Below are 144,179 nucleotides of genomic sequence, written 5' to 3'. Positions count from 1 at the left end.
GGACTTGTGTGACACAGACCTAAGCCAATCAGCACGGCACATTTCTCTGGGCCAGATTGATTGGTTCAATGATGGGCACCTGACCCAGTAATAGACAGATGCTTCTAGATATCCAAGGACAACGTTTCTCACTCTGTTGCATGGGGTTTGAAGATCAGACCACAAAAAGATTAACAGTTGCTGCTGATCACGAGGGGACAGGCGTCCTGGGGTCAAAGTCCACCAAGATGAAGTAGAGATGAGAGACAGAAAAACCCCAGCTCTAAAGCCTGTATCCAGCCAAACCATATGTCTGCCATTCAGTGTTATTTTGAAACATAGCTTTCAGCAAAGAAAAATGATTTTTTTTGTCATGTTACGCAGCGTTCAGTTTTCTCTGCTGTTACCAAATCTCATTGATATACCTTTTTCTTTTCTTCACTCATCCATGAATGATTCCTGTCCTCAAAACCACCCTCCTTAATTTCTGTGAGTCTGCTCACTCTACCCCTTTCCCAATGTACTTGTATTCCACAATTGTCTTATTTGCGTGTAGGCTTATTTTCCTTCTAAAATATGAGTTCTACCAGGAAAAAGATTGTGTCTTATTCATTTTATAACCACAGAGCCTACTCAATTTATTTTCTGGAACATAGTAGGCACTTGAACTAATTGTAGAGACAGTGTGTATGGTGCCGTGGAGAGAGCTTAAAGCAAGCACAACTAGATTCATACTGGCTACCTGTCTATACTTGCAATCATTTCAGCACCTCACTGTCCTCACATATAAAATAAAAATAGTAATGTAACTTTTATGATTGCAGTGAAAATTAAATAATGTTTGAAATATATCTATATGATGCCTAGTTTACAGAAAGTCCTCAATAATCCCTAGTTTTTGTTTTCGATTCCATTCGCAATAAACATTGTATAAGTTGATGATTCAAGCAAAAGGTAATAAGTGCCTGATAGAGAAAACTATAGTTAAATGGGAGGAAAAAGACGAAATTTAAGAGATAATGTAAAGTAAAAACAAAAAGGACTAAATAGATGGAGTGAAGAACACAAATAATTAAATATAACCAAGAAGATTCAAGGACCCAGAGAGAGAGAGAGAGATCACTGATGATTTCATCATGACCGAGAGAAAAAGCACAGACCATGTTATCAGCTGGTTAAGAAGTCCTCCTTCAATGATCTAATAATGTAACTGGAAGTAGCAACGGTACACTGTAATTGAACTGCTGTGAACACGTTGATTAGTCAGACTTTAATCCTCTATTAGGGTCTGCATCAGACATTCCAGTAATTAATTGCCCCAATTAGCTGTAAGCATTAAGCTCATTGATAAACAATTTGATGGTAACACACAGTATACCACCACAACAAAAAACAAACAGCTGAATATCCAAAGTGAAGCAGAGCAACCTTATAAAAATCACCTTAGTATTTAGTTGGTACCATTCTCTTCCTAAGCATTTAAGGTCCCAGGCCAGCCTACAGAACTTCCTCTGAACCCTTCTAATGAGATTTGCTTACTGTAAATAAGTCTAAATATCAAAGGAAGTAGAGGTTGAAACATCTGTTCAGATGTTGTACAGATCAATGAGTGAACTATTTTAGCCCACGTATATCTTTCTCATTACAAGAAAAGAGTTAAGCTTAATTATGACAATCCACTTCTGCTGATGGAGTGGACAGTGCCAATAAGTTCAATGAGATTATATGTAGATTATCTGTAGTATTAACCACATTTTTCTTCAAGCAATATAAATCCATGTGCACAAATTTAGACAAAGAGTGTAACATCTTGACTACAGGACCATTGTGAATGGGTATTTCAGGATGACCGCCTTTTTAAAAAAATTGATTTCATAATTTTACATACTCTTTTAATTATCTTGGGTGAAAGTCTGTCTAAAATAAATTACTTACTTGCCTGACTCTTTAAAAAAAGAATATTAATGACCCAAATTTGTCATTATAAATAACAATTATTAAAGCCTGAAATACTTGAATATCCTTTAAACTAATATTTTCACTACGGGGAATTTATCTCTATTGCATAACCAGAAAAGTGCATAAAGTTTTCACTATAAGGATATTCATATAAGATGTGTTTCATAAATGATGAAAGGTACACTCAAAAGCTGTTAAAATAGTATAGATAAATACAAAACATTTACAATATTTTTACAAAATGAAAAATGACAATGAACATGTCATGATTTTAAGAAAGAAAAAGATAAATGTTACTATGAAAATATTAATTGTGATATTGTGCAATGATACAGTGGTGGCCTTAAGACCTCCTGATGAGCATAAAGCTGTTTGCTCTAACACACACACACACACAAAACAGGCCCTATTATTGTCCTTTTCAGTTCTTGCACCTAACTTTTGTTTCTGCTTTTCTCCATCGCTGTAGGGCTGCCTACTCTATCTATACATTATTGACAGTGCACTTGTCCTTAGCAGCCCTCCTCCATTTTCATTCTTAGAATCATGAGATTGAATAGGATGTCAGTGATTATTGAAAACAAATACCTGAATGCTCAAGTCACCTCACTGACAATTCTGCCAAATGTCATCCAGCTAAATCTTGTACCCACCCACTTAGGACAATTTGCTTCTTCCTTTTAATTTTGTAAAGTGCTTATTTTTCTCCTTACAATGTTCTCCTTTGGTTTTAGTGATAGCCCTTGAGACCATTCAAATCTAAGCTCCATGCCAGTTATAGTTCTTTAAATATTTGAAAATAACTATCATGGTCCCCAGGGTTTTCTCTTTTTCTTCATTTTTCATTCATTCAATGAATCATTATTTACTCCTTACTTTGTGCTGGGCACTGCCCTAGACATAGGAAATATAATAGTGACTAAGACCAATAAGGTGCCTGTCCTCATCAAACTCACATTTTATGGAAAAAAACATAATTCAAAAAAAATAATTTAAAAGAATTTCTTATAGAGAATATATATGGCAGTGTGCCTAGAAAAATTCAGGATTTTTTCCTGATACTCATCTATAAATAGCTAAGCATTAAGAGATTCCAGGTGATTTTGACATTTAATGAAATTTCATCAGCAGATTATAATCCAAAATAAAATTTCTGAACACCCTGTCATTTACATAATAATCCAACACCAATAGCAACAAAAACAGGTGGCGTGGAAAATAAGGCTCTAGAGATTATCCATGTCATTCCTGTGGATCTTCACAACTGTGTAAAAGTCACTAGGCCTTTGGTGCTTTAATACCATGAACGGTTATGAGATGTGTTTAAATGGCAAACTTGCTATCTTTAAATCTACTTTGTTGAAAAGAAAAATAAAAAAATATCTTGGCTCATTGACTGCGTTAAATAATTTTTAAAAGTTGTTCTTCTAAACAATATCCCTATATCAGGAAAGAACAAAAAGAGATGAAAAGTTTTCATGCTAATGAAAATCAAAATTATAAAGTCTGTGCTTTGAACATTAGAGCCCATAGTTCATATGTTTCCTCCTCATTGGAGAGCCCAGTGGATCTCACAGTATGATACCTGGACCAGCGGCATCAGCATCATCTGAGAACTTATTAGAAATGCACATTCTCAGGTCTCGCCCTGGCTCTGAACTTACTGAATCAGAATCTCTGAGGGCAGGGTCCAGCAACCTATGTTTTAACAAGCCTTCCAATTTTTCTGGTACATGCTATGAGAATTTTGGGGCTAGCCCCTTGCTACTTTAAATGTGATTCTTAGCAGCAAAGGTATCACCTTAAGTTATTAAGAAATTCAGTTTCTTGAGCCCTACCCCAGAACTATGCTATCGGAACATGCATTTTAACAAGATCTTCAGATAATTTCTCTAGACATTAAAGTTTGGGGCCATAGGGCTCGCCATTCTGTCATGGTTTTCAGCCTTGAGTACATAATAAAACCACCTGGTGATTCTAATTTAACTGGTCTGTGATGTTATCTGGATGCCAGAGTTTTCAAAGCTCCCAGGTGATTCTAATACTCAGGCAAGGTTGAGAAACCCTGCTTTAAGCCTTCAAACAGAGTTTATTTACTTTTATTTCTAACAAGCTTCTTTATGTGATTTCTAACATTGCAGGAAATCTTAACCTTCAGCTATATTAATAGAAGGAGACCTTCCCAGGTAAGAAAGGTGATTATTTCACCTTACATTAAAATGATCCGATCATAGCACTGCCTTCAGCTCTACGCTCCCTTCTGGAGAAGAATGCAGAAAAACAAGAGCACATTTAGTGGGGTGGGACCAAGAGAAGCAACACAAATCATTCCTGTGAGAAATGTTTACAGGAATTTGTAACGGTTAGGCAGCCAGAATGATCTTTTTAAACGTAAATCAGATTTTATCACTCTCATGCCTGTCACTTGCCTTTGCACTTGGAAAGAAATCTAAGCCTTTCCCCAAGTCTCGGCATGATCTGGTGCTATGTACCTCTCCCACCTCATCTCATACCCTTTGTTCCTCTCCTTTCTCATCCTCGTTGACCAGTGGCCCCTTTATGTTTCTTGGTCACTGAGAGTTTTCCTATCTGGGAGTGAATTCACCTTCTATTTCTTCTGCCTGAAGTGCTTTTCCCCTGGCTTATTCCAGGGGTGGAGCTTCAACTTCTATGTCTCTACTCAGATCCAATGCCCTCCCTGTGTACTCAGTTTCTCCCAGTCCGTTCTGGAAAAAAAGCCTACTTAGGTTCTTCCTGGTACCTACCGTGATCAGTAATTATCCTGTTTACTTGTTTATTTTCTTATTTATTATCATCCCTATAATGCAAACTAATAAAAATATATACTACTAAACTGAGGAGAGTTGAGTACTATAAAGAGAAGTAAAGTGAATTGCTCTTCCAGCACTAACTGTTTCTCAGTAAACATCTTTCTGAATAATATTTTTCTTTCGGGCTCATCTACATAACAAAAAGTTAACCGATATATTATGCTTCATCCGTTATATATATTTCTGATGTAATACCATTTATTTCCTTTTTCCGTGTATCATTTGAGAAATGATTAATTAAATTGCCTTATTAATAGTATGTGCTTAAAATACTAGATCAGAAGTCTCTATTTTCCCTATATAAATACTTGTTTATTCAATAATTATTTTGTTGACATCCAGAAACTAACAAATAATATATGATTAACTGTCTCTAATGTAGATATAAAAAAGTAGCAAGCTTAGCACTCTTCTATGAATTAGTTAAACATTCATATGGTTATAATATAATCAAAACTGTTTTTAAAAAAATCCTAAACAATTGTACAATTCACTTCAAAATAGCATGGATTCTTACAGGTCTAAATTATATATGAAGATGCAAACTGTATGCTTGTCAAACCCGACACGGGAGGGTGGATGATTGGAAAGCTCCAAGTGCTCTATTAATTCCCTGTTATTCCCAGAATAAAGGAGAATAATAAAAGGTACATAACAGAGTTCTTTCTCCTATTCAATTTAAAACGTCAAATTACTTTATTTTTTTAACACTTCTGATTAGAAACATCCTTTGAAGGATAACCAAAGAGAAAAAAGAAAAATCTCCCTTCAAGCTCCATTTTATTGAGTTATTTTTAAGAAAATTGAAGACAAAGATTGACTGGAGGTCTTACTCATAATAAATCTATTCTGGCAGAAACCCAAACAGAAACTAGAAGTTTCACATTGAAAATGGGATTTGATTGACATCTTGCTTGACATCAGTCTTGACGGTTTAAGAAAATCAGTGAGTTAACATGGAGTGCCTTGCAAAAAAGTATAGAAAAACCAAAGTGTATTTACCAAGATTCAGATTTCTTGTGATAGAAAGGTAAATTTGAACAGCGAAACTTTGAATTGTCTTTTTCTCAGAGTTAGCTACAGTATGCAACCAGTTTTGTAATTTCTTTCTTGACTTATTAACTGGATTACCCAGTATTGACCAGCTCCAGGATCCATGCCTGAAACTGCATTCCTGAAGTCACCAGGTTGTGAGTATTGCAGGTACACACAGTCTGATATATTTTTAAGTGAATTAGCCCTTGCAGGTAACCCTTGAGGGCAATTACAATTTTGGCACCTGGGAAGGCAAAATGACAAAAACCACCTGTAATCAAAATAACTCTACCAAGGTATTATCATTCAAGCCGATACTAAGTATGTGTAATTTCTTCTGTGACAAGAGCTGGAAGAAACTAAAATTAAATTATTGGTTAGACAACAATGCTGTAAAAAAAGAGTAAAAAACAAAAACAAAAACAAAAACAAAAAAAAATGCCATTTGGAAAAATCAAGCCCAGAAAGTAAATTATAAATATAAAATAAACCGAGTAGGAGAAAATGCTACTTATAATTCTACAGAAATTCTTTAGGAGTCACTATTATTCAACATTTTTACTAAAAGTTTGGCTGTGATGGGAGACCACCTCTTAGATGGGAGACCAACTAGGAAGACCAGGTGCTGTAGGCGTAAAAAATAAAAAAAAAATAAGGGATTGCAAGCTGACAAGGTCCTTGAAATCTGTGAAGTCAAACAAGGATTGCCTCGCCTAAAAAAAAAAAATGTTTGGAGTAAAGATTTTAATATTAATTAAATTTATAAATCATTAAGATAATTACAATGTTTTTGAAAATTAAGACTAAAATAGAATATCTTGGAAAAATGGGTTAAAATAGTAAGAATAGTTAATTCACTAAAGCAAAAGTGTGGTTCACATAGAAAATAGTGAATGCTGTAAAACACTAATGAGAAAAGACCACCAAATGCATGAGAAAAATTAAAGATGTCAATAATATATCACTGATACAAAAAAAAATTGTATATTTTATTCTTTATTAAATATTGCTTTAAAACAGTTGATTGAATTTTATCCATTGTTTTCATTTAGTACCAAGTGAAGTTCATTCTGGAAGTATATGTAATAAAAGAAACACATTACATCATTCAGAAAAAAATAGAAGAATTAATAAAAGGTTAAGAAAGAAATCCCTTCACTACAAAAGTTACATAAAATCTGTTAGTCCAGAAAAAAAGAAGATATAACAAAAATGATGAAACTCTTGGATAATTTATAAATAGAAAGTAATACTAGATGTAATGGTTAAGAGACTTAAGTCATAGACATGAGTTTGAATACTACCTCTTCAAATCCCTCTGTCCGCAAAAGAAAAGACCATGACTTGATAAGCTACCTCGCCTTCTAAATTTCTTCATCTGCACAATGCAGAAAATAATGGTATCTAAGGTTGTAGGATTTCCATGAGAATTAAGTGAGATAATAGTGTATATTGATTTCCGAGCTCATTTCCTGAGTTAAGAGAATTTATTTATAATTATGTTTTTCTATAGCCCAAAACAAGTAATACTAAAATATATCCCAATAATGGGTTATTTTAAAACTAAGTCATTCTTACTTCAAAATTTAGGGAATGGTCTAAATTGGATTCCAAACCTGTAAACAGAGCTCGTTTATAATATTTTATTATATGTCACAAGTGCCTTTTGTTCTTGGACAAAACTACAGTTTGCTCTCACTTTTCATCTTTTGTGCCTTAAATTTAACTTCTAAAATTTCTAAACTTGACATGTTTTTCCCTACCTAAAACCTGTATATCCTCACTCTTTTCCCATTTCACATACATATAATTTGCAGTCTACTTTTTTTCTAGTCTCTTCCCCCAAAAGCCTACATTGCTTATCGCTTCTCTGACTGCTTTGATCAAACTTTGGCTGTCCTAGTTTGCATATGAAATGTCGGCACTCTATGAGCAGTGTTGGTGGGACATTTCGGAAGAATGTAGACCAATAACCTGTAAAACTATAACTAATTGCAGCATTTCATGTATTTTACTATGTATAGTTATCAAAAAAGGTTTTTGTGTAGTTTAAGGTAAATTTACTGAAAAAAGGTACATCTTTTCTAATACACTGGACATCTGCATGCCTAGAGGAGAGAGAACATATTATATACATGGTTAGGTGTGAATATGAAAGCAATCATGGCAAGCACCCAGCATTCTTCCATGATTTGTGAATCCTATCACTAAGACCTGGACTATCCGAAGTCTCAGACGAAGGAAAACCCGACTCCATTTGATTAAGAATAGATCATTTAATAATAGAAAGGCTGTTAAAAACTATATATATATATATATATATGAAAGAAAATAATCTAGATTTCATCTGCAAATAAATGAAATTGATTCTTTGAATCTCATATTTTTACATGCAATGTGAGAATTTGCAGCTGGATACAGCAAACATCTTGATGTCAGGCAAGGAAATATTAAAGGGATTTTTACTAGGAAGTTTAACAGAAATAAGTTCATACCTAAATCTAATCAGTCCAACACTAAATTCTTGCTTTACTCCCCAGCAAGATTTAACTTTGCTGAGCCTTCTGTTCCCATCCTTTTGTGCTCAAAGAAATGGCTAGCCACAAAGTACTCTGCCTTCCAAGGTAACTCATCTCCGCCCTTCCTCAATAACTCAGATAAGAGCCCTCTCCATCCTCCCCCACGACTCCCATAAGAAGACCTGATGACTCCCTTGCCTACCTGCTCTGTCCCACAGCCCCTTTCTTTTTCTTTGAGATGATCCTCATTAATAACCTTTCTCCCTATTGCAACAAACTGAGTAAAATCATCTTCTTAATTGTCTTGCATTTTATCTTTCACAGACCAAAAACTTATTCGAGCTCTTAGCTCAATTGATGGTAACCCATCTGGATAATGGCTCAGGCCAAAAGTCAAAGAGTGATCCTTGACTTCTCTCTTTCTCTCAAATATCCCCATCTGTTTTGTCAAGAAATCCTTTTGATTCAAACATTAAAATATTTACAGAATCTAACCACTTCTAAATAATTTCTCTACTATCACCATTGATCTGAGCCACTATCATCTCTTACATAGATTATTGAAATAACCATCTCACTGGACTCAGCTTTCCCCCTTGCCTGGCTATAGAATAGTCTCAACAAACAACATGAGTGAACTCCTAAAATTCAGATCATGTCATTCCTCTAGTCAAAATTCTTCAAAGTTTCCCAAATTCAGTTGGAATCCTTACAATGGGCTTAAAGTTTTCTATGATCTGGGCCCCCATAATGTCTCTAAACTCATAACCTACCACTCTTTCCTGCTCACTTTATTCCAACAAAACTGGCCTCTTTTCTTTCTTGAATATGTTAACCATGCTTCTGCCTCAGAATCTTGAACTCCCTTCTTTCAAATAGCTACAAAGTTAATCAACTCTACCAAGCGTTTGTTCAAATGTAACCTTCTCAGTAAAGCCCACCCTTTAAAAATTGTACATACAAACCAGCATTCTACGTCTCACTGTCATGCTCTACCTTTCCCAGCTCACTTTACTCCTTTTAATTTGTTCTTGAATGTTCTCATGTTTACATTTATTGTCTGTCTCTTCCCTCAAAGAGAGAGAAGGATTTTTATGTTTTATTCATTAATGTATTTCTTAGTTCTTCATTCTTTTCTCCTTCATTGATATATTCCTAATGCCTAGAAGAGCATTGGAACATAGTAGGTAGTTAAATTAATATTTGTTGAAAGATTGATTGGCTGAATAGCTAACCGACTGAATGAATGAATGAATGAATAAGTGGATATAACAATACTAGTATCTGTTTAAAGTAATAATGAGTACAGTAATGAAGCTGCACACTGATGATCAGGATTATTTTTCATCATAATTCTATTGGACTTTTTCCACATCATTACTCCTAGTTCTCTTCTCAGGCTCTGAAAGTGGTAAGAAACCACTAGTATTATTGTGTACCTGACACCATGGAAACCACTCATGAATTAACATGGTCACACAGCCCCAAATAAGGAGAAAATAGGAAATGGCACAATCTAAGATGTGAAACAGGCAAGAGTACGTCCATAAGATAATTCTACATGTGAATTCATCAGAAACTTGGACGCCTCCCATTGAAGAAGTGTGTATCAAAACCTATAATCCCAAAATCAAGGTGTATGATACTAGACATTGCACCTAGCCAAGAATGTCCATTCATGTCTTGACAAGAGCTGTATAGAGCGGCAGGATGTAAATTGAGAAAATAAGAGACTCTTCAGCTCTCTCTACTATTGATAAGAGAGTCTTGATTGGGCTGGAAAAGGACCACAGAGTTAATTTACAATTTCTGAAAATAATTTTTAAGTTTTTTTTCCAACCAGTTCATTTTCAATTTCCCTATTACACTCATTTTATTTGTCAATGATTCAAAGTCTTTATGATGAATCTCCATGCATTCTAACACCAGGACTTTCAGTAAATGATATAGAGCAATGAAGTCTAAGAAACAACAGACCTTTAGAATCAGAAAGGCTCAATTCAAATCCTGAGCCAACTATTCGTTATGTATCTCTGAGTAGGTTTTTAAATCTCTCAACCTGAATTTTTTTTTTCTACAAAATGAGAATGATAATCTGTGATTCAGAGGGAGATTTTGAGGGGGCAGTTAGATCTCCCCGAGAGCCAGACACCAGATGTCCCTCCTAATAGTAATTAACGAAATGCTACTTCTTTTTCTTATCTTTCTGAGGTTTGGGAACAACCAAGGTCTTTCATTCAAAGGCCAACTGGAAATTAAAGAACTCTGCCTTAGATTGCTAAAACTTCCAGCAAGTGCTTTCTGCTGTAGTTTTTTCTGTTCCTTGAACCCTCCAATATTGGCCATGCTGTTAAAATCAACACAAATATATTAGACTTGAAAATTCCCTGAGCAGACAAACCCAGTTTAGTCAGACAAGCAAAGCTTAATTTAGCTTGTTTTGCAAGACAAGCGTAGCTAAATTGACCGGGGTCATTTCTTGCTTATGCCTCTGAAAATCATAAGTAGAAATTTAAATTGTTCCCCAAAAATGACATAAGGCAATCACTAACCAATCCTCTTTCATTTAAGAAAATTCTAATATTGTAACCAAGAGCTATGAAGAATAAACAGTCACTGCTTCCATACTACATAAGCTGTTTTATAATATATATCTCTCAGCCTCATTGCATGTTTTGGTTTCAGTGTTCCCAGTTTGAAAACTGCCTTTGGTGTATACACAATAAATTTTTACCAATTACTACTTCAGTGATTCATTGGTTTTGCTTGTGTTTATTTCTGAACTGTTGACAATGCCTTGAAACCTCGACCTCTGCCTGGAACCCTTTATCCCATTTCATTACAGTCGTTGGTATGATATCTCAGAAAATCCTTTTCATTAATGGTGGTTCCTTCTCTACTCTCTACCATAGCCCCCTAGTTCTTAAACTCTATAGCATTATTACTGTTATTTTGTTTATTGACTTGTTCACCTGTTTATTCTCCTACTACCAGAATGTACATTCTTAAGAGCCTTGTCTGAATTGTCTACAGCAGTATCCTCAGTACTTAGAAGATTGGCAGGATCAGGAGTGGGTACTCAAAACTCATTTGCTTAATGAAAGAATTAAAAGTATCAATATCAGACCTTTAATAAGGAGCAAGTAAGTATCCTGGACGCTGATCACTACCAGGGGATCTGGGGGGTATGCACCCCCATCTCCCTCAGGGGGGCACCCCTCACAGGGGACAGAGGAAAAGGAAACTTCATCTATTTCGCATAGATCCCTGCACTGGTCATGCATTCCTCACATTCTTTGTTGATGGACAGTCCCAGCTGGGACAGCTGAAGAGCACATTAGCAACTCAACAGCAAGAGACTGACCTCTGAAAATCCTTTCCTACTCCTAAACTATATTACTTTTCTTTCGAAACAAGTTCCACTCCTGAATTCAACCACATTTATTTCATTCAAACTTCTGACGAACATGCTTTGTTTTCATCTCTGGGTTCATTCTCAGGTTTGAATCTAACTTTGCTTCTGGCATAAACACAACCTGAGTCTTTTTATGTGGCTTGGACAATTTGAAATGATGAGATGATGAAATACAAGAAGAGAAAAAAAAAAGAATACTTATTATTTTTGTACTTGCGATTATTTGAACATAGATTTCTTTGGTCTCATTATTGTTTCAATTTATTAAGTTGAGTTCAAGTCCATTTCCTTGGAATTTTCTCTAATATTGGTAAGGTATAAACACATGTTATCTGTATATTAGAATACACCAAGATTTTTAAATATTATTTAAACTCTTAATTGGTAGTATTAGCTATTAGAATCGAGGGTATTCAATTTCCCAAATATCTTAGATTTCATGGACTTTTAAGGATTGCAGTATATTCCATTCTGTCATGTTTTAATAATGTTCTTGCTACTGGTGTATACAGATGAGTGTAGAGACAGATTTTGCCTCTAAGAAAAACTATAAATTACCATGGTAAGTCTACGTTGGTTTTACAGAAGAGCAACTTCAGTTATTTACCTCTCTAAAAAGACTGTTTTCCAGCTTCTTGAAGTTTATTTTTTCTAGAGCAAATGTTATGTAAAAGAGTGACTGTTTTAGGAATATATATTTTGCCTTTTAAGACTTACATTACAAGACCTAGAAAAGATAGTGTGTTTGTCTACAATGACTGCAATTGAAACCATCAACAAATACAATAGGGGACAGTCCAGTCCCAATGTTTCGTGTTCTACTGTCTACACTGTCCTGAGTGATTAAAAGATTCATGACAGGAACTTTCCTAAAAGCAAGCAGACAAAAAATAGCTTTTCACCTGGCACTTCGAGTAGATTATTGTCTATTTTCTTTTTTATCACATATTTTTATGAATATTGACTTATTAATTTAGTATGCATTCATTTGCCTATTTTATTGTGTGCAAATGTAAGAATACTTAGAATTTCAGAATTTCTCTAGAAAAATTAGGCTTGTATTGCTGATAGAACATTTTCTGAAGTATATATATATTTTTAATTCCCTTCGTTTAGTAGTTGTGTCTAGAGGTTTAATTTTTTAAATTCACAATTTACCAGAATTCCTTACCTTAACCATCATATGAGCTGATGGTTCAAGACAGCTGTCTTACATCATTGTATAGAAGAGGAAAAAAAGCAAAGCAAACTCTCATCCCTTTAAAAGTAGATGTTTTAGATTCTTTATGTTTTACTCAATTTAAACACTGATCCTATAAAACAAAAAAGATTTCAATGAACCTCAATAACATTCACCTAAATAAAATATTTTTATTAATCACATTTAATAGGTAGCATTTTCTTCTACTATTATTTTATAAATATTTCAATCTTAACCAATTTGATTAGTGCTACTAATATTTAATATGGTGTAATTTGTTAGCAATAATAATAATTCTCAAACATTATGAATAAATAGAGGAATAATTAAATTGGGCATCAATCTGAAGCTAGAAAAGAATTTCAACAGAACATGCCAGAAAAACAAAACAGAAAATATTTAAAAATAGATCAATATACTGTTTGATAATTAAGACAACTCTCCCAATTTGTAAAAGGAGAAACTTAGAAATATCGAAAGTAAGTAGATTTTAACTGGAGTGTTGGATGTAAACGTTAGCTGAACATTTTATCACCTTTAAGTGGAAATTTAAAAGATGGAACAAATACGCATTGTAACATCAGAAGTTTTCTTTGCAGTCAACAAAGAAATAATGTCAACTTTACTGAAAAGTGATTTCTTGTTTCTTTTCTATTCCCATCTTTGATTATTTTGGTTGGTATGAGAACAAAAATAAAGATTAAAATGAGGTAAGAGAAAAAAGTTGTGGAGCATTGAGCAAGACAAAGAATTTTGGGACAAAAAAATAAGCTATGTCTTTTTACAAATGAAACATCCAGTGCCTAATTAGAAATATAAACATTTTTTGCATATATGAATGGGACAGTGTGTGTGTGTGGCGAGGGGGTTGTTACAAATGAAAGCAACAGAATTAGACAAGCTCAAAATATTTTTTTCACTATTGTTTAAAGAAACTTTTTTCCCAATGAAAATCTACTTAAGAATTCTTTTTAATAAGCAAATTTTACAGTGTACATTGTGATAAAAGCTAAGCACTTTTGAAATTCTTTTGTTGAAACTGAAGAAAAGATTTGTAGTTAAAAAAATTAATACTTCATTATGAAAAAATTAACTTTTTTTGTCTTAATTTCAGAAAAGGTTTCAGAGAAAACAGTGAAGGTTGCTCAGGGGAAAAACTGAGCCTCAAGTTTCTAAAGTGATTTGTGAATCGAAAATCCTGAAAAGCATCATGATGCTAAGGAAAAATTACATGTATTGATTTGCCGAATGAATTTACATGATGATTGACGAGTTATCATCCAAGTTCCAAGGCCCAATTTTTTATGGGAAGCGGTACAGAGGAGAGGGGTTCTGGTAGCTTGTGTTGTCCAAAGCCAGTGGTGAAGGACTGGGGCTGCATTAGAAAACATTCTCTAGGCGGGCTCTCTAGGCTTGCTTTGAACTCTTGTTCATCATTATTTTATGTGGCAGCTTGTCTTTGTGTTGGTGGAAGGGAAAAGGAAAACACGGGAGACTGCCTTTAGGTTCTAAATCATAGCTCTGCTCTGCTGATTGTTGGAGTGGCTTTTCAAAGGCAAAGCAAGTGGGGACTATACACTTGCTTCTGTAGACCCAGAGCTGAGAGGTTTTTTTTTTAAATTCCCAGTAGCAAAAGGAATATTTTCTAACATATCTTACATTTACCCTGAAACATCCCTAGTATTTTTTTCCCCAATTTGATTAGCAAGTTGGAAAAACACTTTTAAAAGGGACTCTACAGAGGATGCGAGAAGGTGCCCCTTGTCATAGAATTTCAGAACGGAAAGGAATCCAATCATTGCCCCTAACACACCCTTTAATAGTGACCTTAAGGTCTCAAGACGTTAAATCAGTTGCCTAAGATTCCTACTCAGAAAGCCAGGAGGAGATTCTCCTCCTAGATCCCAATGCACCCTCTTTATGCTGCCTTATGCTGCCTCTAGCGGTAGACCGAGAAACTGTACAGGGGAATGGAGGCGGGAGAAAGTGAAGAAAAGCTGGAGGGGGTCAGAGATACTTGAAATACCTAAATCAAAATGCTTGAACATTTGCCTGGATAAAGAGAAGCTGCCTGCTTGTCTCAGGTAATGAACTCACAGAATAGCAACGAATACCTGTGATGCTTATTTTCAATTTTGGAAGATCAGGGTAGGGAAGAAAGTGAATTGCTTCCCTCTCACCTTCCACGCATACTTCACATACAAGTGACTCGTTCCTTGGACATTTCGCGGGCTTGTTCTTTCTAACACGCTTCCTCTCCCGTGTCTTAGATGTCTCTTTGAGTCTTCCCTCTCCTATAATTCGCAAATCATTACTCTGGGCTTCCTTAAACTGTTAACCCAAGCCACATTGGCACCTTAGGTGGTCAGGAAAGATCACCACTGTTTGTTGTTGTTGTTGTTGTTGTTATTGTTGTTTTTACTTTTTTAAATTTCGGCGAAAGTCCAGAGGGACCATTCCTGCCACTCACCCAACTCCATTTAAAAACACCAGGAAGACCCTCAAATATCACTTTTGGAGAGGAAAGGGTGTGTTTTGTGGTCGCTGGTGGACAGCTAGTGAAAGCAGTAGAAAGGGGGGGGGGGGCGGAAAACCGCATCTGAACCCAGGTGCGGAGTAGGAATAGCCTGCACAGGTCCTCTTCCCTCCTACCCCGACGACGGCTGGCACAATCACCAGCCAGGAATCAGTTGGTGGTGCCGCGGGTGGGCAAAGGCAATGCGGCTCGCCTGCAGGGCGGCGCGGAGGGTGGCTCTGGTAGCGTGAAAGGCGTCTTTGTGCAGGGGCGTTGAGAGAGACGAGAGCTGAGTGGGGACCTGGAGGCTGGTGTTCTGGGGCGCGGTTAGTAGCTACTCGTCAGCCGCACTGGAGAGATCCGGGTAGTGCCGGCAGGGGGCGGTGTGGTGCTGCTGTAGCCGTGGGGTGTAGGCCTTTGGGTTTGGTCTTTTTTGACACTGGGGTGTGGGAGGTAGCGGCGACGGGGGGAGAGGGTGGCGGGTAGAGAAAGCAGGAGAAAATTGAGGGATTTACCTCCCCGTACCATCCCCTAGGTGGCATAGAGATCGCGCTGGCTGGAAAGGTGAAGCCCCTCGCCTGGCGCTCACTCCGCTTTCGGGGTGCGGAGAAAGCGGCCCTCGAGGCGGAGCCTCCCTCCAGTCCTCGGGTACCACTACCCACAACCTGGGGGAAAGAGGCGGGCGCTGCACTGCCCTCCCTCTGCGCCCCTGCCGCGTGTCTTGCGGCTTATTTTCCCAGCTGGCAAGCGTCGCGCTGCAGACAAGGGAATGCCTGTGGTGAGTTGTTTATTTTGTTGAAGTTTGCGGTGGGCCACGGGGACGTGGGGGGCGACCAGCAGGCAGCGGCCGGGACTGCTTTGTTTAGGTCTCCGTCCACCTGTGTGGTATAAATCAGCTAGCCTCAGGGCGGTTGGGGCCAGAGTGAGAAAACTGAAGCTGCTCCAAAAGCCCCTTTTCAGTCACTTGCAGATCAGGAACCACATTTGATTCCCCACTCCTGGAATCGTCTAGATCCTAGCTTACACTACCTCCATGTCCCTGATCAGCGCTCCCAGAACCCTCTGTGGACAGGGCTGGCGCTCCTAAGGGCAATTAGCGCCCACGACCTGAGAAACAGATGGCCATGGAAGTCCCTACCTTTGAGGACAGGGGAGCTGAGGTTTTGATATTAGGGCGCTTGTGTAATTAGACGGGAACTTGTTTTGACTGCTTCTGGCACGACGTGCATTCTGGGGTATCGGGTCTGCCCAGTGCTACAAACTGGGATCCGAGTTAGCCAGTTTCTCAGACTCAAGGCTGTGGGGAAGTTGGCGGTTGGCTCCCGGGGGAACCCAGAGGAACCGCCAGGACTGATGGCAGTCACGGCCGTGGCTGCGTTTGCCTGGAAGAAAAGCCTAAATACATTAGCGAGCTGGTAAAGCTTTTAAGGCCTTCTCCGGAGTGAGTGGCTGGCTAATGAGAGGTTAATTTTGTTTCGAAGGGAAGGCTGTGCTGGTTTCCTGAGATAAATGGACAGGAAGCACATTACCTCTGCGCGCTGGCAAGCGGCTCCCAAATGCTTTTTGCACCTGCCGCTTTGAGCAGTGCGAGCCGCGGCGGAGCCCGCAGGGATCGCGGGGTCCCGGTGTGTACGCTCGGGTGATGAGCCGCACGCACATCCCGGGCCCTCTCCTTCCGGGGGCGCAGCGCTCACGCCGGGGTCTGGGGCTTTTCTCTCACACCCAGGTCCTGCGTGTTCCGGAGCACGGCGGCCCCCTGATCCCGACAAACACCCTCCAGGAGCGGAAGGGTTAAGAATGATGTAAGTACAATCCATGAGCTGCTTGCCGCTGGGCTGTCCGACTCCCTGGCTATTTCAGCCTTGGCTTGGCGTACACCGTGGACTGGGGAGCAGCCAGAGAGCCCTTACTCTAGAATGAGTTGCACAAATCGCAATCCTGAGTATGATTCCTGGCTCCTCTGCCCCGGTTAAACTAGATATTTAGCAGACAGAACCCCTCGTGTTAGATTTCTGGAAATAGAAATATATTAACAGGGGGCAGGAAAAGAAACCATATCTTGTTTAGAATTCTTAATGTTGCTAGCATGTGTTTTATTTCTATCCACTTGCACTGTTGCTTTGCTGGGTCCCCTAATTGTACTGTTCTGGATTCATCTTTCCTTCTTGAAAACAAAGGCGAAGGGAAAGAGTACAAGTGGCAAGAAACAGGATGTATTTGTGAGTTGTATAAACTGTCAGTTCACGATATTTTCTCTTATTAACATGTAAAAGTTTTATAAGTTATAGATTTTATGTTTGTGTTCTAGCTCCCTCCACAAATTGTTCTTTGTGGAGTCTTAAAATCCTCCTTAACTTGACGCATACGAGCTGGAGGAGTGGATCCGCTATAAGCGACCATTAACCGCGCTCTTGCTCTTCCAAGCAGATTCAGAATCTTGCTAGCAGGCCGAATTTACCCAGAGAGTGTGTCCCCATTGACCTAAAGTCTTGAAAATAGGAACCAACTTGCGGTTTAATTGTGAAAATTAACATTTTCCTCTAGCCGGCTGAACACTTATGCAGCAATAAAAAGTGAATTGTTAGGCTTATAAATCTTGAGCTTGTCAAATTTTACAACAGAGGGGCAATAAAGCACCTTAGAAGAAACGAAGTTTTTCCTCTAGAGCAGTTCCTTTTCACACTAGGATTTGCGATGACTCGAGGGCGCCCTCTGTTGATAAGAAAATCGAGAGCACCCGTGGACTGAAGGAACAGGATGGGTGTGTGGGGGGGGGGGGGAGACTAAAAAGGGGGAGAAATCATAGAAAAGTGACAGGTGAAAAGACCCAACTAAACTGATTTTGATCCTTAACTCTTGGTTGTGTGTTCTGAAATATGCTTAATAAAGTGGGATGCTTCTTTCTGAGAGGGCGAATTAAATGTTGGGTTAAATAAAATGAAACATTTTACTGTAAGTCTGGCTTTGTTAGCAAAATACTTTGAAAAAGAGTATTCACATTTGATTATTTTTAAAAGACATTTGTCAGTATTTCATTAACTTCATTGATTATATGTAGTAGTTGCAAGAGACTAAATTTTTGGCATAATAGTATTTACTCCATAGTATTATCGAAAAATCATATCAGATAATTCTCCCGAAAAAAGTCATTTCTCCAGGCTACTCTGAAGCTATTATTAAGCATATTATGGATATACACAAGGTTTGGATCATATCTTGGACAGTGAAAGATGTGTTTACCACTTGAGTCATCTTAGTGTATAATAAGTAATGAAAACTTACAGTAAAAAGATTGGCATCCTTCATTAGGGACGTACTGGTTTGTACAATTCATAAAGTGTTAACAAGCAAGCTGGAGTGATAGGTTTGTCCCCAATTACCTTGGTCCATTGATTAGCACATAGGAACATGTGGAATATTAACGTGTCCATGGTTGATACGAAATCCCTAGAGGTTCTGAGTAATGTAGCGGGTAAAGTAGCAAACTACGATTTGGGTATACTGTAAGTGAATTTAAAATGGCAACCCTGAGCTGTTGTTAGGCGAACAGCAAAGGCGAGGGTATTAGGAAGTGGCTTTCATCCTTTGAGGCCGTCCTTGAAATTAGATACCACTTCACACCTACTGAAAATAAATTAGAACCTATTATCAATGTCATAACATTCTTTCCTATGTCTCTGTTTAGCAACTTCTTTTCTAGCAATTGGTTTTTCCTCTCATCTTTGGATCCATCCAATCACAAAAGTAGAAACTGATCTGCCATTGAATTAATCTAATAGACTATGAAAATTTGTGGAAAAGCCACTGAGCAGCAACAAATCATGGCATAATTACTCTACACTGGATTAAAAACTGACAATCCTCATTAATCTAATTACACTGTAACCCAACACGTTGAAGTTCGCCCACTCTCAGACCTCTCTCGACTGCTTTCAGGAAGGGAAATGTCAAAGGAACAAGAACACCAGAGCCTCGTACAGCTGCCTGCAAATTCCCGGGAGCTGGCGGGGCCCTTCTCAGCCCATCTGATCTGTTCCGTACCGCAGGTCACATTCGGATTTCCAGCGCGGCTGGATGCTAGCTTTACCAAATGTTCGCAATAAGCTCAAAACGCCGTTCCGCAGATATGATTGGCTGCGAAGGGACTCGGTAAAAGCTCCGGTTGTCTCCAAAGAGCCGGAGCCGCAGCCAGAGGTGGAGAGCAAGTAGGGTGACCTAAACAAACAAACTTGGAAGTTGAACCCAATCACATTAATTCAAGGATAAGCTAAAAGGCCGGTTCCTTTGTAATACCAGCAAGAGAAAGAGGCCGCCGCCTGTTTTTGTAGGGTTCGAGGAAACAGTAAATCGCGTAAGCGGGTGGATGGGAGAAGACAGGAGGTAGCGAGAGGGAGGGTGGGCCCGAGATCAGCAGACAAGACCCGCAGCGGGCGGACGCGGAACTCATATTACACGGAGCAGGCAGGCGTCTGGAGGACCCGCTGGGGGCGGGCACTTCGGGCTCTGCGAGTGGCGGGCTGGGTCCCACGGAACCGCGCTCTCAGCCAATGGGGCTGGAGGGCGGGGCGCGCGCTGGGCGTGGACGGCGCAGATTGGTGACCTTTGGGTGGGCGGGGCAGCAGTGAGGGACTGAGATTGATTGACCGCGGGGGCCGCGACGCAGAGATATCCGGGCGGCTGGCTGCTTTTCGCTAGGGCTGGGCGCACCTCCTGTGAGTCCACGCCCGCGCTCCACGCCCGCAGGGCCCACGCTGTCCGGGGCCGGACGTCCGCGCACTTGGAGCCGGGGTCTGCACTCGCTCACGGTCTTTGTGTCTTCTCTCCCGCCCCCTCTCTCTCTGCCCGCCGCCTCTGGTCGCTGCGATGCCACTGCGCCCCGCTGCTGCCGCCGCCAACTCGCTCCGCCCGCGGCGCGCTGCTCGCTGCGGCGGTGGCGGCGGCCCGTCTCCGACGCGGGCCTGAAGGAGGAAGAAGAGGAAGCGAGGCGCGTCTCCCGGCCCATGCAGCAGCCACGGCCCCGGACCCGCCACGGCGCCCGCGCCGCCGCCCTCGCCGCAGCCCACGAGACCTGCATGGACGGGCATGGGCTTGAGAGCAGCACCTTCCTGCGCCGCCGCCTCCGCCGCCGTCGCCGCCGGGGCTGAGCAGCGCCGCCGCCCCCGGCTCTGCCCGCCGCCCCTGGCGCTGTTGCTGCTGCTGCTGCTCAGCCTTGGGCTGCTCCACGCAGGTACGAGGCGCGCGCGGGAGGAAGCCAGCCCCAGGGCCAAGTGCTTTGTTCCCAAACACCCTGGGCTCTGAAGGCGCTTGCTGGGGCGGAAGGGCGGCGCGTCGCGACGGGAAAGGCCTCGCAAGCCCCCGACACGCACCTTAGCCCAGCTCGCGGCACAGCTGCAGGAACACACCCGCCGACGGTGCGGCGCGCCCAAGGGCGCAGAGGAGAGGCCTCTTCCCGTGCTCCGGCCTTCCCCGCCTTCGGCTAGGACCGTTGATAAATCTCCCTTCCAATAGCCGCTTATCAAAGATTTAGCGGGCGGTGGGGGCTGCGAGCCCGAGACAAATGTTCAGGATGCTTTATTGCTCTCTGCATTGGTGTTTACCGAAAGTCAGGCTGGGATCAGGTTTCCGCCGCCGCCGCCTCGAAGGGGAGACAAGGAGCCTTGTGCTGCTGCTCTGGAGTTGGGGGGTGGTGGCGAGGCGAAGAAATCTCACCAGATGGAAAGATTTTCAGGAGTTTGTAAACTTGGAGGTTAATCTCGAAATAATTTAAACTTCTTTAAGCAGGGATCTCTTTAGTATTTAAGAAAGCTGCTTTTAATTCAGCTTACAACTTCTTTGGAGAAACTCGTGCTTTGTGGCTAGCGGCGTGTTCCAGGAGTTGACAGATCTGCTGCTTTCTGGAGGTCGGCGCTTCCGCTATGGAAGAAGCCGTGAGGAGTCTGTTCTTAGCGAAGTACGCCTGAAGATGAGCCTTCTAGCCTGACACTGTTTTTCTTTTCCATTTACTTAACATAACGTTAAATGTCAATTATATTATCTCAATAAAGCTGGGGGTTTCTAGGACGCTCTGTACAAATAAGATCACTTATAGGAGTTTGTCTAGACAAAGAATTTTTTAAATGCCAAATTGAAAGATAAATCATCTTTTAGTTTGAGAACAACTATAGCGTCAGATAATTTATTCTGCGAGATCTTTTTGTCTTGAGTTTGTATGGCAACAGTCACAATGTTCTGATTTGGAGAATCCTGAACTTTAATGCTACCCAAATGTGGGGAGTAATTTGTATTTATTAAGTTGTGCCAGCCCATGTTAAAAATCTGGGAGGTCTTTTAAATAATGGGGGAAAAAATATGGCATTTGAGGAGACAGCTTAATTTACATTGTGTAACTCTGCTTTCTGATGTAACATCTGCATTTTAACACTGTCACTTGGGAAAACAAATTGAAGTCTTAACAAAGAATGTAATGGCATTAAATTAGTGACTTTAGAACCTTAGACAATAATACCAATCTGCTTACAGCTATAAGGAAGATTTTTCATGACGTGTCAGAGGTATATTCAGAAGTGTTTTCTGTGAAAGATATGTGTCTAGAATGTCAGTTTAGGTTTCTTGAAATGAGAATTGAAGTGCTAGATGGGACTGTGTCCCTCTTGACTCCTTGGATATTGTTTCTCTTAGTTGCCATAGGTTCTTATGACAGAATTGGAATGTGGTCATCGAATACTTCTTTGGTGGCTCACGAAAGATTTAAGAAGTTGGTTTGAAGTTTTAGAAAATTAAAGTTCCTTACTTAGTTCAAAAACTTGGAATGTGAACCTCCTCTCAGTATCTTAATATGTTGTCACTAAAGTCACCATTAGATTCTAGCCAAAGTTGCTGTGGTGAGTGATTTCTGTGGACAACATGTTGGAATGGAGCAATTAATCTGGTTATAGAAACGAGGCCTCCTTTTGGGAGATGTCTTTGAAGAGTGGTGCTATTCAAATGCAGAGGTTGTTTCTCAGAGCAGGGAGCCTAGCAGAGTGCTCTTTGCAGATGGGCTACCATATGTTTTTTGTCTGGATCTATATAATTTGCCTCAGCACCCCATATGGTTTCACATTTCACTTAATTCAGCTTCAGCATATCTTGTTTCTTTTATTATAAACTGGTGATTGTGCTGCAAATTCACACGTGCAGTCCTGGCCTTAAGGAAACTGACTTGAATGGTGAGATCTTTTTGTCTGAATCACTATCGAGAGCTCTATATCTGAAAATCCTTTAGCACTTTCATTAACTGGAATGAAAATACTGTCACCCTTATCATAGATGATCTGACTCAAAAAATAGAGATCTGTAACTGCAGATTTTGAATCCTGCCCATGAGAAATGAAAAGAGTACTTTCATTTACTTTTCTTCTCTTAAGCAAACCTATGTAGTTCCTGACTGGAGATCCAAATGGGAGTTACTTGCTTACTCATACACTTCATGGCCTTCTTGGCTACCTCCTTGAGATTATTTCTGCTCCGCATTGTTTTGGCATTTTGACAGGAGGCTTACTTTACCATTTGTAACAAGCAAAGTGTTTATTGTCATTAGAAATTTGTGAAGCCTGGATATTTCTGGGGGAATGCTGCAAATTAGTCATTATACAGGAGCCTGCGATGAGGCTGAAACTGCTGACCCAAAAGCACTTTATCTCTAGTTAGCCCTCCTCCCTCCCAGCATCTCTATTCAAAAAGGCTGTTAGAAACCTCATCTAAAACAAAAGAACCCAAGGATCTCTGTTTTATGTGAATTTTCTCTAAAGAATCACCACCTACCTGCTATAAAAAAGGGAAGGAGAGGAGGAAGGAAAGGAAAGGGGCTGAAATCTAAATTCTGCTTCTCTTCTGAACAGTTGCATCTGCATTTACATGTTGTTCTTACTTTCAATATTTTATGACTATTTGAAATAATTATAAGTATATGTATGCTCAGATAGATTTTATAGACCATAAAAAGAACAAATAGCCACTGCAAGTTTAGCGGAAAGTTCTTGTGCTGTCATTTATTTGTAGTCTAAAGGCTGTTCATTACTGAGTGATACTGGTCCAGTTTTTATTTTCTTGCTTTCTCTTTGCTTTGACTCTGACTTAAAACGGAAAAGAAGAAATAGATACAACAGTTACTTAAGTCTTTTTTAAAGCTATCAAGTACCATTGTGGGAGTCAGAAATTGGGGGAGATGGCAGAAAGAAAAATAGGTTTGGAGAAAAGGCTTCATACTAGCTGTGTATGGACCATCCAGGACAAGGCCTTAAAATCCTTTGCCTTGATTTTCCCATCTGTAAAATGGCTTTAATGACTTTTGGGGGGGTTTTTTGTTTGATTTTGTTTTGTTTTTGCTTTTGCTTTTTTGAGTAAAAAGAGTTGAAAATGATATATCTGCTTTGGAGAGAGGAACTCTATAAATATCGGAGCTGCTTTTGTTAACTTTGAAATGTGAAAAAACCAAATAGGCCAAACATGAGAGTGTTTTTGTGATTAATTTAATCTTCTCTTTTACTCATGTAAAGGCGAATGTCCAATCTAGACTACATTTTTCCCATTTTGGTTCTTGAAATGAAAAAATGGGGGAAGTATCTTGAAAAGCAGTCATCTCCTATCTTTTTCTCCCCAGTTGAAGCCAGAAACAGAGATTACAGGCTTCTTAATTCAGATTTAAAAACAATTTGTCACTGAAAAGATCAAAATATATTTTTAATTACATTTACCTAAAAACCTTTTTAATAGGTTTAAAGTTTTTATCAGAAGTTCTAAATCTTGATATTATCCTAGAGCTTGTTGTATCCACATCTTTAAGTTATTACATGTTTAATAATACTCTACTGATTTTTTCCCCACCTAGAATAGGAATTATAAGGTATTTTATGCATGAAAAAGGTTACAAAATTCATTTTAGAACAACCTCCTCATTTCTCAGATGAGGAACCTAAGACTTGAAGAGATTGAGACTTCCTCCATAGTTTACAGACCTATAAAGAATGTTTATGTAACACAAATATATCTTCCAGTTCATGTCTATAAAATTTGAGGAGGATGAAAAAGAAAAGGGTTTTTCTTTTCACTAATTGTAGTGTCCCTGCTTTATAGAACAGAATATTAAACTGATTGGCACACACGCCTGACCTAGGGTTGACAATTCTTGTGTATGTGTGTTTTTTTGGGGGGAGAGGGGTGCTTTGAGAGTTTTTATAAATTTTTATGTGAGAAGCTAATGGCAAAACATCGTGTAAAAACTGGCTTAATTTTAAAAACAAAGGCAGTAATATTTTGTTTTTCATTACTTCATTTGAGCTTTTTATATACCCTAAAATGTCTGTGTCCTTTGTGTTTCTGGGGGAAAAAAATGAAATTATCTGTTTCTGCAACATGATTTCAGTGTTATATCTTTTTTAATTTAGTGTACTTTTACTGATGAACTGTGTGGGAGCTGGAATCCTAGGGTGATGGATGTCGAGAGAAGTGAATATATAATTTAGTCAGATGCATCACTTTGTTTTTTAAAAGGAACATCTACACTTTGTAGAAACCAGGAGATTAAGCGTTAGTGTATATACAATTTGTTGATAAATTTTCTGTCAAGAAATGCAGAATAACTTAGTGCCTGGATTTTTTCTTGATATTCTTACATTGTGTCCATACTAGAAACAGGTAAAAGTGTTTTAACCAATCGTGCTGTAATTTAGAAGTTTCCCCCTACCTGAGGTGTGGAAGCTTTTTTCATGGTTTTGTGCATAGACAGTGCGTTCCAAAGCAAATTACTTATGCAGTTTCCAAAATCAAAGCAGAGTTCACATCTTTTTCTTGTCCTTACAGAAGAAGAATTTTTCTCAAAATCTGTAAACAATAGCAAAGTTGATAAAATATGTATTGACCAGTCCCTTGTAGTTTTAACCTAAGAACATTGGACTAGACTTACATTCACTTACAATGGCCCATGCTTTAAAGTTTTAAGTTAATTAACTGCATGCAATTTTTCTCCCAGTGACTTAATTTGTAGGAATCAGAGAAGCACAATGCAATCCTATTTCTGAAGGCCTTCTTAAAATAGGAGTATATGAAATAGAACAAACAGTTCCCAGAGGAGAATGTCATTTTCTCATGTAGCTCAGGAAGTTATGAAGCGTTTAAAAAATGTGTGGTCTTATCTTCTTTCCCATAGGTGACTGCCAACAGCCGGCCCAATGTCGAATCCAGAAATGTACCACGGACTTTGTGTCCCTGACTTCACACCTGAACTCTGCCATTGATGGCTTTGACTCTGAGTTTTGCAAGGCCCTGCGTGCCTATGCTGGCTGCACCCAGCGAACTTCAAAAGCCTGCCGTGGCAACCTGGTGTACCATTCTGCTGTGTTGGGTATCAGTGACCTTATGAGCCAGAGGAACTGTTCCAAAGATGGGCCCACATCCTCTACCAACCCTGAAGTGACCCATGACCCTTGTAACTATCACAGCCACACAGGAGCCAGAGAACACAGAGGAGGGGACCAGAATCCTCCCAATTACCTTTTTTGTGGCTTGTTCGGAGATCCTCACCTTAGAACTTTCAAGGATCATTTCCAGACCTGCAAAGTGGAAGGGGCTTGGCCACTCATAGATAATAATTATCTTTCAGTTCAAGTGACGAATGTGCCCGTGGTCCCTGGATCCAGTGCTACTGCTACAAATAAGGCAAGAATACTTTCTTCTTTTTCTTATACCTTTCAGGTGTCTGCTTCTTTAGATAACTTTGTAAGTGGGATGCAAATGACCTAGTTTAAAGGAACTTTGCTTGGTCTTGGCAGGCAGTTAACAGAGTAGATAAAGGATTAAATGAAAATTAGGAATTTCTCACTGGAATTCTAGGGCTTAATGCAAAATATGAACCTAAATTTAAATAGGCATGATGTGGAAAATAAACAGGGAAGTTCAGTTCTGTAGAGAAAAGGTAAGCCTGTTTAATGAAAAAATGTGTACTCTTTTAGTGATGTCTTTTTTGAGTGCATATGTGTGTGACTCTTCTTTACAGAAATCCATGTTTAGATTTATCAAGTGACTAAAGTGGATGTTCTGACTAAAGAGACCTCTGAAGCCTGAGGGCAATAATCCATCAAGAAGCATATTTTATTGGAAATTTGGAAGCTATCATAAAACATAATGGCTGTAAGTCAGCTTCCCAATGGCAAGCCCACAAAGGTTTTTTAGTAACCAAGTAGTGACCAAGAAAGTTAAGAATTGAATATTGCAGAACAGCAAGTATAACCCGCACCACCCCCGCCCCCACCCCCCATATAATGTCAAGATAACAATGTAAGTCAGAAGCTCAGGGGAAAACTGGCAAGATTATGCTAAGCTTACCCTGCCTAGCTTACAGTGTGGTTCTTATTTGTTGTCAATTTGTTTGTTTGTTTTAAAGAAACTAATACTAAATCCTCTAACTCAGCTTTAAGCCACCAATGCCCTAGTGCAAGTAAGTAGAGAGGAGCTGTGAACTGGGTTTTCAATTGCCAGGCAGCTCTAATCAGTTATTAGTAAATAAATGAAGAGATCAAAAAGAGTTTTCCACAAAGATAGTGTCTCAAGTAACCAGCTCCTTCCCTATCAACTCCAACCACAAAATCACACCACATAGACTATCTCATCTTGCTTAATTTCCTTTGTTTATTTTATCTATTCATCATTGATTTAGACTAAAATATAATTGACCAAGGATCAAGTTTTTGTAATATCCATGACTGTTCTTTTTGATTTCAGGACACCCTCCCTTGCCCCCAAACATGTGTGACATATTTTTAATTTAAATATTTTACTTGGCATTTTGTGGAGGGAGTTTTACAACACCTCTGGAGATACCTGGAGATACCCAGGGGTGTCACAAGTCTGAGATTAGAAGTCATTGCCCTGAACAAAGAAGACTATTACATTGGTCCAGACATCTTAGGGGAACTCAAAAATGTTTACACTTCAGCTTGCAATACAAGCCCAAGCTGGCCTTTCCAAATCCTACAAAACAAACTTTTCTTCCTCTGGTTTTTATAAGTATGCAAATAATTTTTTTATCCGTGTATTAAAATATGTGTTTGCTATAAGTTATGACATAAAGTTATATAATTATGAAGTTAAAGGACAAACCATGGCCAAAAATTCATCATTACAGCAAGAATCATAGGGCATAAAACCTGGGAATAGTCTTTGGGAAAACATAACGCTGGAAATTCAAGAAGCCATTTCCATTGGGAATGGAGAAAATCATCATCGATTGTGAAAATAATTAAGGGCTTGGAGAAGTAACCTTCAAGCAATACTGTTGAGATTAATAAGTGCTGTATGCATGGGAAAGTATTGGTTCAGTGGAACAATTGACACTGAAGTACTTTAGATCACTCAATTTCCGTCGCGGTTAAATCTGTCATAGTTTGTAGCAAATAAATAAAAAGTACAACTTTGTTTTCTCTCTCAGTTTGTTAAGGATCAAAGATTTTACCCATTCCAAAAGGGGTTGGTACGGGTAGTTGTCTTTTTGACATAAATTCAAGCCAATGATGAGAATGCTTGGTCTTTAATTGCACTATTGGAAAACTTTCCACACATCTGGTGACCATGCTGTTCAGCAACAAATTTCTCTATGGCTTCACGACCTCTAGTACTTGTTTTTTTTTTTCCTTCTTTTTGTAACTTCTCCAAAGCCCCCAGAAGCATCTGGAAAGTTACCGTTGAAGGTCTGTCTCAATGCTTAGTAGAGCCTGTGCTGATGAAACTAAGCAAAGGCCTAAAATTTTGCAGTACAATTTCCTTTTACCTACTCAGGCCCAAAATGAAACCTTTAAAAAAATTCTAAGCATGAAAAAAATGATGGTAATAAAAATAAAAACAATATGAGGCAAAACGTGCTTATGAAATAAGCTCCCAAAAAAATCTGATTTTTTTCTTGATGTCTACCGTAATACTTTAAAAAAAAATCTTTCAGAAGATTTGTTTGTATGAGTCCCAGCTTTACTCGACCTGAAACACATACCATAGACCAGCCATTGGATAACCTAGCACAACACATTGCAGATACTGTATCATCCTTGTGGTCAGGCATTTTTAATGACCCATGTGCTTAGTGTCACTAGCTTTAAGACTGACCAGTGGAATCGATGAGGCTGGCCACCTGTGATACTGAAATTGTATTTAAGCATCCATTCATTTCCCTGCCTTCAGCAGTGAACTGAAGCACTAGACCTGGGTTTTTGGTCAGTGAGGTCCCTAAGACAACCCCTCATCTTGGGACCTGACTCAAGCAAGCCGTCTTTAAGCCTGTCTTTGTAAGGTTAGCTCAACCTGTCCCTAAGTACCCACCTTTCCCTCATGACAAAGTGACAAAGCTTAGGAGGAAGAATATCAAAGAAAAATGAAGTCCTCTCTATTCAAGGTACCATTTATTAGCTAAGACTTCATTTTTCCACAGTGAGTATAATGAGGATAGTGATGTAGTAATGGCAGCAGTGAGTGTAGGCCTGCAGTGCTGGACAATATGGCCCTATTTCCCCTATTCTACTTTCTTTTCCCCTGGGAAATGCAGGGTGGTTTTCTAGTTGTCATGGTGAGCACAGATGTGCTTTCTCAGGGCTGCTGGGTTTTTGTTATGCCCTTTGCCAGTCTTCCCTCCTCTTCACCTTCCCACGTAGGTGCGTTCCAAGGCCAGGGCTGGTTTTTCATCTCTCCACCCTGGGGGCTGCAAGGGTTTCTGGCACACCTACACACCTGGGCCGAGATCCACATCAGCTCTGGGCCATCTTCCACACCTTTGTGAGAGGTGCTTCAGACCTATAAGCACTGGGGAAGAGAGATGAGAGGGCGGGCTTAGAACTGGCAGGGCTGGCTACAAGGAAAAGTAAAGCAGTTTTTGTTTGGGTGGAGGCGGTAGGTAGCTCACACGGCTCCAGAGAGGACACATGTCAGTAACTGTCCTGGGCCTCACACCAACCAGATCATCTGTGGCAGTGCTTGACTTCTGTACCTTCTCCATATTCTCTTTACCAGCTCCACAGTCTCAACTCCTGTTTACTTATTTCTGTGTATCTATGGATCTGTTAAAGTGGACTCAATAAGAATTTTGCATATGCCGTGATTATAGAAGGTGATTTTGAAGTAAATTATTTTATGAAATGGTTCTGTACTTTTACAGATAATGTTATATTCCTAATAGCATATATTAAAATTGCCCGTCTCTCAGGTGCAGTTAAAATTATTACTTTTCCACAAAATTTCAAGAATACATTTATTGCACATGTAAACAATGACAATATTTTTAAGTTACTTTTCATAAATAATTTGTATACCTTTGCTTTCTTTCTCCTTTTATTTTAATGTAATCATGTCTTTTCCCATTACTCTAGCTTTCTTATCCTACCCTTCAATCTCAGTAAGACAGACTTAACAAGTGGGAGGGGTAACTGGATGACAGCAAGTCGTTTTATAGATCTGCTGCAGATTTTTCTTTGCTTCATCCTTTATGAGAGAAGGTGGTACACCTTAAGGCAGTTTGCATTTGGGAAAGACATGTGTCCTTTGTGCATGACCAAGCCAGATGACTGTTGGGCAGGTAAGTGGGCACTCTAAGGTCCCTCATATATTATTCCTCCCATGGCCCACCAGCTTCGGGTTATCCCATTGGCAATAGCACTTAGCTTGTCCAAAGCATGAGAAGAGGCCCTGCCCATCAGACATCTATGTGTTTATTAAAATCCATAATTATCCCTAATACTTGAACTCTAGCTACTTTTTGGAAATTTCTGAAAACTTTCACCGGATGATGATACTCGAGTTGTAAGAAGACTTAGTTGATTTCGTTCATTCTTGCTTACTGTTTTCCTCAAACTATAAACCCAAGATTTTCTCTTATAATAAAATACTATTAGCTTGTTGGCTCCTAGAGCATGAGTTGGTTCCTCTCCTTTCTGATGCCTCTCAGTATGTAGCTAGTGTTCAACAGCAGTATGTGGGCATGTAAACCAATGCTTCTGGATCATTCCCTGTTGGTTGCAAAATCAGAGCCAGACATGCCCACACTGTGAAGGCTTTCAACTGTTGTTTTAAACATATCACTGGATCAAGGTTTGGAAATCTGTCCTCTGTTGACCCCAAGCCTAATAAATTTTTTTTCGTAGCCAAGTTTTTGTCACCCATTGCGTATTTTGTGTCTTTATGGAGACAATGTGAGCTACCCTCTGGTTGTCATTCCTATTTTTACAGAATAAGGAAGATGCTGCATCCTCCCATTGGCAGGATTCTGTTTTTGGATGCAGTGTTGTTAGAGAAGACACTTGTCGATTTGAAAATGTAGAGCCCTTTCCTTCCAGAGAACACAAATTTCCTTGCAGATACATTGTAACCAGTTTGTAAAATCTATATTTTGTTCTGATTTGTCTGTTAGGCAGGTACTTCTTTTTTTTTTTAATAGTAAAACTATTTTAATTGTTAATGGTAAATCTTTAAAGACTCAATAGACAAGTAAACATTGCATAAACTATATAATGCTTTACTGCTGTAGATACAAGCAGAAATGTAACAAAATTAAAAATAAAAACTGACATATCTTTTATGCACATAAAGTATTTTTATAAAATTCAATAATTTTATAAAATAACAAATTGTTTTTCCAATATGTAAGTTAACAAAACGTACTAATGTAGACAACCACTATCCTAGGCAGGTGATTCTTGCCATCTTTTTAACATTTGCTCCTTGTCATGGTCCTCCTTGTTTTGCAAAAATTACCAAAAAAAAAAAAGTTATAGGACCAGTTGAGGCATATTGGGGAACAGATAGGAAAGAAGTTTGCACTTGATCTCTCTACTAAGTATAATCCTTTCTCTGACAAAATCTTTAATTGATTTGATGCTGCATTTGAACCACCAAATATTAAAGGGCCTACTGCATGGGGGAGATACAGAGAAGCATGCATTCTCTGCCTCAGGCTAAGTATATAACTAAAATTTGCAGCAATTAGTGGAGCATTGTGGGGTTTGTAAGTAAAACTAGCCATTTTTAGGATTTCTTTTTATAACCCACATTCATAAGCTGGTTCCAAGTGCTGCTACTTAGCAAACTGTCACAGATGTCAAGGGCCTGGAGAATAGGCCAGAGAGATGGGCTGCTGTACCCAGGGCACATTCCTCTTCCCTGGTCACTGTCACAGGTCCCTTTTTTTTATTCTTGGTATTTGACACAGTCTCCCTTTCCACCCCCCACCTCGAGCCCCCCATAGTCAAAGTGGCCCCTCACCTACTCTGTATTTCCTCACTCCCCTACAACCTAGTAGTGTCCAGAACTCTGATGGTACTTTTGAAAGATTGTTGGTCTTGGACTTAATATCAAAAAGCTTTCTAGAATTGGAGTCACCAGTTCTTAATTAAATTCATTTTTCAGGGTCCCAGCTTATCTTTAAAACTCATGAAAGCATGTCTTAGATATCCTTATCCTCCCTAAATGTTTTATAGAAACAATATGGAAACATTAAAGACTAGTTTTTGGAATAGCAGAAATCAGCTATAATTCCAGGTGGTCATGTTCTTATTTGTTCTTTTCTGTTTCCACTATAGCTCTTGTTTGTACTGGATTACAAGGTCTTAGGCCCAGGAACTACTCAATTCTGCTTCATATAGTTTCAGCAAATTGCCTGAAGGTAAAAAGATTTCCAAGTGTATGTGGAGAAAGAAAGCAGAAAGAGGAGAAATTATTAGCTGCATGATGTACCAATAAGTGTAAAACATCATTTTGTAAGATGAATAGGCCTACCTCGGTTATGCATTGTGCTGTACTTTCCAAACAAGGTACACTTTTATGTTGTCCATGCACATTAAAATATTCTGGATAACATCTTTTACCATCTGTCTTTTTTCTGGAATGAAGAGACTTAGCCGATGTTAGTAGAAACCGTCTAAATGGTATAAAGTCCGCATCTGCGTATCTTCTAAGTCCTATATTTTAAATCTCCAAGACTGTGCCACTCTGTCCCAGATCTAGGAGGAGGAGGGAACCTCCAAAAACCCCCTATTTGTAAGTGAAATTAACCCCATGCCTGCCCTGCCCGAGCCAGGCAGGATTTCATGCAGTGCTGCGGGCCTCTGCTGCTTTAAAACAAATCCACACTCCTCCATAGTTTAAACCAGAGGCATGAGGCCAAGTCTGATACACAACTGAGAGTTAGAACTTGTTTTTCTGTCACATTTCCAAATGTCTCTCTCTGCCCTGTTAAATTTTCTTTGAGTCAACATTCTGAGAGGAAGGGGCAAGAAGGAAACATTGAATGGTTGGTACTTTTTTTGTTGGCTTCAATTAATGCTAACCAAACAGTTTCTGCCTGTGCGGAATGTGGTATGTAAGAAGACTTACCTACAGTGTTGAACAATGAAAATACTACCTTACTCATTTTGTCTTTGTTTGTTTTGACTGCAGTAGAACTTGCTCGTCCACTGTTTTGAATGTTGTGTTCTTGTGGATGGGGTAACTTAAGGACTTTTTAAACTGCTCAACTTGTCAGTAAGTGATAACTAAGTGGAGTAGCAACGCCCATCTAAGATACAGAATTTAACTGGACAGCCTTGCCATGAAAATATGGTGGTTTTGTTGAGTCTGGAAGGAGCTTTAGGTGAATCTGGGTCTGTGGGGTGAGGGTTTTTTTGTGTTCCAATTAGTTGGTTATTTTAAGAAATGGAGCCAAAAGAAGGTTTGGCTAATTCTGGTAGGGTTCTTTCAGTATTGGAATGTAGTATGTATACTGTGGATAGAGTTGATATGACAGCACTGAAACACTAATTTTCATAAACCCTGATCTGGGGGTCAGGGTTTAATCTTTGTATTTAAAGGTATATGTAAGTATGCCTGTGTGTATATGTGTGTGTGAGTGTATTGTGAAGATCTTCAAGCCCTTTTACTTTTTTAGTCACCTCCCCAAACTGAAAAATGATCAAAAAGGCTGTGAATTCCTAATCCTCATCCGTTTGGAGAACAGCTGTGCCGAATCTAGGACCAGAGTATTTACCCAGCGTTCCTCTGAGGGCTCAAGTTCTGTGGCCCTGCCCCTACCCCCCATGGGGAGTGAGGTCCCTAAAAGCGATAGCTACCCCTAGAGTTGAATGCCTCAGCCCTGGCTCTCACCTTTCAAAATATTTTTAGCCTTTGGTCTGAAGCAAGGCTGTATTGTTGTCCTCACTGCCTAACTTAACACCTGGAAGCATAGTGAATTCCTACATTTGCTGAGCACCTTGTAATGCAAAGTCTGAACACAACAAACAAACAAATGAGAAGTTCCCTGTGGAGTTCACTCAGTGGCTAGGACCTTAAGAACCAGAGGCCTTTCCTCCTGTTCAACACAGTGTGAGGTTCTGGTCTCCACAACAAAGCTAGCCAATTTCCCTGTCTCTAAGCCTATTTACACTTTCAGCCTTCCTTGTTTTAAGTGTACAGAAATTACTCTCTGGAAGTCGACATTTTTGTGCCTGTCCCTGTTATGTGTCGTCTCTCCGCCTGCTTCCCTTTCACTCTGGCATGCTCTTTCCAGCCACTGAGCCTAATGTTTCTCCCCTGGACCACCCTAGCAGCCTCAGCTGTGGGTGTCCTTCCCTCTAGTTTGGTTTCTTCTTTCTCTATCTGCTGCCAAGAACCCCTCCAGCAGCCAAGGCAGCCCTTGTTCCTGCATGTATTACCTGGGGCAATATTGAAGAATAAGTAAAGCCAATCCATTCCATTTCTCTGAATTCCTGCATGTGTTCCTAGCACAGAGCTCTGTGGAAAGAGTCTGTGAGGGCAGAGAAACCTATTTTGATATCTCTTTTGAAGGTAGCAGATTCTTATAGTCTCCTTCAAGCCTTAAAAGGAATCTTGGATAAGGTTTTTAATCTGCTACCCTCCTCTTAATCACATGTACTGTCTTCCTGTTAGTATCTTGTCCTAGCCCTATGTTCAAACAAAGTTATTTTAGATGAATATGCTATTTTTCTTTCATGCTCCAAGAAAAAGGGGAGACACGGAGTTCTCCCACCTTATGTAATCAAGAACAGGCACCTCCCACCTGGATGGGTGGCTCAGCTCCAATGGAGATCCACACTCCCAGGTTTCCTTGGGCTGGGGGGCGTGGTGGGGGGGGCGTTGCATCAGGGAAACAGTGGAGGGCAGGTGCCTTCTAAGGCCTCTACTTTTTTTGGTACTGCTCAGTTCTAGGCTCTGATTTCTCAACATTTAGAAAAACTGACCCTCAAAAGTAAAGATTAGGTGTTTTAGAGCTGGATATATATAGAGCATGTGTGTTTTGGAAGCATGTGTTCTTGTTGGAATGGTTTCTTGTTTGCTTACTCCAGAGGGCTGAATGTAGAGGCAGTATACCATTTACCTGTGTAAGAGCAAAAGAGCTATGAGCACAGTGATCTCTTATCCTCCCTCAGAGTCACCTACTTATTCAAATTTAAATACACCAACAGGATCTGATGAAGTGGTCCTATTAGCTCATTATATGGAATAAAATTCATTTAGCTTCCTTAAACACAAGCAGAACTTTAACCGGGTACATATCAAAATTGTTTCTCTATTTTCCAAGCTAATTTCTGTGCCTATTTCACTTTAGTTTGCTGGCCCATCTTAATCCAAGAGATGTGAGTCCCTTGATCTAAACGTCCAATTCTGGTATTGGAGGATTCCAGTAAGGTCCTGCACTTGCAGTGCCAAACAGCCTGATTAAACACCGGTAAATGTTTTTTCCAAAATGCAATAAGTACACATAGTCAAGTGCACGGCCTTTGGGGAATTCTGCTGTTCAAAAACCTGTGTGCAGCACTTTACAAAGCTATTGAGCTAGATGAAGATGTTTATATCTTGGCAAGGCAATGGCTGGATTTTCCTTTTCGTTGGCTTCCTCGTTTTCATTTAACGTAATTTTTTTCTTTTTTTCTCCCCTGGTAAAAAAGGAGAGGCAGGTGCTTCTAAATTTTGGTGTTTATCAGAAACCCTTAAATCCTCATTGCCTTTTGTGTGTGGGAAGGTTGATTTGTAGCTGCTATCTTTCTCTTCCTAACAGACCTTGTGGGTGGTAAAGATCTCAGGGAGTGAAACATTAAAAATGAATGAGGAGAACTGGAGTAGTTTGTCTGAGGTGGGGGTGGAGAGGGGCTGGGCTGGGGGAGGTTTAACAAAAGGCATTGATGTTTTAAATGCACAGAAATGCCATCCATCAATAATAAATGGTGTGGCATAGAACAGATGTGCCAAATTGAGTTATTACAGCATATGGATCAGTTCATAGAGGGGGGAAAGTAAGCAGCATCACTGGTGATTTTAAACTATCTGTTAGCTTTAGAATACAATTTTGAACATTCTGTTTTTATGCTCTGATTTCGATAGCTGCTAGTTGGAAATAGAAAACGTTTGGAATTTCCAAAAATTCTGATTGAATTTTGAATGTTTTTAAAAGTAAGAATTATTAAGAATGAATAAATTGTCCCTTCATGGCTGAGTGCTTGCTGTTTAAGAGCTAGTGTTGTATGAGGAATGAAATTACATTATAAAACTTAAGTCATGTGAAATTGTTACCTAGACTTTTCTACATTTTACATCGATGATATCAAACTACAGAGGACCATTCAGGAACCCTTCTCATGCTTTCAGATTGATTCATCACCCTCAGCACTTTGATTCAAGGGCTAATTCTGTGCATAGGCTCTGGGAGACTTATTTCACCCAAAAGAGAAACAAGAGAAATAGCCTCATTTTCTCATAAAGAAAATCATTCCCAAGAAATTGGACAGATAAAAATCTGTTGTTAGGTAAACTGGAATGTTTTGTAAATGTAGATACTTGTGTAGAGGTTAAGCTTTGAGTCGTACTTGATCTTCTTAAGGTATGCCACAGGCATAGCAAAGGACAATAATGTGTGAGGGTTTGAAATGAGTCCTGGCCTGGAACTGGTGTGCTTAATGAAAACAACAGACTTGGTAAGGCATGTGGAATGATTCCACTCATCTTAATATTGACCCTTGTTTCCCTTTTTGGAAACTTGTTTGGAATTGAATCTCTCTTCTTTGTTGCCCCAACAAAACTAATTTCTCTTCGTTTTCCTTAAGGTGAACAAAAAAGTACTTAATTCTTGCAAATAATGCCAAGTTGATTTAAATGTGAGATTTGTTAGACTAGAAAGACAAATTACTTAGCTGTTGTAGAAGAGTTCGTCTAATCCGTGAGTGTGAATGTTCTAGTTGAAAATGGAGATAGCGATTATATGAAAAGGCCATTACTGTTATTTATCTATCTGTATTAACTTTCAGCGTTCAGGTGTAGAATTTACTTGAATTAATCTTTTCACCTCCTAGCTTACCTTAAAACACAAGAAAAGAAAGCACTTGTCAAACTATCTTCAGAGCCACCAAATAAATCTATTTTATAGTCCCATTAGATATCAAGCTCAAAATCCCATTCACTCTAGAAGGTCTTATGGTTGGATGCACAACAAATTTCCTGAAATCATCTCTGGTACACTTCCTTTGGGTTGTTAAGAAGGTGTTGAAATATGAGAAGGGTTGTAGTGAAATTAAATTGTGGCTCAGGATAATTAGGAAGGGAGAAATCCAAGCATTTTCATAGTACATTGTCTGGATTGTAGTTGCAGCTGGAAACAACGGATATGAATTTAACCAGTTGCTGCAGTGCAGCTGGTTCAGATCTGGCTTTATAACTGGCTGAAGTAAAATGAAATGGCTGGAAAATTCCAGTCAAGTAACACCAGTGGGAACATGTGGAATTAAATAGTGTGAGCAAATGCTGGCCGAGTCGAGGAAAAAACTTCAGACATAAACTTGAGGGGTGGTGGTGAGGACTTGTAGGGAGAGGGGTGGGGAGGGGGGCCAGAGCATTTTCTGGCCTTTTTAACAAGGCTCTATTGTTTTGATTAGTTCCCTTGCAGGAGGTAGAAGGTTTCCTCCATCCAGAGTAATTTGTAGAGTGTTTGGCCTGTCTACCTTCCTCCTTGACTGAAGTCACCTGATACTTTTTTTTTCCTTCAAGAAGAAAGAAAAATAAGCTGTTACCTCAGTTACTGACAATAACACAAATCTCAAAATGTAGGCTTTTTTCCTTTGGGATAGTTTTCCCACCTTGTGTGACCCAGAAGGCCGTGTTTCTTCACAGTCCTCTTTCTTCCAACACCTGTACCAGAGATGCTGAGTGCATTAGAGGTGAAAGGGCTCAAAGGTTCAGTTTTTAAATAATTGTTCTAATTAAGGAAAGAGAGTGGGTTCACTAAAGGGAAGCTTTTGTATTATCAGTAGTTTTTTCTGCATGAATTATCTGCTTAATTTGTAGACTTGAATTGTCTGGAGTAAAAAATTTCTGAGAAGTTAAAGGGCCATGTGCTGTTTGGGGAAAACATTTGCTGTAACTAGGTTTAGGGTTTTTATTTTCTGCCAGTGCTTGGGAGCCGTATTTGCCAAGTGATTTCTCTGTCACAGGGATTAGCCAGTCATGTGAAACATTTGATTAACAGACTTAGAGAAATCTTTCCTCAGGCACATGATTGGTAGCTGCTGCTGGGATGGCCCCCTCCTGGATTCTGTGCTTCATCCCTCTGTGTTTATAAGTAAGTTTGTAGTGATTAGTCATGGGATATGGTTTTACAGTCCAGTGAAGAAACTATTTAGGAATCAAAGTTCTGGTAGGTGTATTGTTAATTAAGCCTCTTAAAGTTTCTGCATAACTTAGGAATGTTTTTTTTTTCTTTTTTCTTTTTTTCTCTCAGAGCTATACTACTGTTCTGTTTTTGGAAAGAGACAAGATATAAATTATCAATAAAAATTGCCTATATCCCAACAGCAACACTGTTCAATTTTAACAAAGAAAACTTTTCCTGCTGCACATTCCCTGGATTTATGTTGAATTTTCATTCTAAATAAGTAGGACTCTTTCATTTTCCATCACTGTTCTTTTGTGAGACAGTAACAAAGGGGTTGAAATTGGAGATTCTGTCTTCAGCCGTTCAGTTCCAGAATGGAGGGGAGCTTTTGCCACAGAGGGATGCACCATCCTGTTTCCTTCCCATTGTGGTAACCTTTGTATGCATTTCTTCTCACAGATCACGATCATCTTCAAAGCCCACCATGAGTGTACAGATCAGAAAGTATACCAAGCTGTGACAGATGACTTGCCAGCAGCCTTTGTGGATGGCAGCACCAGTGGTGGGGACGGTGACGCCAAGAGCCTGCGCATCGTGGAAAGGGAGAGCGGCCGCTACGTGGAGATGCACGCCCGCTACATAGGAACCACGGTGTTTGTGCGGCAGCTGGGTCGCTACCTGACCCTTGCCATCCGCATGCCTGAAGACCTGGCCATGTCCTATGAGGAAAGCCAGGATCTGCAGCTGTGCGTGAACGGCTGCCCCCTGAGTGAGCGCATCGATGATGGGCAAGGCCAGGTGTCTGCCATCCTGGGGCACAGCCTGCCCCGCTCCTCCCCGGCGCAGGCCTGGCCCGGCTACACACTGGAGACTGCCAATGCTCAGTGCCACGAGAAGATGCCAGTGAAGGACATCTATTTCCAGTCCTGTGTCTTCGACCTGCTCACCACCGGTGATGCCAACTTCACTGCTGCAGCCCACAGCGCCCTGGGGGACGTGGAGGCGCTGCACCCGAGGAAGGAACGCTGGCACATCTTCCCGAGCAGTGGTCACGGGACGCCCCGGGGAGGCGGCCGTTTGTCTGTCAGTCTAGGACTCTCATGCTTGATCCTTATTGCGTTTTTGTAGGGGTTGTCTTTTGTTTTTTATTTTTTGTCTATAACAAAATTTAAAATATATATTGTCATAATATATTGAGTCAAAGAGTATATATGTATATACCATGTATATGATAGGATGTTTGTGCTGGGACACCCACCAGTTTGTACATATTGTGTTTGACTGTTTTCAAGTATGTTGGATGTAGTGTTCTTTGATTGTATCAATTTTATTTTGCAGTTTTGTGAAATGTTTTATAATGTCCCTGCCTGGGGACCTGTTAGAAAGCACTTTATTTTTTATATATTAAATATTTATGTGTGTACCTGGTTAGTACGTATAGTACATATACACAGACACCATACGCAGCGTCCTCTTTGAAGATGACCAGTGATGATGTTTGTAGCTGTTTTTGGCTATTCCCTCTGGCCTTTTCCCTGTTGCTACTGATTTGCCACAGTGTCCAGCTTTTACTTGCCTCCTGGTAGAGCCTCATTCCCTTGAGCTTGGTCCTCACCTCTTCTGTACTCACTTGATTTGGAAGGATAATTAACTCACCCTAACAGGTGTTTTTGGCTGTTAAACACTGATCTCTAGGAAGCCCTCTCTCCCTCTTTAACAGTTGACACTTTTTCAGAGAGTGGGGAGAATATTACTATAACCCTTATTAACTGGGATCATTATATCTGAGCACTTCCTGTATGTTGTTGAACCATACTAAACTGCTGTTTTGATCTGTTAGAAGGAGGTACTGATGGCAGTTTCATTTTGCTAGACTCCAGTAGCTTTCACTTTTTCTTATCTCATATCCCTGTTAAACTATAGATTTTTCCTCTTTTAGCTCCATTCCGCCTTGAACAAACAAAACACAGACATACCTTTAGTGATCATGCATTGTTCTTCTCTATAATTCATGCAAGCCCCCGTTCTTAGCCTTTCCTTCTCTGGCTCTTTGGGCCCAGAAGCACAGTGCTTTCTGTCGCCACCCCGTGAGCCCTCCTCAACCTTACTTTAGGAGCCCTGGTACCAGGGATTGCTAGAGTCTTTACAATAAGACCCAGATCCCATCACAAAGTTCTCCTCTCTTTCTTGCCTTCAACACCATGTTCATCACAGTCCTTGACATGTGCATATGCAAGATTGAATGGACTATGGTGTTAAATGACAAAAGCTTCCTTGGCATGACTTAAAATATGGCTATCTGGGTGCTTGTTAATCTAAACATTCTTATTAAGCAGTGTTGCTCCCCAAGTGGTCTCTTTTTAATCAGATACTCTTCCCCTTAACATCTGTAGGTGAATAGTATTTAGTCAGTTGCTCACGTACTGGGTAAAATCTCTATAAAGTAGAATATCTCCTTACCTCTTCCATCGTCAGCACCCTCGTGCAAGAGGAAAACAACACCAGCAGGCAAGCACAGTAATTAAGAAAGTAAACTCCAGGGTAGGTAGGTTTACATTGTTAGATCTAAAATGTGAGTGTTTGGTTCCGAGAAAAAGTGATGGAATTTGTTTTTTACCATAGTAATTTGGGTCAGGATAGTGCTAAGTTTTAGGTGGCCAGGTAATTTCTTCCTTTCGCCATGTCCCATTGATTAGTAGTAGCTCTCACCGCCAGACGCCCAAACAGCAAGAAAAGAGAATGTCGTTTTGTGAAATTTTCTTAGCTCATCTGTGAGTTCATCTAGAAGCGGTGAAATCTCCTCTCTACCATCTGGTATGTGAGAGAATAATCTGGCCAGTATGAGAAAATAATGAAAACATCCTACTTCTTACTCAAAAGTTACAATATCAGTTGAAACTAAACCTGTCATCCTTTTAGAAAAACTGGACCAGAGAGAGGCCTGCCTCATTATCAGTTCTGAACTGGCTGCTTTAGTTCACCTATGGAACCAAGTGCTGGGTTCAGAAGCTATAATTAGCTACTGATTTTGTTTTGGAATTGAGTAGAATGAAGGAGAGAAAATATTAGGATACCTCTAACCACTATTTTTGTGCAAATAGTATAAAAGTGAACAAAACAAATTTCTACGGTTATCTGGGTTTGGAGTGTATATGATTAATACACCTTTGTCCTTTGCGGGGAAACCAATACTACCACTTCTTTTAATAGTTGGGAAAAGAAAATTGGGTCATTTTGTCATACCATTTAACTGGAAAGGATGCTTAAAAGCATCCTACATTACTAGTATCAGGACCAGTGTGTTTAGCTACTCCCTTTACAGCCAGTGTCCCTGTTCAACATACACAATCCCCGCAGATAACTGTTTCAGAAATACAGGTATTTCTCCAGAGAGGGGCCAGCTTTATTTTCTCCTGTTTCTTTTCTAGGATTTCTAGAGAAAATGCTAGTTACACATGTTGGTTCCTGAAATCCTTAACCAGAGGAGTTTGGGGGCATACCAACAACACATGGATAGACAGACTGTAGCTATTCAAAGGTCTCCTGGGGGAGCTTAAAACTTGGAGGAAAATACTGGTTTTCACAGATGCTCCACATGGCTGTCTTTAAAAGACTCAAAACATTTTTTTGTCCTTCTCTTTGTTATGCTTGGAAACCTCACAGTGTGTCGAGTCTTTACAAAGAAACCTTTAGATGTGGTTCATAGGTATATGAATAAGTATCTGTGTAAAACAGTGAGCGTGCAGTGTGTAAATACTTTAAATTATTATGCTAGAAAAATAAAGCTACATACCATGCTGTGGAATGTTTGTTCTGTGATTATAGTGACACCTGCTGGAAGAGTAGAGAAACAGGAGCAGAAGAAAAGAAGTGAGGGTGTTTGTGCAAAATCCTTTATGATTATCGACAATAAGTCATACCATCTAACAACAAACTTGCTTATTTTCTAAACCATATCACTACTGTAGTTTTTAACTTTTAAAAAATGATAAGCAATTGCAAATAAATCAGTATCTCTGAGACTGGTCCACTGGTGTTATCCCAAAGGTTTTGTCTTTAGTAACAGTTTTGGTCCCTCGCAGATATGGGACCTGCGCTTCGGTTCTTCTAAGGCAACATGGCCTGAAGAACTTGCTCCTGGTGGGGAAGATCTTAGGGGCAGGATTTTCTGGCTTTGAAACTTTCGTAAATCCTTGCTACTTCGGTGTTCTGAAAAGAAACATAACAGGATTACAAGTTGGTATTTGTTTAAGAAATATGCCAAAAGATAGATAAGCACGAAAAAGGATTAAACCCAAAATGAAGGCACAGGAAAGCACTATCACTGTTGCTAGATAGACTACTATATGGAGCAAATTTCGATTGAAGAAAGCATACACGTAATCATTCTTAAATAGAAAGCTTAAACATTACGCTTAGTGTTTGTAGATAGCAGCTCAGAACAAATAAAACAGGAAAATTATGTCAGCCGAACCACAGAAAGATGACAGTCATACAGCCACTGAGAACCTAGTACATATATCTGTACTGAATGAACACTAAGAAATGGTCTACATCACAACGAAACTGATTAAAAGGCAAAAATTCTTTTTTGTTATATGCTATGTTCAGATCTCCAGCTTTTCAAAGGTTGAAACTGAGCAACTGTCCAAAACCTAAAAGGAGGAGGAATTTACAGCAATCTGCTGCCTGGAGTCGGCTGTAATAACACAATGTGATTGTTTAGGGTTTTCTGAGCAAAGGTACCTTGCTACAGTTCCCCACCCCCCGCACCCCGTTCCCTTAAATATCTATTTGTATGTCAACCAAGGAACACCACTCCCATAGAGAAAGTAATCAAGACATTGGGAAAAAAGGAAGCAATTCACAGCTATTATTTCACTGTCTATGCACCATATTGTTCCTGCTTATATCCATTTTCTGTGTCTTCCATATAGACAAGTCATACTTGTACCATTATTATTTAGATTCAATTTTCCTTCGAATTTACTGCTCTTCCTTCTAAGTACCTCTTGTAAACAAGACGATTGACACTATCAACTAAATAATAGCATAAACAGTTCCTTAGACCCAACATGTGATGTCTGAGGTATGTGCTTGGAGTGGGGATGTCTCCGTATCTCCTCCCTCTCATGCTGATAAGGGCAGGAGAGGGGGCGCATCCAGTGCCCAGGAGGATACACTCAGATCCTGCAGAGATGGGACATACACCCTTGGCCTCATTAGAATGATGTTCAAACCATCTGAATAAACCAGTCCTGTCAACTAGAATATATTAAAGGCAGTCCAAACTCCAGCAAGAAGAAGGCAACAGGACGATGTTTTCTGAGAGTTCTTCGTGGGTGACAATTATACGATCTATTTTTTTTATTTCAATAATGAAAACTCTAATTCCAGAAGAAGAAAAAAAAGTAAACATTCTGCTACCAAATTGAATATATGAGATCAACCACACATGAATTAATTGAATAGGAAATTCACCTGCCATAAAAGACATTTTTAAAAACCAGTATTATCTCAATCAATAATGTAGCACCGCCAAAGGAAATGGTACTTTGGATGGTGCAAAGGGTTCCAAGGCCGCCTCACAGGAAGCAATGAGGTGGGAGTCACTGAGGGAGAACATGAGGGAGGACAATAAATTTATTTTCTAGCGAGACCTTCTTTTGAACTGCCAAACAGCAATGTCATTAATGCATCGTTGGCCATCAGTGCAGTGAGGGCTGTGTGGAGAGCTATTGATTGGCTTGCTCTGAGTACAAGAGAAGGATTCTGGGCTGGAGTCACCACACGAATGTTCATATTCTTCTTGGGAGAGAAAAGAAAACTGTGGTGAAACAACTTGGGACAGCACAAATATCTAATTCTCAGCATCCTGTCATGTTGGATATTTGGGTGATATTTAGAGGTTAGGAAAGAAAAGTATATTTGGGGAGGTTGGAGCAAGAGTAACAACAGGACAGGAAGAGCTCACAAACTGAAATGACAAATACAAAGTGCATACTGATTACATTTGGGGCCACATGACCATTATTAAGGATTCATTTGTGTATAAGTATTTACACTACCTTACAGGAGGCAGCACAACGTAGGGGTCAAGATTCTGAGTCAAAATCCACCCACTTTCCTAGTTGTGCAGACGGAGACATGTCAAACCATATCCTCGTCTTTGAAATGGAGAGCCTATTAGAACTTCAAACCTCCAACATTCATTCATTGTGAGAATTAATGTATTAAGTACCACATCTAAAGTTCTTAGACAGCACCTAGTGCAGACTTAGCACTCAATATACAATCCTCAAAAAATGTACCTGAAATGGAAAAATGTATGTTTACTTTTGGGAACTGGAAAATTTTCGAGCTATTCCTAGAACTAAATTTGCATTTATGCCCCTGTAAATATTCCAGAATTTAGGATTGGGTCAAAGTTCTATAGCCCTTGAGTGCAGACGTATCCATGAGGATGACGCACTCTATTCATGGCTCCTAGGAAAATGGGTAAGACCGAATGCAAAAACGGTGCATATCTGGTACCTCCTATTGCTTCCTCACTGCAGTAACCCCCAAGATCTCAGAATAAGTTCTTTAAAGCCCCTATGAAGAGAATAATCCTGATTTGTGAGCGACCATTTGCCCTGGACAGAACTTCAGGGATTCTGGGTGACCTAGGAACAAGAAGAACTCTGAAGAAAAGCTGCTATCAGTGAAATTATTGGTGGGGATTTCTGGTCATGTATTATACACTTCAGCAAGTAGGAGTCCCAATGGAGAGAGTATTCGGCTTTGGGAAAGGACATTCTGAAACGTCTTTATAGATTGGATTGCATGTAGAAGGTTTGAAAACACAGACCCCAGTACTCACATCACGACCTTAACTTTTATCCATAGATCCCTTCTAGTTGTTCAGACTAGGCCAGATATAGTGTTCCTGTTCTCTCAGAACTGCTTGTAATAGAAAAGGAAGAAAGAAAAGAGGAGAGGCCTACTGTGGCAGCTGACAGATTTAAACTTGCTCAACTGAGCAAAATACTTCTGCTCTCTGACCTTAGGATTTTTTCAGATGAAAGAAGTGACAGGAAAGGAATCATGAGAAATTGTCACAGACAATAAAAAGGCAGCATGGAAAAAAGTTAATGAAAAGATGTTGAAGAAAACTACAAAAATAATATTAATGGGAAGGAGAAAGAGAGGAGTAAATCGTAAAGGTGGAATGTTTGAGAAAAGAGAAACAGAACCAGTAGTCTATACACGTATTCTATTGGGAAGGATATGTATATTCTGCTTCCATACCCCCACGAGCCAAAGCCTATAACAAGACTTGTTACAGGCTGCTGGTTTAAGTCCCAGAATCTGAAGGCCTGAGAACCAGGAGCTATCTGAGGTCAGGAGAGGATGAATGTGCCAGCTTAAGAAAAGAGAATTTGTCCTTTCACTGCCTTTTGTTCCACTCATGCCAACAATGGATTAGATGAGGCCCACCCACATCGGTGAGGGCAGATCTCTTTACTCAGTCTGCTGAATCAAATGCTAATGTCTTCCAGAAACACTCACACAGACACACCTGAAAATAATGTTTTACCAGCTGTCTGGGCATCCCTTTGCCCAGTCAAGCTGACACATAAAATCAACCATTACATTCTCTTTTTATATATTCACTTTTAAAAAATTTATTATACATTCCTCAGCTATTGAAGGGGTAGTAATTGGTCAAGACTTTTTTATTTCGTCAAATCCAAATTGAACTACCTCAAACACAAAAAAGGGGAAAGGAAAGATTTGTTGAAAGGTTATAGAGGTATCTTATGGAACCCAAGGGCAGGACTAGAGCCAGGCCCACAGACTGGAAACAGAGTCTGGCAAGCGATTAGGAGTCTCATCTCTGCTTCTGGCGGTACAAGCATTTTTCTCTCTCTCTCTCTGAGGACTGAGTACCCAGGTACTCTTGCTGGAACATGGTCACCTCACAGAATCATGGTTCCATGTACCTACAGATTTCAAATTCCTGGTGGGGGTGGGGCAGCCCTTTAGCCAGGCTTAGGCCTGGTAGGTGAGCATAACACAGAACCAGCAGCGGGCATCTTCCTCGCTCCATCGCAGGCCTTCGTGAGGTTTTTGCGCTTTGGAAGCCTGGGGTGTTGGTGTCACAGCCTACTTTGTTCAGGCTCTAGAGGCCAACCACACTCACCTGACCTAAAGCGATAGCCCCTCCCTCACTCTCTACCTCCAAACCCTGCTCTATTTGTTCCTTCATTATCTTACAATATACTGCATTTCATGTTTATGTGTTTATTGCCTGTCTCTCCTGCTAGGATGTAGACTCCATGAGGGCAGAGACATCATTGTTGTTGCTGTCTTTTTACCATTCTGTCTTTTGAGAAGGGAATGGTGCCTACTGTGTATAAATAGAGTATTTGTAAAAGAGAAAGGAGGAGAGGGAAGGCGGAAGAAAGGGAGGGAGACAAGCTGAGATTCAACTTAATGATAGTAAAACAAAGGCTGAAACTAGAAGAAACAAAGAATGGGGGAGATAAGGATAAGCTGACTGATGTGATTTTTATGATCAGGATAACTACTTTTTCTGATACATCTATCAGCACTATCAAGATGGAGGCTGTGTGAAAGGGAATGAATTGATTCTAGAACTGGACTGATCCTGCCTCCAGCAGAGGAGAAGCAAGGGGGTCTAATATTTATTGGTCATCTATTCTGTCCTAGACACAATGCAGGCACCTTGCAAATTCTATGAGATTTGAAGAAATTGAGCAGAGAGAGTGAGTAATTAGACTGTGATCATTAAGAAGTGAGCTTACGCTAAAATCCAGGCTCAGTGGGACTAATCCATGCCTTCCATATGAAATCATGCTTCAGCTCAGTAATGTTTTACTATTGCTATGTGATTACATTAAAGTACCTACTTAAAAGAAAATGCTAACGAAATCTGTATACATAACCCTATTAAACAGACTTTCTTTTATGAATAATTAAATTCAACAAATTACCACTTTAATTGTTACCTAATGGGCATTTAAAATATTTGAGAATATTTTTATAAGAAATTAAATAGTATATCTATAATCTTATTTATCAATTCTTTGTTTAGTTGTTAAAATGAACTTCATTATCTTTATTTGAGTCAGTGGGATAAGAAAAATAGTGTTTAGCCTGTTTTAGGTATAAATAACTATATAAACACATATGTGTGGTGTGTGTGTGTGTGTGTGTGTGTACATATAAAACATTGATCTTAAAAATCCTAATATAAGTTTCAACATTACTAATCACTTCCCAAATATGTGCTGAAACTCATTAACTTATCAGAACTACATTCTTTGGCAATTATGAGATAAGATTATGAATTCAATTTATAAAATAATTTATTGCAATTAAACAGAGATTTCAATGAATAGGAAAATTGGACTGAGTGTAACATGAGAGGGAAGAGGTATTCATTTAACAATTGTTTATTGAGTACCTACTAAGTACAAAACACTGTTGAATGCTAGAGATACAAAGCTGAATAGTCATATTTCCTTACCTAGAGGAATTTATAATCTAGCAGAAAGGAATATTATGTTTAACCCTCAGTGCTCAACTTTGAAAGGAAATGTTTTTAAATAGGTTCATATGGTTTTCATATATCAAGTATAATTCATTTCTATGTCTACCTATAATTTCAGTAAGGTAAAGTACTTTCTCATGGTTCTGTGGATTGTCTGGGCTCAGTTGGGTGGTTTTTCCTTGGGATCTCTCTTGCAGTGGTGGTCAGAAGTCACCTGGGGATGCCATGAGCTGAAGGGTCAGTTGCGCTGGACATCTTAGAAGCCTTACTCAAATGGCTGACGGCCAATGGTGACTGTGTGCTGGGAAGTCGGCTAGGGCTGTGAGGTAAGGCAGCTGTACATGGCTCTCCCATGAGCTTGATTTGGGCTTCTCATATATAGCATGGCAGCTCTGAGAAGAAGCATGTTAAGAGTGAGCATAGTGCAAAAGCAGTTTTTTAATACCCAGGGTAGATCATAAAGCAAGCACAGTTAAGGGCTACACCAGGAACTAGCAGAGGTCACTTCCACCATACTTTATCAGTCAAAACAGTCATGGGCCTTATCCAACTTTAAGAAAATAGAGAAATGAACTCTATCTCCTGATGAGGGATTATCAAGATCACACTGCAGAAGATAATGTGGGATTAGAGTTATCCTTAGATATTCTTGGAAACTGCCATCTGCCACAGGTAGAAAAGCCTCGTTTTGAGCAAAGTTTAATTTCATATTATGTTAACCTCGTATTAAAACTTTTAATTATTTAAGTCATCGCCTATCTGGCAAACAAGGTTATTCTATCTACACTTTCCTAAGAGAAAGAAGGAAAGGCCTCAGTTGGGAAAAGAACTCGTCTCAGATCTTTAAACAAGTACTGGTTTGGGTCTAACTCATATACCACACACACCCTCACCCAACGTAGTGCAGAAACAAGACTGTTTGAATGCGTTATCCAGAGCAAGATAACGCATTCAAACAGTCTTCAGTGACAATAAATCTAAATGCTTATGTCTTAGTGTCATATCCTTTCAGCTCTTCAGCAATTCAACTGAAATTAATTTATTGAAGTTATATATTTTTAGCGTATTAAAGCTTTTCAAAAATCATGCCTTCCTGAAATTTACAACCTATGCAAAAGGACATACAATATTCTCTTCATCAAAATTAGTCTCAGCATTGGTTGATGTGTCCCTTCATGTTGAGTGTGTTTGTTTTGGATTTTTCCCCCCAATTAGCCCCAGAATAAGTAGCACACAATATAGAATTAACTTTGAGTAGGCTGCCTTTTAACCTGTATTAATTTTTAAACAGATTTAAGCATCTCTTGTTTGCCCATCATTAGAGACAAGATCATTGTGAAAGTTAACATTTTCTGCTAATGCTCCACATAACAGAAATATTAATAATTTTGACAATAACTATTGTTAATGAACTTTGAGAAAACTCTTATCAACTCTTTGTGTTTGAACAGGGTCATTAGGTAGGCTTGGAAAACACCAAAATATTCTCCTTATGCTCAAAAATTTCTATTCCCTGCATGTTTTAATCTTCTTAAAAATACAATTTACTTAAGTAGAGGCTTAGAAAATTCCTAATGGTAAATACACAAGTTCTGGCATGGTGGGAAGAGAGAAAAGTGTGTGAGAAGGTTGCGGTTTTTCCTGACAAGAACTTACTCCTGACTCAACTTTGGTACGATGAAGAGGAATACTTTCTTCACCTCATGTTCTCCATCGGCGAAGATTCAGCCCCCTTTCCTGGCTCCCATCCCCAGTGTAAGTCCGCTGCTATTTATCAGTATGGATGGTCCTGATGGCTCCCATGCTCTCTGAATGATGAGGGTAAAAAGAAAAAAGCAGGAGGCTGGTTCACTGGAGGGCACTTTGAATCAATTGTGAACATGGGTTGGACATGTCGGTCAATGAATTCTGGGAGTGGTCTCGGGTGGCTCAGTGAAGAAGGTTACTTCCTGGGGCTACTTTTGACCTCAATTTAAGCAATTTATTTATAGCTGGATTAATGTAATAGCTTTAACATGACCTTAAAGTAAATGGAACAATGAAATGATCACCCACTATGAATCACATTTTTTACAGAAAAGAGATACATTTAGATCTTTGGGAAGAACTTGATAGGGACCAAGGTGATAGGCAAGTGGGAAGAAATTTCAGAAACAAAGATAAATGATTTGTTTTTTAGAGGAATAAATGGATTAGTGTTCCAAACACTCTTTTTCATTAATCAAGTTGGCAGCAGCATTTGCTAGCAAATGATTATCTGATTAAAATGGAAAGAATATGCCCAAAGAGGATTTAAAAATCCTCTCAATGCATTCTTTTCTGTGTCATGCTAAATCACACTTTTTTTTTTGCAAGAAAAAAAATCTCAAGGATTTGCTTTTTTACAGACTACACATCCCTTGTTCTCTTAAAAATCTTACTTATCAAGTTTACTGAACTACAATGACCTGTTTAAAAATTAAACCGACCTCAGTATTCCTTATTCATGCTGCTTAAACTTGAACTCTTCAAGGTCATATTGTGTTATATTGTCCACATATTTTGTTGTGCTATTCTCAAATATCCCTAGGTACCTAAAAATGTTTAAGGTAAACAATGAAATCATTAAACAGAAATTAGATGCAACATGCCCAAGTTTCAGAGAAGAAAGGAGTGTTCTCTTCACTCCACCCATGGAATGTGAAAATGATAAAGAGAAGTCTTGACTAACCACCAAACTCTTTCTCCAAGGACAGACAAGTGATGTTTCAGATGGGTACAGATGGGTATCTAGGACATTCAAGCTTCAAGCCCTGGGCTTTCAATGCCTCTTGGCAAAATACAACAATGACTCACTCTACAGTCTGGTTTATCTGGTCCCCACTCACCTGGGACTCCTACTTAAGTAATCTATAATGTACAGGGCTTGAAGCAACACTTCTGTAATCTCTCACGAAATATTTAATAAGAAAGCTCTCCTGTTGATACTTTATTCAAAATAACATTGTATCCCTGTGTAGATTAATATTGCATTTGTCCCAAGATCATTTATCTGGCAAATTCAATATCCAGTACACAGCCAATAATAAATAGATAAAAAGCCATCTGAGCCACAAAAAGAATCTTATGGAATATATGCACAAAATCCTGTGCATTTTATTCACAGGAGACTCTCTCCGGCCATCACTCAGGACTTATTTACTTTTATTTTAGACACGATTCTTGCAACCTAATCAAACAACTTCATATTCAACATCATAAGAATAACAACAAATGTGAAGAGGGTAAAAAGAAGACTGGTAGAAACAGGCACACTGGCAATCACCAAAAATAAACCAGCCTTGGATGCAGAAGTGAGAACTTCAAAACATACATCAAAATAAAACACACAGCGTTCTGGATTAGGGTTGGGGAGCAAAGAGACTTATACATCTCAACATCCCCTGATGCCATAACTGATGTTCATTATAGTGGAACTAAGTCATCAAGAGAAAAGTTAAATTATATTTGGAATCTACCAAATAAAAAGGTGAAATGTGTATTTCCCATTATATAAAGGTTTTCAGTAAAAACGGCTGAAATAAAAGATTTCATTCACTCTTTTATTAAATAGTCATAGACTGTTTATCATGTGCCAAGTTCCATTATCATCTCCTGCCTTTTGTTTTTAATTTTAGATAACTGAGACCTAGAAGATAAGCATCTACTCATTCCTAATGACATTCTCAGAGTTACTCCTAGACCAGGCCAGGCCATTTAGTGTGTAGCCCACCAGTGTCCACCTTTCACAGGTTTTCTGTAGACTGTTCTCAGTGGACTATGATGTGACTGAGGGGATGATGAGATATGGCCCAATAAAACCTGTTACTTCACTAACTATGAGAAACTTAGTAGAAATAATAGATATTAGGACCTGGGAATGTATTTCTCTCTGTTTGAAATATGAGAAATAACACTATCTCTTGTTTTTAAGTAATGGGTTTTATGAATAATAATAACTGAACATTTTTCCTATCTTGCTATGGTACCAGAAAGCTCAAGGCTAAGACAGCGTGATCCACTTCTCATACATGTAAATAAAGGCATTTATAGATAATTAAAAACTGAGGCACCGAGAGATTAGTTATCACATTGTAGATGCAAAAGGGGGGGGCAGTTCTATGGAAAGTAAGCTCAGAGGGTGATCTGATCATAAATTCCTAAATGGGCAGGTCATGGTGAGTTGTCACATCTCAAGCATATAACTTATTAGCAAAAGGTTTATCTTTGCCTTAAGCAAGCCCTGTTCATTTTTTTTTCTGTGGTTCTAGGTTAACACACTTTTAAAATAAGCCATAACCACACTCAGGAGAGCACATACTCTTGTTAACTATCCTGTAATTCAATCCTCACCTTACTTTCTCCCACCTTCATGTAATCTTCCTTAATTTCAAATGCATAAAAGAAACTGCAAAACTGTTATTCTCCAGAGCATTGGAGACTTTGCTCCCTCACGTATGTCATCAGTTTGGCTCATATAAGCTCATACAAATTTACTATAGGTTTGGACATTTGTTATGTCGCAATATGTATTGTTTAAACTAAGTATAATCTTTTTTATTTGCACACCAATGTTCATAGCAGCATCGTTCACAATGGCAAGGACATGGAAGCAGCCAAAGTGTCCTACGACAGATGATTGGATAAAGATGTGGTACATATATACAATGGAATATTACTCAGCTATAAGAAGAGATGAAATACTGCCATTTGAGACAACATGGATGGACCTCGAGATAATCGTGCTAAGCGAAATAAGCCAGACAGAAAAAGTCGAAAACCACATACTATCACTTATATATGGGATATAAACCTAAAAGCAACAAACAAACATGACGAATAAAAGAGGATCTTGGACATGGACAATAGATTAGTGGTTATCGGAGGATAGGGGATGGGAGGAGAGAGATGGGATAAAAGGGGTCAAATATGTGGTGACAGAAGAAATCTAACTATGGGTGGTGAACATATAATGTAAAATATATATGACTTACTGTTGAATTGTACACCTGAAACTTACTGGATTTCATTAACCAATGTTACCATCATAATAAAGTAAACAAACAAACAAACAACAAACAAATAAATACAATCATTTTGGGAAATAAAAAATATTCAGCAATCCATAAATAATTAATAAAGTTAACTAAATAATTTACTTATATGTATATCCTTATTTCCTAATAAGGTCGAATATACCAGAAATAGATATAGATATAAATAGGGATAGAGATATATAGGTATAGGGATATACATATGTGCTTACGCTCAAGTGATTTTAAAATGTTTATTGGATTTTTGAAGACCTTGAGGCATGATCTAATCCAAGACACCTGGGTGGGAAAGCGCTACAGTGATTTCATGGTTTATGGTACACTTCCTCCTGCCTTCTGAGGGACCTGTACCCATTTCTTTATTAAGCGGTCTGTGGTGCCTGTACCTGTGCTGGCAGCTGTGGTCACATAGCTTTCAGCTCATGTGATATAATGAGACATAACTACCATTTGGTGAATGGTCTCAGTTGTTCATTGTATTGGTTAAGAGTACTGTTAGCTACCTAAGAATAAGTGATCCAGGTCTCCAAAACCTTGAGAACCCAGGAACTGCTTTCCCATGATTATTTGAAGGAGTCTTTCTGAGGTTTGCAATGCAGCATGCTGTGAATAGTTTCTTGAATTTTTGAAAATTATGGGAAATCTGGGTTAATTAGCAGAGTAAACTTGAATGAGTTCTTTTCTCCCAATGCACAGCGCTTCTCTCCTGGGGTGATATTATGTCCTTGATTTTGACTGGACAATTCAGAGGCTAAAGGAGGCATTATTGGCGTAGACAAGACTAATCTCACTATCAGGTACAAAATAGCGAAGAAAATACTTTTTGACCCCTTAATTACTTTTAAATCAGCTCAAAAATGAGAACAGAAATAGAACAATATTCTAAAATAAATCCATAATCCCTAAACCCCATCTAAATCAGACGTGAATAGGGGAAGAGCCAGAGTGAAGAAACGTCCAACGCAAGTAAAGATGAAGGGAGACACACTGGAAGCGAGTCCATTTGCCCTGCGGCATTTCTGAGAGTCTCAGAAGTGGGGGCGAGTCTGGTGCCAAGAAAGGTCTGGGCGATTCTGGCAACTGAACACGGGGAAATTATGTATGAAGAAATAAGATCCCAGTTCTTCACTCAAAAACGTGCCCAGAGAAACAACCTAAAGATACTGCCATTAGGAGAGACCCATAAAATATGACAACTGAACACCCTGCTGCCAGACAGTGAAGCTTACTCACTGGGTCAGTAAGACCGACTGTGCATACAAAACTTTCAGTGAGCCTCTGAGCGCACATGCCTGCACATGAATGGGAGACCTGGGATCTCTAGCAAGTCAAGGGACACCATACATGAATGAGACCAAGCCTTATCTCTATCCCCACCCTAAGCTTTAGAGCGAGAATGAAGAGCGCGCGCAAAAGCTAGCGCATGCGTGTAAATGGGGACAATGCAGGGAGGATATCCTCAGGCATACAGTATGTCACACCCACAGTCAAGGAATTGGAATCTATTTTTTCAAATCGTAAGAGCAAATAAGGAGCTCTGGGAAATTAAAAATATGAAATCACTTGGAGAACTGGAAAATAAGTGTAGGAAATCCCTGAGAAGGTAGAATAATTTGGAGGAAGAGATTTGAAGAATGCCAAGCAAATAAAAACATGAAACAGTTATTTCCTGCAAGAGTGGGGATGGGAGGGGGTAGTTGCACAAGAAAAGTCATTATATTACTTGGCCCAGTAAGGAGAAAGATTTGAATATAGTAACAGAAACACCATATGAATTGAACTAAAACTTGTAATTGTACCATATTGGAAAAGAACAGTAGAGGAAGGATGTAAGAGTGCAAAACTTGTTATCTGTTATTACAAATGTTTAATTAAAAATGCTTTAAAAATGCCGAATTAAGAGAAAGCAATAAATATGTAGAAATATGGACGTAAATACCAGAGGAACAAAAATTTGTAAGTGGTTGCTTTTACAGAGTGGGATTTGGGTGTGAGAGGGTCATGGAAACTGTGTGTGTGTTTTTTTTTTTTCTTTAAGTTTCTTAGTACTTCTAGAAATTTTGAAACCAGAAGCATGATCACTCTGAAAATTTTTAAAAATGATTTAAACATTTACACAAATGTCTCTGATCACAAAAATGACTATCCTTTGATAAAGAGCTATTGTTCACTGACAGCATATGGTTAATATGGTGGCATCACAGGGATTTCCTGGGTGACAAAGTGAAATTTAAGGCAATACATGTTAAAATCTAGATCTGGCTACATTTGAGGTTAGTATAGCTCTTCTGTCAACTTACATGTCTTCAGGCTGTTGAAGTTTTACTTCTCTACAACACAGGAGAATGCTTTTAAACTCTGAAGCAAATGCCTCAGAACAGTGATTTTTAAAGTGTTTACCTCAGACCCTGGGTGGCTGGCTCCTTGTGGTTTAGGAAGGACCCTGGGTCTCTTTGGCAGTTAAAACATTTTTTTAAAACTTATAACTATTCAGATATATTTCATGAATTTGAAATGTAAGATTAATAATAAGTTTTGCTAAAATTTTATTAGTCTCTAATAATTTCTAAGCTTTTAGAGGTTGTACATTTAAACTATTGATCAGAAATTTGCTTAGCATTCAACTCAACCGAAATATTGTCTTTTTGCTCATGGAGTTTTCAAGCCAAGTGAACATCATCATTTAAATTTGTTAAATTTGCATTTTTTATTATTATCATCCTAATTCAAAGAAAATAGATCCATAGCTAAAAAATAGTTCATCAAAGATTAAAAGGAATAATAAAAATAATAATGTAAATACTGTGACTCGGAATAAAAGTGGAACTATAAATAGGGAGCAGAACTCCTGTGTGAATACCGAATGAGAATTTCCAGGAGCTAGAGCAAGGAAAGCTAAACCTGTAACGATTTTGCACAAGAAGCCAATAAAAAAAAAGTGTGGTTAAGTACAATGACGAATATAAGGTAAGTGAACTTTATTGCAAAATTGATCCATTGCCACCAGTTCCTGTGCATTATCTGTTAAAACACTTGTCTATGTTGGCACATAGCCCTAGAGGATTTCATGCATAATGACTGTTCTTGTAAAATCAATCACGGTTTTATGAAACTATGCAAAATAATGCTATTTGCTTAAATTATTTTTAAGCAAATAAATGACCAAACTACAGACTGATACTTATTCATATTTATACACCTCCTACCTTTTATTGCTGTGAGGCCTTTAAAACCTAAAAAAGGTCAGTGTTATATGTTATACTGGAGAGATAGCTGAATAATTTTGAAGAAAAACACGTTCAAACATGTCTTACCAGGTGTCAATGACTTATAGAACACCATAACAAAACAATGTGATACTGCCTCAAAATGAGAAAAATAAGCTAGTGAGAGGAGTGATGGCAAGAAGTTGACCAAAGCATACGTAGGAACTTGATATATGATGGAAAAAGAGGTATTTAATTAAATGTGCCTGAACTGCTGCTTATTCACATGCAAAAATAACATTGTATCCTTAACTCAGTCTACATGAAAATAAATTTCAAATGGTTTAAAGACATAATGTCAAAACAACAACCTCTTTATAGGTTAGGAGAAAATATAGATTTATTTATTTATGATCTTAAATTAAAAATTTCTTAAATAATATACTAAAAATAAAAGGCAAACTACATGAAGAAAAAGGTTGATGTATCTGAACTATTTATCTTTGATATGAAATTTTAGGATAAATATTTTAAAATACTTAAAAATGAATTATTAACTTGAGAAAGGCAAGAAGGGAAATAAATTCAGAGAAGGTATCAGATTTCAATTTATATCTATAATATTTTCTCTCAAAAATATGTATAGCTTCAGCATATATGACAAAATGCTGTTTTTTGACAAAGTTGACTTACTGATTGAATTAGATTGTTTTCTATAATTTCTGTTTTATGCTTAAAATAGTTTATAGTACAAAAAAAAGGAAAAATGCTTAAGAGACATGGTAGATGAATACGAGGCCCATCATATATAAAATAGGAGTTTCAGGAAGAAATGCTAGAGAATGAATGAGTGGTATATTCAAGAGATAATGACTGCATATTTGCTAAACTTGATGAAAGACATGAATCAAGATTTATACACAGACACACTCTTTGGTGAATTCTCATGAATACACCCTTTCCTTAAAGAACAATCGAGTGTGTACTGGGATCTTTTTGGCTATAATTTGTATCGAAAGAATAAAAGTGTCTGGTCTAGGATGGAACAAATTTCTTAAAAAACTCGAACATCAACAATTAAATATTCTTATCTGCCTGCCAATAAACAAATAAAAATTAAGCCACTGGTAAAATTCCTTTTCGAAGGACACTGTTAGATGTTATAGAATGTAAATGGCATTATATTACAATATAGTATGTGGAAGGTTGATCATTTTTGTGTGAGCTAACAGATACTTCATTGTTAATCACTGATGGTCAAGGTCTGTTTCAGATTTTGGTACCTGTGCAGTACACATAAGGTAGAAGGATTTGATGATTTATTGTCACTAAAAACCCAGATTACATGAGAGTAGGATTTTCATTTTGTTAATTGGCTTTCTTTTTTGAGCCGTGACAGGCCAGGAGTTAACAAACCATGGCTCACAGGCCAAATTTGAACCCCCACCTGTTAGCTCAATTAACAACAGCTTTTTTATTTTCAAATGGTTAAAATAATATTTTAAAGAGTGAATTTCCTGATATGGGAAAATTATATGAACTTGAAAATTCAGAGTCCATACATAATTTTTTTTTTAACACAGGCACATTCATTTATGTGTTTTTTATTACTACTTCGATGCTACAGAGTAGTTGCAATAGACAATGCAGGGCCTGCAAAGCCTAAAATATTAACTCTCTGGCCATTTATAGAAGAGTTTTCTGACCCCCTGACATATACTATAAATGTGTGCCTCAAAACACTCTTGCTGATGTGCAGAAAGGAAGAGATGTACATGGCCAATAATTTATATGTTATTGTCAATGTACAAACTGCATTATTCACAGAGAAAAGTTATGTGGGAAATATGACATTCGACCATGATTCAGCACTGAATGAAACTGTGAAAATTATTAATAATAATTAAGTCGTGGTGATGATTATAACTCTCTTCTTCATGCTATGCAAAGAAGTAATGAGTAAGTAAATGACTCTGCTGTCACATCCCACAGTAGACTGGCTTTTGAAAAGAAAGTTGCTTGTGTGAGTTTTTGAAAGGAGGGATGAAATTAAAACACTTTACCATGACACTAAAAGTGCGAGTAAAGACAGCATTTTAGCCAGGCTCTAACAGTTTAAGACCAAAATTCCACAAGCTTTTATGTTGACAATAAGATGTAAATTTTCCTAAGACAAAATTGTCGTTTAAATTATTGCATTGCTGAGTTTAAGTCTTTGCAAGCACTTGATTTTTTCTTTATTATTCAGAGAATGAAATCAATGATACATTATTGGGCAAACTTTGGCTCCACCTAAGTACTAAAACAGAACATGAAGAAAATGTTCCAGAACTAAATGAAACCTATAGGTTTAAATATATATGTCAAAGCAATCAACCTTTTAGATTTTTATTGTTGCTATGGTTTTTTTAGTGGGATAACTCACCTACACATGTTCAATAAAATGACGACAGTCATCTTCATTGAGCAATTTCTCTACCTTTGAGGTTCTCGTGCAGTACAAATATGGAAAACTGTGATCAAACAGTTGCTTGCATTCTTAATGATACACAAATGCGATTTTCTAATTCAATTGACACAGAGTTCAAGATAAAAAATTCCCCAGATATGAAACCTTACTGTGCTACCCTCATAAAGACTGCACGTACTGTCATTCCTCTCCATGGTGTGAAATAAAGATCATTAATGTCTTAAGGATTGTTCCCTTTTTAAAATTGCGATGAATTCTTTGTTTTTAATCTGCCTAAAAATTGTTGGCTAAACGTTGCAAATCAAGTGGCATATAAATAAGTAAATGGTGAAAATGTCATGAAGAAAATAGGAACTCAAGTGGGAATTGAAGACAAGTAAGCATTTGCTAATAGATATATTCAGGGCCCCAAAATTGTAGAGGCCAAGGCACAGAAGTGCGAAAAGAGAGGTATATTTGGGGCTGGTGAGTAGACCAGTTCCTGGGAGTGAAAAATTAGTAGATGGGAGACAGAAAATGATTACGAGGGTAATTCAAAGAGCAATTCTTTGAATTACTCTGTTGGAGTAGTGATGAAATCTAAATTCTATTTACTTATTCTTTGAAGCTTTGAGGTTTTTAAAAATTTCCAAAATTCTTCCAAAGGTGAAAGTATATATGATCTTAAACAATTTCCGGATCATCCCTTAATTTTAAATGCATAAATAAAGCCTCAAAACTGTAATTCTCCAGAGCATCTGAGATCTTGCTCCCCTGCATATGTCATCAGTTTGGCTCAAATAAACTCTTATAAAAATTCTCTCTTAAAAAAAAAAGAATTTCCAGATCAGATTGTGGCACAATGGATTAAAGGAGGAGAAAATGTCATAAAGATGGACAAGGATTAGAAAGTATTACTTTTTACTAAACACAGTGATTAGAAAAAAGGGAAAATGACTGCCAACTTAGAATTATAAAGCCTCCCTATTATCAATTAAGGTTTTTTTTTAAAAAAACATTTTAAGAAATTCACTCTCAAAAATTTAATTCCTTTTTATCCTTTCTCAGAATGCTCTTGTAGAATATGCTCCACCAAAATAGGGGGATAAACTAAGGAGAAACATGTAGGATGCAGGAACCAGAGGATCGGAGAGAAGAGGGCGGCCACCAGAATCCCTAAATTGGGTGAAGGAAGTTTCCTAGGCCACAGCCACGCAGCCGCCAAGAGGCGCACCCTCCCAAAAGGGAACAAAGGCTTTGGAAGATAAAAATTGGTAGAGTGCTTAATGTGTCTGAATATAATATTCAGGGAGAGTTTGGAACTGAATTGAGCATGTAAGTGAGAAACAAGACACTCAACAAATTCCAAGGAAAACAAAATGTTGTGGGGGCAGGATACAGTAATCACCGTGTGCTGTGTGGCTTGCTCAGCAGCTAACAATTTTCGTGGTCAACATTATGAAAAAAGTCAACACTGTTCTTATCAAAGTTACATCTACATAGGAAAGATTGGAGCATGGGAGCTCTGTGTGGGGTGCAGCTAGAAGTAAAATGAAAGTAAGTCCTCATCTTTCATAATGGAGAGTTGACAGTTAATGTCTAAAACTGTAAGAGTGAGGAAGTAGGGACACATTTTATTTATTATGTTGGTTACAACCAGGCAAGAGGGTTAAAAAGGAAGGGAAACAAAGCCAGGGGTGAAGAGGGTAAGACACAGAACTGTTCTTTTTCATAAAAGCTTTGTGGAGCTATCTGTCTTTATATGTATTTTAAACTTTAATAAAAATTAAAATGTTTCCAACAGTTAAAATGCCAAATACAAAATCATATGTATGCTCATATGAACAATAATTACAAGGTGCAGACTAATAAACACATTGATTTAGAGAAATTTCTTTCCTGAGTCTTAAAATGATGTCTACTTACATAAAAATAAAATTTCGTGCTTGCATATTTCTCATTTTTCATCATATTCTCAACTCAATTGACTTCAATGATCCCTAAGTGTGAAAAGTCCTGTGTTTTCATTTGCTTTTAAGTTGGTCAGGACAACGATTTTCCAATCGGCTCACGTGAAGACTTTCTAAGGGGAACCTGCACTGTGATCTCCAGATCCTCATTTTATATGTAGTATTTCTTAAAATTGTTCTGCCTGAAGCCATCCCTGGCATTGAAGATTATGCTCATTCTCCTTCTCCACTCCCTCTTTATAATTGCTCTTCTCCCAATTTACAAACAAAATGCATCTCCCTCACCCATCCCTAGCCTTAGCATGGATCAGTGCCAATTTGTAAAACCTCTGGGACCTCAAGCCAACAGACAATTCAAATATTGCTTAAACAAGTGACTAACTCCAATAATGGGTAACAACCATTTTACGAATCAAGTAGCTTTAAAGTTTTTCTTACCACAAAATAGGAGGATCTAATTCCGTCATCAACTAACCATTAAAACATTTCTAATAATCAATCACTATGTGTCTTTTGGCATAACATGGGAGTTCAAATTTTTCCAAATGATAGAAGTAAAATTGATGCTGACTCCTCTCTCATTCTAAAATAAACACATCATATCCATCTCATTAATATCTACATTTCAAATACAATTTTACTTTTTAGGTTTAATAATTATCAATGTTTATAATATATTTATGCTATTGTGATTATGTATTAGTAATAACTATTAAGGTCACTTGAGATTTTTTTAAACTGCATTTTAATTTACATATATATGTTTGTTTTGTTTCAGGGAAGTATAAGAGGGTGATCCAAAAACTCTACAGGTATATATGTTGTAATGGAAGTTAAGAAGAAAGTCATAAAATACAAATTTTCAGTTGCAAGAGAAAGCTTTACCATATAATTCTTTAGGGACTAAAAAAGTGGTGTTTTATTAATTAAATACAAAGAGAGGCCAGGCAGGGTAGGGGGAGAGGGGCACTGCCCACAAAGCACAAGTCCCTTGGAGCCCTCTCTCTATGCACCGACCATGTAATTTTTAAATGGATAGTGATGGGTATCGATTTGCCATTGTATTTAGATTTCTTTGGCTATATGGAAAAGGCGATATAAATTTCATTTTTAAATGTCAATATTTAAAACATACTAAAAATTATATCTTTTAACATACAAAAACTATGTACTTATCTTGAAAGTTTTTAAATATCAACTTAAACTGCTGAGTTTTGAAATTATTTTAGATATCTTAGAGCAAAAATTTCGTAGAGCACCTGTCAAAAGTAAGGTAGTTCAATTTAAATGGGTGAATTCATACTGCCCTCTGGTGGTTACAATGATTACAATGAAGTACAAATCTGGAGCTATGGAATTTTGGAAACAGGAATTCCATCTTTTTGTTGCATTATAAATAGCAACTTGTTGTACGGATGACTACATCTCACATATTACCACGTTTTATGAAATGTCAATATAGTAGAAGTATTTTAAAAACTAGGGTTGGCTTTTATAGTGGGTGAAAAATCAGCTTGTTCACCTTTAATTATAACATGGCATTGACCAAGGAAAAAAAATTTATTAAGTACTTACCATATGACTCTGCAATCCTTTTCCAAGGTATTTACTCAAGAAATGAAAACATGCAAAAACAAATTATAAAGGAATGTTCATAGAAGTTTTATTCACATTATCTAATAACTGGAAACCCAGTGAGCATTATATTCACAATCAAATATTACAAATCAATAAAAAAAAAAGGAATGAATTATGGATGCATGCAACACGAACTAATCTCAAAAACACTGTGTTGAGCAAAAAAAGTCAGACAAAACAAATGCATAATATATGATTTCATTTACTTATTAAACTCTAGTTAGACAAATCTAATCTGTAGTAATTTAAAACAGATAATAATTGTTTTCCTAGGCCACAGTTTAAATATGGGGATTGACTGAGAAGGGGTACAATAAAAACCTCTAGGGTGATGGAAATATTCTATATCATAATTATATTAGTGTATACATCTCTCAAATCTCACCAAACTGTACACTTACACTGAATGCAATTTATTATAAAGTATAATATACCTCAATAAAGTTGACTTAAAAAACACACCCAGTAGAGTTTCCCTCTTAGGATGTGAATAACTGTAAGCGAACATTCCTTCTAGCCTAATAACAATCATAGTTTTTCTTGAAACTATTGGAGAGCAGAGGTCACCAGGCAACCAAGTAAGCTGAATTCTACAGAATAAGGCTCTCCAAGAGAAACTGATATGCATGAACCATATATTTGACACAGTATGACAGAAAGAGAGTAAAGGAGGTGAGAATGAATCAGTTATATTTTCATAAATACTTAAAGGCTGAGTGTGGGCTGGTGCTGTAATTTACAAATGCAGCAAAAACATGGGGGTGCTGTAGAAAATTTTAAATTTTCAAGAGAAACATAGTAATAATGCCCACTGATACAAAATAATTTAACTATCGGTTTGAGATAGTTCAGTTTCACCATTAGATCTCACCATAGTACAAAGCTGTTTTCTGATGGTTTCTTTGATAAAAAGCAAGTACTGTGATTTTTCTCAGGTTATGAGGGTGGCAGTCTCCAATCTGAGTATGATTAAAGAAGTTATACAACAGGTACACATACCCCATGAATGGGTTCTTATAATATTATTTTTAAGAATAAAAAATATATTTTTTCTTTTAATTCTCAGAAAACTAAGGTTAACAGGGAACTACCTTAACAAGATAAAGGTCATCTACAAGAAAACCTACAGTTAATAGCATACTCAGGGGTGAAAAACCGAGTTCTCCCCCCAACTCAAGACAAGCATAAAGCCTCTGACCATTCTTACCAACATTATATTACATTAAGGCAAGAATAAAGATTGTGAGAATATAAATACAACTTTCATAGAAGATATGATAATCTATGTAGAAAATCTCAAAGAATCTGGAACAAGCAATTGGAACTCATTAGTGTGTATAACAAAGTCACAGAATAAAGGTCAAATCTAAATATCAGTGAACACTTAAAAATTGATATCAAAAATCATTTATAATAGAAAAATATGAACTACTAACTGGTAATCTAATAATGTATGTGCATGAATCATTTACTGAAAAACACAGTGATGAGAGAATTTAAAAACCTACATAATAGATATATATTCTGTGTCAGTAAGTCAGAACTCTCAATATTGTTAAATCGTCAATATTCTCCAAATTATAGATTCAATATAATTTCAATCAAAATCCCAGTAGGCTTTCTGAAATTGACAAGTTGAGCCTAAAATATATGTGGAAAATCAAAGGAATTTAGAAGGTCCAGTTTTCAAAAAGAACAAAATTTATAAGTGATACTATCCGATTTCATGATTTATCATAAAATAAAGCAATTAAGATGGTGTAGTGTTGGCATAAGGACAGAAATATAATTTAATAGGACAGAATAGGATGCCCAGGAACAGACCCACACATATATGATTTATAACAAGATGAAATAAAAACTCAGTGGGAGGGGTGGCTCCATAGTGTAGTGGTTAGCACGTCTGCTTAACACTCAGAAGGTCCTGCGCCCCAGATGGAGCCACGGACCATACCCTGGGTGTGCCAGGCCCTGGGTGCACATGGTGAGCCTGTGGGAAGAGATGCCCAGACTTCAGAGAACCAGTTCTTAAGGGGAAATGGTAACATCCACAGGTCAGGGGTGGAAGTGGGGTGGGACATGGGGAGCGGGGCAGGGGTAGAGGGAGAATTAAAGAGGGGGAAAAAAATCTCTCAACAAATGGTGCTGGAAAAATTGGATACACATAGCCTAAAAACAAAACACTCCCCCCCCCCACCACAACTTTGATACATACTTTGATCCACTATAGACAAAAATCATAGACTTAAATTCAATTCGCAAAAGTATAATCCTTCTAGAAAAAAACATAGGAGAAAAATCTTTGTGACCTCAAGTTAGGCAAAGACGTCTATACACAGAAAATGAACCATAAGAGGAAAATATGGACAAACTGTACTTGACGAAAAATCTGAAATTCTGCATTTCAAAAGGCACTGTTAAGAAAATGAAAAGACAAGCCATAGCCTCAGAGAAAATATTTGCAGGTAATCTGGTGGATGATTTGTATGAACAATTCTATTTTATAAAATTGGAAAAAATTTGAACAGAACAGATACTTTACCAAAGAGATAAATATGACATTCTAATAATATTAAAATATGTTGAATATCATTAGTCATTAGGTAAATGCAAGTTAAGTTACCACTACATACCTATCAGAATGGCTAAAATTAAAAAACCTCCAATACAAAATGCTCACATGGATACAGAGTAATAAAAACCCCCATCTGTATCTGGTAGGAATGTAAAATGGTATATTCACTTTGGAAAAGAGTTTGGTAGTTTTATAAAGTGAAAGATACACTTTATCATACAACCTAGAAATCTAACTCCAAAGTATTTACCAAAGAAAAATTAAAATACGCCTACCCAGAGACTTGTACATGAATGTTTATAGCATTTTTATTCATAATAGCCAAAAGACTGGAAACTCAGTTGGTAAATGGATAAACAAATTGTAGTACATCCAATACAAAAAATACTACTCAGGAATAAAAAGGAATGAACTAATAATAAACCATAGATAATAAAACCATAGATAAACCTCAAAAACATTATGCTAAGTGAAAGTCAGGCTCAAAATCTTAAATTCTGTATGATTCCATTTACATGACATTATGGAAAAAGTATAACACTAGAGATAATCAGTGGTTGCACGGACCAGGTTGGAAATATTTTATATCTTAAATACATTGGTGGTTGCACAATTGACTTGAAAACACTATGAGCAAAGGAAAAATATTTTGATTGTGTTGAATATTAAGCAAATTTCTGATCAATAGTCTAAATGTACAACCTCTAAAAGCTTAGAAATTTTTAGAAACTAATAAAATTTTATCTAAAAAGGATGAATTCACCTTATGTAAACATGACCTAAGTTTTTCATTTTTCATTTTTATTTTTTTTAGATGAAATCAGTATTTTTATTTAAAGAAACCACCACGATGAGAGTCAGCCTGGCTCTAAATTTTTAAAATGAGAGGAAAACAGCAAGTACCTGTAAGAGAGGGGATTTTTTTTTTGCTATTTCACTTGAAAAACATTGGAAATGCAACATATTTCTCTTGTATTATAGTGTCTTTACAAGGTGTAGTCTTTTATTTTCTTAAGTAGAAAAAGATAGTGTATCATGCTATCTAAAAACAAATGTTCTTTCAATAAGTAAAAAAACACAAATCGAAACATTTTACAATTTCCTCTTATACACATCTCTGAATATCTCTTCACATAGTATCATTATACTTCCTAAATAGCCATAAATTACAGAGACCAATTTTCCATTTATATGTAAGCATAAGCCTAAGTGTATTATCTATAACAGTAGAATTAATCTCTGTACTATTCAAGTCAATAAATTAAATATTAAAATCTCTAAAATCATATTACTTGGGGCCTTTCTCTGCCCATTTTAATTCCCAAACGTGAGGCTTAGGTATTTCTATATTTCTCAAGTACCTCAGGTGATTCTTGCTGGTCAAGTTTAAAAGCTAGGAGATAGTAAACACATCCTAATAATAGAGAAACTGATAAGGCATACAAAAGTTTCCAATAATACTAAAGATGGCAAGACAAAAAATTTGGTAATGCAGGCCATTTATGGGACCTAGCATTTCAAAATAATGAAGAAAAAAACAATTGATATAATGCAGTTTGAGGGGCTGGGGACACGGTGGTGAACAAAAAAAGTCCTTGCCCTAATGGAGCTTACATTCTAGCAAGGAGGGAGTCAATGACAAATGAAAACAAAGACAAGTATTAGAAAGTGCCAGAAGAAAAAGCAAGATAATATAAAAATGACAGGGGCGTGAGCACTCGTAACCACTTCTGGTTTGTTGCTGATCAATTGGAATAAATTTTTGCTCAAATAAATTCTTAAAGTTTTTAATATGTCTGTTTCTTTTGACAGTTCTGGTGTCAGAAAAGGAAACCAAAGGAGGCTCTCCCTCTCCGCTCTCCCCGATCCCCCAGCCCGCAATGGCCCCAGGAACAATGAGCAACCAGGCAAAGGCTGCTGAGCCTCTTGAGCTTGGTGCTTTCTCACCACTTCCGCAGGTAGTTGGTGGGTAAATTCCTCTTGAATCCCGAATCCTCGCTTTTACGTTATAAGCCTTCAGACTTTATTTGAACATTTTTTTTTTTTTTCCAGATTGGGACTGGAAACTGGCTTGAGTCAGACTGGATCTGGAGTCAGACTTTGTCCACCTTAAGCTGAACTGGGCCCTATATGAGACCTCAGGTAAACTGTTTTAAGGCTGAACTAGCAAGTTAACTTTATTAAACACAATCCTGAATTACAGTGGCCATGGTGAACTTTAACACAGAATTGTTAAACAAGACCATTAGACTGAGGTGGTTCTTATGTTGCGGTCACTTATATAAGCAACCCTAAATCTGAGCCTGTAAATGCCTTAACGTTACATCTATACACTAAGGACAAGCAATCACAAATTACCAACTATGCTTTAAGCTATAGCCAATCAATAATTTCCTTGTTTTTCTTTGGCCTTTTCTTAGGAAGTCTGTCCCTGAGATGCTGTTGGTTGAGCATTCCTAACCACTTCTGGTTTGGCATTGCCTAATTCTAATTGATTTTTGCCCAAATAAACTCTCAAAATTAGAAGAAAAATGATAGGGGAAACACACTAATTTGGAGACCTGGGATGACATTTGAGCTGAGTTGAATTAAGCGAGGGAACAAGGTTTGTACAAATCAGGGATGAAAGCATTCTTAATACAGGGAACAATATGAAGACCCAGAAGTATTCTTGGGAAGAGCAATGGGAGTAACATGAAAGAGGAGAAAAGAACAGAAATAGCTAGAGAGAAAGTGTCACAGATTGGAGAGCTATGAACTTGAGTACATTAATTTAGCAAAGATTGTGGAAAATGTTTTTTAAAATGTCATTGGTGGGTTAGGGTTGAATCTGGTTTTACAGATTTTGAAATTAGATATCCATTAGCTATCTAAATGGAGATGAGTTCAGGGGAGTGGTTGAACCTGAAGATAGTCCACAGAAATGGAAAAAGGAAAAATAGTAAAGCTATTGAGACAGAAGACAGAAATCAAAAGTTGTATGATAGCAATACCACAGAAACTCCAAAAGTAGAAAGAATTGGGCAAGAGGCAAAACCTGAGTAAAGGAAATAAAACCACATAGAGACCTAGCATAGTGCAACTACAGAACACCAGAAACAAAATAAAGACTTAAAAAGTAAAGTTTGTAAAAATAAGAGTTATCAGTTCCACAGCTTGCTCTACACATGAAAAACCTAATACTAGCCTACAATAATGAAATTACAACACAATCCACATTTGTCAGATGAAGCATGAATATCAATGCAATCAATATTCTTAGCTAATTTAATAGAATCATTACAAGCTACATTTTTTGTTGTTTACATACTCTTTAACATTTAGATCAAGACTCAAATGTAGAGTGGGACATGGAATTAAAAGCCTCTCATTCATTTGGGAATTTGAACTACCAATCCTGCTTCAAACAGAAGTTTTTGTTTTGTTTTGAACTAAAGGACAAGGTAGCTAATGGTCATTTAGGATAGAGAATCTGGTACATCAAGCCCCATTGGAGAATTTGTATAGATATGTATAAAAATCTGAAAAGCATTTTTTAAATCCTAATTTACCAAGTAATCCTGTTCTATTCTTTAACATCGCTATTATTTTCTATTTCTAGGTCTTTAAAAAGAATCAAAAGATTTCCTGTAATAAAATAAATCTATTAGGTTCTAAAAATTAGCATAAAGCATTCTACAAAATCACTAGTCATTCCAAGAGAAAATATAATTTCAATTGTTTTCTTTTAAATATTTAAAATCACATGCCTTAAGAATTTTAACCCTCGAGTTTTGGTATTCTGTCTCAAGATTTTTGTTGTCGTCCTATTGCCTAGACTCCCCTTAAACATGCTCTACCCATCACAAATCGTAAAGTGCAGCAATAATATGCAAGTTTTGTTTGTATTTTTAAATTGAATCTCGAATTTGAGTAATGTTTGTAGAGGTATCTATATTAATATGCTTAAATATATTTATTCAGAAATATCAAAATATTTTTTATATTATTTGCTAAGTAATAAACTACTTAAAATGTGACAATTAAGCCACATTTACCAGTTCAGACTTAAGTTTCAGATGAAGCTGGGATAACCTAAAAAAAAAATCTCACATTTAAAAATTAGTTGCTTTTCATCCCTCTACCTCCCCCCAAAACTGTCATAAAGCTATGGCAATTATTTATGGTCCAAAAACCATTTTTCTAGTCAGCACAGAGATCAGAATTATGCCATTTACCCCTACTATATATTCTTGATAAATCCCAAAGAAATGCAATCTGTGTAAATCAGTATAATATACACAACTTTCATTGCTTAACTACAAAAACATTACAAAAGAAAAATTATCATATATGCAATCTATGACATTGCACACAACTGTAAAGGTTTAAGCCACTCACTCTGAAATAAACAAATCATTCGCGCTTCACTTTTCCACAGCTTTCCAGTCTGAAATTGTTTTCTAATACATCCTAAACAAAAATATTTTCTTTATAAGCAAACAGGCCACTGCTTTTAGTAAGAATCATTTATTGTATATTATTAAAGTGGAGGATTAATTGATACAGTACTATGCATAATCTCTCATCTTTGAAATATTAAACACAAATGGATAAAAAGGCAAAGAATGAGCATGTAAAGGACAAAAATTAAGCACATTTTATAATGTTCCCTGTTAAATCTATGCACTAATGTTCTTCTCCATTGTCATAATAAATTTATGGCTTGTTCCTTTTCTGTATAATCGTTGACTTCTTCCAAATAATGAAAATGTTTTCCATCAATTAAAAAGTTACATAGTTTTAGATTTTTCATTCAACTCAGCTAATTAGTTGACTGAAATATTCAACTAAATGTAGCATTAAGAGCCCATTCCGTTGTCTCAAAAAATGTAATACTGTTCTTTTATGAAATCTGCACAATAGGACATAATGTAAATGTCCCAGCTACAAAGTGATTAACTAAAAATGCCAACTCTGATCTGTTTTCTGTTAATATGACTTCAGTAAGTATTACAATTTTTTTGTTAAATGCTACTCTGTGGAATAATCACTTATATTAAATGTGGAAAAAAGTGAAAAAGCTTAAAAAATGTGTACCGGTACTGAACTGTTTTATCACTTTTGTACTTAACGATAAATTAGATATTTTTAAATTGAGTTATTCCTTATATGCTATCTATTATACCAAGAAAAACCAGATCATCATTCTTCAGGGTAACTATCTAAAGAGGAGTCACTGCTTAAAACAAACAAAACGAAAACAAAACTTCATTTTGTACCCAAAGTGTAAAAAATTAGACCTAATTAGATAAAAGCAAAATATTAAAAAATACATCTATAAACAAATTTCGGTAGAGTGCTCCCATAGCTAAGCAACTAGGGGCACACTTAATATTATTGAAACATATCAATATATTTGTAAAAGTTAAGATTCAAATTCGTTACATTACAGCACACATCCAAGAGTGTATGCTACAAGTCAAAAATTCCCACTGAATATAACAAAATAAAAATCTGTGAATAAATATAAGCCATTCTAAAATAATCTCTGCAGAAAACCAGAGTCCAACAAAAATTTCAATGATCTAAATTTTACTTCATAAAGTCATATAGCCTTCAAAATAGGTTTAGTTGTAGTGCTACACATTAATTATATTCAACTGCTTACCAAAATATCCTTTTGCTGGCAGCTAAATGTTACTATTAAAAAAAAAGTTAAGTGCTTGAGGGAAAAAGAATGCAGCAGAAAATTACAGGAGCCCACATATCCTTTTTCTTAAATTTAATTTGTCATATATAAGGTTTTTATATACAATCAGTGTGCATTGTAACAGTTTATATTAAAAGTCAATCAAGTTTATCTAAAATGTTACCTGGCTGCATAGCACATTTGACATTATTGCCCACATGAAAAGGGAAAACAAATGGATTTACAATAACTTTTGGCCATTTTGGATTCTGAAGTGTTCATACACCTACCCTTTTAAACCAAATGCATCTGAAAATGTTTCCAGAGCATGCAGTTTAGAGCTGACATATTATCTTACCATTTTGTTATTACAAACACAATACTGACTAAAAAAGGAAAAAGAAAATGAAAAAACATGTATCTAATAAAATAGTCAATATAAAAAGAGGACTAATGGAATTAAGTGGCCCCTTTCCCCATTTTTTACATTCTAAACAATGATTCCATCAAGACAAATCATTAAAAAGTGTTATTACACTGATTTTTTTTTTTTTTTTAAATAAGAAGGCCTGAGTTGGTAGGGAAAGGAACAGTCAAAAAAAGCCTGAGAAGGGAAAGAAAATAAGGAAAGCTCATTTAATCCATTTACAATAATTTACATTTTTTTTTGTGTGTATGTAAAAAGGCATAATAATAGATCACAAACAGGAAATTCCTGACTATTTTACAGATATAAGTACAGAATTTAAATATTCAAGCTTGTGATGAAAAGCGGCAAGGTGGTCGCAGTGTACAATGTAAACAAGTAGCTTTGGAAAGTGAACAAAGTCCTTGAGTGTTTTTTCTTTATTAAGAAAAGAACTCTCTTTCATTCCTTCCTGAAACATGATCACAGGTCAGAGTAAAGTTCATATACAAACATAATTTAAATGGAGGTCAGTCTAAAATCACTGACCTAAAAACAGTTTTATCCAGCCTACATGGAAGGGCAGTGTTGAGGTCCCTGTAATAGTAAACATTTTCCATTTCTTTAAAAAAGAAAAAAAAAAGTACTACAATATTTGTAGTACAGTGCAGCATAATCCTTAAATATAAAAATATTTTCTCTTCTGTTGGGTAATAGACCTTGCATCCTGGAAAGAAGTAACAATACTGCTACTGATAGAAGATCTGTTTATGTCTTTCAAGTCATGTAAGGCAATTACTGTGTTGGTTTATGATATATGGCTAAAAGAAAAGTCCAGAAAGACAAAATATCAGTTTTTGTTATGTTTTCCGACTACTCCAGGTATGCTCAGGTGTACTTTTGTGTTCAGTTGAGTGTTCAAATGGAGATCTGGAGCCATAAGGAGACCTCTGCTCTAGTGGTGACCGAGGCCCACTACTGGAAGCTCTGTGGTCCATTTGCCAATCTGAGTGATACCTATAATCCCTGGAAGATTTATGATGTGTATATTCCGAACTTGACCGATGATCTGAATGAGAACGATGATCTGAATGAGAACGATGATCAGAATGAGATCTATCTTTTAAACTTCCTTCCAAATTTGACCTGTGATCTCTACTCCTATGATCATCCAGTTTTCTGTGTTTCTCTCTGTCGCTGTAATATCTAATAAAAGAAAAATGAGAAATTTTAAATTAATAATGCAAATGAAATATTTCCAAATAATATCTTCTTAAACAACACAAAAATACTTAAAATTTAATCTCGGTGAGGTGTTTTCACATAAATTAGTTTCCCCCCTCGAGTTTTCTTTTTAATGGAACAGAATACAGAACTCCCTCCACCAAAATCCAGTCATATCCCATCAAGCTTTCATTTTATCCTATTATTACATCTGAAGAGTTTTTGAGCCAATATTCTCCAAAAACTAGCAATGAATCTGTGACTTATAATTACAGAACTTCCTACACTTTCCTCTCTTATTGTATTTTGATCCTAAATTTATAATTAAGAAAAAACATTTATAGACAAGTTCAGTTCTTAATATTAAAAAAAGTACTATATATTGGGCTTTTCTTATTTATAAACAAATATCTTTATTTCACATAAGGCTTGATTACTTGAAGACCAAATTGGCTAAGAAGGTCAAACACAGCACATAAAATAGAGAAGACATGAATAAGCAAAATTTCAAAATAGACTGTCAGTTACCTGCTGTCCTGCTTGTAGTGATCCCAATCACGATGATCTTTACCATTACTAAAAGAAGAATAAGGTCTTTTCCTAGAGTCACTCTTTTTGTAAGAATCTCCCTGATGTCGGTCTTTATGATGATCGTGATATTGAGATAAGTGTCTATCAGATGAATAACTGTCCCTGCTGCTATCATCGTGATTTGTATTCTCCTTTATTCTTTCTACCTCTGTTAGATAAAAGAATCCAGCTTTTGTTAATCACTTAAAAAAAAAATACACGGTAAACACACGTAACTTTGCTGCTAGATTACAAGTACTCCTATTTTAACTCCAATTAGATAAAATCAGGTCCCAAATACAGGCATTTAAAGTCTTTAGAAATGATCTATAAAAGCAGATTATAGATCATTTCACATTTCACAATAAAGTGATCCTTTTGTAAGCTTAATAGATCTTTTCTAAAGACTTTAAATGCCTGTATTCTAAAGACTTTAGAAAAGATCTATTAAGCTTACAAAAGGATCACTTTATTGTGAAATGTGAAAAATCACAACAGAAAATATATGGCCCATTTCCTTCTCAGACAGATTATACTTTTGTGATTCTTGTACAGAAAGAACAAATTATTGTATTTTACATTTTTCCCCATCATTTTAACAATTCTACAATTTCTAGAAAATGGAAAAAGGTTGATTTTTTGGAAGGTTGATAATGAGCAAAAAAAAAAATTATTAAGATAATAGATTCAATATAATAATGTAGGTATTACCTAAAATAAACTTAAAAAGGGAAAATACTTTAAAATTTACTTTCTAAAACAATTAGTTAAGACTTACCTGGATTTCTAATCACTTGAGCATTCAAGTTGCTGTTCTGGTCATTATTTTGCTAAAATAAATACACATATGTAAGAATCTTTGAAGTGACTTCAAATACCCTTATAAAAGAGGAGGGGGCAGGAAAAAAAGGCCTAAAAGGAAAAACTTGAGGCTGAAAGAAGTCCTTACATAAGATATTAGAATGTATAATGTATGATTTGCAGATATATTTTTTAAAGCATAAACTATTTGTCCAATGACATTTTAAAAAACTTTGACTGTGAAATAAGTTTATACTTAATAGAAAAGCTGCAAAAATAGTACCGGAAGTTCTCATATGCCTTTCACCCTAATGTTAGATATCTTATGTAACCATGGTATAATGATCAAAATTAAGTAATTAATATTGGTACAACACTATTAACTAAACTACAGACTTTATTCAGATTTCACATTTTTCCACTAAGGTGCTTTTTCTGCTCTAGGATGTAATCTGGAATTCCACATTACACTTAGTTTTCATGTCTAACTTTGTTTCTTCCAATGTGAAACAGCTCCTCAGTTTTTTCTCCCAAAATTTTGACACTTTTGAAGAGTACTACACAGTTATCATGTAGAATCTTTCAGTTGAGGGTTTGTCTCATATTTACTCATGATCAGACTGAGGTTATGCATTTTTGCCAAGAATTCCACAGAAATGATGTACCTTTCAAAGTGCATCATATCAGGGGGTTCATGATGTCAGTATGTCTTATTACTGGTGATGTTAATCTTTATCGCTTCTTTAAAGTGTTGTCAGGCAGGTTTCTAAAAGTTATTATTTCTCTTTGTAATTAGTAAACATCTTGGAGGAGATATTTTTAAACTATGCCAGTATCTTATTTTCTTGTCCATTAATTTTAGCTTCCTTCAGAAGATCTTACCTGCGACAATTTTTATTGTGGTGCTCTAATGGTAATTTTGTATTTCCTTCATTTCTTCTACATTACTTGATTAAGGAAGAATGTCTCAGTTTAATTATATAAATTAAAAGAAAAAAATATGCATTAATTTACCTGAGATTCCTGCCGTTTTTTAATAGCATGCTTATATAATTTATGTAATTTTCTTGCATCGAACTCAGTAAACTTTGAAACAAAAATCCACAGGTTTCTAGAAAAAGAAAGGGCGAATTAGTCTTGTGGAAAATATTTAGCTTTTTCATGGAATCCCTTGCCTCTAGATAAACATACACAGACACACATACTTAGCCCTCTACGAAATAAACTCTTAGGAGATTATTTCTATTATTTTTAAAAACTTCATATATGGATAAAACTCCAAATGAAACTAAACATTAAGTTTTATTTTTCTTCCAAATCCCTTCATTTTATAATTTTTGGAGTGAAAAAGTAGTAATCAATCCTAATTTGAAACCAAAGAGATAAAAATTTATAAATCAGGAAGGGACTCATGATGTGATTCAGACAGGTATAAAAGGAACAAGCTATATTAGTAGTTTGAGTAAAGATAACATCAGATAATATGGATTAAGTTTGTGAAAGAAGAGCCTAAATACATTAAAAGTCAAATGTCATTTTATAATTGATATAATGGTCATGAGAATAACACAACCAGACAGTACGAATCAGGTATAACATGGTATCTTTAGGCCTCTCTTTCCATCTCAAGATAGCTTTAGTAACTGATCATAGTACTCTTTCATGAGAAATTCATATACAGCCTGTGAATACTTCTCAGCACAGCTTCCTCAGCAGGCACTCATAATCAGTGATGCCTGAGTTGAAGTCTATCTGCCATCACAGAAATAATAATGGTTTCGCATAGCCACAATTTTTTCTTAAATGATTAGTTTTTCAGTAGGCGTGTTAAAGTATGAGTTTGAATCCTGCTTATACAAACAGAATAGAGAAATTACTAATTAGTCAATGCTGGAGTTTAGCAAACTACCCGATATCAACATCTTTAATAAGTCAAGTGATAGATTTTAAGAGATTAGAAAATAAACCTCTGTGTATGAATAATGGCTTCCCAAAAGAAAGCCATCTTCCAGTGACACTGATGGAAGGAAGAAGGTCTAAGAGCAAAAATTCTTAGTAGAAAATAACTTCATTCTATTTTATGGGAGAAATAATATTACACAGAAGCACATAATTTCAACATTTCTAAACAACTGAGACATATTTCTCTCAAATATCAAGCTTCTATTGTTTATTGTTACAAAGTACGCATTAAATTATAAAGCCTTGGGTGTGGCTCCATAGTATAGTGGTATGTCTACTTTACACGCAGAAAGAAGGTCCTCGGTTTGCGCCCCAGGTGGAACCACTGACCATACCCTGGGTGTGCCAGGCCCCCTGAGTGCACCGAAGGCAGCAGGCCCTAGGTGCACACCATGAGCATGTGGGAGGAGATGCCCTACCTTCAGTGATCCAGTTCTTAAGGGGAAATGGCAACATCCATAGGTCAGAAGTGGAAGTGGGAAGGGGAGAACTTATGGGGGGAGGGGGATTTTAAAGCCTTGATTGAATGCGATACTACTGATTTCAGGTACTTCATACAAGTTTTATATTTTCGAAACTCTTTTCTATTATTTAATTCCATGAATAATCAACCTTTAGGAAGGCACAATAAATACAGAAGATAATTTTCAAAATAAGCACATGAGGTACAAAGGCTAAGTGATTTGCCTAAACTCATACAGCTAAGTTAGGCTTGAAGACAGGATAATTTTCTTTTCACTAAGATCAGTAATTTCCAGCCTTTTGATTTTAGACATCGATACGTGTGAATAGCTGCTGGTTCGTAAACTACTAATACCTTAATAAGTGTTAGAAAATTTTGGAATGCGTAAGTCTGAGTTATCTATTAACTGCAAAATTAAGAGAGCACATGTGCATACAGAGATGGACATCTGGTGATTTTCCACAAGAATTCTTATCAGTGTTAAGTCTGTTGTGGCTTTGTTTTACTAATTATATAATACCATTAGCATTATCAATTTAGTTTGTGAAGGTTGTTTACTTAACTGCAGCATATGACACCTCATCAATTTTACAGAAAACCAAAAGTGTAAGAATGCACTGCTTAAAGAGCAGCCAGACATATACTTAATGTACATAAATATGCATTATACTCTCAAAATTTGCTTCTCTAGTGATACTTTACAGCCTGTAAAATTGGGCTAGTTAAATAAATTGCAACATATTAAGGTTCGAGACTCATATTACCAGGCTATTTTAAACTAATGGAAAACACTTTCACAATACATATACATAGATCATTTTGTTTAATTTTTTTCAACATCATGAAAATTTTCAAACATACATCAAAGATGTAGGAATTTTACAATGATCACCCACCCATATACCTACTACCTAGATCCTAATAATATTTTCTATACTTGCCTTCTTATTTATATGTTTGCACATATTATTTCACACATTTATCCCTGTCAATCCATCTAAACTTTGATGCATTTCAAGGAAAAATACAAGTATTAATATATCACCCCCTAAATAGTTAAACATTTAAATAAATGCTGAATTCATATCATTAACTAGTCAATACCTGTTTAGTTTTTTCTTTTAAAATAAAACTTATATACAGTAAAATTCACAGCTTTAATGTTTACACTTGCTGAGTTTTGCAAACTAACATACACCGTATAACTCAAAAACATATTGAGAAAGTTTGGTTTTGCTTTTTCGCAATGTCTAAGTTATTTTACCAACGGAGAGTTTTAAAAGACAACGGGATTAGAAATAGTCCAAGAAACTGAGACACACTCTCTAGACTACATCACTCCATGTAATCAATTATCAAGGGAGTGAAAGGATAAAGAAATAGCTAATGCCAAGTCATGAAAAGATAATTCTTTACACGAAGTCTATAAAAGTCTGTTATCAGGTAGCAGTTGGGAAAATTAAATCATTAGCTTCAACACTAAGAATATTAAATAAAATCTCTGTAACTGATATCTAATTATCCAAATCCTGTTATTATCCAATGTTTGGTATTATATCAAAACAACAATTATAAAATTAAAATGACTGCAGTGTTCACAGAGTTCACTGGATTCTTTTAGCACACAAAATAGCTAAACATTTGTTAAAGATTTTTTTTTAACTACAACAAAAGGCAAAAAAGAATCATCTTTAAATTGTTAAGAATACCATGTAATTAAAAAAGAAAAAAATGAAAAATAAATAAAAGTAAATAAATGAAAGTGGAAGGGGGAAGAATGCTATGTAAGGGTAGTGGTCACCAGAAGACATAAATATGTATTATATTCATGATATTAACCTGGAAATAAAATTTAAAAGCAAACTTAGTTGAGAAAACTGATATATGACAGAACTGAAATCAATAGCTGAGAAAATTCATCTAGCCTTTAAATGAACTTAACAGACTAATTCATCTACATTCTATAGTTAACTCATAAGCGTAAAGGGTATGAATTAATCAACTCCACACCCTTAGTTCATAATAAATTTCTTTTTAAAATATTTTTCCCCTAGAAAAATCTAGTCAGGAATTAGATTATGTTCCTAATTATGTCACCTGTAGAAACTCTGTAATCTTGGTCAAAACCAAAGTCAGGACTAGCATTAGCACTTACACAAACCTAAGAGTGAGTCCCTCTTTAAAGTTCAGCCCTGGATGCCTCCTTAGCCATACCCCAGGTCCCAGCCCAACAAAGTCATTCACTTGAGTCCATTTTTTCTTTTATAAAATAGAAGTAACTGTTCAGATTTCCTAAACATAAAATTATTAAAAAGATCAGTTAAAGAATATGTAAGTGCTTTGAAAGACAAATGAAATAAAAACATACATTATATAAGATTACACTTGAAAGTGATTTTTAAATAAAAACTAATATTCCATTTCCATACCAAATATTCATTTACTCAACAGATGTATAAAAATATCTATGAGTAAGAAATAAAGCAGTCAATTATTATGGTTACTGTAAAAACTGCTTAATATCAACTGCTCTGTAATTATGGGTCAAGTCCCTATCTTTATAATTAGAGGTAAGGTCCGTGTCTTCTTTCATTTTGTAGAATCAGTAACTATAGCTATGTTCTTAGGGTGGGGTGCGGGGTTGGGGTAAGAGGAGTTAGCATTTCAAAGACAGCTTTTAATATATGGAACTCTTTTCCTTGCTCCCAAGATTTTTTTTCACAATCTTATTCTGAGACAGCACTCAGAGTAAATGCTAATTTATTTTCTGATATATTTCTCAACCAGGGGTCTTTCTGTTCTCCCTTCCCCTTTAAAGAAATCTGGTATAACCAGAGACAGTGGCAGTAGGAATAAGCACCAAGGAATATGAAGTCAAGGTAGATGGAAACTAAATGAGGGAAAAACAAAAAGGTACTTTCCAACTGGGTAAAAAGAGGGATCAAATCTTTGGAGGTAAAGACAAACATGAAGAAAAGACTCCTTGCTATTGGTCTATTTTCTTTCATATATCCCCACCCCTTTTCTAATAACAAACTAAATCTGAAATAGCATTTATTTGTCACCATATAATTTCAATAAGATGTTGTTTATTTCTAACTTAGAAAACAAATAAAAAAGATTTCTCCCTCTCTACAACCTCAAAAATCTAAACTCTACAAGGCCTTAAAAACTGGTAGGTAGTACACAATGACATACTTTTGGATAGAAATCATGCTCTTTTAGTGTGGTGCTTGGTGGATATAGACTTATCGGGGGGAGCACTTCGTAAATTATATAATAGTCTAAGCAGTATACAATAATACCTGAAATTAATACAATACTGAATGCCAAAAAAAAAAGAAGGAAGGAAGGAAGAAAGGAAGGAAGGAAGGAAGGAAGGAAGGAAGGAAGGAAGGAAGGAAGGAAGGAAGGAAGGAAGGAAGGAAGGAAGAAAAAGGAAAAAGAAAAAGAAACCAGGTTCCTTTACACTAAAAAGTAGGGGGGAAATTTTAACATACTCCTTTAACTAAATTTAACTTTAAGAATAATTCACTGCATTGCCTTTATTTTCCTAACTTTATCACAAACAACAATTAAGAACACGTTTGGGAGTCACTAACAGAAAATTTAACTTTGGCTCTCGAATGTACAAAGAGAGAGAGAACTGGCTATATTATCATTAAACCCTAATATATATAATTGAACATTACTGTACTCTTGTTCTATGGTTCTGTGTTTTGGGAATCATTGTGTGTTGAAAGAGCTTGAGAAGAATAAAATAATTGTTTTATGGTATTTAAGAAAAGCATTAAAGCTCCAGTACATATATTCAAACCAAAGTAAGAGATTAAGCCAGATGGTATAAATATAGTACTTTAGGACTATCTCTCATTCCTCATAATATATCTTATCATTATCATTCAATAATTGGAAAACATGTAGTGCCCCACAGTTTATAAAGGGCTTCAAGTACAGACGTTACCATTTCACAGATGAAAAATACTGGGGTAACTGTTCAAGGCCACAAAGCCAAAAATTAGGCAAGATGGAGACTGAGCACATCTTCTGATATCAACTCCAGTGATCATTCCACGGCATTACAGGTACATGACTTCAGGCTATTATTACTGTTCCATGCATGGCTTTAATTTCTTTAACCTTGATAGCTCAGTTTCACTTGTTTTCAAAAGCCTGGTGACCATGATCCACTTTTTATCTCCTCTCTCTAAAATGGGTCCTGGTTGAGTTTAAGGAAAAAGGAGACAAGTATAGAATTTTTCCCCCCTTTTTTACTTTAATCATCATCAATCCTTCAGAAATACGGAATTAGTTTTTGTTTTGATGTGTAGCTGGCAATGCATATAGCAGAGAAATCAGCATACTAATACACTGATATCAGTGACTGGTCTGTGCTCATTTTATCTTTTTCCTAATTTTTCTAGTAGTTTGCTTTAATACTGATATGGATCTGGTAATCACTAAGTGATCTGTATAGTAAAGCAGTGCAGATTTAGAATTTTAAGATCAACTATAGTGCTATTGCTTCTAAAATAAAGGGGAAAATAGAATTCTGCATTTTACATTGCTTAAGGATATTAATTTTTACAAGGCTTTATTTATACTCATACCCAGAAGACGAATTGCTAAGTTTACGTAACAATACATTTATTTGTTTGGCATACCAATTTCTAAAAGATATTACATAAGATTTTTAAAAATAAAATGTAATCTGAATTTTAATGAAACAGTTTTCACTATTTCTTATTTAAAGGCAGAGATTGCAACTGTGATTTATCAAGATGCATAATTAAGCAATCGCTTATGAATAAAAAGCTTTAAAGTTAAAGGGGGAAAAAATGAAAACAAACATCCTCAGGTTACCTCTCTAAACATTATATAAGTTACCTAAACTTCAGAAGTAGAAAAATACATTGAAATATAAGAGACAAAATAGATCGTTTCCTAACCACAAATTTAACACTTCTTGAAAAGTACATCACTTACTTTCTCCACTGCTTGATTTGTTCAGGATTCGTATACTCTTTCAGACATTCCGTGATATGGTCTCCAATTTTTATTAAACATTGTCTAGTATGCTCCAATTGTTCTCTTTCTGAAAGGCCTTTCTCTGGCCTATCAAGTTGTTTCAAAGCTGCTTTGACAGGCCTCATTCTTTCTTTACACTTTAAAATGGGAAAATAAGAACATAAATACAAGTATTAAAAACACGAATTCAACAAAGATCTTCTTTCAATGATATTTACATGAGTAAAAAAACACTGTTTGATGCTAAAATAAGCATTTAAGCACAGCTCTTAAATATCTGGAGTTTTCCCCACAGATTCTCTAGAAAGCAAAGCTTTCCATTATTATTTAAAATCAGTCTTTAAGTAAAAGCTTTGGATTTTTACAGTGTATAAAAATGGTACTTTTTACACTGTACCACACCATTATAAGCACTCTTAAACAGAATGTTTAAGATAAAGTATTTCAGAGTTTAATATTCTGTACTCACTATAATATAGAATAAAATATAAAAAATAAGTTATTAAAATGGCTGCAAGTATAAACTGTCTACTCTTCTAAACCTTTGGGACAAAACAGCTAATAATGAATTTTGCTAGTATCATACTTCAGTGGTCAGGGAGTTGGCAGTTGATTGAAACCAACCTTTTCCCTGGCCTATATTATCAGTGAGATGCTAACAAAAGAATGATATACTCAAATTATATGATTCAGCTGAAGTCCCATTTGTGTAATAAAAACTAACCTATACCAAAGCCAGAATAAAGATATTACTAAAAAAAGCAAATTATAAAAATTTATAGATATAAATGCAAAACAAATTTAAAATTAACAATAATTATATCCACAAGTAGTGAATTCCAGGAATGTAAGGATGGATCAACTATAGACAATATATTTAGTTGAGCCAACACCATTTATTTTAAAAAAGAAATCCTCACACATCACTACTATGAATGGCCATTCTTATTATAAATTAAGTGTATATATATTTGTGGATTTGTTTCTAAGTAATCAGTTTTACTCGAAATTACTTGAAAAGTTGTCCACTTTCTGTCAGAAATACTTTAAAAAGCTTTGAATTTTGTAATCTTTAGTTAAATAAATTAGAACTCAGGCTGGCCTGATGTCTTTTTTTTTTAAAAAAAGGCAAAATCTTTAATATCCTTTCTAATTTTTAGCATTATTCATAGTTGTTCTCTATATTTCCTGTTTCTTGTTCAATTTATAATCTACCAGAAAAATACTTATTCAAAATATGTAATTTGAGTACAAACTATTTTCTAGGCATTGTTCTAGAATCAAGAAAAAGAGCAATAAATAAATAGAGACCCTGCCTTATGGACCTGTACTCTAGCAGAAGGGAGCCAATAAACAAGACACAGTGTGTTAGAGGATGCCAACTATTATACGGAAAAATAAAGCGAGAAAGAGTATGGAACTTTCTACTTTATATAAGATTTCAGAAAAGGATGATGTTTGAGCAGATATCTAAAGAAAAAGAAGGAGTAAGCCATTTTGAGCAAAGAGAAGAACAAAAACAAATGTCCTAAACTTGATCAAGAGAACAGTATGAATCCAGTGTGGCTGAAACCAAGTAAGTGAGAAAACTAGCAGGAGATGATGGGAACTAAACCAGATGCTCTATTGTTTAGGCTACTGTTAGCAATCTTTTATCCTAAATGAGAGGGAAAGCCATTTGAGAATTTTAGGCAGAAAAGTAACATGTGGTGACTTTATTCTCCCTATAACAGTCATTATCACTCTCGCTGCTGTGTGAAGTATGAACTGAGGAATAAAAGGGCATATAGGCAAGATGAGAAGGGTGGAAGCAGTGAGAACGACTATAAAGCGATTGAAATAATCCAGAAAAGAGATAGCTGGGGCTTGAACCAGTGTGGTGGAGCTGATATGATTTGCTCATTGACGGTGGGTGGATAAAAAGGAGAGGAATTGATGACTAAAATCTATGCTGAAGTCAAGGTCTGGAGATGAGAACTGGAAAAATGACAAATACTTGTAAAGTACTTAGTTATCAGAAGTTATACATTACTTCAAAAATGCACCTCATCTGATTCTGACAACAGACCTTCACAATACTACTTGATTTTATAGAGGAAATTAAAGCTTGAAATGGCATCTGTCAAACCAAGTACAACCTCAAACTCCACTCTCTTAACTGCTAAATTATACTGATATTTAGAAAAACAAATCTGTAAGACACAAGGAAAATCAAGAGGTGTCAAATAAGGCAAAGATATCAAAGTAAATATTGAGAAAAGGCGCCTCTTTACTTAATAATTTTAGAGCTATTCCCTAGTAAAATTTACAGTTGACTGTTGATGCAGGAGTTAGGGGCACCCACTAGCCCTCCATATGCACGGATTCCCAACCACCAATTGACCTTGAGTAACTTGGGTTTGAACTGCATGGGTCAACTGAAAAATGTCTGAGTATAAGTGGGCCTGCAAAATTCAAACCTGTGTGTTCAAGGGTCAACTGTATATTGCAGTAAAGTCTTAATCATGCAAGCTGAGAAGTCTGGCTCCAGACTCTATGTTTAAAACTATTCAACTCTTTCTCTCCATAATTAAAGAGATTTTAAGATTACTTGTGAAGGTTAATGGAGAAGAAATCCATTGGATACATCAGGCAATTTTCCTTTTCAGCATTATATGAATGAGTCAACAAGCTAAGGAGAGGTCTCTCTCAGTGCCTTTACTCTTGTCTCTCACTGTCCCACTCACTCTCTGCCTCCGAGAAGAGACCACACTCGGTCTATGGAGTGTTATCCCTTTTCTAATAAACCTTCCTTTTGACTCTTAAAAAAAAAAAAAAAAGGCTAATGAGGAAATGTGGGCAAAGACAAGAGGCAAGAGGTGCAATTTCACCTAACTCAGTAATGAAGCAGGCAGAGTAGGAGAAGCAGTTCAAAAGGGTTCAATGTTTTCACCTCAGAAAAGCAAAGGCACTCCACTATCACCCCCCGCTCCAAGCCAACAGTGAGGGTGTAAAAAATCAATAGAAAATGGACGGAGGCTAGATGAAGATCTAGATCACAAATGGGAAGGTTAGCCTTAAAAAGGTGATAAGGAATCCCAGCATGTGAACATAAAGAGAGAAAAATGAAAATCCAGAGATAAAGTACACATTCAAGTAAATAAAATGGAAGATAGGGGCAAGAACAGCTTACTTTGAAAGTTCCCAATATTCTCAGGATTGGAGGGATGTCAACAGTCAAAAGTGAGAAAGAAAACTGTGACAGGAACTATTATATTTAAAGAGCATAAAAAATATTTAAAGCTAAATTAGGGCATGTCACAGGATTAGTAGGGAATGAATAAATGGGTTCATTAATCAACACTCTCTAGTCAGGATACAAAATAGAAGAAAATGGGACAAGGTGAGCTGGGATCAAGAATGGCATAGTAGAGGTCAAATACAAACATTTTAAAATGTGAAAATTTCTCTTTCAAGTATGGCATTTGATTATACCAGTGATAAAACCGATTTAAGATTATCCTGAAGTCTATCTAACAAGTGATGGGATTATGATAATAGCTCCACATAGTATAAGATCCAGATTCCAGAAATCCCTGAAGATTCTTATATGACCATGTATATAAATACATCTGTGCATACATATAAATGGGATACATTTATATGTATGCAGCAGACTATAAATTTTCCCTTCAATTGCTACCTGCAATTATATATTTTCTATTCAAGTCCTGATAATTTATACCTGTCTCACAATGTCTTTTTTCTCTAAAACTATTACTTCCTTGATTTTGTTCTATATCTAGACTTTTTGAATCATCTACCAGTCTACGAGCATGTCTGAATTCAATAAAAACATCCAACACAACCACTACCAATTGTTTGAGCAGAGCTGTTTTGAAAACTTTTACATCTATCAACTCATTTAATCCTCATACTTTCCTAACACAGCGGTACTCTGGCTTCAGAGTCAGTACATTTAACCAGCATACATGCTGCTTTCCCACACTGCAACCTCACTCTAAAGTTTTCCTCAAAATTCATATCGCAATCAGTTTCCAGTTGAGATCACTCTGGGTTCCTGATTATATCCAGTAACTAAACCATATGGGAAAAGGACAAGAGAGACTCTCCTTTACTTGATGAAAAGCATGGTAGCAAGTAAAACCAGTTTATTGTAGAACGGTGTTACTCAAAGTGTAGTGTATGAACCTATGATAGTCTACAAGGGGATAGGTACAGAAATTTTAGAACTATTTTATCAATTTGACAGTGCAATTTTCTGTCTGCTTAATCTAGTAATAAAACATACATTTTCTATATATTCTTTAAATTTTCACTTCTTGTTTTCATCGTATATTCTAAAAATACTAGATTGTAAAAGACTAGAAAAGAACCTAGTCCTTCACCATAGATAAGTACTACTGTTATATAGATGATAGGTTCAGGACTGAAAGGTTTAAAAGTCTACAGGTAGAGGAAAAAGTTTGCTCTAAGTAGTTCCTAAACACCTCCTCTTAAAGTCTTTATTTTATTAAAAAGTTTTCCCAAGTTGATTCTAAATTTAAGATACCTTTCAAAATTTAAATATATCATTTTTATTAATCTGAACTGCAGTACTATCAAATTCAAATATATTTCTAAGTTAAAAGCTCCAAAAGATGAAATTGCAATTTAAATGTTATAAGAATTACTACTAATAACCAGAAAGTCCACTACTTACAATGCTGAATGTCTTTTGATCCAGCTCTTCAGATTCTTCTGATATGGGAACTGGTTCACCACTTGCAGTGATATGAACTGGAGCATCTGACGCTGCAGATTTCTTAGATCTTTCCTTGCTATCAGACTTGGATTCGCTCAACTGAAGAAAAAGAGAAAATAAAAATGAAACCCAACAACAAAAACAAAATGATTAACACTTGCAGAAAACAATTATTCTCTTATTATATTTCACAACTGTTATTTACATTTATTCTTCTTATCTATTTTAGCTTTTCCCAATTTTATTTGGGGAAACTAAAAATAAAACTACTCAGTAATATTACCTAAAGGAACTTAAAAAAAAAATTCAAACCTATTTTTCTCCTCTACTAGACACCCACATGTATTTTAAAAGAACTCAGTTACGTGACTAAGGCTAATTTGGGCTGATAGGCAATTTATTTTCCTAAAATGTAAGTTGATTGTGTAACTATCTAAATGTTACATTATGATTTGCATACCTTTTCTTCTTTTATGTCTTTTTCTTTCTGCATAGCTTCTTTTACTTTTTTTTCTTTAAAATCTTTTTCCTTTACATCTTTCTTATCCTCTTTTTCTTTTATCTCCCTTTTAAATTCTCTTTTATTCTCCTTTTCTTTTGCTTCCCTCTTTTCTTCTGGTTCCTTCTTTATACAAACATCTGAATCAGGTTTTTCTTCACTGTCTCTTTCTGTTTTAATTTTTTTATTTGGATGTTTCACAGAAGTGATCTCATCCTGGAAAGTGCAAGTATGGCCAATGTATTACTAACCAAACCTTGACAAAGATTAATTTTTCTTTGCATGTCTATGGTTTGCATGTATGTGGATTCTGAAAGAAATAACCCAGAATCCTATTAATAATGATACGTGCAATGTTTACCTTCCTATAAAAACTAAGGTAAGCCAGTCCCATTCAAAATTCATAATAAAATTAAAGGAGACAGAACCTTTTTCAAATGGCAAATGTTTGAAAAGGAAGGACCTTTGTTCTATCCCCTAGTGATATATAATATTCTACTGGATGGGTAGAATATTGTTCTGTAAATAAGACTACATACTGAACTATAAAAGAAAACTTCAATACATAAAATTAAATTTCAGACCTTAGTTCATATTTCATATTTAAAGAATACCAAAACATACCATGTTTCCTTTCTATATGAGGTTGCTTTCCTAAAACACATTCTTACCTTCTCATCTTCGTCAGACTTTTCTGAAGGCAAGGGAGAAGAATCACTCTTCATTTCCTCTTTCACTTTTATAGACTTCATTGCTTTATTCTTCTTAGCTCTTGCTTTTCTCCTCTTTGAACCTCCCTAAAAATAATTATATTTATTCTAACCAACTCCACAGATTCCATTAAAAAAAAAATTTCTTAAATACTAAATCTAAAAAGCTAAAAAAATATATTCCTAGCCAATTCTTAGCCTGTTAATAATAAGCTACGACAAAAGTCATAAAACTTAATAAATTAAATATTAATGTAAATAATAAATATTAACAAACATTTTTTTTCCTTTAAAAAAAATGAGAAGTAGAAAGAAATAGAAGAAGTTTTTCACTATCCTAAGTTATTCAACTAAATTCAATGCGACCAGATATAGCATTAGAAATTATTTTTAATGGTACACAGGTAGTTATAACATTGTGATCACGAGTAAACTTTTAAAGGTCACTGCAGTTTCTAATTACCTCTTTTAGTGTCTTTTTCTTACTTGTTTTGAATGCTTCATAAATAAGCTAGTGATCTTTAAGCTCTCCAATTGTCTCCAAACAAAACAGTAATGGAGGCTTGACCTCTTGAAAAGTACTCCATTCTAAGCTGCCCCACTTCCTCTCCAAATACTCGGGGGGGGGGGGGGGAATCTAACCCCACTTCTGACTCATCACTATTAACATGAATGTTGAGATAATTTAAGGCACAATATTACCATATGCAAATAATGTTACTAAAGTACAGAAAAATACACTCACAGGCTCATATTAACCAGATGTCAAGAGTGATCAATGAAATAGATTTATCTTACTTAAGATACTCTTAAGTATCTGAATTTTAACTTACTGCACCAGAAAGTCTCTGAGCTTCTTTTCTTGCAATATCTTTACTAAGTAATTTGATGAGGTAGTCTGCACGTGTCTGCAACTGTTTTGCTTGTGGTTTTTTATCAGGATCATCTGGAAGAATCTGAAAAGCAATTAATTTTTTCAGGTTGTCTTTAATAAACATGAGACATTTATAAGCTAAAATGTAAAATTAAGTTACTATTCTTTAAGTTTGTAGGAATAAACAACCTAGAATGCAAAACACATATTTTATACCTATGCCACAGCCAAAGATTTAGTTTCCCTGGAAATGAATCCTAAATACACAAGAAAAAAAACTCCCTCCATTCAAAATGAGAACATATAGTATGAGGCTGGAGATTTCTTTCAAATATACAATAGTGTATTTAGCAACCAGTGTTAGACACTTATATCTCAATAATGAAAATATAATTTCAGCGATAAAGCAAAATCTCAAGAGATCATTTAAATTCAACCCCATCAAGAAAACCAGATGCTAAAAAAGCCAAGGTCACACAGCTAGCTAGAGTCTTGATTTCCTGACTCCTGGTTGAGTTTATTTCTAACATCATTTAAAAGCAAAAATTAAATTCAACGTTAATGATAAACAGAATCAAATATTTCAGTACCTTGTGCGTTAGACTGAGGTCAGGATCCATTTTAATCATTTCCCAGCTTCCATATCCATATTCGTAGATACCAATTAACAAATTGGAATCATCTTCTTTGCCCCAATCTATATCAAAATGAGCTGCCTTTGTGTGGCATGGGATAGTATACCTAGCATTAAAGTTAATAACAGTCAACTTTATAATTGGCTTATTAAAAATTTTGAATAACATATAACTGAAAATACTGTATTTTATGTTTAAAAACATTTGAGTCAAACTCACCAATGACAAATGACATAAAAAACATTTTAACCTACATTTATATCCAAATTATTGAATAACAATGAATATTTTACAATGGAAAAAGTAAACAACTCACTGCTTTCTTTCTTCTGGATCTGAAGGAATGGATTTGTGCAATGGTATTAATTCTTCTTCATGGGAGATGACTAGCTTGGCATTCACCTGTACTCCTGATATTCGGAATGTTGGACCCTTTACTTTTCCAAGTCTACCACCTTAATTTTTTAAAAAAAGAATATAAAAAAGTATAAACTATATAATTCTACAACATAAAAAAGCAACATGTGGTATTACTTATATGAATACATATTATTTACCTATATTAATAAACTTTACTTATTTATATTAAGGGGAGATTTGCTGGCAAACCTTAAATTTTATAAAATTTTTCAGTACAAATTAGTGATTATAATATAGCAAAAGGAATTCATAAAAAGTATTTCACATATTTAAGTGTTTTATCAATTGTACAAGATATATTGATCTATTAAAATATGGCCAGCTTCTAAATAAAAGTTCTAGTGTGCTCTTTTCCCCCAGTAAGTCTGATTACTAAATCTCATCTAAATATTTTTTAATTAATTTTTTTATGGTGACACTGGTTAACAAAATCCAGTAAGTTTCAGCTGTACACTTTAACAGTAAGGCATATATATATATATGTTTACGCTGTGTGTTCACCTCCAATAGTTAGATTTCTTTCTGTCGCCCTTTACCTCCTCTAAATATTTTTATTTAAGTAGATGAATTGCAAAATAAGCAAAATGAAGTTACTATACCCAAAACCAATATCACATGTGTCTCCTTATAATCTTTTCCCAGTCACCTATGCTAATAATATAGTACAACTAATTCCTGATGTTACCTCCCAGCCAGAATTATACCAGGCAGATAGATTCTATTACCTTTGATAATATCATTCTGTTCCCCATTTCCTATTACCCAGGAATGACGCTGATCTGTTTTGTAAAACATCTTGTAAAAAGACTGATGAATAGATAAGTTATAATAATACCTACCTAACTCAATAAAAGCATATTTTGAAACTTCCATTTACCTCTTTAAATCACTCTCATTTTAGTATTACCTGTCCGTTCTGTTCCTGAAGAATTATCCTTTAAAGCTTTAATGCAACCATTATGTACTAATTCTCCTAGTCGTCTGAGGTCTGTCTCTGACTTGTCAACCAATTCAGCATCTCGAGCAATTGCGTCTAATCTGTAATAAAATACAATTTTCAAGTAAATAGGTAAAATAAAGTGGTTCTATTTAAGACAGAAAAAGTTTCACTTGATCTCAAATTCTAAAAAACACACTATTGCATGTCCTACAAATTCTAATTTATATAACTGGCACAGGGTACACAAAACTAGCAAGATCTGGTGGGTAAATGATCCATTTATATATTGAAGGATAATAATAAAGTTAACCAATTCAAAACAGAGCAAATGGTATGCTCCAGATTTAAAGATTATATAATAATCCTATAAAAGCTTTTCATAATTGATCAGATCTTAAGTTCAAAAGAAGTGGCTAAGCATGATGATAATTATAAATGAAAAAGACATTATAAAACTTGTTTTTTTACTACTACGCAATGAGTTATTATTAATGTTCAAAATTTTTTTTCATCATATAAAACAATTATGCAAGTCTTTCATTGCACTGCATGAAAGTCACCTTAAATTAAAACAGAAAATATCTTTAAGAGGGAGTTTTGGAGAGAAAAAAGAAAAAATAGAGTTCAACAAATTTGCGTCTTTACAACTCTACATCCAGGGGGTTTGCCACAACAAAGGACAAAGAATATCCAAATCATCAATAATTACTGAGATTAACCAAGAACTTAAAAAAAAAAAAAAAAACCCATCCTGACAATTTGAATTTTGACAGAGTTAGTATAAAAAGAAGTTATAATTAGGGAAGCTTAAGAAAATTTCCCTAGTAAGGAAATAAAATAAAACCAGTTTTTAAGCAGAAGGCCATTAGCAATTCAGCTTCTCTAAGAATAACTGCTAGTTTATAATTAAAAAAAAAAAAAAAAACAAAACAAAACGAGATAGAGCATTTAAAAAATATCTTATACTACAAAAATGAAAAGTAATGTACAAACATGTCTTTCATAGAATCCTTAATTTGCAGATAAAATTTGAGACTAAAGAATAGTACAAAAACATTTTAAAAAAATATACTTGAACTTTGTTTTCTACAGATTAACTTTGTAAATGCCTGTTTTAATGCAAATTTAACAAAGTAGCTAAACTGAATATTAGTATAAACAAATAAAGATGACAAGCACATAACTCATGCTATAATTCTATGAGAATAATAAATGTATTTATTACCTTTCTAGAGGGCCACCAAATTTCTTGTAACTCTTGATAAACCTAATAGAAAATAAGTGTTTAGTTTAAATGGTGGCTTCACAATCTATTAAAAAATACATTTGTAAATACATAGAAATAAGAAAATATTTGTTAGTGAAAAAATTAATTCAAAGCACCATTACTAAAAAAAAAAAAAAAAAAAAAAAAGAATAATCTGTGCTAGAAACCAAACTGTTAAAACATTAAGATATATCGAGTAAGACAAGACATAGTTTAACAACCAGGATGATGTTTACAAACCAATATAAATAAAACAATAGAAGCTAAATTTTATTTTAGAAATTACTTTATTATTTTCACAAGACAAAAAAGGTTCAAGACTACCATGGGAAGTGGCTCCAGAATTGTCAATCATATTTACACCTCCCCACATTCCAAGTGTTGATAAAATTTTACTGAATATAGGTTTAATTCAGATGTATGGTATTGTACCAGCGATGGAAAAATAAAAATTTTATTTAAGAACAAAGCTACCCAAGTGGTTGATGGATGAGTGAAAATATCCAGGAAAAGTAGAAGTTGAAATGCCTCTTCAACTAAAGACAAAGTCCAGCAAATCAGGTGGTCAAAAAAGTACCCTTAATAAAATCTAACAATATATTTAGTTTTCTGGTAGAAAGAATGAGGAAGAACTTTATCGGTCAGGTCTATGATGTAAAAGAAAAGAGTTACAATGGCTTTAAAGAAACAACAAACTCTCAAAATACAACAATAAACAACCTTTTAACAAATTTTACAAGCAAAAATATTACATAAACAAAAGTAAACTGTTATTGTAGTCCCCTTAAATAAATCTGTATATAGACATAAACATATTTTGAAAGAAAATTACTACAACTTATCTTGCGTGGCCAACCTTACCTCAATTCCCACTTGGACATATCAGAAGTGATACTAACATAGTTACTTTCAAAAAGCAAATCACCTCAGAGTTAAAAAGCTAGAAAACTATGGAACTAAATTCTTCTCACATAAAAATAGTAATGTTGGGAGTCATAAGCTCAGTGAGAATATTTACTAAATAAACCTAATGTATTGAAATATATGTTCATATTCAAAAATACTATTCTGAACACATTAATAAAACTAAAAGAAATTTAGTAGTCTGAATAGATTAATAAATAAATAATATGCAGAGATCAGATGCCAAACTTGGTTTTTCTCTCACGGTTATAATGAACACCCAAAAGCAGTAACACCCAATCTGTACAGTTATCATATATTTGCCTCCTCTAAAACTTTTATCTTAATCCTTGAAACCCATCGGATTTCTCTATTTTAGTTTCACCCTCTAATAAAAAGCAGGTTGAAGTAAAATGGTCTTAAGTCATCTTACCGCCGAATTTCTGCATCACTAAATCCTTTAATGTTCTCTCGAGGGATAGTCCGTGGTCTTCCACGTTTCTTTGGCCTTTTCCTTTCTGAGACTGAATCACTATCAGATCCAGAGTATCTCCTACTTCTACTGCGCCTCCCTTCACTTCCATTGAAACTAATCTGGAATTTGATAACAAAAATGTACCCAAGCTTAAAGAAGGTATCCATTATAAGAGCAAAGAAAGCACGATAAGATTGACAGAATTAACAAATTCAAATATTTTTCTATATATCAAAAATATTCTATAAACAAAATTAAAAAGCAAACAAAACAGAAAAATATAGCACGTTAATGACAATAAGTTATTAATAGCCCTAATACTTAAAGCACTGTTATGAATCAGCAGGAAAATGCCTACTGTCCTTTTGTAAAAATATGAAAAAGGTTATACAACGTCACTGATACACATTTTTTAAGATGAGAATTAAACTAACAATAAAATGCAATTCTTTTATTAACCAATCAACCTGACCAATACCAACTAAGCAATAATAGCTAATCAGTTATGGTACAGAAAAATGAACAATAATTCAACTCTGGTGGATATTTAAGCTGAGAGAGAAGGCAATTTGGTAATACTCTATATCTATATGATGAAAAGTTGAGAAGTCATTACAAATTGTGTTGTAAAATAATTAACATTCATTATATACTGTCAAAGGAAAGGAATTTTCAAATTAATGACTTCGATTAAATTGGGCCAATAACATATATGAAAAATACTGGAATTATGCATACCATAATATTGCTGGTGGTGTCTCTGGATGGACAGCTTAATTAAGATTAATTGTGTGTCTTTTTTTCCTGTTCTAAATATCCACTTATTGGTATTCTAATTAGGCTGATCAGATACATATATAAATATATATATTTTTATATATAACATAATATATATTTTATATATAAAAAGTCAGTTGAACCCACATAAAAGCCTACTTGTAACATCCATTAGTTGTTTAACAGATAAATCGAAACATATTTTCTGCAAGTCTTTGGAGGTCTTCCAAAGTCTTCCTACATATTGTGAATGCCTAATATGCTGAAAGCTTATTGAAAGTCAAGGATAGACATCCAGTTCTTGCTTGTTCTAACCTCCTCTCTTCCTTTCATAAGAACTAATCTAATGCTGTGTTTCCCATGCACTATAAAAGGAAACCATGATGGAGTCTGAAGAAATAAACACAAATAAGAAACTACGTACACAATCACTTTCAAGACAAACACACATTATTTGGCTCCATTTTTGCCCAGGGTTGTTATTAAGTTAGTAGGCTGCTCCCATCGTAACATCAAAACCAGAATCTACAAAATCTAATCTACAAAATCATAACTTTTCTTAAATACATCAAAATCACAAGGTAATCTGGTAGTCTCAAATATATGGAAAAATAGTAGCTTGTAAGAAGAGACAGAACCCAGACATTGAATCACTTGTGAAGAGCATGAATGGTAGACGTTAAGTACCATACAAGCAGGTAAAAGGGAGTTAGGTAAAGCTGAAGGCTGACTGTGGGCTACCCTGAGTGCTATAGAATACCCGGGAACCAAAGACACAGTGAACACCTGCACCCACTCTCAGGCGATTCTCCACGAACCTCCAACAAGTGCTCATGAGAAAGATTAGAAGCAGGGCAGAAAATCAGAGAAACTTTCCTCCATGGTACAGCCCTGGAAATAGGAAGCAGTCACTTTTGAGAAGATAGGCATGAAACCTTGCCAGACCTATCTCACCTAAGCCTTATGAGGGCACAGGAAACCTAATATAGTTGTATGAAAAGAAAAAGAACAAAAACCTCTATCACTGTGTAAGAGGGGTAGTAGGACAAGAACTAGTGTAAGGCAAGTCCCTCCTTCATTTGCCTCAAACAAAATTTCAGGAGACACCAAAAAAATCCCAGTAATCGAGACAACTAATCTTATAATGCAATACTGTAAAAAACAAAAGTTAATGCAAAAAACATCTAGTATTAAGGATTTTTTCTTATGTGGAAGGATCCAATATAGCTTGGCATGGCATTATTACCATTATTTTTAAGTCTAACATTTTGTTGGTTTGGGTCGTAAAATAAACACCAACAAATCTTTAAAAAATCAAATCACACAAGGTATGCTATCTGACCATGAAAGAATCAAACTAGAAATCTGTTAGCAAAGATACTTGGAAAATCTCCCAAATATTTGTAAACTAAATAACATACTTTAAAACAAGACAAAACAAACAAACAGCACCTCTAGATTAAAGGGGAAGTCATAAGGGAAATAAGAAAATATTTCGAAATAAATGAAAATAAAAACACAACACGTATAATTTAAAGATTCAGAAAACACAGTGTTTAGAGAAAAAGTTGTAGCATTAAATGCTAATATTAGGAAAGGAAGGTCTTGATTCAGTGGTCTAAGCAAATATCTTAAGATACTAAAAAAATTAAAGCAAAAGAAAAATAATAAAGAGCAGAAATCAATGAAATTTAAAACAAAATCAATGAAACCAAAAGGTGGTCTTTGGTGGTCTTTGAAAAGATAAATAAAATTAACCTCTAACTAGAATGATCAAGAAAAAATGACCAATATTAGGAATAGAAAAAGGAGAATCATCAAATATCCTATAGACACTAAAAGGATAATGGGATATTATGAACTATTTTATGCCTGTAAGTTCAACAACTTAGATAATATGGACAAATTCCTTGAAAGAAACAAACTACCAAACTCATTCAAGAGATATTCTGAATAGTTCATATTTCTAAAAGACAGTGAAATTATAGTTAAATCTTCTAACAAAGAGAACTCCAGGTCTAGATGGTTTCCCTGACAAATGCCTCTCAACATTTAATAAAGAAATAATATCAATTAATAACACAACTCTTTCCTAAAATAGAAGAGGAAGGATCACTCTCACACTCATTTTATGAGGCAAGCATTATCAAATCAGATAAAGACATTACAAGAAAACTACAGATCAATATGTCACATAAACAAAAATAGATCAGTCCAGATGTGAATATTCTTATATTATAAAAATATCTTTTAAATTAAAAAGTCACCTGTTTAGCACAGTTTCTCATTCTTGGGAGCATATAAATTTCTTCGAGTTCCTTTTGTCTTTCTTCCTCTTCTAATCGTCTTCTCTGATCTTCTGGAATGATTTCTTCCCAATTCTTTGAATTTCTTTCAGGTTCCAATTCAATGTCATCCTCATCCATGTTTGAAAAGTTGGCAACCTGATAAATTCCAAATTTTAACAGAATAAGCATTAAAGAAGACCTCGTTCTTAAATTTTATTTTTCTTTTTTAGGGGGAAAAGAAGTGACATACCAGAACAATACAAGAAAAGTTAAACATCCTCAGGATAATGAATATATAACTATGGATTAAACCAAATATGAAGGTTATACTAAGTTTGTTTAAGTCAAAGTAGATCAAACCAAATGATTTCTAAGAATTTTCTTCCAGGAATGATTCTTTGTCCTGCTGTTCAACAAAATCATTACTACAAAAGAACTAGAGAAAGTTAACAGAACAACAAAATAATTTACAGTAGTAACATACTAATTCACCTTCTGCAGGAATTATATCAGTCTATTAACTACCAAGTTCTGTAGAACAATCCAAAATTCTTATTCTTACAATCATAAAAATAGTGCCTAAAGAGCTACCAACAAGACACAGGAGTTCTGAAACCCTAGATAAATTTATTAATGTTCCTTAAGCCCTGGTTTCTTCATCTCTAAAAAGAGGGACAGTAACAGCTCACTAACTTTTGTGAGGATTAAATATTTAAGGAATTATGCAGCTTGATATATATAAAGTACTTATTAAAGCTAATTTTCAATATTAGTATATAAAAACTTATAGATAACTAGATGAAGAAAAGAAAACTATGCTTATCCTACATAAGGAATGGAGCTCAAAATATAGTGTTTATTCTCTCATGTTTGCTGTTTCAACATGATGATACCCGTAAAGCCAGCTATGTATTAAGTATCAACTCCTTGGTACAAAAATAATCAACAGAGAGTAAATATATACTCTAGTTAACTTACTAGTTAATTTTTTTCAAATTTTCGATTGGTCAAATTTAAAAAGCAAATAGCATAACCTCATGTATAAAGTTAATTAGATCATACACATAGTCAGTACAAGGTCTAGACACCTGTACCTCTCACCAGGATTACCAAAATAGTCTTACAACTTATCTCTCTGCTTCAGTTCTTTCCTCAATATAGTAGTATATCCTTTACACTGCAGCCAGAGTGATCCATTAAAATTACAAAAGTTTTTATTCACTGCTGTAGCCCTTTGCATGGCACATTGCAGGTGCTCAATAAACATTCACTGAATGAACAAATGACAAATTGAATTGATCCTTAAAATTCTTAATTCATGGAAAATGGCTAGGATATAAAGGAACCTGCTTCTTTACTAAACAACTGATTTTCTGAGGTCAGTTGACTTGCGTTGCTTTAGGACTCCTTACAACCTTTCAGCCCTCACCAAACCAGGGGTATTTTAAGTATTAATAAAAGCTTATTGCTTTCTTTACCTGAATGATTTACTTGAGTTTTCTTAGTTATGATAATGCTTAAATTGATCTACTGTCAAAAACTTCTCCAATAAGTATCAGCTAAAAGTCTTTGGTCATGGAAATCTACGTAAAAGATCATATTCATTCATATTACCCAAACATTTGAGGACATGCTCTGTGCCAAGCACTATTCTAGGTGCTAATTTAAGATTATAACATCCCATTCCATTTACTAAATGTAATTATTCATAAGTGATTTCATCCCTTTCAAATCAGGTTGCTACTGGTTGGTCAGAATAAGGAAAAATAAATTTTATACAACACAGCAAATTTGAACATAAGAAAAATATTAAGAAATACTTTCATTTAAAAATTATCTGGCTGATCACGCTTAAAGAAATTGAAATCAGTCCCTCTCAATTTATATAAAGAAAAGCAAAAAGAAAATTTACCTTGAACTGGGAAAGCAATTCGTCTCCTACAGTTAAAGGGCCTGGTTCATTTTCATGAGTTTCAGCCCTCTTTAAGATTTCGTCTATATCCATCTCCTATAATTATGAAGAAATCTTTTAAAAATATACTTTAATATATTTTAAAGCAAATATAATTTACAACTTAAATGTGGTTTAAAACAACACATTTTGAGCAAGTTGTTTTGTTTTGTTTTTTTTTACCTGGGGCTCTTGTTCTTCTCCTTCAGGTTCCTTAAAAAGCTCCTCAGCGCCAAACTTTAATATGGCTGATAACTCCTCTTTATTGAAAGGTGTAGAACTAAAATCAGAAAAAAAAATAAAAATAAAAATACTTAATACCCACAATTCAAAATTTAACACTTACGTAGCACTTTTATTAATTACTGGCAATAGTCACCAGTTACAACAGTTACATAACTGTTGTAACTTAGATAGGTGAAGTATTAGCAATATACTTATTTTAAAACTAAAAATGTTAAGCCTAGATGGTGAATAGCCGGCTTCACCCCTGCCCGGAAGGTTTCAAAACCAGAGTGGTGAAACCAGGTACTAAATGTATGCCTTTGACTAGAAATTAGCCTAGTGCTTTAACAAATAAAAAATTATTACAATGCTAAATACAGTACTTCAATGATTTGCTCACAGTATGTGATACTTCAAAAATAATGAGTGTAGTAGGATTCTAAAATGACATTTTTTTACAGTAACTACCTTGAGGGGGCAGAACCTGTGTGTAGTACTGTCTTCCCAGTTGTGTCCATCCTTTGAATCACAAGATGATCTAAAACCATCTTCTTTTTGGCCCTTTCAAGAATATCTTCTTCAACTGACCCCTTTGTAACTAGACGATAAATATTCACCTGTAAAGATAAACATGATGAAACATAAACTGAAATAAAAAGGATTTGTTTGCTAATCTGAAGTGCCCAAATATTGGTATATAGATGGAAACTCATCCCACATGAAGTTTTCACCAATTAAAACCAAAATGAAAACTAAAAAAATAAATAATGTGTTCAATCTTCAAATTAAAGATTATTTTGAAGGTATGTCCCTTCTTCTTATATTTTGGTTAGAGATGGTATTTACTTTTTCTTTTTTAAAGAATGGCACTAATTTTTAAATTATCTTTCAACTGGAAAAAAATGGTAAAGTTATAACAGCCTTATACCAGTTTCTTCAATTCTGATTAACGTTTCATCATTGCACACAATCTAAAATTCTATGATTCACTCCCCCAAGTTATGATAAAACCTTGACATAAAACAAAGCTTTCCAAAATAGACAAAAATTAATGTATAGTAATTTTGCCCTATTTTTTAAAGTTAGTGGTTCTATAACAAACATTACCACCAGACAGAGATAATTTGAAATGTTTAAGAACATTTTTAGTTTTCACAAAGACTGTTTGGGCTTTTACCAGTATTTAGAGTACAGGAACCTGGGATGCTAGACATTCTGCATTAAATTGGACATTCTGACACAGTAAAACATTATCCTCAGTCACTCGAATCTTTCAAATGATTTTTTTAAAACCTTCTAAAATTATCTTAAGCCTAAATTCTTACTCTATCTTAATATAAACACAAAGCATTTTTACAAAGTTACGATACACACTGATTTTCTCAGGATTGTGACTATTGTGTAAATTGGAAGATAACTAGATATTGTTTCATTGAGATCTTTATCAAAAAGTTATAATTTCCAACAGCTGACAATATTGGTGTCACCAATATAACACATGTGTTTTCATCACCTATGCCTACTCATTTTGCAGTTGCTGCATACGAATACTTAAGGAGATCTGAGGCTCTTTTTGTCAGATTTAGAACCAAATACTACTTAAACAGCAGGCACATGAACCATAAAGAATCTTACTGTATTTCATCAATAATAATAAAGACTATCTCACTAATAATTATTAATAAAAGTGCATTCCATATTTGTAATATGCCTAAAAAATTGTATGTATGGCATGTGTTGAGGATTTCAATATAGGAGGGATCTGTTCAGTGCAATTAACCACTATTTGCCCATCTCATTCATAATACAGGGATATTTTGATTCCTCACACATACATTAGGCCAAGCTCACCTGTGAGAATGCCTTATTTTCTTTCTCCTCTTTTTAACAGCCTATAATTTTTCTTGGCATATTGTTATCCTACTTCAAGTACCCCTTTCTTTACAATGTACAAATCACTCTATCATCTAATTTTTATCCTCTTTTGCACCAATAAACCTCTGCTCTTTCCTTCCTTTATACTTTTTATGGAGAATGAATCCTGCTCTCAACTCAACACTTATTCTTTACATCCTAGTCATATATATTGAAATATATATTATTTGAGAAGAACTCTCTTTTTTGCCTAAATTACTGTTAGAACATTAGACTGATTTTTCACGTATCCATTTCAAGATAGAAAAAAGTACTAAAAACACTTGTTATAAAAGAGGTCACTTTGTCTGATGAACTTGAGAACCACTACTCTAACCAAGCTTTCCTTTAGGGGTACATGATGTTCTAGAGCAGAAAAAATTATAGAAAGAAGCAAGATACATTCTTGGTGAGAAAATTTTATTAAAATTATTTGACTATTTTTTAGTTTTAAATTATGCGTATGTTTCTTCAGTAGAGGATATGTTTTTAAAAGTATTATAAACATGCTAAGCCTTTTTGTGCTACTTGTTCATATCTCCTGCTTTGGAGAAGTTTGAGAAACACTACTCTAGACAGAGGTAAAGGAATTAAAACATAAGGACCAAGGCATCAAAAAGATGACAGACAGTTTTTCTTAAGGCCTTTTACAACTGCCAGTTGTATAAAAACTATAAAATGAGAATGGCTTTTTTTGCATATAAAATCTTACAGGCACATGTATAAAATACAGGCTAACAAAAAGGTAGCTATGTACTAAGCAATATCTCTTTCAATAGTTAAAAAAAGTAAATGAAGACATTATATAGTCAAATGAAAAACACTACTCTACAGCTGTAAACAGAATGCATGATTCAAAGAGAGTGCATGATCCCCTTTAGACATAGTTATCTTAGTTCTGTCAGACCTGCCAGATGATTTTAGTAAATTTGAATTCCTCAGTACCCTATCTGTTAAACAGCAATATGGCTGTGTTCCAACAATCTTAACAAGACAAACCAAAATCACAGTGATCATAAAAAGATTCTAGAAGAGTAATATAGGAGAATAAAAATACCTGTTTCTTTTGCCCAATTCGATGCGCTCTAGCCTGTGCCTGAAGATCATTTTGTGGATTCCAATCAGAATCAAATATAACAACAGTGTCAGCAGAAGCTAAATTAATTCCTAGCCCTCCAGCTCTTGTGGAAAGCAAAAAGCAGAAATCCTATAAGAAATTATAAATAAGTATGATTTTAAAATTATTTTAAACTGTGACTATAAGTAATCAATATGAGAATTTTATAATTGTTTTTTTACATTTTAACCAATAAAACCAAAGGGTAGTTTTTGAAAATATTAATAAAATATATAAACCTCTAACAAAACCAAACGAGACTCCAAAGTACAGCTATACATGGAAATAATAAATACCAAATTTTAAAAAAATTATAAATAAAAGTGGGCTAATTTACTTTGAAGCAAATTAACTATTATGCTGAAATAGTATTGATAAGAAAGGGAAAAATTCTTCAAATTTAACATGGAATTCTGATTTTAAAAACCTCATTTGCAAATCAAAGCTGGCCAGCATCAATAAAACTCTTAAAAAAATACAAGTATAACTAAAATAATGACAAACACAATTATAATTTTAAAAGCATTCATACCTCTGATCCTTCAGCATTAAAATGATCTAGAGCTTGCTTCCTCAGCTCCCCTTTTATTGATCCATCTAATCTCTAGAATAAAACACATTAAAATACTATATGTAACAGAATTAAGTTTTTTAAAGAATTAAAATCAATTATAAAATCTAGTATGAAAATGTACCAGTGCTTTTGCTAAGACTGTAAGATTAGTAGAAGACACTTATTAGGCAGTAAAACAATGCACAGGCACTGTCTCTAGAGTCTGTGCTCTTAGCCACGGGGACTACTTTCCTGAACAGTAAATAGCACTTATGTTGTCATTCTGCCTGAGACCCACTAAAGAAATACTTTTTATGTGTGAATGATTACATAGCTGTATACTCAAAGAAAGGTTCATGACACAACGTACTGTGATATACCCTCATATTTTAAAACGTACTTCACTTTTTTTAAATGTTGATACAACTTATTAAACTGATTCCAAGATCCATTACTAGTTACAGCCCAGTTTAAAAACACTGATTAAGTCTAGTGTGGTTACTGGACCAATAGCATCAATGTCACCTGAGAAGTCAGAAACAAAAATTATTGAGCTCTATCCCAGACTGACCGAAGTCAGAAACTTAGAGGGAGGTCCTGGAAAAGCCCTCCAGCTAAAGTTTGAGAATCACTGATTTGGGGCACCATGGGCTATAGGCAAAGAGCCCTCACATCCGAGTGAGTATTCCTGGGTGCCTTGGGCAAGTGATTTGATTTTTCTCCTTGTCAGTTTCCTCTTCAGTAAATGGATATAATGGTAATACTTACTTCATAGAGTACAGAGGATTCAGTGTGAGACTGTAGTAAAACACTTAACCAAGTGCTTACAAAACGTTCGCTAAACAATAGATTCCCAAAATTAAAAAAAAAAAAAGTCTACGGCCATGCTACTCTGAACAAGCCCAATCCCGTCTGATCTCAGAAGCTAAGCAGGGCGGGGCTTGGTTATTACTTGGATGTGAGACCACCTAGAAAGACCAGGTGCTTGCTATAGGCGTAAAAAATTGAAAAAATAAGGGATTGTAAACTGACAAGGTCCTTGCAATCTGTGAGGTCAACCAAGGGTTGCCTTGCCTAAAACAAAAACAAAAACAAAAAAAAAAACACTGCAAAATAAAAAAAAAATTAAAATGTTATTTTTCACTAAAAATTACAACTAGAAAAAATACTTAAAAAAAAAAATAGTGGCATATTGTATATTGAGGCATGACCTAAACCCAAAGAAGTTAAAAATGATTTTCTCTGGAAAGAGATCTGGAAATAAAAAAGGATTAGGAGCAGAGAACAGTTGCTTACAAGTACTTCTGTACTATTTTTTTTGCTTAACCATGTACACATAACATTTGTCTAAAAAGAAAACAACACAGGGCTGTGATGGGGATGGGGCAGGGGAGGAATGGGGGTGGGGGATGATAGCCAAAGGGTAGTTTCTTTTTGAGGTGGTAAAAACATTTCAGAACTATGGTGAGAGTTGTACGTATCTGTGAATGTATTTTAAAAACCCAATGAACTGTACACTTTAAATGGATGAATTGTATGAAAATCACATTTCAATAAAGCTGTTTAAAAAATATGCTACTCTTTACCCTTCTCCATTAAATGACTACATATTTCATGTTCATAGTAGCAAATACCTGTCCTTCACAGAATTTTCTAGAGTATAATGTTCTATTTGCTTGTAATTACCTATTTAATGTCTATCTCCTACACCAAATTGTAAGCTCCAACAGAGCAGGAATTATATATGCTGAGGTTGATCATTATAATTCTACTTCTATTCTACTGTCTACAGTAAATATACCCAGTGTTCACTATGTTACAGGCACTGTTCGGAAAATTGCCATAAGGATTAAAATTAGATATAAAGTACTGAGATAGCACTTGACTCTAACATTAAATACTCGTCTGTATTAGCTTTACTTATGTTGAATGAATTTCAAAATAAATACTAAATAGATGGACTATAAGCCCATTTTGGTCTTTGATATCTTCCCTAAAGTTATCTAGTTTTATTCAGCAAACTATACATTAGAATAATTATGAGCACATAAATTTTCAGAATCTCCAATAATCCTGGTAACATGCACAAGAATTGCTCTCTTTTTCTTCCTCGGACTAAAGCCTAATACATAAAGTTGTTCCTTTAGACTTGAGCACAGAAGAGAAATACAGAATTAACAGAAAATAAAAATTAGAGAAAAGAAAAATTGCTTTGCTGCTAAATTTAAGGTCAAGAAGAAAAAGGGAATAATTACAAACAATTTTTTAAAACATTATTAAAAAGAAAAGTAGTTTATACAAAAATCTCCATGTACGAAAGAATTCCAGTGTTCTGAAGAACATGCTTAGGAATTAGCTAAAATTTACATTAACAAAAATGACAAATGAAATGCTTACTTGAAAAGGGAATTGACGGTATTTCAAATATTCTGCAAGTATATCTAACATCCGCACCATTTGAGAAAAAATAAGAACTCTATTGCCTCTTTCTCTCAGGCGAATTAACAGCTTGTCAAGAAGGATCAATTTTCCGCTACTACGGATTAAGTGCTAAGGAAACAATAAATTACAACTGTTACAATATGTTAAAAGAATGAATAAATTGAAACAAATGTCCCCTTAACCCTTTAGTTTACTTTAAATTGAGATTTTAAATTTTCATAATGTTAGAAATCAGTTTACTAGTTTTCAAAATCTTCTAGGACAGTTATCATTTTGCTCTAGGATTTAAGTTAAAAATTTCCTTGCCATTTTAGCAGCTAGGTTTTTGTTGTATTTTTAGGAGAAAAAAAAAAGGCACACAGTTTCACTCTATTTGCTAGTTATTACACTATTTCTCCAAAAATCTAAGCTGAAAAATACACTGGAAGCAGCAGCAACGAAGCAACCAAAGGTTTTAAAAGAGTCAGAAAATGTGTTTTCATTTATACATACAGAATTTCATGACCCCAGCACTTCAAAGCACTACTGTGACTAGATGGCAACTGTGCTTTTTTTATACTTCTCATTTGGTCTTCTAGACATGAGAGGAAAAGGAAGATCTGAGGCCATGATGTCCTTCTTAAAACTACCATTTGCCATGTCACAAATTCAGTATAATCACTATTAGTGAATTGTTTTCACAATTAAGAATACACTAAAAGATTTTTGCTGGATAAATTATGACAGCCCATAATCACATCCATTTTTAGAAAAATGATCAAAATAATCACCTGGAGAAATTATAATATTAAAGGCATTTTACAAAGACTGCAAAATAATAAACAGCATTATTTAGTTATACCATTAACCAAAAAGAACTTCTAATCAAAATATGACATTATGCCATTTTCAGTTATAACTGAAATAACCATATCTAGAGTTGTGGTTTACCAAAATTACAATATTTTAATATTCTTACTTGTAAGGCTTCCTGTTTATTATAGAATTCATTATTATCCGGTGGTTTAATGAGGTAGCAGTGATTACAACATTTCTTTAGCTCCATCATAATATTCAAAAAGCCTGAGGTACTGCCCTTGGAACCTTTGCTGAGGGCTTTATAATTCCTAGTTAATATCCATCTGTTTTAAAAAAATAACAATGTTTAACAGAGAACAATTACCAGATGAATTCTAAAACCATAAAAAAGCAATCAAGCACCAAAGCCAAACTGCACCATTATGAAGTTCACAGCTGGACACATAATGGACCAAACCTTGTTGACAAAACTGATGAACCCTGTTCAAAAGACTAAAGAGAACACATAACTTGTTATCTGAACCATTAACTATAGATGGTAAAGACTTAATGTAACATACTGAGTATAGTGTATTAACTCTTTCCCCCCAAAATTGACTTTAAAAATGGTGAACTGTATTATCTATCATAATTTTCCTATAAATTTTACTACATTAGGCAGTTAATGCATAGACTTAAAAGAAACCTCATGAGGATATCTGATTTAGCCACACTGCCTTCTCTAAATCAGCAGTCCCCAACCTTTTTGGCACTAGGGACTGGTGCTCCTATGAGAATCTAAAGCCTGATGATCTGAGGTGGAGCTGAGGCAATGATGCTAGCTCTAGAGAGTGGCTGCAAATACATATGAAGCTTCGCTTGCTCACTGCCCCTTACCTTCTGCTATGTGGCCCAGTTCCTAACAGGCCACAGACATGTCACAAATTCAGTATAATCACTATTAGTGAATTGTTTTCACAATTAATACTGTGGCCCAGAGGTTGGGAACCCCTACTCTAAATTACAATTACACTAACTGCAAGTTTTAGAAAAATTATAGGTGGTTATTTTATTACTCCAAACTATATGTAACATTTTCTCTCACTATGACCTACCTTTATAGCACATTTTATTTTCCTTTTTACAAGTAGTTTTCAAAGGGACTTGAAATAGTAACATCTCTGACATGCCTTAAATGATAAGGGGAAGAGGGAATGACTACAGATAAAATAGGACTGACTGTTAGTTAAAAATAATTAAGCTGAGCATTGGTAGTTTATTACCTTCTTTTATGGATTTTACCATAAAATGTTTCTGAGGATTCAAATGCATGTAGAAATGCATTTTATGCAATTATATGTTCAAACAGATACTAGGAAAAGGTTTTTTTTGACTCATTGAAGTGTTACTATATAGACATGACATGCATAATTTATTTGAAATAATTAATGTTGATATCAAAAAGGCCTAAATTTTTTTTCTAAGTTTTTTCCTGGCCTCTACCTCTGCCAATTACATAACTGTCATAATTACATAATAATACCTTCGCATCAAGGAAAGCTGAACACTTAAAAAAATAAACACTCCATAAGGTAATGGTATGGTATATGAGAAAATAAATGACGTGTTTAGAAGGTAAATTAGTCTTATATAACCCTTGGTGTGGACATGCCATTAAATCTCTTTGCCCCAAAATACCATGAAATAAACCTATTCTAAAACTCAAGAGCTGTTACTGCTCTTAGATCCTATTTGGGGGAGGGAGACACCGCAATGAGACAAGTACAGGGAGGTTATTTAGAATTAAATGTTCTGAACTAGTGCTCAGTTTAAACTTACTTGTAATATTGTTTCTGTAAAGCACTCATTTCCATTCTTAAAATCTGCTCAACCTTGGCAGGAAGAGATTTTTCCACATCTTTCTTAACTCTTCGTAACAGAAACGGTTCAAGCTCCTTGTGGAGGCTTGCATAACCATATTCTCTGCCTTTGCCGTGTTCTTCTTCAAAATCTTCCCAGGAAGAAAACCTTACAAATTTAAGAAAATGGAAGAATCATGAAAAAAGTTCAAAATGCGTATGTGATTTTTCAGGGTAGTCATGTAAACACAGTATAAATTCTTAGGAAAAAATTAGCTAAAATTAAGTCACTTTTAATAACTATCCTTTCCAAGAAGTCCATTATATGCCTATATAAAGATTAAATGTATGAAGTTGTTTTACAAAAATTATGATTCTCCTTGAATAAAAATAAAATATTCTCAAGTATGGGAGTAATTATCACACAATATTTCCCTAAGAATATAATCTTAAAGTTCTGAAACTATTGAAAGAGAATACGTGTGTGGCCTTAAACAAGTTATTTAATCTTATTGGGGCTAATTTTCCTCATTTAAAAAATGAGATTAACAGCACCTTGTTATTGTTATTACTGTTAAATACTAAAAATGATGCTGTTTTCAGTTTTTTAAGCAAGATTTATTTTGAACATGGGCAAAATCAACTGTTTTAACTTATTACATATGGGCTCAAGATATTTACAAATAAAAAAATTAAAACAGTACCACAAATATAAATATTCCATCACACTTCCTTTTTTTCTCTTACTAATAATCTATGGTCCAATGTTTTAGGGCAAGAAAACTTCTGATCTTATTATAAACACTAATTGTTTTCATCCTAAACCTGTCATACAAAACATTAAAATTGTATATCCCATATTATCTTACTTTTCCGGCATAATAAAATGAAGCAAAGACCAGAGCTCTTTGAGGGAATTTTGTAGAGGAGTTCCAGTGATAAGGAGACGGTGATTGGACTTAAAGTCTATTAAAGTTTTATATAGAAGAGAGTCATCATTCTTTAATCGATGTGCTTCATCTACACCTATAAATGCCCAATTAAGACCTCCAAGGAATGCCTTAAAAAGAACAGAACACAGTTAAATATTTTGAGAGAAAAACTGAACTCAAATTCAGTTTTTTTATTTGACCTAATTTCAAATTACAATGAGGCAAATTAAAATTAAAAACAAACTTTTGTCTAATTTTCAAATAAAAGTTACATTATTTCGAGACTTACTGGAATACTCAAATCAAGTAATTCAACATGTAAAATAAAGTTCCTTCCATGACTAATTTAGCAATTAGAAAACATGGCATAATATCAAGTGAAAGTTTTTGCTAGCTTATATAGTGGAAATAAAGGAAGAAAAACAATAGTGTTACTTAAGAATTTTACAAAAGGTTTTTAGCCTAAGTCTAGTATAAGCCTCTATGAAAGTCACTTTAGTTCCAAGAAATATGATTTGCCAACCCATGATTTAACTTATCTTCTCATCCCACCTATAACACATTTGTAAAGGAAAAACTGATATCAATCGAACAGAAAAATGTAAGTAAAACATACCTTGTCCTTCAATAAAATTTCATAAGTTGTTAACAGTATATTAAATTTTAACCGTTTGGTCTGGGGATGCATCCATTCATGAGTTCTTATCTATTAAGAAATTTTAAAGATAATTTTAAAATATAGATTAAGAAAAGCATACCTTTACTTGAATACCTAAAATTAAATCCATTTGTAACTCAAAAATTATGTTTATGTAATAAGTCTAAGTTATTCTTTACATAGTCCAGAAAGCTAAATTGACCATATCGTAAGATAAAAATACCACACCATATCAAAATCTCCTATAAAAAATAAAGCAGACATGTTTTTAAAACTATACACTTTTCACTGAAGGACATTAACAAAACACTAGTGATGAACTCATTTAATAACATTTATGGATGAACATGATATCTGAGGTTTGCTTCACAATAATTGGGAGGAAGGGACCATATAGAAGTATAGATAAAACAAAACTGACAATGAGTTCGAATTGTAAAAATGGAGATAGGCACGTATGGAGGTTTATTATATTCTTCTATCTGATTTTGTGTATATTTGAAACTTTCCATAAGAAAACATACATATATGTATATATGTAAAGTAGCACTAAACCAAAAATTAATTTTTAGTATAGACAATTAAAAATGTATTGTGCACTTACTTTGTGGCAAGTTCTATGCTACAAACTAAGACTATAAAAACAAATAAAATCCTTGTCCTCAAAGACAGACAAGTATGCCCAGATTTCTAAATTTGTGAAGAAAGAACTTACCATGTTTCTGCTGTTAATGTCACCTAAATAAACCACAGCATTCATTTGAGAAGCCCATGTCTGAATTTCCCTTTGCCAGGAAGTAAGAGTAGAGAGTGGTACTACTAATAGAAAAGGTCCGTATAATTGATGTTCATGAAACAAATAGTTCAGAAATGAGATCGTCTGTATTGTTTTTCCAAGGCCCATTTCATCAGCAAGTATACAACTATTTCCTCTAAAAAATTAAAAACAAAAATCATGTATGGAATAAAGATTCAAATTTACAAAAGGAAACTTTTTACGTAGTCCATGTACAAGTTTTTACAGTTAAATAAAATCACTCGGATAGCTATTATATAAAATATACCACTTTTATTTGCTATAAATAATAAATGTAAAGACTTTTGTAATAGTGTAATAATAGTGGAGTTGTTTACCAGTTTAGGCCAGAAGAAGCCTAAAGATTGATAGTATTATCTTTAATCAATTATGTAGCCAAGAACCCAATTCATCTATAAGTAGTAGAGTCCAGATATAGTAAGTAAAAAGTAAGCAGGAAGAACATACAGCAGAAAAAACTACAGCTATAATAAAATTAAAAAATAAATTGCATCCTAGGGTCATCTTATATTGCCAATAATGAAATGGATCAAAGGACATAAAAAAGAAGGAAAAACATGGAGGGCTTACTGGGTATTAGAAATAGTACAGGACTAGTATGTGATAGGAATGTATTTATATTCTGATTTTAAGTTCAATAATAACTCTAAGTGTTGAGACAATCAGGTTAAACTCACAACTCCACTGGATTTTCTTAGTGTGTAATAAATATTATTTATTTACAAGGAAATTCAAAAGACCTGCATGTAAATATCAAGGGGTCTTATCCTTTATGTTGATAAAAATCTTTTCCAAATCCTGTATTTGTAAAATTCTTAGCCTCTCAAATTAAACAGATGACTTATATACTTACTTGCACCAAGAGTGAGCAAGCCAATTTAAACCATTCAGTTGATAATCTCTTAATTCTAAACCCTCATGTCCTCCAATATAGGATGGCTGCTTCTTTAGGGCTACAAATCTTGGCCTTTGTTTTAATACCTTTGATAGAAATAATTGTTAATATGAAAAATTATTAAATGTAAGAAATTATACTAAAAGATGAAAATCTCAGCTTTTACCATAAATTTTGAAATTTCATCTCAAATCAAGCTCAGAAATTCTGTGACTCAAAATATATCTGAGGATTCAGACTGTTTTCTATTATAACAATGTACAGTAAAATATTTTGCCCTCTTTTTTTAATAAAAAAATTAAAGAGGTAAGTAAGTTTCTGTTGAAATATTTGGGTCTCATGTATTCCACAAGCAACAGCTATGTTAAATTCATTCATTTTAACCAATGCTCCACCCTGACCTAGAAATAAAACATAAAACTGGCTTTAACTTCCCATTTCATTTCTATTTCTAAATTACAATTTTGAGTTTAGTTATATCTTGTAATAAGAAAACCAATTCCAGTGGCATTTATACCCTAAAACTTATCACTAATAATAAGTTACAGTACAAAGATATATCAAGCAAGATAGTCCTGGATACTCTCTTATGGGTACATCCCTATTTTCCTTTCTTGCCTTCAAAGAAAATAGTCACTACCTTTTAAATCAATAACATACATCAAGTTTCCAAGGAATTTTCCCTATTTGGTATCTCTAACTTATTCACAACTAACACCAGCCATTCAGTATCTTTCTGACATGGTTTTGGTCACCAAGGCTGTAAGTACCACATCTAAGATCACATAGTAATTACAGGAATATCATTTCCTGTTAAGACCTACCAAAAAAAACCAAGCAGTTCTCTTCCTTAACCTATCTGAAATTGGAATCTAACTTTCTATCTAGGCTTGTAATATTTATGATGCATAAATACATTTTCAATAATTAAAAATGTCAAATATTACTCACTTTGCAATCTTTAAAAGGAGTGGTTTTTGACTGATTCCTGCTAAAATACTCATCTATACATGCTTGAAACTTTTTGGAAATGAGAGCACCATCTTCCCAGCTGCACTCTGAGTATGGTAGGCCCTGCCATTTGCAATAATAATCAGGATAACCAGCTGCTGACTTTTGATTGGAATGAGCTGTGAGAAAAATCAGATATTTTATTATTTTTTTTACATTGAATCTTATCTAAGGAATAATACGTAGTAAAAACAACACAAGTAAAAATTCGTCATCTGGTTTACAATACTCTATTTACAGTAAGAGAAAGCTACTGTATTTGATATATAAGCATTAAATTTAAGATTTTTTTTTCAGATCATTTCAAGCATGAAAAGAAAAGTTTAATTAGAATCATTTGTTACTAACCAATTATTCGTTCCACTATTTGATACTGTTTATGCAGATCATCTGTAAGTTCTTGCTGGCAATTATAATATTCCACATCTTCTGGAGAAGCATTTTTCAACCTGAAAGATTATTAAATCCAGGAACAGACTTCAGAATCTTTCCTAAACAACCTATCCCCCCCAAACACTATCAGTAGCCGAAAATCTCCCATTTTGCCACTTATCATGTGAGCCAGTTTAAATAAAGAAATTGAAACAGAAATAAAGCATCATTAATTTTTACCTTTAAAAATTTATAATATATGAGACACATTCTATGTGACCGTTATCAAGGAGAGGTTTAGGTATGGCTATTCTGAAAAGCTTTTACCTTGAGATAAAATACAAGTAAGGATATAAATAGTTATTTTAGGTTTGATTCCTGACAAGGTATTCCTTAACAATGAAAAAGCTTAGTTAATAATCTTTGATCTATAAAAAAATAAGTATAATACAAAACATTTACCATCTTTTTGTTTCCTGATCTTTCTTCTTATAATTATCCAATTTTTTCATTCCTCTAACATTCTGCTGCTTAAGGGTTTCTTCTGTCTCCCAAGTATTGTGAATATGGGACCATCCTTTCCATTTAATTAAATACTGGATTTCTCCTGGTTCCTTGTTTTTTTCAAACCCTGCATTTGGGTCACCATCTGCTTCAACTGCATAGATGGTTGTAGTAGCACCAGTAGCTGAAAAAGAAAGCACAATATAGTCCCTGTAATTCTGTTACAGAATTACTTCCTTTCAACTCAAAAATTCAATAACGTAAACAGAAAAATATATGCTCCCTTAAATAAGGAAAGTGTTAGGGCATAAGAATTTATGTGAAGCTATATTACACATTCAGAATTTTAGAACAGAAAGATTGTATCATTTAATCCCTTCGGTTTTAAAATTAGAAAAAACAAGGTCAAAACTCTTAGGCATACCTAAGAGTATACAGCAATTTATAATAACTGTTATTTGGGAGACATAATTAGAAATTAAAATAATTTAAAATTATGTAAAAAAAAAATTAAAATTTTCTGATAAAATAAAAAATAGCCAAATAAACTGAAAAATGCATGAAATAACTATGTCGAAGGGATATCTAGGCCCCCATGTTTACTGCGACATTATTTACAATAGCCAAGACATGGAAACAACCAAGTGTTCATCAACATATAAATGAATAAAGAAGTTGTGGTGTGTATGTGTATACATGCATATATATGTATGTAAGTATATATACATGTACATACACACACATGCATATACACACACACATATATACACAACGGAATATTATTCAGCTATAAAAGAGAAGGAAATCCTACTATTAGTGACAACATGGATGGCCTTTGATGGCTTTGTGTTAAGTGAAATAGGTAAGATGGAGAAAGACAAATACTGTCTACCCTCATATAAGAAATCTTTAAAAAACTCACAGAAAAAGGGATTAGATTTATAGTTACCAGAGGTGGCAGGAATATGATGAAAGTTACTAAAAGGTTCAAAATTCCAATTATAAGAAAAATAAGAACTGGGGATGTAATATACAACATGGCTATAGTTAACAATGATGTATGGTATATTTGAAAAATTACCAAGACAGTAGATTCTAAAAGTTCTCAACACAAGAGATAAATTCCTTTTTTAAAAAATTGTATCTATACGAGATGAATGTTACCTAAACTTATTGTGGTAATTATTTCACGATATGTGTGAATCATTATGTTGTCCACTTCGAATGTATGCAAAGCTGTATTGGCAATAATATTTCAAAACAGAAAAGGGGAAAACGCATTGCAAGATAACTAAAAATAACCTATATATTTGAGATAAAATCTAAAAATAGTTTTAAAAAACAAACCATCTGTGAAATTCAAAGTACCCAAATAACTACTATATGAGCATGGCATCAGAAAAACTGAAAACACACAGGATAAAAATTTTCTAATTATGTGCAATATATGAAATGAAGTCAGATGGGCATTTTCTGGAAAAAAAAAATACTCAAGCTAAGCAAAGTATATTTTACAGTTAATAAGTAAAACAGAAGAAAATCTACCCTCTTGGCTTTCAAAATTAAAATATCTTTAAGAAGTACTTTATTTATTCTACTAGTATCATTATTGAAACCACCAATGAATTAAAAAAAAAAAAAATACCTCCTTTTCTCCCAATCCGACAATCCATAAATCGTTCTATAGTTTCAAATTCCTCTTCCTCAGGTTGAGGAACATCCTCTCCACAGACTTCAAGTAGGTCATCAGAATCTGTTTTCATTTCTTCGTCTTCCTTATAGCTAACATTGACAGTTGCCTGGCGACGAGAACTTCTTTTATCATTATCATAATCTTCTTCATCATCTTCCTCCTCAGATGAATCAATCTGTCTCTTTTTTTGTCCAAGAATCTTCTTTCCATTTTTTGACTTAGATCTAGGGAAGACCGGGCGAGAGGTGTCTTATAGAAACAGTAGCATAAGACCAGATTTGAGAAACTATATATAAAAAGAATAGCTTCTATTACCAACAATCTTCCTCATCAAACTAAGAACATACTATACTTACCTATTTTGAGGTTTTCTGCTTTTAACTTTGTTTTTTGGTTCATAATCAGATTCAGTTTCATCACAACTGCTTTTATCTCTTTCTTCTTCAGATTCTGAATCTGAACCAGACTGAGATGGAGTTCCTGACCCAGACATTTGCCAATCTTCGCTGTATGTAAAATACATAAAGTATGTTTATTTGTACCTACATTATATAGCAAATTTTGTCTGATAAAACACAAAAATAACAAGTAAATTAAATTACATTATAGTTTATATTAAAAATATTGTTGCTTTCACCCATACTAAAAATATTTAAATGTCTATAGAGAAAGAGAAATGCTGGAAGATATTTTTTGTAGATTTCTCCCAGAACGCCAGGGTTTTGTTAATTATTTAGTTTATACCTCAATGAATGGCAAATAAGCAAAAGTTATTTTGATTATCACTATAGATTAAAACATAGTATATTCATTCAAAGAGTCACAGGGTTTAATTTTGAAAATCTTGTATAATTATACTTGACTTCTCAAAAAAAAAAAAAGATTCAAATATCTTTCATTTTAATTTTTGGAGATCATCATTTAAAAAATTATTCCCTTCAAATGATTATTTAAAAATAGTACATGTTCATTAAGAAACTTAAAATACAGTACAGAAAAATGTTTTTTATAAAATCAGTCCATCTGAATATTCAATGACTACATTACCATTTTTAGTCTATTCAGTCTAATTCCAATCAACACAGAAAAAATATTGAATGCATGTTAATATTGTGCTATAATATAAACTTCAAATGAAAGATACACATTGTCTTTACATAGGCACTATTATTCTGTTCACAGCCACCACTTCTACCCTACTGCTCTCTCTCTTACATTGATGACTATGTTAACAGTTACATAAACAAGTACATATGATAAAATCCAGTTTAGTATCTTGAGATCTTTTCAGATTTTACTCATCAGAAGTAGCAAGAAGCAGGACACATAAAAAGGTCTCCATTTTATATTTTTAATAATATAAATTATAATGATTTTTAGATCCAAGCAAGTCTATCCATCATCTCAAATTACTCTTGTTTTTAAAAATATTCTTTGTACCCATGCTGAGTTTAGAAATTTAACTTGGGGGAAGAATTAAATAGCTGATGAGACACACTATTTGAAAATGCACTTTGTAAACAAAAAGACTCATCTGAGGAAATTAGACAGACTGTAGCACAGCAATAAAGAAATAAAAAACATGATACAGTAAGATTCATGGAGGATAGGATGGATGATACAAGAGATATGTGCAACATATATGGTCAAGACAGATACAATATAAATGTTACCAAATGTACAGAGAGAAAATGTCCAGAGATGCAAGGACTGAATTTTCAGAAACCAGTAAAAGATACGAGTCTTCACATTAAAGATGCATTAAATTAAATACATAAAGTGAAATATATAAATAACAAATTCAAAGCTAGACACACTAAAGTGAAAGAGAAGAATATCAAAGACAATTGAAATATAAGAGATAATACAAATGAACAACGATTTTGATAAATGAGAGAAAAAAACTCAAACCATCTAGGTATCTAAATTGAGAACCTAAAGTACTCTTAACACTTTCTAGGTCAAGAGCTTTAGGAAATTATATTGAGTTCTTCAATGAGTTCTACAAAGGAAGTAAATTTCTTTGCAGATGAATAGTAAGGATAACTATTAACATAAATTAACTGAATCACCCCAAATCCATCATCACCTGGTCCCTTACACTCCTATATAGGTTCTTGAAGTTTAGATTTCCTGACATGAATAAGCAGATCTTTTAAAAATATATAGGAGAGACATAGGGGTGACATATTATAGGAAATAAATGAGCGGCACAAAAACCTCAGGTCATCACAGAAATGTAAATGTTAAGAATGGTTTAAATTAACCTAATAAAATGCCATGAACCAAGAATTTACAAAAGTCCACTTATGACAATTATTTCCCATAAAGAATGAAATACAAAATCATTAGAATTTTCCTGATATGAAAGTAAATTATCAGTTGAATAAAATGACGTACTCTTTATGCTTTTTCCTTTTGGCCTCACTTGATGAGTCATCAGAATCTTCGCTGCTAGAGGAATCCTGTAGAAAAAAATAATAAAGTTAATATTATTAATGATTACAATTTAACCATGACATCAAATTTCTGCTGCCATACTACTTAATGTTTACTTTGCTAATAACAGTAACTATAAAAACTTTTTTCTCCCATGTTTTTGTTTTTGTTATAATTATACTATTAGCACATAAAGTTATTAATATCACTTTTATTGGAAATTTATAACACAGCCAGTGAAATTAAGTAAATATTACAATGTCAGCATTTTGTATAAAACTTTAAAATCCTACAAGAACCTCCCAAAAGACAGTCAGCTGATTTCAACAGAAAAGTAGGCATGAGCTATTCAAAGAGATAAAAAGAAAGGACCTGCAACCAAGTTTACTCTACCCAGCTATCATTTAGAATTGAAGGATAGATAAAGAGCTTCCCAGACAAGAAAAAGCTAAAAGAGTTCATCACCATCAAACCATTATTACAAGAAAAGTTAAAGAAACAGCTTTAAGAAGAAGGGAAAAAAAGGTAAAAAAATATAATAAAATGTCAATAACTACATACCTATCAACAATTGCTTTAAATGCAAATGGAGTAAATGCTCCCATCAAAAGCTGAATGGAGAAAACAAGACTCATACAAAATGCTGCCTACAAAAGAACCGAACTTCAGATTGAAAGACACACACAGACAGAAAAGTAAGGAGATGAAAAAAAGATATATCACGCAAATGGAAATGAAATACTTGCAAATGAAAACAAAGCAGGAGTAGCAATACTTACATAAAGTCTATAAAGTTACAGACTTTAAAACAAACACTATAACAAGAGACAAAGAAGAACGCTTCACAAATAGCCAAAATACGGAAGCGACCTAAGTGTCCATCTATAGACAACTGGATAAAGATGATGTGGGTACATATGTACAATGAAATACTGCTCCGCCATAAAAAAGAATGAAGTCTTACCATTTGCAACAACATGGATGGACCTAGAGAGTACTATGCTAAGTGAAATAAGTCAGACAGAAAAAGACAAGTACCAAATGATTTCTTTCACTTATATGTGAAATCTAAAAAACAAACGAACAATCAAAACAGAAACAAATTCACAGATACAGAGAACATTTTGATGGTTGTCAGATTGAGGGGGAGGGGCTGAGTAAAAAGGATGAAAGGATTAAGAAGTACAGATTAGAAGTTACAAAAATAGTCACAGGGATGTAAACTAAAGCATTGGGAATACAGGCAATTATAACTATGTATGATGCCAAGTGGGTACTAGATTTATCCAGATGGTCCCCTCATAAGTTACATCAATGTCTAATCACTATGGTATACACCTGAAACTAATAAAACACAGAATGTCAACTGTAATTTTAAAAAATGTCTATCATCTCTGGAGACCATTACTGTTGCCTAGTATGGCCTTGAAAAGAAACCCTAATTATTGGTACATCAAATTTTAATATTTTTCTTTCCCACTAGATAGGTTTTAATACAATTCTTCAACGTTTTTGTGCAAAACCATGTGCATATGTACTCACAAGCACACAGGAACTACACTGTTTATAGCTGTAGCCTATTCTTTCAAAAATATGTTGAAAATTCTGTTAATCTATACAAATATGCCTTAAATACAATATTTCTTCATATATGTGTGCATACATGTGTTTGTCTATGTCTATTTTCCTAATATTCACATTTAGTTTACGTCTAGTTTTGCTCTGATGAGCCAATGCACACAAATTTCCACCTCCTGTTTTGGATCAATCTCTAAAAGTGGAATTACTGGATAAAGTATGTCTAAACTTCAAGATTCTTGATATATTTAAATATCATTTCCTATTTTTTAAAAATGTAACGCTTCTAATTAATTTCATAAGTACCCACCTACTTTAATGATTGAGCATGTCTACTTTTAAAATAATAGTGTTCATAATGAAAACTCACCTCCTCTTCTGATCCACTATTAGATGAAGCTTGATGATGTTGTTGTTGCTGCTGCTGCTGCTGCTGTTGCTGCTGCTGCTGCTGCTGCTTCTTGAGCATTGCAGATCTCTGAACAGCCAGAATACTAGGGCTAGATTTCCAAAACTGTAATACAAATATTAACCAGTGAAGGCTAGTTTTGAAAAAACTAAAAAGAGGTTAATTTATTGAAAAGCAGTGCCCCCAAATAATAAATTAACACTATCTTTCTTACATTATATGCAATACAATATTAATGCAATATAATTAAGATAAAATGTTGAGCTTTAGTTGTATATAAAAAATTTGTAAGCTTCATAGATAATATTAATCAACATGCTCTTTGGTGTTATAAGTATTATTTTCAAAAACAAAGTGATAACATGAGACACCAGTTTTACTCAAAGTGTGGCTTCCTATTTTTTTAAATTGATGTGATATGAAGATGAAGAGCTTGAGTTAGAATGTAAATCAACTATGTCACTAAGCACAATTTTAGTTCTGCTGACTTTTATTTATTTTTTTTGGTAGCAATATTTTCTCCATGATGGAAACTATGTGTTGATTTCTATTCTGGCCCAAGAATCTTATCATGACTGGTACCCTAAGTAACACTACTGTATACTATTATGAGGTGTAGACAAGTTTTAGTCCTGTAGTAGCTTTTTACGAACAGAATGTCCCTGAGCCTATTCTACCACCTTTAAGGAAGCAGAGTTCTCCTGCTCTGGCAATAAAGTATTTGCTTTGATGATCTTGAAAGCCGAGATCAGAAACTGTAAGATCAAATAAAGACCTCACAAAGCCTTTAATTTTACCTGTGAGACACCAAATACTTATGAAACACATTTCTGCCTCAGAAAGTCGAAGAAAAGGTTCTAATTGTGTGTTTATTTGGTACTTGCTGTTTTACAGTTACAGACTGCTTCTCTTCCAAGTCAATTATTCTCAACTATTTAACCAAAAGTTTAAGAATCACTGAAAGTAAACTTTAACATTTAAAATTAATATTTTCTAAAAGCCAGATTAAGAATGCTATGAATTAATGTTATAAATTTTCCCCAAGCAATACAAGAAATCTACCTTTCATTGGATACTTTATTTATTACCTCAGCTCCATCAACTTTCGGTGGTTTTGCTTGAACTTTGTTCTCTTGTGAAGTGTCTGACTCAGACTCTGACTGAGTGCCCGATTCAGATCCAGAGTCAGAGTCACTGCTACCTGACTGGCTACTGGTTCCATCACTACTGCTTCCAGAACTCGAACCAGATCCTGAGCCTGAGGCTGACCCAGAATCATCATCCGACTGGCTACAATTTGAAAATAAACAAATTTCAAACAAAATTCATTAGGAACTGACTTTTTCTTAAAAGTCAGCAGAAAGCCCCAAATCATTAAACATTTCATATTTCAATTTTCTATAGCCAAACAAATAGAAAAAGGAATTAATGTTTACTATAGTAATAACTGGCATGGTTAATAGATTTTGAATAGTTTGGGCTAAAACATAAGCAATCAGATCACAATCTTCCTCCAAGATAATGAGCATATTATACCAAGTACAAAATCCTGGGCTATAAACTTGGGAAGTTTAAGCCATAGGGATATCCTTAAAAGGCTTTTAGCTGTGGTAAATCTAAAGTAAAAATTGTAAAAAGGAAAGAAAGGTTAAAAAACATGTTGAAAATTCTCATACAAGTAGAAAATAAATTTATATTTAGTTTCTACTTCAAGTTTATGTCCTATCATTACAGGGAAATATAATTGTTATAATTAGGCTACGATAAAATACAATGTATTAATGAATCAAATCAGTAATTACTTCTCTAAGAAAATCATTGATTCTGTCATGGTTCCACAGTAATAAATCTGAAATAACAGCAAATCTCATGATCTTCCTGACTTCTATACACGTTCACATACTTGAAAGCAATTAATAGTTGAGAAACTATCATTTTCTCTATTACTAACTTTCAGTACAGAGAAATCTAGAAATGGTCTCAACTAAACAGTAGATTGTATTAAGTATTATTATCCTCAAAGCAATTTGGTCATATGGTATTCACATCTGACCTGTTGAAAACTTGGGCATTAAATTTTTGATACACATGGTAGACAGCTTTTGATGTTATTTTATCTGGCTTTATGAGGAACAAGAGAGGTAGTTTAAGTATATGCAGAAAACTCAAGCTTCATGTCCACTGCTGTAATTTTCAGAAAAACCACCAGATGGAGGTATTACTCTATGAAAATAGACCGCAATATTACTTTCTAAAAGTAATTTCTCCTTTTCTAAAGCAAGGAGTTAATAGTTTCTACATGAAAATACAGACCTAAAAATATGCAAGAAGACCTTTGATTCCAAAAGTTAGGTATAAATCAAAATGCTTAAAGGGCAAACAAATATATGCATATTTTTAAAATCTGGAAATCTGGTGGACTATTTTTCTTCATAGAAATGGTAAAAATTGGCATCATAAAGTCTCTGATATCAAAATCATTTTTGCCACGTCTACCCTCTGGTCACATGGTCCTGAGATCCAAAAACAGCAAAGTGCCTTTTAATTTAAAAACAAAGAAAAAAACTTTCCATATTTTACTGGGTTCCTTGAGAGAAATTTCAGCAAGAATTAAATTAGATATATTTCCTTACATACTATTTCATTTCTCCTTCAACCCACTATGTAAGAGACATCTTTCACTTATTCAATAAACTTTACTGAGAACTATCATGTTAGGCACTAGGAAGACTGAGATAAGACAGTCCTTACCATTAAAAGAACTTCTAGCCTGGTATGGAGAGATCATCATGTCAATCAATAAATACTGTTCTATGTTATGTTTAAGATAATCGATCCAGGTGTATGGAGAGCACTGAAGATAGAACCACATTGGTACAATAATAGGGGAACATTTAGAAGAAAGTGCAGTTGAACTAATCTTTAGGAAAGAAGAACTGGGCCAAAGCGGTATCACTTTAATGGCTTATCAGCTTCTTGAGGGTATTGTTTATTTTTTCCAGAGTATCTACCATAGTACCTTTCATAAGTGGGTGCTCAGTAAATACTTAAAAGTAGATAAATGATTGAATTTGGAGAGCTACTATGAGCCTATATTCTTAATTATATCTGGATTAGCCTTTTAGAATGAACAGCTTGTCAAAATTCCTTGTTAATAAATCAAAATTCTTAAGTGAATGTAGGAATCTTTCCTTTCATTTTCTTTAGGCAGTAGTTTGTTCTGGCTAAAAATAAAAGCAAATAGCCTGAATCTAGGCTACTCTAATGGCCTAGAATATCTTTACCTTAGACATTAAAAATATGAAGTATTTACCTTAGTAAATAAGGATTAAGAATAAAGAATTTACCTTAGTAAATAAGGATTAAGAATAAAGAATAAGTAAAAAAACACCTTATATACTGCAATAGAGTGGTCTCCAAGATACAGTGGAAAAAAAACCAAGACACAAAACAATGTTTACAGTATGCTTCTTTTGTATAAGGGGAAAACATTTACACATATTTGCTTATACTTAAAAAAAAAAAAAAAAGCAATAATGATAGCGTAAAACAACAATTAAGTTATAAATGGCTACCTACATAGAAGGGAAGGAAGGGAACATGGATTGAAATAAGTCATTAGTTTTTGAACCACGTAAATGTTTTACATTGTTTATTTAAAAAGAAAATCCTAAAAATTTAAAGAAAATTGTATACAGGTTTGGTGTGTGTGTGTGTGGGGGGGATCTACATTCAAACATAAAATTTTGAGCTAAATAGATAAAAAGCTTCTTCCTAACAAAATATTTCTATTTCTAGATTAAAAGCCTAAATATTGTGTAAATTTCTTTTGTAAGTCTTCAGTGTTTCTATAACAAAGTTCAAAGATCTATGAGGTCTTTCAGGAATTTTTGTCTGCCAGTTTCCCATTTAAATGTTTAGTTCTAGTGATAGCAAACTACTTATAATTCTCTAGGAGTCAGTTTCTCTTTCCACTTTCTACTTCTGCAATAATACTTCCCCCTCCCCCCACTATATAATTCCTACTTGAGCTCACCTCACAGGTACTTCTCTAACTCCATTCTCAAATGAACATTAAATTAGGTATTCTTTCTCAGCACTCCACAAACATCCTATACATACCACTATCTTAGTTACGAGAACACAACGTAGTAATCACTGTAATTTTGTTTTCTTTTTTTTTTTTTTGTATCCTACACCTTTGGTATTCTACCATATGTTTCTAGTTTTCACTTATTGCCCTTTGTATGTCAAGGGCTAAATGAAGAGCTTAATACATGTCTGATGGTTGGATGGATGCATATACAATTCAATGGTCCCCAACCTTTTTGGCACCAGGGACTGGTCGGTGCTCCTATGAGAATCTAATGCCTGATGATCTCAGGTGGAGTTGAGGCGATGATGCTAGCACTGAGAAGCGTCTACAAATACAGATGAAACTTCATTCACTCACTGCTCACCTCCTTCCCAGGTCCTGATAAGCCATGGACCAGTACCAGTCTGCAGCCCAGGGATTGGAGACACATTTTATACAAAATAAATATCCGTATGTCATTTAAGAGTTATCCTAATTAATTATATTAAATATGTATAGTACAATAGTAATAAGTTGTAGATTAAAAATACTGAATTTTTTTCACCTTTCTCAATTTACAAAAGAGAACCTACCATCATGAGTACTTAGATAAAATTATGTTGTTTTCAAGTCTCATTATGAACTCAAGGATGTAAAATTATTTGATGAATTTTAGTTTAATCCATTATCAGTATCACTGTGGATGCCCAAATTGTCCCATCTTTAGTCAGCAGGAAACCTTTAGTTCCTGAATCCTTTTGACAAGATTTCCAAGTAGTTTTTGACAGCTTCCTCACTTTCTGGTTTGACAAGATGAACTAGGCTCATCTTGTGTATTTCTTGCTTTAGACTTAACTTGGCCATTTCATCAAAAAAGCCCTAAAAATTCTGCTTCTATTTAAATAGGAAATTAAATTGCAATCTGAGTACTAGCTGAGCCTGTTACACTACTGGATGAGTCATTTTTTTAAAGATTTTTTTTCAATGGAATGAGCTTGGATATTACTATTTTTAGAGATCACATTAAGAATTTATACTAGTATTTGCAATTCATATTTCTAGGATTTTTAATTCTTTGATTTTATAATTAAGAATCACTCAGGTTGAGTTGTTCGGTTCCAAATGACACTAGTAAAACTATTTGTTTTATCTTAAAGATGTATAATGGTTTCAAAATAACTATCATTATTACTAACAATATGATTACTAAATATTAAGATTACAATTCTTTTAGTCCTTCAGGGACACTCACTCTCATAATTAAATCATTGTTATTAAATTCAACTGAAATAATTTATTTCTGTCTGGCTACCAATTTAGATGTAATTGGTGTCATTTGCTTTGTTTCATTTTTAGAAACTGCTTTTTATTCATTTTGATTTAATGTTGATTATTTACTTGGATCCAACTTGAGAGCTACAAAAGTTATAGTCAAAATCCAGCTTCTATCTTTGTCTCCTCTACACTACATCCTCTCTCCCTTTTAGTAATTATTTTTAAAAGTTTTATTTCCCCTTTTCTCAATACAAGCAAATTATGAGTAAATGTTTATATCCCCTTTCATAATCATATTTACACTCTTATATAAATGATTTGACTTACAATTTTTCAACTTCACAATAGTACAAAAATGTTAAGTATTCAGAAGAAACTGTACTTCAAATTCTGAATTTTGATCTTTTCTCAGGCTAGCAATATGTGGTATGACACCCGGCAGTAGCAGTGAGATAACTACCCAACTGTATGCTAATATAAGTATTCTAAGCATATTTAAGGTAGGCTAAGCTAAGCTATGATGCTCGATTGGTTGGGCATATTACATGAATTTTCAGCTTATGATAATTTCTACTAACAATGGGTTTATAGAGATTAAACCATATCTTAAGTTGAGGAGCATCTGTCACACATTGTATCCTGGAGATCATTTCACAGAAGTAGATATAGCCCCCATTTCTTTATGCAACTACAAATGTAAGCATACACTATTTTGTAAACACAAAATAGTTTCAACTTGACCCTCAATGATGATCATGTTTGCTCCTAGTTTTTTTATTGCAAGTAATGATACCAAAAATTGGCCCTTTACATAATTTTTTTTTTTTTGCATTTATGGCAGTGTATCTCTTGATTTGTTGTTTATCAACAAATGTAAGCATAGCCCCTTTGAAGCTTTAAATTTACAATCATTTAGCACCCAGATCTTGATTTCTAAATATTATTCCACACTTAAATAAACTAGGAGTAGTTTGAGATATGGTCGATTCTAAGGCTGGGGCAGGGAAGGCGCAAAAGGAACCTAACCAGTCTTGCTGGGCCAAAAACAAAATATTAAAAAATAAATAAATAAATAAATAAATAAATAAATAAATAAATAAAAAAGATAGGAGCATAGCAAAAGGATGGGTGGGGAAGAACAGGGCGTAGGAGCCAATTTGAAAGGGCTTCCATTGGACAAATGTGATTTCAAAAAAGAGCAAAAAATTATTAATTAGTAAATAAAACGGGATTCCTCAAGTCCATGCTGATGACAGGTAGGTAGGTAAATAGACAGACAGATGAGGACTCTGATAGAGCTTTAAATGTCAACTGGTAAGTATGAATGGGGTAGTTAGTGGTATTAGAAAACTTCCATTTTGCAATCATCACAAAAAATTCTGGTTTGGGCAAGAATCATCAAGAAATGCCAAACTTAGGAAGAGTTTGATGAGTAAGACATTTGCACAGTCTCAAAGTATCTTCTCAAAAATTGTTTACTAGCCATAATAGGTAAAAAATCAGAAACTACAGTGGAAAAACCAGAAACCAACTTGTCCTGTTGATCAAAATTAGTATCACCACTATTAGGGACAAACGAACAATACAGACACGATACCTTTGAGAAAGATGTATCATCACTTACACACACTCTTACCAGAGTGCATAGGGTAGGGGGATGCATAACTTGGATGTAATCATACATAAACACAAGACAAATCCAAACTGAGAAATACAGTCTATAAAATGACTAGCCCATAACCTTCAAAATGCTAATGTCATGAAAGACAAAGATAGAGGAACTGTTCCAGATTAAAGAGATTTTTAATTAAAGATTAAAAAGACATGATAGCCAAATGCAATATGTGCTCTTAGACCGGACCCTATACTGAAAGATAACTGGGATGACTGCCCAAACTGGAGTACAGACTGAGGTTAAAGTATTATTTCAATGTAAATTTTTCTGAATTTAACGACTATACAGGGCTTATGTAAGAGAATACCTTTATCCTTAAAAAAAGATATACTGAAGTACTAATGTGTAAAGGGACATGATTTTGCAACCTACTCTAAAATAATTCAGGAAAAAAATATGTATTACATATATACTGTGTATATTAAATACATATAGATATAGAGATGTGGCAAAAATTTTAAAGTTAAATCTGGGCAAAAGGTATATAAAGTTCTTGGTACTATTCTTGCAACTCTTCTGTAATTGGAAATTAATTCAAAGTAAAAAAATATTAATAAGAAAAAATATTATTCCAATACCACAAACTTTTGTCATTAATATTCAATACTGTGAAATCTCATTTGCAGGTAGTAAAAAGGTACAAAGACCAGGAAATTTAAAAGCCACTGAAGCTAAATGAATATGAAACAGGCAAGTAAGTAAACATTCAGTGGCTTGAAAAATAAAAGTATCTATTATACAATCAACCAAAAAAATGGCCAGACTAGACAGATGGAAGTATAAAAACTGCACGGAGCTTTCCTGAAGAGACCTGGAAAGGTAAAATACTAAGGAAGGGAAATTAAAAACCAATTGTATATACAGCTGCCTCAGACACTGCTAGCTGCCTAACTCAGTATGTCATCTTCTCTTTAACAACATAAATCTCAATGTTATGGTCATCTAGTATAAGAGTATATATAGCATAAACTCCCTGAAACTAAGTGTGACTATCAGCTTAAGTTCTGACAAATGAACATAAGCAGAAATGTTGGGTTGTACTTCCCAGAAGGCTGTTCAGGGGGCTCATTAAGCTAGGACGTACTCCCTTTTCTGGCCCTTCTGATGTGCCTTCAAAGTTTGCAGCTGACAAAAGAAAAAGACGAAAAAAGTGCTCAAAATTTACATCTGTACAGGTTCTTTTAGTATAGAGGTCATAATTTTTCCCCAGTATCCTCAAGGTTATTATAAGTATATGTCCTTAATAATTTGAGTGACCAGAAAAAATTAATATTATGTTCAATAATAAAGACATGTAATCCATTTTTAAATTGTTTTTTCAAGTTAAATTTTAGGTGCTTTAGTGCAGCTGTCATCAGTGGTTTACTTTCTCATGAGTTCCATATAACTAAAATGTCATGACTCTATATATCTACCCATTTGCTTCTCAAACTCTAATATCAAGAGCTCTCTCCAGTTTTTTAAATTGAATATGCCTGGGCCCCATTCCATATCCTGTGATGAAGCCAGGCCTAAACTTACCTTGAGGGTTTTAATGACATATCTTTGTTCTTGGGATAAAATGACTAAAATCTGATCTCTGCCTACCTCTCCAACTTCATCTTCAAAGCACTATATTCTGTATCCTAGCCCTTGAATCAGCCATGCTTTCTCACCTTAAAACCTTCGTAAAAAGCAATTCTGCCTACCTGGAAAGTTTGTTAATCCTCACCCCACCTTCTTCCCTAGTACTCCTAACTCTACTCATTCTTCACTTCTCAAACTGACCCTTTCCTAGACCTCCTTCCCCCAGATTACCTAAAATGCCTGGCATTTGGTAGTATGTGCTTAACATAAACTAGTATAAGCATAGGAGTATTTTACTAAACAATTGTATCTCTACTTTCTAGCACTTTACTGGACTTTGAAAATACACATATTTGTGAATTAATAAATGATTAATGCTACCTCCTCTTTGCTTTTTATTCAAAAACACCATAAACCTAAGTCTTTCATATAAAATTTTCTTTCCTACTGGTTTTGGTTTCTCTTCCTCTACTTTTCTTATTTTCTATTTTTTCTTCCTCCAGTCATTTAATTTAAAATTAAGGGGAAATGATTTTTAAAAGCTTCTTTTGAAGAATCAGAAACATCTGAAAACATGGAATCCACTTCCCACATGGTCACAATTATCTATACCTAAGTAGCACCAGTTCCTTTCCATGACGCATAAGATCTCCAAGCCAGCTGTTGTGCCTCAATCCCAACAAATTTCTCATACCTGGAGAGTTTCATTTATTTGTTATCTGCTTGACCCTTATTATTGCCTCTTATACTCCAATTAAGAGAAAATTTAAAATTCTTCTTTGCAACCTCCAAAATATTTTCATAACGTATTCCATTTTATCCTCACAACAAAACTGTCTTTGAAGGCACATATAGGCAGTTTGTCTATACCCTTCCAAAGTCTCAGCTTTAAGAGATCTAACTCTAGTCAAATACTGAGTTCCAACCCCAACCCCAACCTCCTGTCCTGAAGGCCTATACTCCTCAAAATATCCCATGCTACCATGTTTGCTCAGAGCTTACTGCTTCTTACTGCTGTGTTCCCTTTTGTTGTTGGCATGTGAATGTGAAAGTTTTCTTTAAAGTTTAGCCATGCACCTACTTGTTTTCCTTGTGCTCTATTTTATTTAGCATTTTCATGTGTTTGTGGGTAGAAAGTGCTTGAGTGAGTCTATAATAGTCTAAACCAGCATATGATGGAATAGCAACCTCCTTTCTCTGTACACAACTCTCCACTCAAATTGGTCCCGTGAATTAAAGAAAACCTATACTAGATATAGGAGAATAAAGTGTTCTCAAATGAATAAACAAAGATTCTTCTATATTACAAAAAAAAAAAAAAAAAAAAACCTTCAAGTATTCTTTGCTTTTTAACCATAGGAAGTGAAAACCAATCTGCAATAGAACATAAAGGAAGACTAAATTTAAAAAGTGACCTTCTAAAACAATGGTGGCAATGGAAGTATAAAAACTGCATACAGCTCTCCTGACTATCAGATCACCAATATAAGAAACTGACACTGATAAATTTTGGAATAGATTGAAAGGGTCAAGAAATTGATATTGGAGTGGGTGTAGGAATACCGAGAATACAAAGAACATCTCAAAACAGTAGTACTAAATTAAAAGAAAGACTAATCATGTCATGTAGACTACCTGTATCAAAGTCTTAATCAATGATTTCTCATGTTAATTCTATTAAATAATGTATCCATTTATTTACTTCTTTTGTCTCTAGTACATAAAGACTTTCTTTCTAGTTTATGCTATTTCTAGAATACTTTTTTTTAAATGGGTAATAGTATATACACGGATTAAGACTCTGAGGAGGAGTAGGAATGCTATGTCATACATTAATAGAAGGTAAACTGATTTTCCACAGACTTAACAGAGAACTGTGTGACTGATAAACACAGTAAACACGTACATAAGGAATTATATTGATTATGCAAAAGAACAAGCATACTGCACTAAATTCTCACTTTATGCTTTGCTTTCTTCTCCCTTACCTACTGCTTAAATGTCAACGTCACTCAGGAGTACTTCTTGGGAGAGTTTTTGAAAAAAAATTTTTGACAGACACTTGTGAGGAAAATTCAGGGCTAATTTGACGGTGATCCGAAGTTCAACCCCGGTTTATTTTCCCCTAGCTTTTGAGCCCTTTCTTCTCATAATTATATTTAAATCTGTATGCTCATTAGATGAGGCTCAGGTTTCTGCCACATGGAAATAATAAACATTTAAGTATTACTGTGAAGATTAAAAGATGTAAAACATACTGCCTGACATATAGTAAGAGCTGATATTGAAATTCCATGTTAGTCACCTCCCATTAGCCAAAACCTGCTCCCATGGCTGTATCTAGCTGAAAGAGATCCTAAGAAATGTAATCTATAGCTAGGTGGGCATGTGCCACTGCAAACCAGAGGGACAGTTATATAATACAAAAGAAAAAACAGAAAATGGATACAGGGTAAATGGGGAGGGGCAAGTAGACAACATATATATGATACAAACATAAAAGAATCTTGTTTTAAAATAAGCACTCCTATCATCCTAAATATGAGGCACATTCACTTTTTTAAATTTTATTTCGATTCTTCATGTATATTCATAATTGGTACACTTAATATAGTATCGGTATGTTTTCTTCACTTAGCCTTCTCTGAACCATGACTTATATAACAAATATATTTTATATTATGCTGCAGTACACAGGTATGCACACATGTAAAAATAACAAAAGTTTAATGAAATAATACTCTATAAGAAAAACACTGTATTTCTATTCAGTTTACATTATTTACTTTCGCTTAAAAAATATACCTGATCATAATACTCTAATGTGTTGCAACTCACTATTTAAAATATATTAGCCTAGAGCAAGTCACTTAGGAAATAAGGGTCAGTTAGATAACTAATATTAGATAGACCACCTTTATATACTATATTATATTAACATCTGTTATCCATTTTATCTTTTACTAGAAATCAAAAATAACTATTAAAGATTTCAGAAAAATACAGAAAGTATCTACTTGTATGGTTCTGAAAAACAGTATCACTGCTTTATTAGGAATTGAACAAACACAACAATTCCGTTTAACATTCTAAATCACCAATCCAAAACAATATTCTCTTATAAACTTTCTGAAAGTATCATATGATTCTCTCACCTTAAAGTTTCTAACTGAATAAATGAGAACAAAACTGCTAAAATAGGTGCTAAGAAGAGTAACATTCAGCATCGAAGGTGACTGTTTGGGTTTAGTCATGTTGAATATGAGGTAAAGATAATAAATTCAAAGTTTAGTAAGCATTCAGGAATCATATGAGAAATAAGGGCATATATACACTTGAAAGTCACTAATAGTTCGATAAAGGAAATTTGTTAATGACATGATAAATTTCTAATTATATAACTTATAACAAGTAGGTAAAAATTAATAACACTTTTGTTTTTCTCATTGGTATTACCTATCATGTGGAAATCTAACACATGTAGAAATTATATGATGTTTCAAGTAATCTTTTAATAATTGAGTGGGAGGGGCTGGTAGTAGGTAGAATTTAGAAATTAGATTGGCCATGAGATAAAATATCTTGAAGCTAGATGATGTGTGCATGAGGGTTCATTTTTACTGTTGTCACTACTTTTGCATATGCTTAAAATTAACCACACTATTTAAGTTAGCACAAACAAAATAAATGCCTACAATTTAATAGATCAATTTTAAAGATTACCCATTTGATTGTTTTTTAAAAAGGTTTTAAAAATATTTATATGCTTTTAATTACTTTAATGAACGCTGTCACAAAAATTTTGAGTACTGATGCACAACTAATTGTAATTCTTCTTTCCTCATAAAATCTCCTTTCAGATCAAACTTCTTCCTTTTATTAATGTAACCCAGAATTCGGTCACTTAGAACTAGGAATACTATAGTACTTGCATCAAATGGCAATCATCATATAATAAATAATCTACCTCAAGCACAAAAACAAGAATAGTCTTACTTGAGGGAATTTAGACTATAACGCCACTCTTCTCCAATGTCCCCATTCCTTTACATAAACACTTTTCAGCATAGTATTTATTACCTTCTAACATCATTTTTCCTGGGTATAAAAATTACTCTTTGCTTTTTGCCTAAGCCTATCAAAATGCCTTACCTTTTAAAAGTCACATTGTCAAGACTTTTAACACACATAATATTACTGAGGTTTTAAATGATCTCTCAAAAAACAATTTTTTTAAACTTCATTTTGATATTGGGCTTGACACAGAAATTAACCATTTGTCTTATGATCAAACTTCTGTTTCCTACCTTTGGACTCTGCAGGCTGTATTTCTCTGTATTTATCATATCCAATATTTAAGGTCTCTTTCTTAATTATAAACTTTAGAGAAGAATCTAAAATTTAGGGTACTAGCACATAGCAGTTGCTCTATCATGATAAAATAACTATCTGAGAACAGAGAACTGTATTTCTAAAAGCAGCAACAGAAGAAATGTAAAATAGCTAACAAGAGTGGTTTTCATTAAGAAAAGAGTTCCCCACTATTTTTGTACTTTATGCCTCAACTCTGAGAGATACTGTAGATATTGGGTCCCACAAGCCAGTACTGTTAGGTCAAAAAACGTTGAGTGTCTCTATATTTTAATCTCCATGATAACTTAGATCTCAATCCATACACACTAAAGAAACTTCTGGATGCAGTTTAACATTTACTTAAAGTTGACTTTTCGAATAAACTGTCACTTCATATAGGTAATAGATAATATACTCATAAACAGCAATATTCTCAGTCCTTCATATATAAGAACTTGATTTTGGAACAATATAGATTCCTAGAGTCCCTACCTACAACTGGTCATTCTGAACAGTCCAATCACATGGGTATACACTCCTCTCATGGGTATCTCTCAAAACATGCAGCATTTATTCAGCTACGTTTTCTTTTTTCTCATCTCGCCACTTGGGACTAAACCATAAAAAAACTTCACCATAATACTGATAAACCTCAGGGTAAAGAACTGTAAAGCTAGAATGTCAAATACATTCTCTTTATTTGGGAACTTGCAGTTCTTTACTGGGAGATTATGACTTCTGTAAAAACCTTTCTCTCTATCACACTGCTAAATACATAACATTTATTCTAACTTTCTTTCCAAACTACATCATTTCTTATCATTAAGATTACAAAGTTAAGAGCTCCGTAAGTATACTTCCCATATAGCCCATTACATTACTCTAGTAATTTGCCCAATTCCATTTCCTTTCACTTCACTTGCATACCTATATGGCCCCATCAATTTGAATATACTTATTCCTGACTATGTATTTAAACCTGGCTATTCCATTATCACCCTTAGATCATAATCTTTCTTCAAGTTAATTTATAATTTTAAAACATGGCAAGATACTAAATGACTCCAGGCAAACAGCTTCATGCAGATGCATGAGAATTTGACATGCACACAAAGTTCCTGGGAATTTTGTTAAAATAAAAATTCTGATTCAGTGGATCTGGATCTTTCAGGGTGAAGAAATCTTTCTATACAGTACTGGGATGGAGGATAAATGATTCTATATATTTGTCAAAACCTATAAAATTATATATCACAGTAAATGTAATATATGCAGGCTAAAAAAAAAACAAAACAAAAAACAAACCAATTCGCATGGCTAAGGATCCCAGGATGGAATGGAAACTGGGAAAAATAAATTTAACTTTATCACAAATTTATGCTATAACCACAACAAAGGGAAGGGAGGCTAACCTGAGTAACGTGAGAAACAGTTTTTCAACTAGAACTGTAAGGCTAAATATAATAGGAACTATATACTGTATGTGAACATTATATTCTAGCTGGTAATTTGTTTCTTCTGGGAGTATGGCCTAAAAATTCTGAAACTGCTTTACTTGTATACTGAGGTTGAAGTACATGAGTGGTGGATGGTGGGAGCCAGGTTTCTCTCTGTTGGAGATGGAAGTTATAAAAGAGCAAGAAAGGAAGATTGGGATGAATTCTATAGTACGGGATTAGAGTTGGAGACATCAGTAGAAACTTGTATTTACCTTACACAGATGGACAGATACAGGAACAACTATAGATATGTAGATATATGTGATTTAGTATATATACCTGTATTACCTAGCTCTGTCTGCTTTGTCTGCTGAGAGAAACAGTGACACTTAAACAGTGACACTTGGGTAGCAACAAACATCTCTAGCACCCAAATCTTGTTTTCTAATACCCTTTTCTCCAACAAAAGCAATCAGGGTTCTTTGGAGAAATGGTTGATTCTAGAGCAAAAATGGATGGAGTTTATAAAAAGACACAGAAGCCAACTTGAAAGAGAGCTCCCAATGGGCAAGCCTAGAACAATTTGAGCAACAAAATATATAACCTATTGGGTTATAATCCAAAGTACAAAATACATATACATAAGTCCATGGTTATAGAAATGAATGACTGAATGGAAGACAAATAACTTCTTCACAGAAGAATTCTATTTAATATATGTAGATATTCCATCTCAACAGAAGATGGAACTTAATTCCCAGCCCCAAAGCCTACCCACTTAAGCATAGGCTAGACATAGTGACTTGCTTCCAAAGAATACAATACGAAAGAGGAAAAACAGTAACTTTACAATGGAAAATCCTGGCAAATACTACCATGGCCAAGTGATCAGTAATACCATGTGGAAGTTATGCTCCCCATACAATGTGACTAGAAGAGGACTTCTTTGTGATATTCTTTCTAAAAACTGATAATCCTACTTTATCCTAATAAAACCATCAGACAAATCCAAATTGGGGGATATACTACAGGATACTTGACCTGTACTTCTCAAGACTGTTAAGGAAATTAAGGAAAGACGAAACTCTGACAGACCAGAGGACACTGGGCAGAGTTAACAACTAAATGCAACATGGTAGCCTGGATTGAATCCTGTAATAAAAAGAGCCCATGAATGGAAACAAAACAAAACAAAACAAAACAAAACAAAACGCAAAAAAACAATGAAATCCAAGTAAAATCTAGAATTTAGTTAAGTTTTTCCATTAAAACGTGGCTATAAATCTGGTTTCCTCTTCAGGCGAGTGAGAATCATTAATACTGTGTACATCACAGGTGTTTTGTGATGATGAACTACGATAAATTCATGTAATGCACTGTGCACTGTGTATAGCATGCCTGGTTCAGAGTAAGGGCTCAATAGTTATTGTTTGCCATTATTAATGTTTTTAGAAAAATGAAATGTACCTGGCCTCTTGCTGGAATGGCCTATTACACCATTTTGGGGGGAGGATTTCCTAAAAATAAAAAGTGTATGTAATAACAGCATCGATAACAAAAAAGAGTGACAAGGTACTACTTCATGACTTCAGGCAAACAGCTTCACATATATGCATATAAATTTAATATGAAAACAAATCACTTGGGAATCCAGTTAAAATGAAGCTTCTGATTCAGAAAGTATGGGGTGGGACCTAAGGTTGTACATTTTGAACAAATTCCTAGGTAAAGCCAATGCTGCTAGTCCAAGGATCACAACTGGAGCTCAAACTTTTCTATTTCTGTATGTTTTCAAATTATCCATAAAAGAAATAAAAGTTTTCTTCATGTATTCTTCATCTCTTTGCCACAAAAAAGTACTTCTATTTTTAAACACAGAACTGTACTAAATGTAAGCCACCAGCCATCAAGATCTTAAATAAGCAATACTTAGGCAGTATTTAAAAAGGGGCAACTACACATTAATGTTTGCCCCCACATTATCTCATGCCAGTGTAGATAAAATATGTTTGAAAGTCAAGTCATACACAATTATCTTATCCTTACCAGTTAAAAGTCTAAATACAGTAATTGAGCTTAACCACAATCCTAAGAAATTCTGTGAAAACTTTAACTTAGTAAATTCTATTTGGAGACAGAGTAACCCATTACTAAAGCTCCTGCTTAACAGTTTGAGTTTTCAGAGGATAAGAAATATCTTAGATTCAGTAGCATGCACAGGATTTTTGAAGAAAGAGAAAATAGGAAAAGATGAAGAAAGCACATACCGAACTGAGAAATACGAATTAACAAAAAATGAGATGGAAAGTCATATTTTCCTGCAAATAATGACATCACAGAAAATTTCTAAAATGGGTCTCCTTAGCTGAGTGATTTCTAGCCATTCTGGCTTTGTAATTTCACATTTTCCCATCTTTCTTAAAATGCTTCTTGGTATAAACTTTTGACTTTTAAGAATGAATTGACTTTTTTTTGAAAACTTAGGCAATTGCAAAGCAGGTTCAGGAAACATTACGTTAACTGACATTGCCTTTAAAAGCTGTTCAAATTTAGTGAAAGAAATGAACTGATTCTGATGGTAAGAAATCTTTCTGGTATGTGTCCACATAAATGCAATGTTTCCAAAAATGGTATACCATAGTAGAATTCATCTGTACACTAAGAGATAGATGGTGAAAAATGTGGTCTGTGTTCAATTTAACTTTGACTTGGTGTTTCCTAAAGCTAACACATCATTTGGACTACATCATAGACTGAATTTCTAAAAAGGAGATTTTCATTAGAATATTCCATTTATCCTAATTCCTACTTAATGCCTGCACAAAAAAGAAAACCTTAGAAGTTGAGATCCAAAGGTTCTTGTATAAAACAATGAAAATATTTTCTGTAAGCCAAGAAAATGTAAGTGCAACAGAGTTCTTCTAAATAAATATAAAACTTACATACATATATATTTAAAACATATGTAAATATACTAAATCAAGCATAATTAATGCTATAAAAACTATAGTAAAAAGAATTTTAAGAATCAGTTTGACAAAGATCAGTTGTCAACTATAGATTAATTCTAAATGGTTAAGGACATTACTGCACATCACCAAGTTTCTTCACTGTGAAAGAATTTTTCAAAAGCATAACATATAATTACAGTGATTCAAATAAATTCTCAAATTTACACGGACTAAATTACATTATTGAAAATTTATAGGCACGAGAGAGTCAAATGAGTATGAAGCATACTATCAATCATTCGAAAATTAGCAAAATGTGACTATATATTTCTGGTCTTTACCTATAAATCTATTCCTGAAGTAAGATAAATTTTAAATAAAAAATATCTAAGTAGAATTTGAAAAACTTAGTTGCAAATAACAACACAAATCTTTACAGCTGGGAATGATGCTTTGAAATCTTTAGAAAGTTTAACTTCAGTTAAATAATAGTTTGTGCTGAGTTGAAAGTGACGTACAGGTGCATCCTGACCCACATTCTCAGTAAATAAGTTTCAAAATTGACAGTTACTGCATAGTCTAAGAGACATTTTTCTGTATATTCTTCTTCCTTTCAGTTAACGGTTATAGAGAGCTTTTCACATGGAAAGAATCAAAAAAGCATTTCTTAGTGGAAAGCTATATCAACCAAAAATGCCAAATTACTTCTTGTTTAATTTTATTTCACTTCATTAACTTAACCAAGAAAAAAAATATTTAAAAATTCTAGACAATATCAAATTTACGATGTATATCAATTTTAAAAGCAGAGCTTATTTCTCCTCTCCTCACATAGCTATGGTAACTTTTGTTTCTTTTGCAAAAAAAATCCCTATATCTATAAAGTTCACCTCCTCACTTTTTTGACTAGGCACAATCTCCCTTCTCTGTACTGCCTTGTTATGAAAGCTTGAGGGTGTTGGGAGAGAACCTGAGGGCTAGTGACTATGACAACAGAGAAAAGAAAAAGGATAGCATAACAGCAGTAAGGAAGAAAATGAAAGCAAAATAGAAGAAGGTCCTCCTCCTGATAAACACCAAAGCAGTTGGAAGAACTAGATAACGCAACAACCACACTTCTCAAAAGCACATAAAACCCATGTATAAGAAATAATGACTCAGAATTATTAGAGAATATGCTTTGCAACTATTTAAAATAAGTATGTGTTGTGAAAGAGTCCTTTAAATAAATCTGATTTCAGTTTTTTTTTCATCTATACTATCAAATTTCACTTACTACTTACTGTACTCCTATTTGCTCTAGATATGGCAGAAAAAATAAATAGAAGATTACCGGAGTAGGTAAGGGGTCAGAATATAACAGCATGTGATTTCTTTGTATACTCACCTAGAAGATTTGTTCGTATTTCCTATTCTGTGGGTAGTTTGGTTCCTATGTTTCCTCTAGACATTTCTACCTATTAACCATTTCATTGTTCACTAAAGAATAAAAGAATGTGAACAAAGTGATTCTAGCATTTACTTACTACAGGTCAATATACTTGCAGAGATTTGAATCAAAAGTGAGAGTCAAGTTTTCTAATTTAGCCTCTCAGCTCTGATTCTAGTCAAATTCTCATCTGAAACCTTATATTTTGTAAATTACATCATAGGATGAAACTTCATCCTACATTTACTTCCACTCTCCGTATTTTACAGTTAAGAAATCATGCAGAGAACTAGTTAGCACAGAGATAGTGTCAAGCTCCTAGACCAATACTTGTTCAACTAAATCATGCTGTTTTCCATAACTGCTCCTTTTCCTCTATGATGGTTGTTATCCAAATAGTGTGCCTGTGAAAGGTACTATTTTAAGTCCTTTACGTGTAGCATCTCACTTGAAAATAAATAATACTGTAACCCCCATTTTAGAAGTGCAAAAATCAAAGCCTCAGAGGTTAAATAATCTGCCATAATTCACACAGCTAAGAAATAGAACTAGAGTAAATAATTAGGGAGTCTGACTACAACATTCATGTTCTTGATCTCTACATAAAAGTATACATAACTACAGGGATTATGTTATTAATATGCAGATAACTCAAACTATGGGGTTTACAGAAGAATTTAGTGCCTCTGTATTTAAAGAGGTTTCTTACTCATTAAAATAACTTAATATGGTTTATTCCCATAAACTATATCTTCTTTGCAAACACATGGCCTAAGGACTCTTAACTCATTCATATATAATTAAAACTCAAATTTAAGAGAAAATAGGGGGAAAGAGTATCGCAACAATACTTTAACAATACATCAGCACTGTGCAAAATAACTTTTGCAGTGATAGAAATGTTTTCTGTCAGCACTGTCCATCATGGTAGCCACCAGCCACAACTGATTATTCAGCACTTGAAATGTGTCTAGTCTGACTTATGAATTTTAGATACTGTCATTTTAATTTAAATAGCCACACGTGGCTAGTGGTTACTATATATTAGACAGAAGAGATGTAGAAGACAAACTGCCAGGAAAAGATGAGCATAGAAATTCGTACTGCTTTTATTTAGAAAGTACGCTACCAGTCAAATCAATTTCAATGTCTCTTTTTTGACTTGCTCTAGCTTCAATTATTAACCCACACACTACAAGGCTCCAAAGAAATTTAATACAAACTTTCTATATTTAAATTGGTCTTTGTGTATTGCAATGGAAAAAAATAATTAAAATCTGTATTATCAACAAAGCTTCATGTATAGGAACTTTACTATTTGGATAGTTAAGAAAAAAAGTATCTGAATCTGCAAACTCTGCTGCCTATTAGGAAAACTAAAAAAATCAGACAAGTTTTCAATTCTCTTCATAATAAGTACTTGATAATAAAGTGCTTACCTTGATTCTCCACTACTGTTTCTAACACTTTCTTCATCACTCTGTCCATTCATTGTAAATATTAACAAGTTCTAAAATAAAATATAAATCTTCCCAGTTTAAAAGATGAATATAAATACTGACTCCTCCTCGAATATCAAAAATTCACAGATGAATTTTCTTCAACATTCACAGGTTTCCTGGAACCCTCTTTGATTCACCTAAAAAAAAAAAAAAAAATTAAGAAAGAAAATTTTCCGTAGAGAAAAAGACAGTCTATTTAGAACCTACACAAATCTATCTAAGCCACTTAGATTAGAGGTAGTAAGGACGAGGTAGATGTCTTTTACTCAAAATACCTAGGCTTCTATTAACTACATTCCTGACTACTAAAATTTAACATGCCACTGCTTATTTTTGACAGAAATTAAAATATTTGTGGAGTGATAAAACTTTTAGACTAATTGCAACTGTATACCAAATATGTAAATATATGTAATAGATAACTAAAGCAAAGTGGTACTATATAACACCCTAATAATAGTAAAGGGAATCTTGTTAAATATTTGATCAAACAAATGAAAAAAGGAGGAAAAAGGTTAGCTTTAATCGAGCACTAATTCCTATCACCAAGAACTTCATACACTCGAGTGAAAGTTTTGAAATGATCACATGAAAAAAAAAATAAAAGTGTATTATAACCTTAACCGAAAAAAATGTATAGGTCGAAATAAATGTTCTTTTACAGGTAAACCGACAGTAGACTGAAAAAATATATATCCAGCTTGGACTTGCAGAGATTCCATTTAAAAAAAAGTAACAGAATATACGCTAATATTTTTTAAGTCAGGGGTTTGAGGCAAAAAATCATGGACCAAGACACAGCATTTCCACCTTTCAAGATTTCAGCACAACACTGGAAAGTCACCTACAAGCCATCCACGAATAAACAAAGGAGATCTCTGGCAGGGGAGGGAGAGGAAGAAGCGGGGGAAGGAGACGTCAGATCCTTCCCCAGCCAGAAAGTACCGAGAGCCGACTAAGAGCAGAGCTGTCTGTCCTCCGACCTCAAGAAAAGAGAATTCTCTCACGATTATTTCCATTCCACAAAAGAGAAAAGGAAATAGGACGCTGACAACTCAATCATAGCAAACTCTACATCTAGATTGGGATTTTAATTCTCCAGAGACGACTACTCAGTACTCTCCAAGAACTGGTTATCCAAAAAGTAACCATTCCACGCAACATTTATTCCTAAGGTTAAATATTCATTCCCAGTAGTCAAAGAGCTTTACTATTAAGCAAATCTTGAAAATCTAAGTATTCTAACAAACTGCCTCTTTCCTGAAAAGTCTCTTCCTTGAAAAAGTTCACTTTTAACTCTTTTTCACCTTCGTTTAGCTTCTCAAAATGGCCTTCTGTACACTGTAACTTCCTTTTCCCCCCGCATCTTCCTTCTCCGAATAAGTCCTCCTTCTGAGACTCTTCTCATAACCATAAGTTCTTAAGTTCCAAGCGCACGCAGCTCTCTCCAGCCTTTTAAGCGTCTTAACAATGACTTCCCTAAATCGTTAAACCTCTTCAATTCTCTTCTATGCCCCGTCTTTTAGCAGTTGCTTTGCTTCTCCTAAGTTTTCAAAGTGCTACTTGATAGGTTGTAAACCTTCCTCCTCTCTCATCTCTCCATCGCAGCTTCGCTCCTATTAGCCTCCCACCCAAACGCACCACCGCTCCCCCACCCCCGCCCGCCTGACTGCCGGGGCCTCCATCCCGGTCCCGTAGTCTCTCTTCCCGCCTCAAACTTCCCGCAAACCCGCCCCGCGCCCTCCCAGGCTCGCCTGGGCCGCCTCCCCCTCCCCCTCCCCGCCGTTCCCCACGTGCAGGGAGCCCAGGTCGCAGTGGGACCCACGCACCAGCCAAATGCTCGCCACTGGTGCCTCGTAGCTCTCCCTTCGCTGCCCTGCCAGCCCCAAGCCGAGGCGGCCGGGAATCGACCGCTTAGCTGCCGGCCAGTCCGGAGGGAGGATGCACTCAGCAAAGCAACGCCGGCCTGCGCTCACCACTCACACGCCCCCCACACGCCGAGCCCGTCTGCCGCCGCCGACCTCGCCGAGCCGCCCCGGCCTTCGCCCGGCGCCTGGCCGCTGGGCCGCCGCCTGGGCACCGCGCCGCCTCCGCCCTCCTCCTGGCCGGTTCCCGTCCTCCCCACCACATCCTGACCTGCCCGCCTCCCCCTTTCTTACCGGCTAGCGTGCAGGCTTCGTGGGGCGGAGGGAGCCGACTCAGATCGGCGGCCTCCCCCGCGGCCGGGCCCGCGGTCTCCGCCGCCGAGTGAGTCCTAGGACTCCGGGAGTCTCGGGGTAAGCAGAAGTCCGTGAAAGGGAGGGGGGGGGGGGGAGAAGGACGCGGAGGGGAAGGGGAAGGGGAAGCCCCAGCCCCCGGCACCAACGCGCGATCCCCTGCGGAGCGGATCCAACAATCAATTCATTATTGAAGAACCAACGGCGAGGGCAGCAAGAGCAAGAAGTAACCAGCCGTCGTCGTCGCCGCGGCCACGCGCGCGCTCCCGCCGCTTATCGGCTCCCAGCAGCCGCCATGACGCGGAAAGAGCGAGCGTAACCGTCTCCGTCGCAGCCGCCGCCGCCACCGCTACCGAGGTCGCCGTCGCCTCTACTTCCCGCGCGACGTAAGCTCCTCTGCTCACTCCCCTTCCCCACTCAGCGCGAGGAAAGCGAGCGGGCGCGAGCACGCCGAACCCCTCGGACTGGCGCGCACGGGCGGTGGGAGGGGCTACGTTGTGGAGTTGTGGGACGTAGGAAGAAAGCGATTGGTGTTGATGCCGGGCGGCGAGCGAGTGCGCGCACGCGCACTGATGGGAGCGCGCACGCGATCGCGATCGCGCGGAGTCCGCCGGACTCTGGTCACGGTCGTGGGCAGCTGATCCTTGTTTGGGCGCCCTCCCTTAGCTGCCCTGAGTTTAGTTCCGGGAAGTGGGAGCTGCAGGCTCGCTCCGTGCTGGTATGGACGCTGCTGTGACTCGGGACGGTTGCGCAAGGATGTCGTAGCGGAGAGATTGAGAAGGAACTGGAGAAGCAGGGGGTTAGGGAGATGCTGAAGGCGATGATGGAGTTTGGGGAGCCTTAGAAGGAACGCAGTGCTAAACTGGGAGCTGGATCGTGCCTGAGGCCCATCGCCCAGGCCTCGGCCGGGTCTGAGTGTCTGTCCTGAGGGGCGGGGAGGGGACTGCTGCGTCACACCGGACGGCCTGGGAACCCAACTGTTGGGCAACTGTGGTCACTTCCCGCCGCCTTCTACGCTTAGGCGACCTACAACAGAGGCTCCGTCGGGGGCCTAATGCCCCGTGTGGGCGGGGCACCTGAGAAGACAGAAAATAGAGACCGAATTGTTGACTTTTTGTGCAGTTCCCAGATTCGTTTGTGGGTAGCCCCAACCTGGTTCAGAAAAAACAAACAAACAAACAAACAAAAAATCCTATTACAATCCCTCTCTGGAGGACTGAGTAGAGGGTACGGTGCAGAATGGCTACAAAAAAAGCAGTTCGAGGGACGTTAGTAACTGTATTAGTTTAACGTTCTGCAATTTAGTTGACCGTTTCTATCATAACTGTAACTGCGAGCCTCAGATACAATCCTTGAGACGTGTTGAAGGAAACACTACGTTTCAAGCCTGGTGGTGTCCTGCTTCACTCTTTGAAAGCTTTTTTTTTTTTTTTTTTAATCAAAAATCTTTTATACATCATTATTTTTCTGGTCCGCAGGTCAATCTTGAATCACTCGAAGTTAATAATTTTTGAAACTTTCTAATCCCATTTTTAAATTGTTGGATTTGGTGTAAAGGCCCACCTTCCAAGTCAGATGAATTTGAATGTGGTAGCTATATTCCTAAAATAATTCTTTTCAACGTGTGAGAAATACTCAGGTTTTAGTACCAGATTTTTAAACAGTTTAGTATCGTAACTCCAACTATGTGTTCATTATATGGAAAGGTGTCTTTACTCTTAGGGAGTAGGGGAAAGCAAACAGATACACATGGTCTATTAAAAAAAATGTATGTCCCTGAGCAATGAATAGTGAAAATTGAAACAGTACCATAGTTTCCAAAGTTGTCTGTGCTCAGTCTCTTTATTTTTTTCTCAGTTATGGCAGGTAGTGAGGAATAACAGTCTTGCAAATCTCCATCTCTGAAGTCCATAAAAGTGGGAACTGAATTCTAATATTTAATATTATGCTTTAAAAGTATAATAAAGTTGCCTTAATAATATGAACTTCCTATACCTCCTACTGATTTCTTTCTTGGATTACTAGAGTGGTAAGTAAAAAACGAAAGCCCCAGAAAAGCAGTAACCATGGGAGATAAAGAATTTTGTAATCAGAAGTATTCAGGTAAAGTTTTCAAATATAATTATACTACATTTTTATCATTACTGTTTGGATATAACCTATTTTATATGTTTTATGAAGACACATCTCAAACCTCTTCAAAGTACTAATTTGCCCTTTTGATGTGATACGCTACATATATACATACGTGGTATGCTGGAGATTTATATATGTGGTATAATCCTTGTATACTTTATGACTCCACAGACCTTTAGAATGACTGTTGAGAATGTAGAGAAATACAAGGTAAGTGAAAAACTGGAACAATCTTTTTACCATTTGTTATCTGCACAGTTAAATTCTCAGTTTCATTTTGTTTGAATAAACTTTATGTCAACCAACTGGTACTGAAAACAATAGAAAAAGTTAATAATCTCAACACATGACTTGCAAAAATTCCTGAGAATTAACATCAACCAGGTGGTCTTTATAACTCTTTGATTTCCTATTTGGGAAATATCATATTCTTTGAAAAGAATTTCTTTTGCAAAATCTGGGACAGCACTTTCTGGGTCTTTAATTCTGATATGCTTTACTAGGGCAAGTTACCAGTGGGTACCTTTAGGTGGAGATAGATTGAAAACCACTTACTATAATTGTGAGATTGTAACATGAAAACAGTAATTACTCTCCTTTTCCATTAATGTTTGGATGCCAAGGTAGGATTTTAATTTTATAATTATGTTTTTGTTCCCTAGAAGATTTGCCTATGAGAAACTGCTAAAACAATCAGGACAATATGAAAATACCCTAGAATCTGAACCTTCAACATCAACCCTCATGTTCTTGCCAAACAGAGGAAGAGCTTTCCAAATATGATACTTAAATTTATCAAGTCTTCTATAAATAGAACCTGTAGAATTTCAAGTCACCTTATAGTGAAAATTTACTGAACATTTTCTGTTCTCTTAATCATAAATTTTATAAGAGAAACTGAGACGTTATGGTTCTCACTCTTGGGTAGGGAGTAAGAGTCAGTCACCGAGGAAGTTTTTTCCTAACTACATATGCCTGATACTTTCATTCTTCCCTTTTCTGATAAGCAGAATTTCTAGTTTCTAGGTAGTGTTTGGGAAAATTTCCTAGTTTATTCTGCTATCCACCAACAGCTCGTCTACCTTGTTAATGGCCATTATGTTCAGGGATTTTTACTAGAGATTATTGCAGATGATACTAAGAGGCAACTTTGGATAAAATCTAATAGACATTAAGTAGATACAAAGATTCTGCTTTCTCTTCTTAAAAAATTAAGTGTACTCAGAGTAAAAAAAAGTAGCTAACCTCAAAATATCATATTGGTGCATTGATGCTATATCATTCCTCCTTCTCTCCCAAATCTTTTATTCACTGTCCATTTTACCATTTATTTGTTGTCTTCAGCTTTTATTCTTAATCCTCACTACTTTGTTCATTAGGGCTTGTTTCAAGCTCACTCATTAGGGTTCCTTCAAACTTGAAATCTTCTGAAATCACTTACTTGATTTAAATAAGTATATTTAAATATATCACATATATTTGCATATGTAATATTTTAGTCTTTTCTTTTCACAATTTGACCCCAAAATATCCTCTCTCCATTCTTGGCAGACACTTTACACTGTAGCCACACACATCCTTTAGGTCACTGGAAAGGTATCCTTCTCATTGTAGATGTATATAGTCTGTCTATCTTATGAATCAGTTTCTTGTAGTGTGATTTGGTTAAGTAAATTATCAAGAACTGTTCGAATGCCCTAATACAGTCGTACTGACGCCCTATGAGACATGTCAGCTCTCTCACCTTCCTTTAATACTACATCGTGAGCTCCTTGAGCACAGACTCAGTGTGTCCCCAGTGCTTTGACATTCATTCAATAAGTTGCATACTAAACACTGCTGAGGAAGGGGAGTAGGAATTATAATAGCACAAAAACCAGATACTTTAAATAGCTAAAGTCTGTGCAGGAAACAATCACACTGCAAAGTCATAATAAAAATAGTATGGAGAAACATGTGCTGTGGGAATTCATGGAGAACCCTAGTCAGAAAAGTCTACCCAAAGGAAGTGATGTGATTTGAGAAATGAAGAATTAGTATGAGTTAGGCAAAAAGGAAGCAATGAGGTAAAAGCATGGGCAAAAATTCTGGGGCCAGAGAGATGATGATATCAGTTTACATCCCAGTTTGCCAAGGATAGGCCTTTTTTTTTTTTTACTTTTGGAAGTGTCCTTGTTTGGACGATAAGTTACAT

The 144,179-nt window shown here is 35.3% G+C and overlaps 2 protein-coding genes across 3 annotated transcripts; one reads left to right on the top strand and one right to left on the bottom strand.

Moving 5' to 3' along the window:
• Positions 1-15,994: 15,994 nt before the first annotated feature.
• On the top strand, positions 15,995-42,116 carry RGMB (repulsive guidance molecule BMP co-receptor b). The gene is made up of 5 exons (XM_016132947.2): positions 15,995-16,232; positions 17,181-17,256; positions 20,419-20,681; positions 25,641-26,149; positions 38,556-42,116. Exons 2-5 carry the CDS (start codon positions 17,252-17,254, stop codon positions 39,222-39,224), a joined length of 1,446 nt encoding a protein of 481 aa, XP_015988433.2. The 5' UTR covers positions 15,995-16,232; positions 17,181-17,251; the 3' UTR covers positions 39,225-42,116.
• Positions 42,117-70,314: 28,198 nt separating this feature from the next.
• Positions 70,315-139,930, bottom strand: CHD1 (chromodomain helicase DNA binding protein 1). Of its 2 annotated transcripts, XM_016132939.2 has the most exons (37): positions 139,793-139,930; positions 137,571-137,770; positions 118,457-118,658; positions 117,330-117,473; positions 115,343-115,407; positions 113,299-113,448; positions 112,895-113,166; positions 111,208-111,433; positions 110,722-110,822; positions 110,314-110,492; positions 109,321-109,448; positions 108,366-108,582; positions 107,609-107,698; positions 106,930-107,120; positions 106,041-106,229; positions 104,383-104,545; positions 103,380-103,532; positions 100,962-101,033; positions 100,370-100,519; positions 97,867-98,015; positions 97,357-97,453; positions 97,135-97,230; positions 95,202-95,378; positions 92,116-92,276; positions 90,738-90,779; positions 89,480-89,610; positions 88,469-88,607; positions 88,108-88,258; positions 87,477-87,599; positions 86,605-86,730; positions 85,895-86,149; positions 85,393-85,533; positions 80,649-80,827; positions 74,252-74,348; positions 73,215-73,266; positions 72,395-72,605; positions 70,315-71,848 (listed from the first exon to the last, which is right to left on the bottom strand). In XM_016132939.2, the coding sequence occupies exons 2-37, from the start codon at positions 137,621-137,623 to the stop codon at positions 71,503-71,505; spliced, it is 5,418 nt and encodes a 1,805-aa protein (XP_015988425.2). In that variant the 5' UTR covers positions 137,624-137,770; positions 139,793-139,930; the 3' UTR covers positions 70,315-71,502. The 2 variants fall into 2 exon arrangements, with proteins under 2 accessions (XP_015988425.2, XP_015988426.2); XM_016132940.2 differs by lacking the exon at positions 85,895-86,149.
• Between the last annotated feature and the right edge of the window lie 4,249 nt (positions 139,931-144,179).

Source organism: Rousettus aegyptiacus, unplaced genomic scaffold, assembly GCF_014176215.1.
Source record: "Rousettus aegyptiacus isolate mRouAeg1 unplaced genomic scaffold, mRouAeg1.p scaffold_m13_p_8, whole genome shotgun sequence".
NCBI lineage: Eukaryota > Metazoa > Chordata > Mammalia > Chiroptera > Pteropodidae > Rousettus > Rousettus aegyptiacus.
Note: the sequence above shows the minus strand (reverse complement) of the source record. Positions and strands in the feature narration are given on the sequence as shown.

Coding starts and splice junctions, on each gene's coding strand:
- RGMB (XM_016132947.2), top strand. Junction 20,682..25,640: donor CCTTGGGCTGCTCCACGCAG/GTACGAGGCGCG, acceptor TCTTTCCCATAG/GTGACTGCCAACAGCCGGCC. Junction 26,150..38,555: donor GTGCTACTGCTACAAATAAG/GCAAGAATACTT, acceptor TTCTTCTCACAG/ATCACGATCATCTTCAAAGC.
- CHD1 (XM_016132939.2), bottom strand. CDS start 137,623: ATGAATGGACAGAGTGATGAAGAAAGTGTTAGAAACAGTAGTGGAGAA. Junction 117,474..118,456: donor CGAAAGTTGATGGAGCTGAG/GTAATAAATAAA, acceptor TTTGTATTACAG/TTTTGGAAATCTAGCCCTAG. Junction 86,731..87,476: donor CTCAGAGACTTTCTGGTGCA/GTAAGTTAAAAT, acceptor AATTATTTTTAG/GGAGGTTCAAAGAGGAGAAA.